The 107,911-nt window shown below is 45.0% G+C and overlaps 1 protein-coding gene across 6 annotated transcripts; it reads right to left on the bottom strand.

The window, feature by feature from the left end:
• Positions 1 to 9,476: 9,476 nt before the first annotated feature.
• ATP8B3 (ATPase phospholipid transporting 8B3) lies at positions 9,477 to 94,291 on the bottom strand. Of its 6 annotated transcripts, none has more exons than XM_072601538.1 (28): positions 93,846 to 94,291; positions 70,542 to 70,663; positions 68,997 to 69,085; positions 67,756 to 67,869; positions 64,821 to 64,919; positions 63,787 to 63,848; positions 62,383 to 62,455; positions 61,798 to 61,868; positions 58,939 to 59,021; positions 55,584 to 55,742; positions 54,961 to 55,049; positions 49,033 to 49,226; positions 45,918 to 46,126; positions 44,286 to 44,317; positions 42,453 to 42,609; positions 39,556 to 39,744; positions 37,696 to 37,808; positions 32,697 to 32,861; positions 31,791 to 31,902; positions 22,993 to 23,068; positions 21,793 to 21,910; positions 20,414 to 20,693; positions 19,329 to 19,552; positions 16,250 to 16,333; positions 15,618 to 15,857; positions 12,752 to 12,890; positions 11,902 to 12,029; positions 9,477 to 11,231 (listed from the first exon to the last, which is right to left on the bottom strand). In XM_072601538.1, exons 2-28 carry the CDS (start codon positions 70,594 to 70,596, stop codon positions 11,043 to 11,045), a joined length of 3,543 nt encoding a protein of 1,180 aa, XP_072457639.1. In that variant the 5' UTR covers positions 70,597 to 70,663; positions 93,846 to 94,291; the 3' UTR covers positions 9,477 to 11,042. The 6 variants fall into 6 exon arrangements, with proteins under 6 accessions (XP_072457639.1, XP_072457640.1, XP_072457641.1 ...); XM_072601539.1 differs by lacking the exon at positions 93,846 to 94,291 and adding an exon at positions 93,457 to 93,781; XM_072601540.1 differs by lacking the exons at positions 70,542 to 70,663; positions 93,846 to 94,291 and adding exons at positions 69,712 to 69,826; positions 70,404 to 70,431 and having other exon boundaries at positions 12,752 to 12,797.
• Between the last annotated feature and the right edge of the window lie 13,620 nt (positions 94,292 to 107,911).

Here is a 107,911-nt window from a genome sequence, read left to right as displayed (position 1 = left end):
GGTGAGCTATGGGGAGGAAGGGATGGGACTGGAATGGGCCCAGGAGGGGCAAGGGCAGCAGGGCTCAAGCAGCACGCGGCCCCGCAGACCTGGTCTGCCTCTCCAGCCTATTCCCACACTGGCTTGAGACACCCTTGGAGATCCACGTGTGGCCCACAGAGCCGGTGGAAACAAAGTGGGGATGGGGGAAAGTGCGGGATCCGAGGCCGCCTTCGGGAGGGAGGGTGAGGGGATGCACCCCAAGCCCAAGTGCACAAATGGGGGCCTTCCTTCAGGGTGCGACGCCTCCCCCACCCCCAGGACTCCTTCCAAAGAAATCTCCCTAACCAAAGGAAACACGTCCCTCCCTCACTCCGTGAAAGGATTGGGGGTCCCCGACCACCCTTTCCACCTCCAGTCAGGGTGTCCAGGGGGCACTGAGGAAAAAAAGTCTCACAGTTTCCCCATCCCCCAAAAGCGGGTCAAAAAGCACATAGTAGGAATACAAACCGGGTATTTAAAAAAAATTTTAAAAATTAATACCCCCCCTCCTTCTATAATCGCCTTCCTAAGTCAAGGAAGGTGGGAAAGCCTCCCTGGGGCAACCTCCCTCTTCCCCCCCCCTCATCCCTGGGGCCTGGGGCAGCCCTACCTTTTCTCCTGTGACTCCTAAACCCAAGGTGGTTACCAAAGACCCCAAAGTGGATTCCAGTGCACAGTCCAGGCAGGGCCAGGACAATTCCCAACTCCACCCAAGAAAATAGAAAAACAAAACTCAGATCAAATGGCAACCCCTCCCCTCACTCCAGCACCCCCAATAAGGAGAGAACTGGTCCATCGGAGCCTGCAGACACCTGCTTTCCCCTGGGGCCAGAATTCGATGTGCCAAGATCAGCTACCTGCCTTAAACCCCGGCCTGGGCAGGGACATGCCCGCCTGGGGGTCAGTGTCCCATTCCCTACTTCCTGAGTATCCTGGGGAGCAGGCCCAGCAACCCTCTCTCCTCCCCCAGGGCTCCCAGGTGCAGAGCTTTGGGCTGAGCTATCCTCCCCAGCTCTCCCCTTATCATCCTCCCCAAATCTTCCCAGCTCCTCAGAAAAGGGAGGTCTCTCTCCTTGGCTCCCAGAATTGCCTCCACCCAGGCTGGAACTTCTGCCTGGAGAGTTAGTGGAAGGTGGGATTGGGGTTGGGGGGAGGGGATGTTTATGAGCTCAAACATGAAGCGGGTATATTCCAGGGGCCCCTTTCCCCACTACCCAACACTCCCCACCTGTCAGCCCCATCCCCAGGTCCCTGTCACTTTACATCCCTATTTAGGCACCTTGATTTGGGGGGGAGGGGAGGTCAGAGGAGAGAGAGAGACATACAGAAAGTCAAATCTGCTGATGTCACAGAGGGCTCGCTATGAACCTTTGGGGCTCTTTCCCCACCCCCATCCCTGGAGGATGGGGTGAAATGGCCATGGTAGATGCAGCTAGTGTGAGGGGGCAGGGGGAAAGTAGAGGAACTTGGCTGGAGAGGGAAGCTCTCTCTCCTCTTCCCCCCCTCCCCAACAAGGCTATTTTTCTCTTCCCTTCCCTCACTCCCTCCAACAAGGAAGAAACTGACTGAAGATGGTAGAATCCACTAGGTTTGTTTTGCCAAAATTGTGAATGGGGGCTAGGGAGGGAAAGGTGGGAGAGAAGGGGTTGAGATGGAAGGAAAAGCTACCTGGCCCACCTTGAGCTATTCTCTCTCCTCCTCTACACCCCCCGATATGATCTTGTCTTGTGGTGGCAACAAGGCTGGACTCACCTCTACGGGTTCACGGGCTTTGAGGCCAGAAAGAGACTCCCCCCTAACCCTATGCCCCCCCCTGCCCCCCTTTCCAGACCCAGGGAGGGGGTGCCCCAGCCCCAAGCTCCCTGAAAATGCAAAAGACATTTCTAATGAGATCCTCCTGCCCTGTGTCCCTTCCCACTTCCCCTCATCCCCCAAGGTTAAGGCTACCTCACTGCGTTCTCACTTCTGTGATTGGAGAAATCACGTCTGATACCAAAGATTTTGTTCCCCTAGCAGAAGCTGTGCTGGACAGACCTATTTCCCTCTGCCTTTGTAACAGATGCATCTGTACCCCATTCCTGGGGCCTTGCTTTTGCCCTTAGGGTCCCTACCCCCAGAGAGATAGAGAATGAGAGAAAAGGAGAGAGAGAGAGAGAGAGAGAGAGAGAGAGAGAGAGAGAGAGAGAGAGAGAGAGAGAGAAATAGCGAGTTCGATTGAGTGCCTTCTTGTACCAAAGGTGTGTGTGGCCAATTCTTGACGTCTGTGTTTTTTTCATCCTAATCGACTCACTGTTACCTCAGCTTTTTAAGCAAGCGGATTTGAGAGATGAACCTTTGGGTGTTGGGACAGAAAACAAATCTTCCCCCTTCTCACTCCTTCCCTTGCCACCAGCTAATTAATCAACCCAAATCTCTCCCCCCTATAAATTGGATTCTGGATCTCACTCCTCCCACCCTCCATCCTCAAGGGCTGGGCACGAAAACCCAAACCATCCTTCCCATCCTAGATCCACTTTTGTCCTCTGAATTCTACCTACCTTTCCCATCCCGTTTAGCAAATGGGTATCTCTGAGGGTTAGTGACCCCTAAGATTAGTTGAGTGAGAATAGGCCCAGGATAGGTCCTTTGCTATGTGACCTGGGCAACTTACTTAACTTGTCTGAGACTCAGTGAGAATAATACCTTGTATTCTGTACAATGAGGAGATTAATATCTTCTCTAATGTGAAAATTGAATAATCAAAAAGGCAATTCAATATGGAAGTTTTAGGGGGAAATTTCTTAAAGAGTAAAGTGGTATTATGTGGATTCCTTTAAGACATATAACCTAAATTTTAATTATTCAGAGGGAAAAATTATCTCTTCCCTCCCCTCCCCCACAGCTTCTCTCTCCCCTGCCTCTTCTCCAGTTTTTTTGGCCAAGTCCTGATCCTTTCCCCAAAAAGAGTTACCAGTCTCTTTTAATTTGTTTTTCTCTCAGCCTCTAGTTTTTCAAATGGTATATTGGGCAATTCACTTCCCCTCTCTGCATCTCTCTCTTTTTTTTTACTCTGTAAAATGAGGTGATTTTGGACTAGATGGTCTCTCTCCCAGCACTAACATTCCATGTCCTAAACTTGCTATGGTACTAAACGCTCTGTGTAGATGAAAACAAATTAGCTGCTGCTAGCTAGAATACTGAGCCAGTGTGACCAGGCCCAATAATTATTTGGGGGTCCACTTCCCCCCTTGCTTTGGGCCTTTAGAGAAAGTCTCTTCTCTTGATTCAAGAGAGGCAGTGAAACTGAAGGACATCAGTCAAGTTCTGCCCAGTCTTAGTCAGTTTCACTCTTTGGTTTTTACTCTCTGGGCCAGACCCATTAGCACAAGACACAGATTTTCTCTTTCCTCTTTGTTCCTGTCTAATTCCATGGGGCTATTATTATCCCTATGGATCTAGTCATCCTATTTCTGATCCAGATTCCTTCTCCCTGACATCCCTCTCTGTATTCTTTAAAAGACCTCTTCCTTCTCCAGCCTCCCTAAATCCCACCTCCTGCTTCTTCCCAATACCCAAATGGTTTGTGAGATACCAAAGACATTCTCCACACAAGGGAAAAAGAAGTCCAGCACAGCTCCTCCAAGCCTTTGACAATTTTCTCTGAAATACCTCAAAATATTTAATGTATAGTTTATGTGATAAAAAAAAATTACTTAGCTAGTTTTTGGAATATGTGACCTGAAGCTTTATACTGTTAAATTATAATTTTGCAGATGGCATGTTCTTATTTCTTTGAAGAGTTCGGTGGGAGACATATTGAATGTTAACAGAGCGTAAGCTGGTTAGTTGAAAACCGAGAGAGAGAGAAAGTGAGCGTGAGAGAGAATGAATGAGAGAGAGAAAGAGAGAGAGCAAGAGCGAGAAAGGACGGAAGGCGTTTACAGATTTCATATTTAAACAAGTCCTTTAAAAAAAGAGAGAGAGAGAAAGCAAGAGAGAAAGAAAGTATCTTTTTGTTTTCTGATGTGTTACTTTTTTCTGAGTCATGTCTTTTGAGAGTATTTATTACTATTCTAAGTGTTCTGTGTTCAAATGTAATTTAAGAAAAAAAAGAAAAAAAGACAAAATGGAAATTTGATTTATGCATGACCAATGTACGCTTTCTTGAAACTAATGTAATAAAATTGTGGGGGTGAGGGTGGGGGGAGGGGGGTTGAGGGAACGACAATGTTCCGTCTGCAGAGGGTCTGGTTCTATGGAGGTTCCCATTCAGTGTCCCATCTTTGGAAGCTCCAAGTTCATGTTCCTTCCACGGAGGTTCCAAGCTCCAATGCCTGTTCCATCTGACAGAGGTTCCCATTCCACAGAGGTGCCGATTATGTGTTCCTTCCATGGACGTTTGAAGTCCAAGTTCATCCAACAGAGATTCCAATTCTCTTTCAGCCTGGATCCAACATGGACCATGTTTCCCAAGTTACATGATAGCAAGCAAGTTCATGTCTGGTTTTCTTCCCGTTTTCTTTTTTTTCTTTTTTCCTGTCTTTCAAATGCAGTTGTCAAAACAACCAGGGAAGTGGATGAGATGGCCAGGAAGGACAGAAGGCAAGCTGGGCAGAAGGAAGAGTCTCTGGAGGGGAGTAGGGGGTGGGGATCATCAGGTCAGGATCAAAGGTCAGCCATCTCATCCACCTCCCTCAGCTGCAGCCATGGCACTGTGCCCCCATGGAAGTCTCCACACTTTGGACTTGAGAACCAGGTCTGAGTTAGGTCATTTGTATGTATGTATTTACTACTTTACCTGTTGGATTGCGGTTGGTTTTTTCGCTTTAGTATCAATTCACAAGTGTCTTGTTCCAAGGAGAGAGACAATCAGATAATTGGAGTCCTGTCACCCAGGAATGAGAGGAAGGTAGCCACAGCTGGGGTCAATCCTAGCCCACCCAGATCTCCTCATGATTGCCCTTCATTCCTGTTGTTTGGGCGTTCTACCCTCCCCCCACCCTCCCTTCAGAGCTCTGCCCTAGGTTGGGGGTGTGGAGAGATGGACAAGGTAGGATGTGGGCTTTACTGGGGAGCAAGTGATTCCTTCTTATTCATCAAAGAGTGTTCAGGCTCAGCCTGGCTCCACTGCTCAGGGGGATGAAAGTGGCCCACTAGGGTGTGGGAAAAAACACCAGCAGACCTGGTTCTACTACTGACTTGCTGTGTGATCTTAGGCAAGTCATTTCCCCTAATCTGGGTTTCATTTTCTTCATGTATAAAATTGAGGTAAGGATTAACCAGATGGTGTCAAAAGTCTCCCTTGTCTCCTTCCTATCTACCCAGTCCCCTCAGTCTGGAAGGCACCTCCAGAGGCCACTATGTTTAACCCCCTTGGCTTCAAGTAGATGATGTCCCAAGCCCTGAGCCAGGGTCTTGAGGAATTCTAGGAGCTAAAGCTCCCTCCTCATTACCCAGTTCCCTTGATCACCCAGTTCCAGGATTTAGTTTTCCATCACCCCCTCTCTTCCCAGCTTCCAAGAGTCATGGGCTAGTCATGAGCATCACCCATCTGGGACTGAAAGAAGTGACTCCTAAGAAGCTCCCATGCCAGCGTGAGACAGCTTTGCCCAGGTCCAGGCAGCCCCTCACATCCTTTCAGCACTTTATGCCCTTCACAGCATTTTTTTTCTGTCCAAGAACTTAACCAATTTTCAGGGCAGTTGATAGAAAAAGAGATACCACCTGAAAAGGTGAGGTGACTTTCCCAACGTAATATAGTCATTGAGTAAGGGTCCTTTGCCCCCAACTTCTCTCTGAGTTGGAGAAAATGCTCACTGTGCCACCTACCCAAATTGCAGTTTCATTCCCTGTAATTCAACCAAGAAAAACAAGATTTAGCAAGTCAGTATCCAGCCCTAGCTGAGTCTGGCTTTCTTCATTGGGTTTCTTCTCTTCCTCTCATCAGTTCTTCCGGGTCTGTTCTGCTGCTCTGCACCCGGGAGGAAGCTTTGTGCAGTGCAAAGGGCTAGCCTGGGAATCAGGGCTGGGTTCTAATCCCACTTTGTGGCCTTGGCACCCCCCCCCCCAGAATTTCATTTTTCTTCCTATAAAATCCATGGTTTGAGTGCGATCCTAAAGGCAGGAGCAATGGACCAGAAGTGTGGAAGGATTTTTCCCCGAGTAGGCATTCAGTGCCTCAGTAGGAAGCATTCTCTTCATCATGGCAGATCTCTGAACAGGTTGGATGACACTTACTAAGGTGGCTGTATATGGAAGCGGGGTGGGGGCAGACTTGAGGGGGAGTCTGATAAATCAAAGGACCTCTTAGGTCTTTCCCAGCTCTGACCATGACCTGAGAGGCCTTCTATCAGTAAGAATTTCCAAGGAATTTGGACCTCCGTGAGCAAAGGGACAATCACCCCACTGGATGGGAGTGATCTACTGCCATCTCCCCCAATGCTAGGGGCCACCCAGCTCACCCTGGTCTTACTTTCTGCCCTCCTTGGAGTTTCTCAGGAGATGACCAGAGCCTCCCCTTGAGCCCCTTCCAAGGGCAACTGAAGCTGTTCCCTTCCTCCCCCTCCCCATTTCATTCCAGGCCAGAGACAAAGCAGCCCCTTTGCTAGACAACAGGACCCTCATAGCGCTCCCAGGCTTAACCTATGGGTCATAGGTACAAAGCTGGGAGCATCTCTCTAGGGTTATCTAATCTCTGGGATATTTTTAGGAAATCCTGGGACCTGAGGTATCTGGAGGCCCTCACACCAGCTCCCTGCTCCCCAGGCCTTCTGCTCTGAGGCTCTTCACTTCTCCCCACTCCCCTTAATCCAGCCCTGGAGACCAACTTCAGTCAGCCTCAGGATTTCAGGGGTGATGATGACCGAAACCAAGGAGGCCTTCTCAGCTTCAGGGACCAAGTGGGTATAAATTTAGAGCTGGAATGGAAGGGACCCTTGAGATGATCTCTTACAAATGAGGAAAGTGAGGCCCAGAATGGGGAAAGCCTTGCTTTTCTGGGTACAAACCTTGTGCTCTCTGCATAGTCTGGCAGAGGAGGTTCCCAGTCCAACACAACTCCTAGTATAAGAGTCCCCTCTCCAATAAGAAGAGAAGGAGTCGTCTGGCACCAGAGACAGGACTCCTCTCACCATCCCCTACCTCTCTGCCTTTGGGCCCCCAGCTCTCCTGTGCCTATGGTCTAACTATACCAAAGATTATTCCTATTGGTTACGACAATCTTAGTAACCTTCTCCAAGAGGGTTTTTAGTCCCCACAGCAGGCTTTAAAGATTGGAGGAAACCCTTTGAACTGTGTAATTCATTGGGGGCTGGTAGCAAAGTACTCAGTTTCTAGGTAGAGGATGCCAAGTTCCAGGAAACTTTGGGCATGTGAAGTGCCTGGTGGGCAGAGGAAAAGGAAAAACAGGCTTAGACCTTGCTGCCAACCTCCAGGCCACCATGGAGAACACCGAGGTCAGAAAGGGGCCCTAATGGGCCCCTTGGCAGGGCCAAGACACAGAAGAGGGTGGAACCTGTCCCAGGGAGGTATGAGACGAGAGTCTACGTGCTCAGGACGTTCCCATCAGAATAGGAGGTGGCTTACAGGTTCAAACCCTCACTGTCCTGGCCTGGGAGGGTGAGGGCTAATTGAAAGAGTCAAGTGTCCTGGCTAGATAGTTCCCTGGCCCAAAGATAAACTCTGCTACTTAAGAGCTGTATGACCTTTGCCAAGACTCTTCCCCTCCCTGGGCCTGTTTCCCCATCTGTAAAACAGAACAGGCAAGATGATCTTTAAGAGTCCTCTGCTAGCTCTAAATCTATGTTCCTTTGGAGTAACCCCCCTTAGCCTTGTGAGGGAGCATAGATAGGGGTCAGTTAAAAGAGACCTGCTTTATTTTATAGATGAGGAAACTCAAGTCTGGAGAGGTTGCCCTAGGCTGCACAGTCAGTGTTTAAGCCAGGATTCAAACCCAGGACATCTGATCACAAGAATCCTTGTCAGGATGTTTGCTCTGGACCTAATCAGGGATCAGGTGGTTCTATCATCTGTCCTTCCCCTGAGTCATCTTCAGCCTGGGTAGCTGGATAAAAGGCAGTCAAGATAGGCACCTGGCCAAGAATGAGGGGGAGAGGATGGAAGGCAGGTCCTGGGGTGGCCCTTCACCCTCTCCCAGGGAATCCACCACCTCTCCCACCTCCGTATATTGGTTGGTTCCCATTTCTGAGGGAAGGATTGGCATTTGGAGTTAGAGCTATCCACCCTCCCGGGGAGATGTAGTTCTCTAAGGACTCCAACACCACCAGGGGAATATGGGGAAATTTTCATCCCTGGAAACTGGAATGCCAGCTATGTCCTGAGGAGCCTGGGGGCGAGGGGCTTCTCCTTTGGAGTCAGGGGACACTGGTTTTAAATTCCTGCTCTACCACATACTACCTACGTGCCCTCAGGCAAGTCTCTTCTTCATCAGTAAAATGAGGGGCTTGGACTAGCTGGCCTCTGAGGTCCCTCCCAGCTCTGAATCCTGGCATGAGGGAGGTCCAGCAAAAGGAGCTGGGGAGAAACACGGGGCCAGCCCCATTGCAAGAGAAGAAAACTAGGTCCCTCTTTCCCCAACCCTGGGTGACAGGCTTAAATTTTTTTAAAAAGAAAAAAAACCACAAACAACCGTCCTCAGTGGGGTCATTTTTGCTGTTCACTGCTCTGTTGGGTTTTGTCATTTCTGTTTTATTCAATAAATTATTTTCTAGTCACTCACTCTGGTGTTTAGATGTTGGCTATGTTGAGGAAGAGGTACCCCACATCCCTGAATATAACCTGATTTGGAGAGGAACCCCCAAATGGAAGCAGCCTGAGAGGGAGAGGGCTCTCCCCTTCTGGGAAGGTGATTAGGATTAGAAGGACCTCAACATGAGAAGGGAGGGCCCTTCTAGAGCCAAGCATCAGACATGACTAGTTGGGAGGCTCAGAGTGAGCCGTACCTAGAATTTCCCTGGAGTGTAATTGAAAGATCTGTGGACTTCAGAGAGTCAGGGTGCAAGTCTGGCCACCAACACTTCATGGTAAGCCAGAGGAAGTCATTTCAACTGTCTAAGCCTGTTACCTCCCTGGTAAAATGGGCATAGTAATGCTCTGGCTTCATAGGGCTCTTGTAAAGAAAGGACTTGGTACACCAGCTGGCATTTCTTATCCAAAACCCTGCTGGATCACCAAGGGAGCCCAGTTTGGAAGTCTGACTCTGGGGAGTGGTATTGGGGTTAGCCCTGCCTTCAATAGGCTTCCCTCCAGTTCATCTGACTCTTCTAGTGATCTCTCTCACACCCCCAGTCCAGAGAGTCAAGAGACTCTCTTGAGTCCAGAGAGTATTTGGGCTCCTTAGTCCTAGGTCCCAGAGGTGACTTCTATAGCCCATGGCAGGAGGGATAGTGTTCTTCCTTGCTAAGTCTCCCCATCCCTTCTTGTACCTGAAGCCCAAAGAACCAGTCACTGGCTGCCTGTTTGTGGCATCTGTACTTTAATCTCCAGTTTAATGCCCCTCCATCCCTGAGTCCCTGAACTTGAGCATACCCAAGCATTGGTCAGCTAGGACTTTACAAGGTAGGTGTGTGGCACCAAAGAGGGAGGTGACGAGAAAAGGCAGTTGTCCAGTAAAGTCCTGAGGATCCCAAACATCAGCTGAACCCCATGGGGACCTGGGTTGGGGCAAAGAATAGGGCTTTAGGGAGGCTGACATAGCCAGTTTCAGTAGACTGGCCCTGAAGAGGGGCAGAGAGCATGGCTTTGGTATCTGATGACCCGAATTAAAATTCTAGCTCTGCCACTAACTAGCCGTATGGTCATGGGCAAGTCACTGCTCCTTTCTGGGTGTCAGTTTCTCCATATGAAAAATGAAGGAAGTAGACTTGAAGATAACCTCCAAGGTCCTTTCTGGCTTCAAATCCTTATGGCGTCATTGAAAGATGAGGAAGAGCCTGGTTAGAGGGCTCATCCTGGTATGATCCGATGTTAGACAGTGTTCAGCAGCAGAGACTTAGGGCAGGAAGGGGCCCCTCAGAAGCCAAGTGGTCCAGACTCCTCATCTTACAGATAAGGAAACTGAGGAAACCAAGGAAGGGAAGTGACTCACCCAAGGTCACTCAAGTCATTTGTGGCCAGGTGCAGAATATAACACAGACCCTTGGATCCCAAATCCCAGGCTCTTTGCCTATACAAGGAGAACCCCAAATTAGGTCTTAAAAGACCTGAATTCTCCATACTGCTTTACCTCCTACTCTGACTCTGAATCTGAGCAAAGCTCTTTCTCCTTCCTCAGTCTGTTTCCTCATCTGCATTGTGAGAGGGTGGGAAGCTTAAGGTCCTTTCCAACACTTGTCTCTGCCTTAAGGTTAGAGTAGCCCACCAATCTCCTAAAAAGGCAAGGTGGGCGGCATTCCTAGTTCCTTTCTGGTCCTCAGATTCTCTTCTATCTGGATTCAGGCCATGCTATTTTTAAACTGGGTGCCCTAAGGACAAAAGTAGATGGGACAAGGGGACCCATCCCACCCCTCCCAAGTAGACCACCAGGTGCAAAAGAGAGATGGGGTTTAACCCAGAGGGAAGAGGAAGAATGGAAGTAGAGGATTCCTCCCTGCTTTCAGCACTGAGGAAAGGTATGAAGCCAGTCATTTTGGCAACCAGTGAACTGATGCTGGAGTTGGGGACTAGTCTGGGGGCCTGGGTTCAGAAGGGGGCTTGTGTGGAACTGCCTCTCCTTTAAGCATCCAAGTGTTCTAGGTCTCCTTTACCCCTAAAGTTCAGACAAGACCTCCTTGCAATTTCCTATCATGCCAAGAGAGGTCACTGTTGCATTAAGAGCAATAAGGCAGTACTTTTTGTGTTGGGAACATCCCCCCCACCCACCCAATTTTTTTAAATGAGGGACTCTTAAAAGGATCCCAGAGTTGGTAGGTTGAAAGGTCTCATATAAAACAGGAGGGGAGAAGAGCTGGTGTTAGGGTGATTTTTTGACCGGTACACTTCTCTCTGGATGAGGTGGGACCTCTTCAACTGGCTGTGGATCCCCGTTAGGGTTGGTTGGGATCCTGGGTAACCTGAGAGGACTTCTTCCGAAGGCTGGCCCCCCCAGATATGAGGTCAGCATAGCCCTCTTTGTGGGAAAAGGCATAGCTGGAACGCCGTCGGGTCGAGCCCCTCTGGAAGTGGGCTTTGAGTTCCACGGTGCCGGCTTCCACTTGTGTATCTCGATAAGGTTTCTATGCCAGAGGAGAATGAGAAGCTATCAGAGGCCAGGGGAATACAAAGAGGGCAGAGGTCAAGGAACTCTTGGGAAGAGAGACAAGGCACCTGCTGTGAGTAAGATGCCAGAGCATCTATCCCTTGGCACCAGAGGCCAACACTTTCATTTCTGAGAAGACTGATGTCATTCCACATCCGAGTCCTACCAGCTTCCCAGGAATGGAGAGAAGTGAAGGTAAGCCCAGACTGAGAAAGAAGACACCCAAGTTCTGGTCTTCTCTGTAACATCATCTCTTTATATGACCAGTATATTGTTTTCTCTACCTCAATTTATCTGCCTACAAAAATAATCCCTGTCTTACTGAGCTCATGGGCCAAAGAAATTAAGTGGCTTAATTAAGAGAACCAATGCTAGTAAGTATACCAGCCAGGATTAATCGGAGTGATCTGGAAGATTCAACTAGATAATGTCTGGGAAAGTTCTTTGAAAAGTTGGAAGTCCTGAGAAAGAGGGCAGAGGGAGGGTCTCTTTACTCTTGGGGTCCTCAGTTCCCCTCCCATCCCCCAAGAAATGGAGAGAACTATCCAGGATGAGAAAGAAAATGATCTGCTTGCTTTGGAAACCAGAAAGACCTGTAGAGGCAGCAGTAGAGGCAGAGTCTATTGTGCTTGGGGTGACTGACTTACCCCAGGCTTAGGCTCAGCAGTCATGTGGTACACCAGACGGACAGCCAGTGAGGGCATGGTGTTCACAACCACAGTCAGCAGCACCACTAGCAGGATGTATGGTTCTGTCAGGGCATTACGGCTGGCGTCTAGGGGATGGGAAAGTGTGGGTCCAGGTCAGTAGCAAAGCCCCAAGTCTGAGTTCCAGGAGGAATATTCTGGCCCTTGGCACTGGGGAAGCCTCTCTTAAAGAGAGGGAGAAATCACTCTGAGGCCAAGGTAGATTTCCATCTCTTCCTCTTCCCACACACTGTACCAGGAGGAAGAGGGCACCAGGAAGAAAGGGAAGGGAGAAGATGCAAAAAAGGAGGGAGAGTGAGGGGGAAGGAGAGAAGGAAATAGAAAAGAAGGAGAGGGGGAAAATAGAGAGAAAAGGAGAAAGAGAAAGATACTGGGAGAAGAAAGAGAGGGAGAAAAGGAGGAAAAATGAAAGAGAAAGGACAAAAAGAGAGGAAGGGAGAGAAAGAAGAAAGGGAGAGAGGAGATGAAGGAGGGAGAGGTAGATGGAGAAAGGAAAAGGAGACAGACACAGAGAAGAAAGAGGAAGAAAGATGGCTAGAAAAAATGGAGGAAAGAAAGAAAGAAAAAGGGAAGAAAAGATAAAAACAAAGGAAGGGAAAGAGAGAGGGAGTGAGAGAGAGAGAGAAGGAAAGGAAGAGGGAAGAGACTCCTATCTTCTTCTTGATCCTGGTACTGGCCACCTCTGACCTCTTCTGAATTCCTTACAGCCAGGATCTAGAAAAGTCTGAGTGCCACCCCTTCCTCCCCCTAGGTCAAGATCTTAGCAAAGGGGTAGAAGAACAGCTCTTACCCGGAAATCGGAACATGGTGGGGGCCACATGGGAGATGAAGAAGTTCTGGGTGAGGAAAGACATGAGACTGTAGAGGATCACACTGGACAAGACAGCCAGGATGGACAGAATGGTCCAGAACTTAATGTCCATGGCAATCTGACCGGAGAAGGAGACATTAATCCTTTGGGGTCTTGGAATAGCCCTGGGGAGACAATCTATTATGGGATGTAGCTTATATGGCATCTGCAGAGACTGACAGGGAGTCTTTGTGAAGGATGATTTTTTTTTTTTAGCCCTCTATACCTCAGCAGGAATAGGGGCCTCTAGCCTGGAGAGGGGCTTCCATTCCAGAGAGTAACCACTGAGGGAACTGGGATTAACAACCTGCAGATGGAGCAAGGACCAGAGCCATGGGGAAAAGGAAGGAGAAGGGGGGGAAGACTCATCAATTTAATGGGAAAAATATGAGCTCTCTAACCTGGAAAAAGTTGTCTCAATAGAGAGGAAATTTTGTTATGTGAAAGTGTAGGACTTGAATGAACTTGGCTTCAAAGTAGAACTTGGTGATGCTACAGAGAAGATACTTGCTCTGGGTTGGAGGCTGGACCAGATGAACTTTAAGGTCCCTCTGACCTTAAACATTCTGTTCTAAGTTCTAAGGTTTTTCTTAGCTCTAAAATTCCAGGTTCTGAGGCCCCTCCAAGCAGTGACATTCTGTTCTAAGTTTTAACATCCTGGTTTCTAAGGTTTTTCCTAGCTCTAACATTCGAGGTTCTGAGATTCCTCCCAGCTCTGATATTAGGTTCTAGGCTCCCGGGACTTTCCCATCTCAGACATTATACATTCTAAGGTTCCCGTCCAGATCTGATTTTCTGTGTTCTAATCTCCAATCTAGTTCTGACATTTCATTTCCTATGTTCTAAGGGATAACTGCCCATGATTTCTTTCAAAACCTAAATCTTATCAGATCCCTTCAGTTGTCAAGTCATATTGCTTCTGCCTTTGTAATGTCTCATGCGCCCATTCCCCTCCCCCAACCTCCTCTGTAGCCAACCTAGTCCAGGCTCTCCACATCCCTCCTATGTTGTTGTACCAACTCCCTAAATGATCACTCTGCTTCCATTCTCTCCTTTCACCAATCCATCCTCCACAGGTTAAATGGGTCATCTCCTTAATGCATCACTGATGTTTTCCCCATCCCCATTGCCTAACAGGCAAACACACACTCCTGTTCCTGGCATTCGAGGCTCTCCATGATCAGGTTCTCTGTTACTTTTCAAGTATTATAACAGATGACTCCCCTTTCACATAATCTTGCTTCCAGCCCAACTGTCATAGTACAAACAATGAATCTTCTTAAGTGGCTGCATACATTAAAATTTCCACTATTTTAAGTTTTAATTACAAAAAATATTCGTTCCATCCCAATGGAAATATGTGGTATAAATTCAAATAATTCAACCACTTCAGGGGATTTATTGTTCACACTAATCAGGACCTAGCTCTCAATCCTCCATTTTCCTCCTGCCCTCTCTTGTTTCCCTGCCTTTGCTTTCACCTTCCCACACAACTGAAATGGACCCTCCAATTCTCTCCCCCAGTTCCTTCTGATGAACACCTTCCTTTCCTTCAAGGTCCAACTCAAACGCCACCATAAAACCTCCCCAGATGCCACCCCTGCCCCAGATGAAAATCAGAGAAATGACTAGAATGAATTTCAGAGGTCATCTAACCCAACCTATATCTCCACACTTCCACCAAAAAAAGAAACCCAAAACTCTTTCCAGCACTACAGAACCCAACTGATGGGTCTTCTTTTGCCTGAAGATCTGCAATGAAGGAGAACCCAATGCATACCAACACAGTCCATTCAAATTCTAGACAGCTCTGACAATCAGGAACTGCCTTTGTAACTTACACCTTTTACTTCTAATCCCACCATCTGGGGTCATACTAAACCAGTCTAATTGCTCTCCCACATGACCCATCTTTCAGATCCTTGAAAACAGCTCTTGTATACTCCCTCTGAGTCATCTCTTCTTCAGATGAAAATTCCCTGTCCCTAGCCTTATGGGTGAAGTTGATTCCTTAAACCTAAAACCTTTACATTCATTGCTCCAGAACTTAATCATATTAGATCTGAAAAAAATATGATAGCTTGTCTAGATCTTACTAGATCCTGACTTTATCAACCTATCACATTAGCTTCCCTTTCCTGAATTTAAGAAGGACAGACACAAATTTGGTTAAATAAAAAAGTATCATCTATATCTTTACTCAAGTCATTAATAAAAATTATCTTTTCATATATCAAATTTATCCTAGCAATTTGCCTGGATCTGTCCTCTGGAGGGATCTCCCTTTCCCTTGCATCAGAGTTATTTGTATATGTGTCTTTCCCCTCTTTTCAACTGTAAGCTACTTGAAAGCAGAATCTAAACTTATCCCTTTATCATCACTAACACTTAGCACAGTGCCTGTAAACACCATCCATGCTCAATAGGATGGATGGATGGATGGATGGATGGATGGATGGATGGATGGATGGATGGATGTGTGAGCTGGAGAGAAGAGGAAACCACAGTCTACCTTTGAGGAACAGACATGATGAGGCAGAGAAGAGCATCAACTCTGTCCTTCCTTGGCTGAAGTTTGAGTGAAGGACACTCAGAGGAAAGTTCAAGGCTAGATGACCACTTGTTAAATATGGTATAGTGGAGAGTGAGACTACATGACCATTGAAGTCCTTCCAATTCTCAAATTCTGTGGGATGAATGGGACCAGGATTGAGGGATGGAATTTAGGAAAAGTCTGAGGGAAAGAGGGAGATCTGCTGAGCTAGTCTGGGATACTACCCCAACAGAGCAAGGAGAATGGGCTTACCTCAGCTATGACTGAGAGCAGGGCAGATGTGGCCACAGTAACAGCAAAGGACTGATAATCACAGATGCTTCCAGGTCCAGCAAAGTCATTAAAGGCCCATAAAGCCACGTAGAAATTCACCAGAGATGTAGCAGTGCCATGGGCCAGGGCCACAAAGAACACCCAGTAGTTGAAGAGTTGGTTCTTCTGCCCCACACTATAAAGCTCAGGGAATTCCAAGCACTTCTTGGCATTCATATCCTTGGTTGTGAAAGGGAAAAGAGGCGCTCATTCATTCTCAGCACTGGTGGAAGGTGGAGCCCCCTCCAGTACTACCACCCATGAACTTTGGAGGGAAAGGTCAAAGGGTCTATTTAGACACAACTCATAAAGGGTTAACCCCTAGAAATCACTCCCCACCAAAGGTTAAGACAACAGCAGCAACTCGGGTGAGGAATAATTTGGTACCTTCCTCCCTATCACTTTACGTTGTTCTGGAAACGTGTTGATTTGTCTGGGACTCCTGCCCGTGACACCTTCACCTTAAGCAGAAAACCCATGTGCAATGCTCTTGCTAATACCCACCCCTTTTCCAGGGATCCCCTGAGACCTTAAAGGTAGAAAAGAGAGAATCGAGAGTGGGGAGGGTTTACCTGCTCTAGAAGACCCATGGAGAGCACAGGATAGGCTGTATAGAAGATATTGAAGAAAGCCAGGAACCAACCTTCATATAGTGACTGCAGGGGGAGAAAGGAAGTTAGGACAAGGGACAGACAGGGAAATCAAAGAGAAAAGAAGATGAAGGAGGGAAAGGAAAGGGAGGATGTCATCAAATTAGCCTTAATCTACACTCAGACATGTTCCACATGGTTCATTCCACTGGGAACTGATGTTCATGAATAGAAAGCTAGCAGCCGGTAGCTTTTATTCTTTGATGCTAAAGTTGGAAAGTCTTTTTTATGCTAAAGAATTCCAAGTGTAGACTTCAAGCAGACCTAGAATCCCAGAGCTATGCGCTTCTAAAGTTTACTTTGCCAATGGAAGAGATTAGAAAAGGAATGTTCTAACAGATGGGTATCCAAGGACAAGACTTTGGTTAGATGAAGCCAAGACTGATCACAGGTAAAAATGATCCTCACTGTACCTTACACCTTTATGACTTCAAAGGTTTGTTCTACACATGTCAGCTTGGAATACACATTTCACCAAGTAGAAGAAGATGGATAAGTTCTTGGGAAATTTCTAGAATGTATTGTTTTTCGTTTGTTTGTTTTATTAAATTATTTTATTTGTTTTCAGTGTTCTACAATCACTTCCATATATTTTGGGTTTTTCCCCTCCCTCCCCACTCCTTCCCTGAGACGACATATAGTTTTTTATAGGTTCTACACATACATTCCTATTAAATACATTTTCACCTTAGTCATGTTGCATAGAAGAATTAAAATGGATGGGAGAAACCATAAAACAAAACAAAACATAATACAAAAAAAATGGTCTGCTTCATTTCTAGAATGTATTGTTAAAGGGATAGTTTGTGGACACTTAGAAGCATTTATGAGTTAGCACAGGTTCATCAAGGGTGAATCATGGCAGGAAAAATCTCTTTTGCTTTTCTGGACAACAACAAAAATTTGTAGTTTATCCCCAAAGGGCAATATAAGTGGGCCTCCGCATAAGAGAAACACTTCCTAACAATGCAAGCTATCTCAAAGTAGCAGTGTGATGTGATGGAAAGGGACCTGAGTTCAAATCCTTACTCTGCCACTTAATTACCTGTGTGACCTTGGGTATGTTACTTTATCCCTCTGAGCATGTTTCCACTTCTGTTTAATGAAGAGATTGGACTTAATGATCTCTAAGATCACTCAGCTCTAAATCTATGATCGTATGAATCAATCTGGGCAAACTCAAAAGGGAAAGAGTCCCCATCAAGACTGTAGACGTTAGAAGGGAGATTCTTCCGCAAGTAAATATGGATTGGCTTGGATGCCCCAGGGATCTCTGCACTCCAGGGTTGTAACTGATTCCTACACTCCAATGATTTTTTGTTTGTTTCAAAGGGGAAGACAAGGCAATTGGGGTTCAGTGACTTCCTCAAGATCACATAGCTAGTATCAAGTGTCTGAGACAGGATTTGAACTCAGGTCCTCCTGACTCCAGGGCCAGTGCTCTATTCCCTGTACCACCTAGCTGCCCCACCACGCCAATGTTTTAATAAAGAATGTGGAAGTGACTAGTCCTATCTAACGGGAAAAGTTTCAAAAGTACATATCCACTATGATGATGGATTATACATCTGTTGCCAAAATCCAGCCTTCAAACAGTATACAGAAGCTCCCTACCAAGAAGACAGATCACCAGAGGATGATTAAAAAAAAAATTCCATAGCAAGGGATGGCAATCTCACCAGCGGAGAAAGTAATCACATGAATGAAATCAAAAAGGAATTGAGGGGAGGCATCATGGTGCATTGAGAATAATACTGCCTCAAATACACAGGTTCAAATCCCACCCTCCCGTGCTACTTGTAGGGTGATCTTGGGGCAGGTCACTTTTCTGGGACTCTCCATCTCCTTAACTTGGCTAAGCTGACTTGGTCACACCCCTATCAGAAGTACACTTTGAAAGTTAGAAAAGTTTATAAAAGACTCCTTGACCTAAAACCAAGAGCAATGAAAGGACTTAGTCAGAAAAGATGCCTGGAGGGCAGGGGGAGGGAGAACTGGACATCTGAAGGACTATTTAGTTCATTCACTAAAAGTAAAGGGGGTAGGAGCCGGGAATCTGTCTTGTCATTAAAAACCATAAAGAGGAACATCAGAGAGAAGGGAGAGGGAGAGACAGGATGGAAAGAGAAAAAGAAATGAAAACAATAAGAGAGGGGAGAAGAAGGGGAAGGGAGGGGCACTGTTGGTTCAAGAGACCTACAAGGTTTGGGGCTGTCCAGACTTGAGTGGTCCCACACCATTTCCCAGGACTTGGCCATAGAGTCCTAAGGAGCTAAGTCACAGGTCCAGATGTTTCCCCCAGGGAAACAGTTGTTCCCAACCTCCACCAAAGAGGTAGCCATATTGTCTGAGGAAAAGGATGTAGGGATGCAGGAGAGAGAGGAGGGGTAGAGAAAGGGACCGATTCAGAGCCAGAGGGTCCCGCTAGAATCACAGCGCTGCATTTTGTTCCCTTATGCCTGTGGGAGGGGGTAGGAGTGGGATGGGGTGGAGGGTGGACTTGCATGTCACTGAAACTCCCCATGCTTCAGTTTCCTCATCTGTGTGTGCTTGTCCTTCATTGCCAAAGAAGACCATGCCATCAGAGAAATGATGACATGACTTGCACTTGACCTTGTTTTGAGAGAGGGCTGTGTAGGTCACCAGTCTCACTTCTCCTCCAGAGCCATCTGAATCCAGTGACCAGATATTCATCAGGATGACTGGAGATGACCCAGGATGAGGTAATTGGGGTTAAGTGACTTGCCCAAGGTCAAGTGAGTGTCAAGTGTCTGAGGTGAGATTTGAACTCAGGTCTTCCTAACTCCTGCACTGGTGCTCTATCCACTGCACCACCTAGCTGCCCTTCCTCCTCCTCATTTGTAAAATGAGGGTATTGTACTGTATGTAGTCCCTTCTAAGTGGATAGCTGAAATCCTTAAGGCATGGGAAGGAGTAACTGAGGGAAAGGGTGAAGAAAGCCCATTCCATAGGGGGTCTCCCCCACCCCTCCACCATGCACCTGAGCTGTGAAGCCGCTGTAGAAAGCGAACCAGATCTGGACCATCATGCTGGCAAAAGTCTTGTAGAAAAAGTAACGAAGAAACTTGGAGATGCGGAGGTAAGACCAGCGCCCGTGCACCAGAAGCAGCCGCTGTAGATAGGCGAACTGGGCCAGGGCGTAGTCGCTGCACTGGACGGCCTGCATGCCCTCCTGCCCACTGATCCCCACCCCAATGTCGGCAGCTGTTCCGACACAGAAACAGGGTCAGGCTGGGAGATGGGGGCTTAAGTATCATCACATCCCTACCCCCCAGAACCACAGCTGGAAACCCCAATCCCCTCCCCCTCCCCCCAGTGCCTTGGCCTCAGACTCTAACCCTAAATGTTTGCCTCCAACTCTAAGTAGTGGAAAGGGGGCAGTCCTCACTCCAGCTCAACCAACGATTCACTAGCTATTTTTTGGACAAGTTATCTGGCCCCTCTTAGGCAGTAGTCCATTCACTACGAGCAATACTCAGAACTCCTACCCTATCATCAGCACCATCACCAGCAACTATATCATCCTTGAAGGTTTTATTATCTCACTTGGTTTGATCTTTACAACAACTCTAGGTGGGAGATACTATTATGATTCCCATTTCACAGATCAATCAGATGAGGAAAGTGAGACAGAGAGAGGTTAAGTGACTTTCCCAGAGTCACACACAATTAGAAAATGTCTAAGGAGGCATTTGAGCTCAGCTCATCATTCATGAGGGCATTTGGTTGCCCCTAGGCAACAGCTAGAATCCCCTCCACCATGAGCCACTGTTGAAATCCTGGACCAGTGTAGCAATGATCCCTTCCATCTCCCAATTCCATAGTAAGGAATCAAACACCAACTCCTCCCCACCACAGTCCAGTACTGACACGGGTCCCCCAGGGCCACTGCTGAAATCCCCCCCATCCAAGGCCCTACCTAGAATCTGCCCCTCAACATAGGCAGAGACAGTTGGCAGCAGTCCCCAGGTCCTAGAGTTCCATGTGTCCCAAGTGGCCCTGTGACTACTCTTGACTCCCTCCCCCACCATTCCAAAGACACCCTTGTTCCACGTGGCTGCTCACTCTTGATCATGTTGACGTCATTGGCACCATCCCCAATGGCCAGTGTGGTCACTTGCTGGTACTTCTTGACCAGCTGAACGATAAGGGCCTTCTGCTTGGGGGTCACACGGCAGCAGATGACAGCCTGGCATTTAGTGGCCAGATCCACAAAGCTGCGCTCCCTCCGGATTGCCAGGTCCTCCTGAACCTGCTGAGCTCCACAAGGCCATCCCCCACGGGTCAGCAAATTGGACTTCTTTGTCCTGGCCTGTTCCTCCCCACTCTGGAGCAGCAGCTTGTCCTAGAGGGAGCCCAGAGAAAGAGAACAGTGCTCACTCCAGCTCTGCCATCGATTCGCTAGCGAGCTTAGGTTAAGATCTGGCTTCTTTGAGGTGCAATGTCCTCTGGAAGAGGAGATGGCAATGTCTGCCTGATGGGGGAGGAGGTAGGTTCTAACAGGAGTTAGAGGCCTCAAGGACGCATGTGGTCCTCTAGGTCCTCAAGTGCAGCCCTTTGACTGAATCCAAACTTCACAGAACAAATTCCCATAATAAAAGGATTTGTTAATAAATAATATTATGCTTATTATATTTATTACAAATAATTTGTTAATAAATCTCCTTAATAAAATGATTTATTCTTAATAATAAATTCTTATTCTTATTAATTTATTCTTAATAATAAAAGGGGATTTATTTTGTGAAGTTTGGATTCAGTGAAAGGGCTGTACTTGAGGACCTAGAGGGCCACGTGTGGCCTTGAAGTCACAGGTTCCCCACCCATGTAGGACCACTGAAGCAACCCACACATGCAGACATGTACAGAGGCATGTACATGCTACTCATTCATTCAGAAACAATACTGTGTGCAAAGGGGTGTGTGCGGAGATACAGTTTGGTTGAGAGTCCCTGCCCTCAGTAAATTTACAGTCTGAACTTCTCCACACCACTCCACCCAAGGCACTCACATATGGACAATTATAAACACCTAAATTTACACATCACCATGGAAATAAACAGAGGATCATAGATGTAGAAGAATCCCAAAGGGCATCTAGATCAAGCCCCTCATTTTACAGATAAGGAAACTGAGGTAACCTTGGAAGGTAAAATGATTCATCCAAAGGTATGCAGGGTGTAAAGTATCAAAGGCAACATTTGAACCCAGGGTCCTATTCCACTGTCTCATAGTGCCATCCTGTTCACTGCTAAGTACTAACTGCTATAGCTTGAGGGATCTTCCCCAAAGAGGTGTGGGAGACAAATTCTCCATACCTGGAGATCATTAGGAATGGTCAGGCCCTGGGACAGACAATGGATAGTTCATCCTTCTTCTATATTCTATCCCACCCTCCTTCTCCCCAGAGTCTTCTACGGTAGTGAGTAGCAATTAACACTTACCAGGAAGTCTCCAGTGACCACCAGGGCCATTTTGCTGTGCGGCTGCTGAAGCTTTGGACCAGAGTTTTGGACACTCCTCAGGTTATTGTTGCTCTCCCAATATGCCTCGAGTATCCCACTGCAAGGACAGATAGCACCCCCCTCCTCACCAGTCAAATGGGACTGAATCACCCCAGACAGTACCTGCTACAGCCAGTGTCAGAGGCCCAGACACAACGACAGCCCCTCCCCACCCGAAGATATCATGGCCTCGAAGCTCTGTGGAAGCCCAGAGTCTTGGACAAATCACATTTCCTCTGCAGTAAAATGAGAGATTGGACTAAAAAATTATCTCCAAGGTAGCCTTCCCAGCTCTGACATTCTGTGTTTTAAGGGTGCTCTCAGCTTTGCCATTCCAGGTTCTAAGGGCCCTCTTAGCTCTGCCATTCTGTGTTCTAAAGGCCCTCCCAGCTCTGACACTCTGTGTTTTAAGGGCCCTCCCAGCTCTGACACTCTGTGTTCTAAGGGCTCCCCCAGCTCTGACATTCTGCCTGCTAAGGTCCCTCTTGGCTCTGCCATTCTGGATTCTAAGGGCCCTCCCAGCTCTGACACTCTGTGTTCTAAGGGCTCTCCCAGTTATGGTATTCTATGTTCTAAGCTCTACCAACTCTGACATTTCATATTCTAAGAACCCTTCCAGCTTGGACATTCTGTTCTAAGGCCCCTTCCAATTCTAACAATCTCTAGGTTCTAGGGTTCCTCTCAGCTCTGGCATTCTATGATCTCTGTTCAAAGTCCATAAATTGAGAAGTCATAGTCTACCAGAAGCAGTCTGGGATCTGGGCGTCAGAAGACATGGGTTCTAATTACTTCTCCCTGTATGACACTGGACAAATCACTTAACCTCCTCAGTCTTAAGACTCTTTAGCCTTCCTCCTCTGTAGAATCAAGATTTAAAACTGGATTAAAGGATTATAAGAACAGAGTAGAAAGGGCCCTTGAAATCTAATAGCCCTGCTCTGCCCACTCCCAGGCGTGGCATTTGGATTCAAAGTGTGAACACATTTGACAGGTGTGAGATTCCCCTACAACCAGGAGGAAGGACTTTCTCATCACTGTTGGCACCCTGGCAGTGTCCACCCTGGCAGGCGATTCGTTGTTCCCCAGGATAACTGTTCCCACCATTCTCTCCAGGATGTCCTCCCCGCCCCCACTGCTTACTAAATATCCTTCTCGTCCAAAATTTCCATATCATCAGATAACAGTCGGCAGGCAAACCCGATATTCACAGCAGTCTCTGCAAAAGAGAGGACCCCTTTGGACCAAATGGCCTCCTTCCCCACAGAAATGCCTCCTGTCTGGGGAATTCTTCCAACTTTTTGGACCATCCCTAGTAGTGGTGGCAGCCAGTGTGGGAAAGTGGGCATCATAAGAACTGGATTTGGAAACAGATGAGACACTGAGGCACACTGCATGCAGTACTGGCTCTGGAATCACCTGTGTTCACCTCTCACCTGAGACACTGACCAGCTGTGTGACTAAGCATCTGGAAAGTAGAGATAGTAATGAGCCCTACCATGGAGGGGTGTTGAGAGGTTCAAATGAGCTGGTACATGTAAACTGGAAAGTACCATAGAAATATCTGTGCTTTAATGGACGTAATAAATAACGCTTTCTCCAGGTGCTCTCCATAGATTATGACTGTCATTATTAACCGCAACCTTATTTGGCTACTAATAAGCAATTATATAACTGTTTTACAATATAATTGTATATACAACATATACACTTGCATGCACAACATATACAATTGTATATATGATCTATATTATTGTGTATATATACAATAAAGCACTCATAATCATTTTATTATTAATGTTCAGGATCATCTTTCCAATTACAAGCTGTGTGACACAGGAAAATTCACTTGGGATCAGAGATTTAGGGCAGAACCTTATAGACCATCTAGTCTAACCCTTTCAGAGGGCCCAGAGAGGGGAAGGAATTTGCCTAGGGTCACACAGGTACTACAGTACTAACTGAGTTGTTTCAAGTCCTTTGATTCCTAATCTAGCATGCTTTCCACTACACTCTGAGCCTCAGTTTCCTCATCTGTAAAATAAGGACAATAATTCTCTCTCAAAGGTTCTTCTCATTCAGAGCTGAAAGAGACCTTTGAGATATTCTAGCCTAGCCCCAAGGATATGCTCGTGAATGTTTAACAACTGGCTTGGGGGGTGGGGGTGGAGGTGTAGGACATACTTTTAAGTTTAATTAACATTATTAGCATTTTCTCTATTATTTTTAAGTATAGACAACCAACAAAACAATAAAATAACCCTGATTTTGTATATCAACTTCCAAGGTGAAAATACTCAAATTGAAAATTCAACAATCTGCCTTCCCAAAGCCAATATGCATTAGCTCTGGCAAACCCCTGCCTAGCCCTCTCATTTTATATCACAGTCATTTCTGGAAAAAAAGTGTTCCAATCCCTTCTCCCTGCAAAGTTAACAGGAGTGATCTGCTAGACTGTAGCTTTTCCTGGCACAGGTGCTAATCCTTTTTAACACAGCAAAACACAGGAGCTGCTAGTCATGCACATTCTTTATCATGGGGCCAAAGCATGGGTCACTCCCCCTGGAGCATGTAGTAATTTGCCTGATCACCAGTTAATCACAATCACTCGAGACAGTGACTTCACCTGACAATGTACACACCATTCTGCTGAAGCATTCCCCCACCTCTCTGTCAACAAGGGGATCCACTTCATTATCAGTTTTCTAAGACTGATTCAAAACTCTCATTTTACAGATAAGGAAACTGAGGCCTAAAATGGTAAGTGACTTGCCCAGGGTCACACAAGGGCTCTTGGTAGAGCAGAGCTGAGATTCTAATTCCAGATCCAGCATTTTTCTCATTGTACACCTTACAGGGTTATTGTGACAAAAAGGCTGTTTAAGCCGTAAGGCCCTCCTAGAAATCAGCAGTCCCATTATTCCCACACAAGCCTGGCATATTATCTTCTTGGGACCTGCACTGAGTCCTACCCTAGAATGGTTATATTTCCCAGGACACAGAGAAATTTTCTGTCTAAATACACACCCAGAAGCTGGGTCTCAGGCAGGAAATAAAAGTCGGATTAATATATAATTTCTTAGAAGTGACTCAGCAAACACACACACACACACACACACACACACACACACACACACACACACACACACACACCTGTTTCTATAACACTTGGCCCAGCCAAATGGGGAAGTCATCTTTCAGGTGCCTGCCTTTCAAATTCGTGGTCCTTGACCTCTCACAGGTAAAAGGGGCCTGGGCAAAAAGGCCAGGAGAGGGCCAGGACTCTGTACAAATTTCACCTTTCACCTTTCACACCTAACTTCCCTCAATCCTGCTAGAGAAGCCTACCCTGAAAAATGGGAATTGAGAAACTCTTCCACATTGAGAAGGAAATGATTAAGGGAAAGGAGTGGTGGCATTTTAACTGATTATGTGCCAGTAAAGCTAAAGAAATGAAGTTCTCATGGTGGAATTCCCACAGATAGCATGCTGGGCCTAGAGTCAAAAAGATCTGAATTAAATTCAGCTTTACACACTAGTTGTGTGACCGTGGAGCAAGTGACAGCCTCTGTCTGCCTCAGTTTCCTGAACTTTATAATGGGATAATAATAGTACCTTCCACTTAGGGTTGTTATGCGAATCAAATGAGATACTATTTGCAAAGTGCTTAGCACAATGCTGGCACACAGTAGGTGCTTAATAAGTGCTTGTTTCTTTCATTCCTTCTAGGCATCAGCCAACAAGGACTGGAGGGGGGGAAGGGGAAAGGTGCTGGCCCAGGGGGATAAAAGAGCCTTCTGGGAAGTCTTGGAATCCCACTTCTAACCCCCCAGCCCCTAAGGCAAGATTAAAGAGACCATCTTAGTATAACTTCCTCATGTTACAGAGGAAGAAACTGAGGCCCAGGAATTAAGTGACATGCTCAAGGTAGTACCTCTAGTAGAAAATCCAGATTTGAACTCAGGTCCTTTGATTACAGACCCCATCTTCTCCCACTATGTTTTTACCACACATGAGCTCCGTGTGCCTTTGAATTCTACTAAGTCATGGATTCCTCCTCTGGGCCTCAGTTCCCTCATCTATAAGACAGGGAGTCAGGGCTGTGGTGAGGATTCAGACTGGTCATGGAATCCCAGAATGTCAGAGCCAGAAGGGGTCTTAGAGATCCAACCTTCTCTCTTCACAGAGGAGGAAGGGTTAGCCAAGTCAGTGGTAGAGCTGGGATATGAAACTCAAATCTCTTGACTCCAAGTTCCAGAGACTTTCTGTGACACAAGGCTGCCTCTCTTGGAAACTAATATTTCTCAAGCTGGGAGCAAGGCAGCCACTGGAGAATGGCTTTGGAGTGGTGATGAGAAGCATCTCACTCAAACAGCTTCCGTAGCTCCCAAGGGCTGCTGGATGAAGTCCCAACTTCTTAACTCTGCCATTTGAGGTCCTCCAAGATCTTGTCCCACTCTGCCTTTCCAGCTGCCTCCCACTCCCAATAAGTCTCCTCCATTTCCCCATATCCTTGACATGGGCACAAGGTAGTACAGTAGAAAAATCAAATTTTGAGTCTGAGGTTCTGGGTTTGAATTTCAGTGATATTACTGACTACCTCTGTGGCCTTGGGCAGCCTCCCCAAGATCCCATCCTGCTCCGCTGTTCCTCAAACAAGATCCTCCAAGATCTCCCAACTGGGCATTTTTCCTGGATGTCCCTCATACCTGCAATACTTTCCCTCTTCAACACCACCTACTGACCTCCCTGGCTTCCAGCAAGTCTCAGCTAAAATCCTGTCTTCTACAGGAAGCCTTCCCCAACCTCTTTTAAGTCTGGTGCCTTCCTTCTGCTAATTATTTCCAGTTTATTGTCTAGAGCTTGTTCATACATCTTTGTTTGCTTGTATTAGATTATAAACTCCTTGAGAGCAGGGACTATCTTTTGTCTCTTTTTGTATCCTTAGCACTTAGCAGCACCATGCCTCATACATAGTAGCTGCTCATTCTTCCCTCCTTGCCAAGTCCTACCTGCCCTTTGGGGCTCACCTCCTCCTGGAAGGCTTCACTGACTATCTTGCCACTCAAGATCTTGCCCTTCTTTAACTTGGGTTCAAATTCCACCTCTGACACCATCAATCCATGTGACCCACAAACCTCAGCTTGCTCATCTGTAAAACGGGGTTAAGAACACGCAGAGTACCTGCCTCACAGGGTGGTTCTGAGAATCAAATTAGATACTTTCCTAAAATTTTTTCCAAAGTTGAAATCTGACTATCAATGTCAGTTCTGTGAGTTCCTCCAGCTCTGACTGTCCCTCCATCTTATCAGGAACTTACAAGGTTTGGCTCAAAATACCTAAACACCGTCAACCCCCCCAACACACACACACACACCCCAAATCTCCTATTGTCTCTGAGATAAGATATAAACATCATATTTCACTTTCCAAGTCCTTCACAAGTTGGCCCCAACTTGACTCCCCTCACACACCCTCCAGTCTAGCCAAACTTTCCTTTTCTCTGTTTTTCACTCACAATGATGCTCCATCTCCAGTTTCCTTGCCTTTATCCTGGCTGTCCCCCACTCCTGATATGCCTTCCCTCATTACCCTCACCTCACAGAATCTCCCCTCTTCATTCAAGACTTAGCTCAAGAATCACCTTCTGCATGAAGCCCCACCAGCTGCTAGTCCCAGATCTCCCAAACCCCCTGGCATTTATTTATGGATACATTTAGTCCATATCTACCTATGTATAACTGATCTCAGATCCCTTCAGTTTTTGCCCTTGTATTCCCAATGATGAGCAAGGGACCTGAACGTTGTTTTTGCTACTGTTGTTCAAGGCTGGGCCTGAAGTCAGGAAGACTCATCTGTGTGACCCTGAGCAAGTCACTTGGCCCTATTTGCCCCAGTTTCCTTACCTGTAAAATAGGTGGGAGAAGAAAATGGCAAACCACTCCAGCATCTCTGCCAAGAAAACTCCAAATGGGACTCAAAGAGTCAGACACGACTGAACCACAACAACTGCACACAGTAAGTGCATAATAAATGTTTGACTTGTTGACTGATGAAAAGACAATTCAATGTCTTTAACACTAAAACTCCGCTGGACATCACTGGGGTTCCAAAAGGCACTCCCAGAGTGTGTCCGGAAGAGAAGAGCAGGACGATGAAAGGACATGAAGTCAGGCTGTACAAGGATGAGTTAAAAGAACTGTGTAGTAAAAGAGTTAGGGAAGCCAGGATCACCAGATTCTCATTTGAGAACAACTGGCACACGCAAGAGAGAGCCTGTTCACTTTGCTTGGCCCCAAAGGGCGGCTGGATATCATAGAAGGAGTATTTGCACTTGGAGCAAAAAAAAAAGAAGGAAACAACTAAACAAATAAAGCTCTGCCATTTAGTCTATGTCTATGACTTCAGACAAGTCTCTCCACCTGCTTCATCAATAAAATAGAGGCACTGAATCGCTAAGATTCCTTCTGGGGACACTGAGGAGCGCAGTGGGTAGAGTACTATGCCTGGAGACAGGTCTGATTGCAAATTTGGCTGTGCGACCCTGGGCAAGTCACATCACCCTGTTTGCCTCAGTTTCCCCATCTGTAAAATGAGCTGGAGAAGGACATGGCAAACTACTCCAGAATCTTTGCCAAGAAAACCCCAAATAGGGTCACGAAGAGTCTGACGCAACTGAAAAATAACTGAACAGCAAAGTAAGTTTTGAGGTTCGTAGTTTGTATTTGGATTTCTACGCACAGAATTCTTCTGAATAGCTCCCAAATAGGCAGCAGCTGATAGAACACCAACCCTGAAGTCAGGAAGGCCTATGTTCAAATCAACTTCAGACGCCTACTAGCTGTGTGACCCTGGGTAAGTCACTTCATGCCCTTTGCCTCAGTTTCCTCATCTGTAAAATGAGCTGGAGAAGGAAATAACCAAACACTCCAATATCTTTGCCAAGAAAACCCCAAAGGGGGACAAGAAGAGGTAGATACAATGAAACAACAACAAAATATTCCTTCTAGCTCCAAACACCACAATATAATGGTTTTGACTGGGACAAGTAGAAGATTTTACTTCAGCCTAAGGAAGGACTTTCTAATGATGAGGTATTTAGTAATAGAATGAACTGTCTTGGGAAGTAATGAGCTCCTCATCATTCAGAGGTGTTCAAGAAGAGGCTGGAAGACAGATAGCTGGAGATGTAGTGAAGGCAATGGATTCAGAATTGTCCTAGAGCTCCTCTGGGGTCCTTTCTGGTGATGAGTGTATGTTTCATACCTGGAGACCCCGCAGGGTTTCTTGGATGGCTCTGTCATCATTCATTTCTCACTGTCTAAGGCTACAGGCTTGGGAATCTTTATTGGAGGACGTCAGGGACCCAGGGAAAGTCTCCACCCCCACAAATTCCTAGTCTTGCCTGCTCACTGAAGCCAGAAATGTTTTCCCAGAATTTTTCCTCTTTAGTGACACACCTTCAAATGCAAATACCATTGAGAGGGAGTCCAAGGCTTTAATTATTGTTCATTTGTTTCAGTGGCTGATTCTGGGATTTTCTTGGCAGAGATACTAGAGTGGTTTGCCATTTTCCTTCTCCAACTTATTTTGCAAATAAGGAAACTGAGGCAAACAGGTTTAGGTGACTTGTCCAGGCTCACACAGCTAGTAAGTGTCTGAGGCTGGATTTGAACTCAGGTCTTCTTGAATTTAGGCCTGGTACTCTATCCACTATGCTACCTAGCTGTCCAGAGATGCAGACTTCATATACTGAAATCTTACCAAAGAGGAGGTTTGGGGAATAAAGGAATGAGTCCAAAAACCATGAAGGCTTGGAAGATGTGGGCTGGGAACATGAAGTGGAAAGAACCTGAACCTTGGGGTCTAGGGAGGTTTCTAGATCCAGCCATACCACTGATGTCACTTCTTAGACTGGACCTACAATTTCCTCCTCTGTAAAACAATAGGGTCAGACCACTCGGCAGGACAGCCAGAGAAGTTAGGCTCCAATTCTAAGACTTTCAGGGAGGGGACTTAGAATAAAGACAATGATCATGGGCACTTGAATCATGGTCAGATCTATATTTATGGTCTTGTGTTCTCCAGGTGATACATTTTAGGAAGAACATGGTTAAGTTGGGAAGGATGGGAAGAGACGGAACAATATTCATTTATGAAGCTTCTCTTACGTGCCAGGTACTCTACTAAACTCTACAAATCTTTTCTCATTTGATCCTCACAGGGAAAGTGCTATTTTCATACCAATTTTACAGAGGCAAATAGAGAATAAGGGACTTGCCCACGGTCACACAGCTGGTTAGTAAGTTTCTGAGGCTGGATTTGAATTTAGGTCTTCCTGACTCCAGACCCACACAATCTATCCACTGCATTACCCAGCAGCCTAATGGAAACTAAGTCTTACAGAGATCAGCTGAAAGAACTGGACATGTTTAATCTAGTAAAGGGAATTGTCAGGACAATCTTGAAGGGAAAGGGAGAGACACAATAGGTGTCTTCAAATATTTGAAGGATTAGATTTCAGCTTGTCCTCAGAGACATTGCAGAGAGGCAGATATTTCAACTTGGAGTAAAAAAAAAAAAACCTTCTAACAATCTGAGCTAGCCCAAAGTGGAATGGAAACTTCCTTGGGAGGTAGTGAGTTCTCCGAAGCCAGAGCAGATGGCCAGATAAGGTTGAAGCAGATGCCTTTGGCTATCCCTTCCAAATGTGACATTCTGTGATTATGGGACGAAATGATGTCAAAGTTCCCTTTCTTCTCTAAGATTCAGAGTTCCAACTATCCTGTGGATCTAAAGTTCTGATGTTTTCTTGTAAAGTTCTAAGAGTCAACCAGGAGTGGGGAACCTGCAACCTCGAGGCCCTATGTGGCCTTCCAGATCCTCAAGTGTGGCCCCTGATTCAGTCAAAGGTCTGTGCTTGAGGAACTAGAGGGCTACACGTGGCCTTGAGGCCACAGGTTCCCCAATCTTTAGACTCTAAGAGTTTCAAGAGCCTAATGATTCCAAGGTTTTAAGGGCTTAATAGTTCTAAGGTCTAACAATTCCAAGAATGCTAAGTGTTTTCCAAAGGTCAAGTAGTTCCAAGGGTTCTAGTAGTTAAATGCTTGCAAGGGTTACTAAGGGGTTCTCCGTTCTAGGACTCAAAGGTTCTAACATTATCTGGTCATAAAGTCATGCAGTTCTATGATTTTAATAATCTATAGTGCTAAGATCCTACATTCCTAACTAAGGCTTCTAAGGATCTAAGCTTGAATCTTTGTGTGTGTGTGTGTGTTTGTCCTTCATTGCTGAAGAAGACCATGCCATCAGAGAAATAAAGACATGACTTGCACTTGACTTTGTTTTGAGTGAGGGAGGGCTGTGCAGGTCACCAGTCTCACTTCTCCTCCAGAGCCATCTGAATCCAGTGACCAGATATTCATCAGGATGACTGGAGATGACCCAGGATGAGGCAATTGGGGTTAAGTGACTTGCCCAAGGTCACAGAGCTAGTGAGTGTCAAGTGTCTGAGGTGAGATTTGAACTCAGGTCCTCCTGACTCCTGCACTGGTGCTCTATCCACTGTACCACCTAGCTGCCCCAGCTTGAACCTATCTACATTTCGAAAGGTCTATGTGGCCCTAAGTTTATCCCATCAGATGAAAAAAAAATTCTCTGCTAAACTCATTCCCAAGTCATTCTTATGGCCTCACCTCCCCAGATGGGACACCAAGCTCTTCATTCTCTTTGCCGGAAAGGACTAGGTCCAACCCAAAGAAGCAAAGCATTACTGAGGAGGGTTGGATTTAACTCCAGTTTTTCTGGACAAAAGATTTTGTAGTTGGGCAGAGGGAAGGTTTCTCCAATGCACCTCAGTCTACCCTGTGGAGTGAGCACCTTCCCCAAGCTTCCAGGTAAGACCAGCCCTGCCTTTGGACCTGACACCCATAAGGACCCACCTTGTTTGTCTCCAGTCAATACCCACACTTTTATATTCCCTTTCTTAAGGAGGTGGATGGTGTCAGGAACACCATCCTGAAGCTTGTCCTCAATGGCTGTGGCTCCCAAGAGCTAGAGGATGGAGGAAAGAAGGAACTTTGAATTCAAACCTTTCCTCTGGCAAGATGCCACCCCAATCCTATATAAAACCAGGCTGGGCAAAGAGGGAAGGAACCAGTAGGAATTAAGGGTCTCTTCTGTTCTCTGGGCCCAAGTTTCCTCATTTCTAAAATATACAGAGTAGTCAAGATGATCTTTAAGGGTCCTCCCAGCTCTGACATCCTATGTTCTATGGTCCCTCCTAGTTCTGACATTCTGTGTTTTAAGGGCCCTTCCAGTTCTGACATCCTGGGTTCTAAGAGACCTCCCAGCTCTGACATCCTCTGTTCTAAGGGCCCTCCCAGGTCTGTTACTCTGTGTTTTATGTCCTAAGGCAGAGGTATTACTCAAAGTGAACAGAAAAACTCCTGGGTTTCTTTCCCAAATTGGACTAAATGTAATTGGGAAATGCTTAACAAAATAAATAAAAATACAATACAACAAAGACAATGTTAATTTGTGGTTTTCTAAGTCACTGCACAATTAGCTCATTAGTTCTAAGATCCCTCCTAATCTTGGCATTCTGTGATCTAAGGTCCATTCAGCTCTAGTATTCTCTCTTCTAAGGGCCCTCCAGGTTCTGACATTGTGTTTTATGTTCTTGAATCACGCCTGGCTCTGAGCTTCTCTACTCTCTATTTCTCAGTTTCTTCTAGCTCTGAGCTGTTCCTCTTGTCTCTAGAACCCTATTCTTGGGGCTGAATGCCTGAAGCTAGGTCTTGATGTTGGGCCCTGTCCTTCTTGCATCTCCCCTCACCCCCACCTACCTTGAGGTCTTTCTCCATGTCCTCATACACTGCATGCAGAGCTTGGGCCCGGTTCTGCAGCAGGATATGGGCCTCATGGTACCTCTTGTTCCACTCTCGGTAGGCTTCCTCATCTACTTCTTTGCTGGCTAAGCAGAGTGTCCGAAGTGTCTCTTCTGCAAAGGTCTGCCAAGGGCAACAGGACAAGTCAGTTTGTCAGGGGTCTCATGTCCCTATCCTAGCCATGTTGCATCATGGTTCGGGGAGAGGGGAGAAATGGAGAGGTAGTTCATACAGCATGAAGGGGACTGGATTTGGCATCAGAGGACATGGGTTCAAATCCTAACTTTGCTATCTCATTCAGTCAATCATTCAACAAACATGGTAGGCTCTGTGGGAGACAGATGGTTTGGATAAGACCTTGCCCTTACCTCATGGAGCTCAAGAGAAATAAGGCACAAAGATAGATAACTGCCATACGCAATAATATATGACTTCATTAGAATGAATGACTGAATCAATGAAAAAGTATTTATTAAGCACTTACTATGTTATTGTTCAGTTGTTTTGGTCAGTGTCTGACTCCCCATGGCCCCATTTGGGCTTTTCTTGACAGAGATACTGGAGTGATTTGCCAATTCCTTTTCCAGGTCATTTTACAGAAGAGAAAACTGAGGGAAATAGGGTTAAATGCCTTGCCCAGGGTTGCACAACTACTAAGTGTCTGAGGCCAGATTGGAATTCAGGAAGATGAGTCTTCCTGACTCCAGATCCAGAGCTCGGTGCACTACGGTGCCACATAGCTGCCATGCTTACTTCAGTCAATACCAAATATCGTGTTAGAAAATTGGGGTGAAAGGAAAGAGGAGGAAATGAGATCAGAGGGAAAAGAGATCTCGATGAGTCTTCCTGGAAGTCGTGACAAATGAGCTGGGCTTTAAAGGATAAGAAGAAATTCAGCAGGTGAAAAGCAGGAGAGCCTTCCAGGCACAGGGACCAGCATGGACAAAGGAAAGGAGGTAAGAAAACAGAGGCACACATACTAGCTCTGCGAACCTGCACAAGTCGCATAACCTCTCTCTCAGCCTCACTTTCCTCATCTGTAAAATGGGGATAACAACTGCAGCTATCTCACAGGTCAAATGTGATAACATATACAGGGCATGGCAATTCTGAAAGTATTATATAACTTCTAGCTATTTTTAAGACCTAATAATGTTTCCTCCTTCAGGAGACTTCCCAGACTATACTCCAGTATAAAAACATACACATCCCTGTGCTCCACACCTCCTGCCCCCTTCCTGAGCACTCAATAGTTCCTGCTGACCCATCTATCCTGTCTGATCCACACTCCATTCCTGTGACTTCACCTCCCATCCAGGCACCTGGTGCTCCTGATGGGTGAAAGTTCAGCATGTCTTGCTTAGCCTGGACCCATATGGGAGGCCATTCTCCTGCCATGCTCTGCTTACTTTCCCCCAGCCCAGCCCAGCCCAGCCCAGCCCAGTCTTTCCACCAGGAGCTCTGAGAATTCTCATCATTCAACCCTACCTTTCCTGGAGAGAATGCATCTGTCAATCACCCTATGACTGTTCACCACTGGTTACTGGTCGGACCAATACACCTTTCCGTCTGCTGCTGTTAAGTCATTTCAGTCATGCCCAACTCTCCATGACCCCATTTGGGGTTTTCTTGGTCCGAGATACTGGAGTAGTTTGCCATTTCCTTCTCATTTTGCAGATGAGGAAACTGAGGCAAACAAGATGAAATGACTTGCCCAGGGTCACACAGCTATGAAGTGTCTGAGGCTGTATTTGAACTCAGGTCTTCCTGGTTTCAGGCCTGGCACTTTATGTACTGAGCCATCTAGCCCTCCCCTGACTACGATTCCCCTAAATGGATCATCTCTTAGAATGTAAAACTCCTTGAGAGCAAGGCTCTTACATTTTGTTTATGTCTGGCAAATAATAGGCACCTAATAAATTCGTTCATTTACTCATTCATTTGTTCTCTAATGATCCCCCATCCCCTCAACCAGACTAAGGTTTCCTCTAGGGCAGAAACTCCCCAGGATCCTTGGACCTTGCACCTATGACCACAGGACCTTCATTATTCGATCTGAAAAGTACTTAAGGAATCATGCTACTCAATTCAATTCAGTTCAACCAGCATTTGTGTGGGCTCTGCCTAAACCCCTCTTTTTACAAAGGAGGAATCTTCGCCTTTCTCAACCCCCTTCTCCCTATCAGAACCTGGCACAGATCTGGGCATGTGCTTCACTTGTCTTGGTATTTCCAGGACTGCGCTTGGGACATCTGAGTCCTTGCTATAGAAATACTCATTCAACTGAACAGTAGGGGCTCAATACTTGTTGATTTAGGATCATCACATTTAGAGCTAAAAGGGAACACAGAGGAGTCATGGGGTCCAATTCCCTCATTTTACAGAGGAAGGAACTTAGGTCAATTTGCCCAGGTTCACAAAGTGAGGCAGTTAGATGGCTCAGTGGACAGAACTCAAGACCTGAATTCAAATTTGGCCTCAGATATGCACTAGTTGTGTGACCCTGGGCAAGTCACTTCACCCTGTTTGCCTCAGTTTCCTCATCTGTAAAATGGAAAATCTGGAAAAGGAAATGACTGACCACTCTAGTATTTTTGCCAAGAAAACCCCAAATGGGGTAATGAAAACATGACAACAGCAAGCAGAGACTTAGATGTGAATTGGTCAGGAAGGTTTCCAGGACCAGCAAAGAGCCTCTGTCTACAGCCTCGACCCAGACAGTGTGAATCTGCCCCAGCCCACTGGAGTGGAGGCCAGTGTCCTCCTAGGCAGAATTGCAGCCCCTGCTCCCCTGGGCTCTTGTTTTAGGAGGAGGCAGTATGTCCTGAGCCCTGGAAGGAACTCCCAGGGACAGACAGTTGCTGGGTAACAGGAGGCCTAGAGACTTTGTGATGCTCAGTTTGGGCCTAGAAGAAGGCCAGCTGGTCTCATTAGCCATCCACCCTAAAGGCCTCTAGGGCTCCCTCCCACCCCCAAAGGCCTTCCAGCACTCCCTCCCCTCCCAGACCAATCAGCCCTATCCTCACCATGGGAGTTTGCACATACGAGGTATTTAGTATATATAGTTTTGATGATAACTGCTACTTCACCACCTATCTGACCTCAGGGAAGTCACATTATTCCTCTGAGTCTCTGGTAAAGAAAAAAAAAAAAGGCCAGCCCTGCCTCCCCACAGCAGCACATTCTAATCCTTGGTAATCACCTACTGACCCATTTCTAAGACATAAAAACTCTTCAACATGAACCCCAAATCCCAAGGAATGACTAGCATTTTTTCACCTCTACCCAGAGTGCTTGAATTCAGTCAAAGCGCTGCACTTGAGGACTCTAGGGCACAGCTTCCCCACCCCTGGGACTTTGACTCTGAGTTGAAAGAGTTAAAAGTTAAATCAGAAATTCAGCAGGCCATAAATAAGCCTTGGCATCTCTGTTCTTTCTCTTTCCAGGCAGTTCCTTATAAGCTCAGCACCTGGACAGAGAGGAATAAGCAGGTAGGTGCTGACTGGCATTGGTAATAGGTACTTCTTCATTGGGATGTCCCTGTGCCATGGAACCCACAGGTCTGCGTCCAAAAAATAAAATGGTCTACAAATGTGAATCAGTGTTACTTAAAAGCAAGCCTCTCTTAATTCTAGGGCCTTCCCTCTCAGAAGAGTTTCCCATCCATTCTGCATATAGCTTGTTTGGACATATTGTCTTCCCCATTGTAAGCTCCTTGAGGATATGGACATCTGTCTCTTTGTAACCCTGGTGCTTAGCACGGTTCCTGGCGCATGGAGGTACTTAATAAATGTTTAATGATCTGACTGATTAACGTCCAGTTCAAGGCCCACTGGCCCTACTCCATTCCATACTAGAAGCTCCCCATTCTCTGAACCAGCCCACATGGTACTAACTCCCTAACTACGTCACTCAGAACTTAACAAGAGGCATGTCACACTATTCACATCGGTTCATTTTGTTTGTCCAATGAGACTATCAGGTTACTGAAAGCAGGATTGGGTGTTATGCTTTCCCAACTCCTCCAGAGAAGTTTCCTTTAATAATATTACATATTTTAATGCATTCAAGTACATATTTAATTTAACATATGTATTTAAATAATTAATGTGTTTCTAAATTCATTTATTTTGAGAAGGGGTACCTAGGCTTCACCAGACTTCCAAAGTGATCCAGGGCACAAAAAAAGGTGACGGACCTCTTACGTAGAGGGAAAAGGGCCCAGAGAGAGCCTTGGGGGGGAGGTGGAGAGAACACCTAAAGTTAGTGGGAGTGACCTGGATAAAGATCCAGCAAAGGAGACTAAGAAGGAGCCATCAGAAGGTAGAAGGAGCAGGGAGGGACCTTAGAATACAGGATGTCAAAGCTCAGAGAGACCCAGGGGTGGGGAACCTGCAGCCTTGAGGCCACATGTGGTCCTCTAGATCCTTGGGTTCAGCCCTTTGACTGAGTCCAAGTTTTAAAGAATAAATTCTTTTATTAAAGGGATTTGTTCTGCAAAATTTGGATTCAATCAAAGGGCCACACTTGAGGACCTAGAGGACTACATGTGGTCTCAAGGATGCAGGCTCCCCACCCCTGGACTAGAATATCAAATTCGAGAGAGAACATAGAATATGAAATGTCAGAGCTCAGTCCTTAGAATATAGAACATAAAACATAACAGTTAAAAGAGATCTTAAAATACAGTATGTGAAAATTAAAATGGACTTTAGGGATCATCTGATCCAGTCTCTTAACTTATGGGTGAGGAAACTGAGCCACGGAGAAAGTCTTTTCTAAGACTGCATAGCAATTCAATGGAAAAGTCAGGACTAGAACCCAGGTCTCCTGACTCTCAGCTCAGGGCTCTTTGCATTTCACGGTTGAGTAATGGATTAGCCACCCAAGGAAGACTGTGGACAGAACAATATGAGAAATTCTTTCCTCCTCCCCATCACAGGCCCCAGGGACTCACATCCAGGGCCTTCTCAGTAGCAAGCTCATTAGGACATCCAGGCCGAAGTCGCTCAAAGATCACGGTGTCTGCTCCCTTGGTATACAACCGGATTGTGCCGTCAGGGTCTCTCACTTTGGGAGAAAAGAGCCCATGTGTCTCCAATGGGTCCCCGGGCAATAATGTAAAGAACGTTCGGAACTTCAGGCTTAGAAGGGTTTCCTGACTTTTGCCCAGGGCTATTAGCATCTCTCAGAGCTGCAGCCAGCTAGGCAGACCTCTCCTCCCTGCCCTCTCCATATCTTCCATGATTGTTCCCAACCTGAGACCCTGGGCGTGGGGAGTGACATGTATCAGCAGCTACAGCTGAGGAAGAAGTACACACTGGGTGCCCAAGCATTTCTTGAGAAGAGAACCCCAGAATCTCAGCATGGGAAAAGACCTCCCAGGACAGGTGGTCCAATCTTTACCATATTCAACCTCCACAACAAACCTATGCTTGGATATCTCCAGTGACCGGCAACTTATTACATCCCAAGCAGTCCATTCTACATAGGGACAGTTTTAACTATCAGGACATTTTTCCTAACAAGGAATCTCTCTGCATTTCTATCTGTAACCATCCTCACTGCTCCACCCACCCAAGGCCAAGCAGAACAAGTCTAATTATTTTTTCCACAGACCTGAGGACAGTGGAAGAGAAATGATCTTTCAACATATACTGAACTAGATTTTAATACCCTTCCCCACCCTCCAACATCTTGCTAGATGACCTAGGACAAGTCATTTACCATGTCTGGGTATCAGGATTCCCAATCTATCCAACCCTTGTTTGGTTCATTCCCAGAAGAACCCTTCTGACACCTCCTCATTGAATGGAGAAGATCCTAAGCTTCTGAAGGCCATGTTAGCCAAAGAAACGCTAATGGGTCCCAAATTGTGAACAGACCCAGCCATGAACTAGTACAGTGGAGAGATTCGGTTCAAGTCCTACAAATGCCCCCTGATCCTTACTTCCTATATGACCAAGGGCAAGTCCCTTAACCTCTCTAGGCCTCAGTTTCTTCATCTGCAAAATGGAACTAGATAGGCTCTGAGGTGCTTCCAATCAGTGAGCATCCAAGGAACTCCCCAGCTACACGTAAGGCATCTCATCACCAGAGGCCTGATATCAACAAGGGATAATTTTTTTCTAAGCCACTCATGCAAGAAAGAGACATGCTAATGAAATCACAGATAATACTGATACTAATTTGGGGGGAGGGAATTAAAATAAATAAAATAAAATGCTTTTGTGAGAAGCAGCACAATCTTTGTCGTGATTACAAAGATTTTTAGATAGTTATTTTTTACACAACTGGTTGGTTGTTGTCCTTCATTCATGAGAAGGCCCCAAATGACATGACAACGTTGGAGTCATTACAGTACATCTGGCTGCAGCTGATCAGACCAATACAAAATCAGGAGGCTCTATTTTTGACTTAGCAACTTGGGAAGAGGAATAGGACTTTCAAAATGGTGTAACACTGAGAAAAACACTAGCTTTGCTTTTATTATGGAGCTGACTTAATAGATCAACCTGGTGGAGCAATAGGCAGAAAGCAGGTAAGTGGGAGATGGGGTCCCTCACCTATGACAAAATGGCCCTGGGACCCTGGACAAGACAGTCGCATACCCCCACAACTCTCCGAGATTCTAAATTACAAATGACCTTTCAATCTGGGTCAGTGAGGGGGTTTCCATTCCCTCCACTAAAGGGAAATACCATTCTCCATATGTGAAAACACTTAAAACAGAGGTGGAATGTAAAGATAAACCCAGGAATCCCCGCTCTGAGCTCTCTTCAGCCTGTTGGGGATGAGAGGGAACTCCCATGCTTACAGAGCACAGACATCCTCTTTCGGACACTGTTGAAGTCCATCATGGCCAGCACCTGGTAGGTCTTCTCCACACCAAGCTCACTGGTGGTGATGGTGTCCTGAGTCCGGGACAGAAAAACATAGCCAAAATTCCGAGCAGCTGTCACCAGAGCCTCTTCATCAGGAGAAGCTGCCTGGTAGACCAGCTGGCCTAAAGAGAGGAGACATAGACAAGGAGGGAGGAGAGTTAGAATGCTGGGGTTGGAGTCAGAAAGATTCATCTTTTTGAGTTCAAATCCAGCTTCAGACAATTCCTAGCTGTGTGACCCTGGGCAAATCACTTAACCCTCTTTGCCTCAGTTCCTCATCTACAAAATCAGTTGGAGGAGGAAATGGCAAGCCATGCCAGTATCTCTGCCAAAAAAATCCAAATGGAGTCCCCCCCAAAAATGGGGTCCAAACTGAAAAGACAAAACAAGTGTGCCAGGCATTATGCTAAACACAGGGATAAAAGGCAGCCTTTGCCCTCAGGAGCTTGTTAGGAGGAGTTCCCCAAATGGGGGGTATGACAGATTCTGGCAGCCTGCATGGGATAGGACAGACAGAAATAAGTATGCATTGAGTGCCTATTACGGACCAACCACCTGCCCTCAAGGAGCTTACTGTCTGATGGTGAAGATGACATATAAAAAAAAACCTGGAACACAGAGCAGGAAGGAGTACCCCAAGTGAGGGTATGATGAATCCCTGTAGCCTGGGTGGGACAGAAAAGAAGGAAACAAATGTTTATCACACACTTACTGTGCTCCAGATAATGTGCAAAGCGCTTTACATATCATCTCTCATTTGAGCCTTACACATCAACCCCAGGAGGTAAGGGCTCTTATTATCCCTATTTTATAGTTGAGAAAACTGAGGCACACAGAGCTCAAATGACTTGCCCAGGGGTGCATTTCTAGTAAGAGTCTGAAATTGGATTTGAATTCAGTCCTCCTGACTCCGGCCCAGCGCATTCGCTGCATCACCAGCTGTTGGCAATCAGAACTTGAACTCAGTCCCTTGCTCTTTCCACAACGCTGGACTCCTTTTCCTGAGCTATCTGTAAAGTAAAGGTAGCGGACCTACAGACCCTGGACCCTTGGGGAACAAGGATCTTGGCTGCCCAGCAGCCGTAGAGGCTCCAGAACTTTTCCAGTACAGTAGAAACTCAAGTGCTGGTGAGTGTTGACTCAGAGAGGCCACTTCAGACTCAGGCACGTACCCCCAGGGAGGCTTTGAAACACCTCAGAAGGAAGAACAGTATGTCCTGGGAGGTTCTGTGCCAACCTCGAGGGCTCAGGTAACAGCTTCCCACGTGGGAGGGTGCATAGCAGCTCTACCCTGGGCAGGCCATAGGCCCATCTGGGTCCTGGTGTGATGCCCATAGTACCCAGAGCCTGGATCATGGTAGCTCCCTCATTCAGGCAGCCTGGTGAAACAGCAGCTGACATCATGGGATTTAGAGTAAGGAAGTCCAAGGCTCAATCCTGCCTCCAACTCTCTCTAGCTTTGTGACCATAACCAAGTCATTTTATCTCTGTGTGTCTCTTTCTTTATCTGTAAAATGGGGATAATAATATCCCTATACTGCCTATCTCACCAGTTTCTTGTGAGGCACAGATGAGTGTCTCTGCAAACCTGGAGGTGCTGCATTAATGTTGGTTATTATAATGCAATTTGTGATTCACTGTACTCCTCTGGTTGACAAACATAACTAGATATGCCAGGCACTGTGCCAGGGGCTGGGACAACAAAGACAGAAATCCAACAGTGCCAGGTCTCAGGGTGCTTACATTCTGATCTGGCTTTTAAACAAATCAATAAATACAAAGTTATTTCAGGAAACTGAGAGAGAGCACAGGAAAGATTTTCTAATAAAAAATTACGTATGCTAAGGGCCCTCCTTGTTCGGGGTTCTACTCTCTAAGAGTCCTTCTAGGTCTCATACTTTATGTTCTAAGGGCCTCCCAGCTCTGACATCCTGGGTTCTAAGGGTCCTCCCAGTGCTGATATTCTGGGTTCTAAGTCTTCTTCTTACATTGAGGTTCTGTACTTCAATGACCCTCTCAGTGCTACTGAAAGTCACTATATGTCCTTGCTCCTAATTATCTGTGTGCCTTTGGGCAAGTGACTTGACTTCTCTGGGTCTTAGTTTCTTCATGCTTAAGAAGTAGTGCTTAGACTCGATGGCTTATCAGTCTTTCCAGTTCCAGGTTCTAAGGCACTCACTCGCTTCCTTTCCCTGCAAATGAGTTCACTGCCTTTTCAAATGACATAATATTGGTAAACCACTTATTCCCTGCCCCTTTTATCATTCCTGCCTCAATAGTGGCTGGTCCTGGGGAGGGTGTCCTACTCCCTTGACCTTTTCAGTGACCCCATGAATATCTAACTAATGTCCATCTCTGAGCCTGTCTCAATGTAATGGATCACTGAATTCATGACTACTTTGAGGTAATAAATGCATAAAGCATTAATTATGCATTTACTGTATGCAAGTCACTGGGGATGCAAAAACAAGTGTTTTCTTCATTTGGGTCATAGAAACATGAACCTAGAGCTGTCAACAAGGCCATCATCTGACAGACATGGAAACTGAGGTTGAGAGAGGACGTGGTTTGTCCAGGATCACACGAGCAAGTATCTTAGAATTCAAACCCGGGTCTCCCCGACTACAAGCATTTCAAACAAGATATGCTAAGTTTTGCAAAGTGTTTAAAAGCGTGCCTTCCCACATCTTTTCAAGTGTCTTCAATGAAATAAAATAGAAACAAAGCCATGTCCCCGTGGCTCCCAGTGTCCCCCATTTCTTCACAGGGCTTGCTAATAGTGGCTGCCCTTCCCCTATGCTGGTCAGTCCCTGGCCTGGGCACCTCTCACCATCCTTCTCTTCCACCATGACAGTATGACAAAGGGCCAGCAGCTGCCAGAACTCTCGGACCGTCTTATCCTCATCCGCCTTGATGGCTATTAGGAGTGTGGGGTCATAGAACACCAACTTCCCATCTGCGTACTTGTTCCAGCTCAAAGAGACAGCCTGCGGGTGAAACAGGGATGGGGAATGAGGGAGCAGGGAGAGAGACAGATAGAGACAAAGAGAGAGGGAAGGAAGGAGGGAGGGAGAGTAGAGAAAAAGAGGGAGAGGAGGGATGGGGAGAGAGAAGGAGAGAGGGAGAGATGAAAGAGAGAGGAAGGGAGAGAGAGAAAGACAGGGAGAGGAGAGGAGAAACAGAGAGAGAGGGAAAGGAGAAAGGGAGAGAGAGAAGGAGGTGGAGGGGGGAGAGGAGAGACAGGGGTGGAGAGAGACATGGAAAAAGAAGGAGTGAAAGGAGACAGGGAGGGAGACCCCAACAGACTTTTCTGGGAGACCCAAGAGTCAATGTGGTAAAATGGAAAATACCTTAAGCTCTAAGAGCCCTCCAGCTCTGACATCCTGGGTTCTAAGGCCCTTCCCAGCTCTGACATTCTCTGTTCTGAGGTCTCTCCCAGCCCTGGCATTCTATGTTCTAAAGGCCCTCCTCAGTCTAAAGTTCTTCCTTGATTTTCATTCAAGATCTGCTCCTGAATTACCAAGACAAGTTGCTTAATGTTCACCCATCTATAAAATGATGGGGTTGCACTGGTTTAGAGGATCATCAAACCAGGTTTGGGAAGAACCTGAGGTCATTTTAATGCCAAGGTGGGATTTAAGCCCAGGTCTCCTCCAAGCTGGCTCTCTTTCCTCTGCACCTTGCTGAGTGCCCAGGATGTTTTTCTGCTCACAGAGTGTCCAGGTGTCTAATAACCACCTACTGAACAGAGCAGGCTGGGTTGGCAAGTTCAAGATGGTAAGACATCACATTCCTTTTTATTTATTTTTGAACTCCTCTAGCCAACAGTAAGTTTGATAAGCCAAAGAGCCCAGAGAAGGAGAGAAGATACACAAGAAAACTTCACTCCAAAGGACCAACAGAGGCAGATTAACCTAAATGAGGGAATCATTTTTAAAGGAAGGTGTTTTTTGGTCTCAGCACAAGACTCATTTGCCATTAATGGCAGCCAGCTGCAAACGACAATGGATGCCATCTCCCTGTTGTTGACCAAAGGATGGCGAAGATGAAGGAAGTGAGCACTGGTTTCTGTTGGAACAAAGACTCTCTAGCCCCACATTGGTGCTCATCCATCTCCATGCCCTCTCCTTTCATTCATGCCATTCCCCAGGATTCTTAAGGGGCCCTTTCAGTTCTGAAACTTGGTGTTCTATGTTCTAAAACAGGCCTGCACAACAGGCCACTTTGGCAGACAGCAAGTAGCCCATGGGCCATCTATTGTGCAAGCCTATACTCTTCTAGGTCTGACATCCTACGTTTTAAGTTCTAAGGTCTTTCCTGCATCCATCTGCCATCCTGTTCTAAGGTCACTTCCAGCTCTGACGTCCACTTTTCTAAAGGTCCATTCATATGACATTTTGTGTTCTGAGGGCCCTCAGACAGTCTATATTCCAAGAGCCACCTCCAACTCTGAAGTTCAATTGTGTTCTAAGCTCCCTCCCAGCTCTGACATTCTATTGTCTAAGACTGCTTCCAGTTCTGACATCCTCTGTTCTAAGGGCCCTCCCAGTTCTGCCATTCTAGGATGCTATGACTAGGTGAAAATTCCTCCACCCTGGGAATCCCACCTCCTACTCAAGATCAAGGTGCACTGGTTCTGGGCCCAGGACAAGATCAAACTCACCTCCAGGCTTTCCCCGCTATTTTCATCTGTACCTAGACAAGAAATACAGCTTCAGTGTTTACTTTCAAGGATAGGTCTTGGCTCCCTGCGGTTGGGAGTCCCACCCCTTCATTCCCTTTCTTAAAGGAGCTAAGCAGGTGATGAAGGGAAAACCAAACTTTTGCCAGACAGGAGGAGCTCTGAAGTCCCTTCCAAAGGAAGAGTCTATCCCAGAACTGATCAGGATTAGATGCTGGGATCTACCACTAATTCAATATGTGACCTTGGGCAAGTTCTCTCTGGGTCTCCATTTCCTTCTCTGTGAAATTAGGGTTTGGCCTTAGTCAAAGGCCCTTTACTGATTTGGTGTCATAGGAGACGCCATAGTGCATAGGGTACTGGGTCTGGAGTTAGGAAGACCTGAGTTCAATGTGGCCTCAGACACTTAATAGCTCTGTGACCTTGGACAAGTCATTCAACCATCATCAGCCTCAGTTTCCCCAACTGTGAAATGAGGATCATAAGAGCACCTACCTCCCAGGGTTATCGTCAGTACAAATGAGATATTTGTAAGGTGCTTAGCACAGTACCTGACACATAGGAGGTCCTTAATAAACCCTTCTTCCCTTCTGGGACCACTTTGGCAGACTTGTTGAAGCCTATGGACCCCTTCTCAGAATAATAGTTTTAAATGCATAAGATGAAATCCATGAATTACAAAGAAAACCAATTACATTGAAATAAAGATGTCATTTTTCCTCCATTCAAGTTCATTGATATTTTGAAATCTATACACTGACCCCCAGTTAAGAACCCCTGGCCTGGATGATCTTAACTTCCCTTCTGGCTCTAAGATGTTGATTTCCTAAGTCCAAGTGGCAGAGTAAGGGGTATGGTTCAGTACAACAGACTTGAGGAGTCATGGGGTGGCCCAGATGCAGGGAGTTGATAGGCCTTGTGTGTGTGCAGGTTAAGGTAAGACATCTGGGAGGGACTGGTGGGGTGGTCTGAGATCCAGTGATCCCTGTAAGACAGAGCTAGGATAGCTTGAAGGTTTGCAATTCTATTGCAGATACCATCTCATTGAAGTATATTATGATCCCCATTTGACAGATGAGGACATTGAGGCTCAGGGAGGTCCTCTGACTTGCCTGTGGTCACACAGTGGAGGTGGGATTTGATCCCAGGCCTCTCCTGTCTCCACTTCCCCAGGCCTCCTCTCTAATATTGCTGATAGCTAGCATTTATATAGGACTTACAGGTTTGCAAAGCCCTTTACATAGAGTACTTCATCTGCTCCTTCCCGACAAACCTGAGAGGCCACTGCTATTATTATCTTCATTTTACAGATGAGGAAACTGAGGCAGGAGGAAGTGGAGGGATTTGCCCAGGGTCACACGTTTAGCCAAAGATTGAGACAGGATTGGAACACAAGTCTTCCTCAGTTCAGGTTCTATAAGAGTGCCCGCCTAGGTTATCTGACTGTCTCTATAAGGATCTGGGGGCCTGGGCCACGGAGTTCATCCTGGAGGGTCTGGGCAGGACAGGCAATAGAGTCTGGGATGCAAGGTTAGAATGGAAGGCAGGTCAAGCTCAGGCTGGGAGGAGGGAAAGGGGAAGTGGTGTCCTATAGGGGCAGAAGTCACCAGTCACCATAAGTCAGCCCACTGATGCAGCATTTCTTGAAGGTCATGATGTTCTGGGTCAGGGTCCCTGTCTTGTCAGAGAAGATGTACTCTATCTGTCCCAGCTGGTCATTGAGGCTGGTACTCCGGGCCTTGGCTGGCATGTCCAGGGGAGAGTAGTACATCTCCAGGTCCCAGTTGATGAAGCAGCTATTTGCCAGATAGATGAACTCAAAACTGCAAGAGAGTGAGACAAAGTACAGCTACTTAAAGCCTGGGAAGGGACTGATATCTGATGGCCCAGCCCTGAGCCATGCCTGGGGAAGGGAAAATGGGAGACATTCCCCCAAGCCACGTCTGAGTAATAATGATAATCTGGATTGTTACAAATAATTAGTCTTTTTCATTGCTACAGCATTTCAAGGTTTACAAAGGACTTTTCTCACAACAAACCTGTGAGGCGGATAATAACAATTATTAGCCACAATAACACCACTTATATAGTACTATGAAGTTTGCAAACTACTTCAGCTCCACACTGCTGTTCTCAAAGATATCAGTACGAAAAAAAGAATTCAAGTTCTCTGCTTCTCAACTCAGTGTTCTCACTCCTCCACCACTCTGCTCTGTGCCCTGATGGAACAGCGAAGGACCGTAGAAGCATCCAATGGGGGAGAAGGAGGAAGGCACTCTCAGAACTGGAGGCCACATGAGCAAGGGTGGGGAAACTGCGGCTTTCTAGGTCCTCTGGTGCAGTCTTTTGACTGAGTTCAAGTTTTACAGAACAAATTCTTTTATTAATGGGATTTGTTCTATAAAGTTTGGATTCAGTCAAAGGGCTGCACTTGAGGACCTAGAAAGCCACAGGTTCCCCATCCCTGGTATACAGGATAGGTAGGGCCTTCCTGTGATGCATCTGCCCAGGGCCACTTGAGGCCACTCAGACTCCATAGTAGAAGCCTCCATGCCCAGAGTTCCCTACATGGATGAAACCTTAGGCCTTAACATCCTCTCCACAAAAATTGTTCAAAATTAGTTAATTTTAAAAATTTATTTGAAAAAGCAAGTAATATGATGCCCATTATATCCTACCAACAATTATTAGAACATTTAACAAGCTTGTTCAGATAATTATTTTAGGTCTGGAGTCAAGGACACCTGAGTTTAAATCAGGCCTCAGATACTTATTAGCTGCGAGACCCTGAGCAAGTCATTTAATCGCTGTTTACTTCAGTTTCCTCAACTGTAAAATGGGAATAATTCTAGCACCGACCTCCCAGGTTGCTGTGAGGACCAAATGAAATTATAATTCCAAATGCTTAGCACAGGGCCTGGCGCAGAGTACGCCTATACAAATGTTATTATTATTATTATATATAATATAATCTTATTATAATACACATATAATATATTATATAAATGTTAATAATAAATCTATAATAAACAATATATTATACAAATGTATGATATGTAAACATAACATAAAGTATTTTATTAATATAATAACATACATTAGGATATATAATATACTAATGGATAATATTATAATAATGCCATTATTGTTATTTTAAAACCTTATAGATGAATAGGGCACTGGGCCTGGAGTCAGAAAGCCCTGGGTTCAAATTTGGTCTCAGCCTTGCTATGTGATCCTGAGTAAGTCACTTAACCTCAGTCAACCTCAGTTTCCTGAACTATACAACGGCAGCAATACAAGTTATACCTCCTCCCAGGGTGCTGTGAGTATATAATAATGAGGAGGAGGATGACAATGGCTATTATTATCATTTTATCACTGTATAAATGCAGTGGCTACTATGTCCCAGGCAATGGGCTAAGATTTCCTGTTGCATTGTAGAGGCCTGAGAATCAGGAGACCTGGAGACTAATCCTGGTCCAGTTCATTTCAACTCAAAAACATTCCTTCATGATTGATCTAGAGGCCAAGTGGAGGAGGGAGAGCATTCCAGACAACCTGTACAAAGGTGTGGCAGTGGGAAATGGAATGTTGAGGTCAAGGGCGGTTTGGGTGGAATATAGAATAAATGAAAAGGAGTAATAAGTTTGGAAAAATAAGTGGGAGCCAGATGATGGAGGGTTTTAAATGTTGGGTTAAACAGACTATATTTTATTCTGTTGTGTTTGTCCTTCATTTTCAAAGAGGACCATGACATCAGAGAAATGATGACATGACTTGCACTTGACTTTGTTTTGAGTGAGGGAGGGCTGTGCAGGTCAGCAGCCTCACTTTTCTCCTCCTGAGCCATCTTGGTCCAGTGACCATATATTCATCAGGATGACTGGGGAAGGCCCAGGATGCAAGGGGAGATGTTGGTCTTTTAGGCTAAGGCCTTTTCAGGTACTCACTTAAAGTGAGGTAATGCCCATTTAGTAAATAGACCTCTTTAAAAAGTGGTCAGGGGGATATTTTATTCTAGTAGCAGAAGGGATACACTGAAGATTTTTGAGCAAGGAAGTGATGTATTTTAACCTGCTAACTTGCTGTGTCACTTTGGGTAAATCATTATCCCACTCTGGACCTTGAATTAAGAGAGTAGACTACGTGACTTGTAAGGCCATCTATATCTAAAGTCATTCTACGTCTAATGACTCTCTCAGGTCTGACATTGTAATTCTATCTTTGATATTCCATGTTCTAAGATCCCTTTCAGCCCAGAAAGGCCATGTTCTAAGGCCCTCCCAGAGCTGATATTCTTGTTGTATACTAAAATTCCTTTAAGATGTAATATTCTCTGTTCCAAGGGCTATCCCAACTCCAACTCTGTTTTCATAATTCCCTCCCAGCCCTGACATCCTGTGTTCTAAGGGCCCTCCCAGCTCTGCCACTCTTATGTTCTAAGAGCCCTCCCAGCTGACATTTCCAGTTGTAAAGGCCCTCCCAAGTTCTAACATCCTCTGACCTTCAAGTCAGGACTGGACAGCCAGTCCAGTCTGCTGAGCTATTGTACAGGGAAGTCCTACACAGACACAGGTGGGACTGACTTCTGAAGACCTCTCCCAAGCTGAGATTCTATGATCTCGATAGTCTCATCTTGCAGCTGCTTCCCCTCCCTGGGCCTCAGCTTTCTTACCTGCCCACATCCCACCCTCCCAGGCCTCCACCACCTCTTTCATCGGCTTACGTGATGTAGAGGGACATTGGCACAATGACGCTGAGCAGGATCATGAAGCTCCAGAAGGAAAGGAAGGCTTCCTTAGCTAGAGATGAATTTCTGTAGAAGGCAGGCAGGTAGCTGTGCCTGGTCTTCAAATCCATCACCAGGAAGCCATAGGCCACTGCCAGGCAGAAGGAGACTGCCACCAACATCAGGAATATCTGTGGATGGAGGAAGTAGGGGTCAGGATAGCCAGAGAAAGTGTTCTAGAAGGGGAGGAGAGTAGAGGTGCCCTAGAAGGGGAGGAGGAACCACAGGCATTCTGGATAATCTGGAGCAACCTACAAGATGTTCTAGATGGTATAGGGGTCTAGAGGTGTTCTGAAAGTCCCCAGTGTTCTAGATAGCTTGGCAGAGTGAATTGGGAAATGTCCATGGGTCTGTCCTAGGACCCCAGGAATAGCCATCATCACAGCTGGCATGTCCATAGCATGTCAGGATCAACAAAGGGTCTTAAGTTCAAGTAACTGAGGTCTCCCCCAGTGCACCTTGACTAAGCCCCCTCATTCCTTGGTTAGCTCTTTCTTCCTGCCTGGCTCAAGCCCCAGACTGACATAGTTATATAGTCAGACATAGGACTTGAGGTCTTGATCCCTGGTATCAGACCTCCCCAACAATGACAAGCTGTCTGAAAACCCCCAGGATTCCAGAATATCAGAAAAGAAGAAAGAAGGAGGAGAAGAAGAATACATTTATAGAGTCCTTTAAGGTTTTCAAAACAACAGCTATATGTACATTATCTCATTTGATCCTCACAATTTGACAGATGAAAAAACCAAGGCTGAGAGCAGTTCCACTACCTGCCCTGCAAGTGACTGGGGCTGGATCTGAGCTCCAGTCTTCCTGACTCCAAGCCCAACACTCTATCCATGTTCATCTAGCTGCCTATATCATTAGTTGGATGAGTTTATTTGGAGCCATTCTTTGACAAAGGAGGAAACTAAGCCCAAGGGAGATGAAGAAGTAACTGTAGCTGAAGAGGGATTTGAACTCACATCCTCTGTTTCCAGAACCAGGGTCTTTCCCTCTATACTGGAATTCCCTCTACCACACCCCACCTTCCCACCTCTATAAACCTTGGATGAAATCATTTCTACCTCTCTGGGTCTCAGTTTCCTCATTTGTGAAATGTAAAATGAGGGAGTTGGACTAGATGAGCCCTGAACTCTCTTTCAACCCTAGATCTCAGAACCTCACCAGAACCTCCAGCCTCTGCTTGGCACACTGTCTAATGAGGGGAGAGCACTATTACCTAGATCTAAGTATTTCCTTTCTTCCCCCACCCCATCCAGACCTGTTTATTGATTCAGGGAATGCCCAGTAAAGAAAGTCCCTCTACCAATACACAGCACCTTGGAGAGCTGCCAGAGACACTAGTTGCTGAGCTGAGCCCAGCATTCCGCAGTCAGGATGTATGATACATGAGATGTGAGCCTGGGTCTTCCAGAATCTGAGGATGCCTCTCAAATCTTTCCTTCCTTAGAGCTTAAAATCCCACAACTTCCACCCAATGCTCCTGGTTCTACTTCAGCAAAGAAGATCCCTTTTCTACACGATGATGTCTACCCTCAATTTTCCCTTCTTCAAACTAACTAATTCAAACTCTTTTGGACTGGTCTCCAGTCCCCTCCCTGGTAGATACCACATGGTAATCACTCTTCTCCGCATACTCTAGCTTCTCAAAGTCTTTCCTAAAATGTGTCACCCAAAATGGAACACAATAAGACAATAAGACCAACATTTCCCTCAATCTGGCCACTATACTTCCTTTCTACAGCGCAAGGCAACATTTTTAGCAAGTAGGTTTTTGGAGCCAGAGCAAGCTTGCAGTCCACTGAAACCCCCAGATCTTTTTCACAAAAACTGTTGTCCCATGACACTTCCTCCCTGTGAAGTTGATTTTTCTGAACCCCAATACAAGGATTTACCTTTGTCTTGATTTGATCAGATTTAGCCTGTTGTTCAAGCCTTTGGGGAGCCAGACTGTCATCTAATATTGCCAGCTGGCCTTCTTACCTTCCCACCAGTTACAAATTTGAGAAGTATGCCATCCAAGTCTTTATCCAAGTCATGGATATTGGACAGTCCACAGATCCTTGGGGCATTCCCCAAAAGTAATTTCCTCCAGAATTGATATTTTGTCTACCTTTGGGTCTTGTCATTTGAACAATTCCAAATTCATTTAACTGTACTGTTACCTTTAGTAAACTGTTAAATAAATAATTAACTTAGCTAGTTTTACATTATTATCTTTACTTAACTCTGCTATTATCTAGACCACATTCCTACAACTTTAATTCAACAAATACCTTCAAGCACCGAGTAATTACAAAGTACTGTGTTTGGCTGGGGGGGAGGCGGGGACAGACAAGAAATGGTGCTTTCCCTGAGAGAGCTAGAAAATGGGATCTTCTTTCACCCACAAAGTAGCATGAGATTCTAGACCAAATGTTTTACTAAAGTTATAGTACAGCATTTCCCTAATCCATATCCCCAAACTGTGAGATCAAATGTTACCTATTACATCTTATTTGAATCATAAGGCCCCTCTGAACCCCCATCAAAGTTTGGTAAGAAAGTACCTGGAACAAATTCTAGAGCAGCAGAAGCCATAAAATGATAGAGTGTAAGAGATTTCCAGCCCAAGGCAGCCTGGAAGGCCAACAAGAAAGGCCTATCACACCAGGCACAGAGTGGAGTGCAGCACAGAGTGGGCCACACCACAGCAAGGACAGGACTGGACCAGGCTTCAAGGGGCCACCAGCAGCAGCTGTGGGTCCCAGACTCCTCAACTCACAAACGCCAAAAAAAACTTCAAAGGACAGTGAGAAAGCTCTTTCACTTGGGTGAGAAGGGAATGCAGCAGTCTAGCCCCAACCCCAGGCAGCAGCAGTTTCCATTGTTGGAGCCCTGGCCTAAAGCCCCTGGGGTAATTGAGCAGCTGATCTGGATCTCAGCCCTGGGTGGCTGCCCTGGGGTGAGGAGGAGTACTGGCTGGTGGAGCTGGTGGAGGCTTTGTAGAGGGAATCCTGCTCATAGACCAGAGCACAGCCAGGAGAGGAATAAACTCCTCTCCCTTAATTGCGCCACCTTGGAGGAACTGAGAATTTATAGGTCCCCAGAGTATACCCTCCCCTTGACAAAGAACTCAAAAGTCAAGTAACTGGCTGGGAAAATGCTCAAAAGGGGAAAAGGTTCTTTTATAAAGAACCTTCTTCTAAAAATAGGTTACTTTCTTGGTGAGCAGGTATTTTCTTTCATCCTTTTGAATGAGGAGAAACAAATTAGGTCTCCAGAGGGAGACCTAAAAGTCAAGACTTCTGCATCCAAAACCTCCAAAATAAATATGCAATGGTCTCAGGCCATGGAACAGCTCAAAAAGAATTTTGAAAATCAAGTAAGACAGCTAGAAGAACAATTGGGAACAGAAATGAGAGCGATGTAAGAAAATCATGAAAAGCAAGTCAACAGCTTGCTAAAGGAAAACCCCCAAAAATGTTGAAGAAATTAACACTTTTAAAAATAGACTAACCCAAATGGCAAAAGCCAATGAGGAGAAGAAAGCTTTAAAGAGCAGAATTAGCCAAATAGAAAAGGAGATTCAAAAGTTCACTGAAGAAAATAGTTCTTTAAAAATTAGAATGGAACAGATGGAGGCTAATGACTTTATGAGAAACCAAGAAATTACAAAACAAAACCAAAAGAATGAAAAAATTGAAGACAATGTGAAATATCTCATTGGAAAAAACAACTGACCTGGAAAACAGATCCAGGAAAGACAATTTAAAAATTATGGGACTACCTGAAAGCCATGATCAAAAAAAGAGCCTACACATCATCTTTCATGAAATTATCATGGAAAACTGCCCTGATATTCTGGAACCAGAAGGTAAAATAAATATTGAAAGAATTCACCAATCACTTCCTGAAAGAGATCCAAAAAGAAAAACTCATAAGAATATTATAGTCAAATTCCAGAGTTCTCAGATCAAGGAGAAAATATTACAAGCAATCAGAAAGAAGCAATTCGAGTATTGTGGAAATACAATCAGGATAACACAGGATCTGGCAGCTTCTACATTAAGGGATCGAAGAGTTTGGCATATGATATTCCAGAAGTCAAAGGAACTAGAATTAAAACCAAGAATCACCTATCCAGCAAAACTGAGTATACTTCAAGGGAAAAAATGGTCATTCAATGAAATAGAGGACTTTCAAGCATTCTTGATGAAAAGACCAGAGCTAAATAGAAAATTGGACTTTCAAACATAAGAATCAAGGGAAGCATGAAAAGGTAAACAGGAAAGAGAAGTCATAAGGGACTTACTAAAGTTGAACTGTTTACATTCCTACATGGAAAGATAATATATGTAACTCTTGAAACTTTTCTCCGTATTTGGGTAGTTGGAGGGATTATACACATATCTGTATATAGACAAAGGGCACAAAGTGAGTTGAATAGGAAGGGATGATATCTAAATAAATAAAATTAAGGGGTGAGAGAGGAATATATTGGGAGGAGAAAGGGAGAAATGGAATGGGGCAAATTATCTCTCATAAAAAAGGCAAGAAGAAGCTTTTTCAATGGAGGGGAAAAAAGGGAGGTAAAGGGAAAAGTGAAGCTTACTTTCATCACATTTGGCTTAAGAAGGGGTAACACACACACTCAATTTGGTATGAAAAATCTATCTTACACTACAGGAAAGTAGGAGAGAAGGGGATAAGTGGGGTGTGGGGGGGATGATAGAAGGGAGGGAAAATGAGAGGAGGGGGGTAATTAGAAGTAAACACTTTTGGGAAGGGACAAGGTCAAAAGAGAATATAGAATAAATGGAGAGCAGGATAGGATGGAGGGAAATATAGTTAGTCTTACACCACATGACTATTATGGAAGTGTTTTGCAAAGCTGCACATATATAGCCTATATTGAATTGCTTGCCTTCTCAGTGGGGATGGGTGAGGGAGGGAGGAGGGGAGAGAAGTTAGAACTCACAGTTTTAGGAACAAATGTTGAGAATTGTTTTTGCATGTAACTGGGAAATAAGAAATACAAGTAAAGGGGTATAGAAATCTATCTTTCCCTACAAGCAAAGAGAGAAAATGGGGATAAGGGAATGGAGGGGTGTGATAGAAGGGCGGGTAGATTCGGGAAAGGGGTAATCAGAATGCATGATGTTTTGGGGTGGGGGAGGGGAGAGATGGGGAGAAAATTTGAAACTTAAAATCTTGTGGAAATGAATGTTGAAAACTAAAAATAAATAAATAAATTTTTAAAAAAAGTACCTGGGTAGGAAAGCTCTGGGTGACTTCTCAGCCCTGTTCCTAAACACATGCCACCTTCCTGCCCCAAAGTCAAGCTCTGCCTGCCTATCAAGACACACTGCACTGAGCCTGCCTAATTACAAATCTCTGCTTGTTTGGATGCCCACCTGCTTCCTATTTTCAGATGGCCCAATACTTCACTCATCTGCCTACATTTCCTTCTACTATCCAAGGCTAAGACCACATCCCCAGATGGTCTGTGTGGTCTCTAAGCCCAGTCACCTCTAATGCCAAAGCCAGCAGGGTAGGGATCACCAAGCCAAGTCGCCAGGAAACATGAGGTCCACCCTGGGAGGATGGGGGAGGGATGGACTTTGGAGGAGACAAAGGAACCAGAATCATGGTTCACAATCATACTAGAAGGGGCCTTAGAAATCATTCTGTCCAACCTCCTCATTTTGGAGATGTGGAAATTCAAGATGGGAAATTACTTGCTCAAGGTCACATGGAATCAGTAGCAGAACCAGAACCCAGCTTTGCAGGGGCTCTTCCCTCCCTCTGACGCTCTTCAAATGCCCAGGGATGGGGTGGGGGGTAAGGAAAGAGGTCAGGCTGACAGCTAATGCCACTCACAATAATGACAAGCTTGTTCATCAGCTTGTCCAGCTTTGTCCTCTTCAGCTTGATTTTCCCACAGTTCTTCATGATCTTGGAATCAAAACCTGGTGGGAGGGCATGAGAAAGAGGCGCTCACCAGGAAATGGCCAGTTTCTAACCATGGTTAGGTGGCCACTGGGTTAATGTCATAGAATTATGGAAAGTCACAACTGGAAGGGCCCTTAGAACCCAGGATGTCTGAGCTGGGAGGACCCTTAGAACAGGGAATATCAGAGCTGGGAGGGCCCTTAAAACCCAGAATGTCAGAGTTTGAAGAGCCCTTAGAACCCAAGATGTCAGAGCTGGGAGGATCCTTAGAATACAGAATGTTAGAGCTGGGAGGGCCCTTACAATATAGCACAGAGAATATCACAGCCAGGAGCACTCTTCGGTATCATCTAGTCTGACCCCTTTATTTTATAGATGAGGAAGCCCATACTAGAGAAGAGGAAAGATCACAAGCAGTTCCTGGCTAAGGCAGGACTAGAGCTTCCAAGACTTCCAGGGCTCTTTCCTCACTGCCTCACCCTGGCTCCACGTCTCCTCTGGCAGGATCAAAACCCATGGCAAAGACCCTGGGCAGGGCAGTATGGGCTCACCTGCATAAATGACCAGGCCATAGCAGGTGTCTGTATTGCGGATCCTGCAGCCTCGCAGAAGGATCTTCTCGCTGTCCAGGGCATATTTCTCTCCCTTCCACTCCAAGTTCCCCACAAACGTGTGCATCCGGCTGTTGGGTTCCTCACACACCACCAACCCTGTCACATCAACAAGCATGAGGCTGGTGGCCTGGGCTAAAAGCTGAGAACTAGGCTCTGAGCCCAGGCCTGTGTGCTCTAAGGGGTAAGATACAGTCCTTGGCTCCTAACTCCCCGGCTGGCCTTGGGGAATCCCTTAACCTCTCTGTTCCTAATCTATACTAACAACAATTACATTAGTAGGATAGGGCCTAGACCTGCAATTTCACTGCTATATATATGGGACTCCCAGAGGAGGAAATTGCCTCTACTAATGCTGGCTATACCACTTTCTCTGCAATTTAAGCATCTGAATGAGAGGTAAAGCCCCTTGCCCAAAATCACACAGTCTGTCTGTGTCAAAGGTGAGACTTAAAGCTATGACTCCCAAGATGCCAAAGCCAGCTCCCTGCCCACCATCTCACACTCTCAGAAATAATAACAATTACAGTTACAAATTCTATAGCCCTTTGAAAGTTGACGTTCAGTCCTTACAATGACCACATGAGGTAGGGAGTATAAGAAGCACCTTCCCCATTTTTGAGATTTATAGCGTTCAGGGAGATGAAATATCTGAGCGGCCCAAGGTCTCTTGGCAAAGTGTCATAGCTGGGATTTGAGTCCAAGAGAGCTAAAGATAAGGGAGGAGCTGAAGAAGGATCGCTGGTTTGGAAGTACGGAAAGTTGGTAAGAGTTCTGGGCCTGGAGTCAGGGAGACCTGGGTTCAAATTTGGCCTCAGACACTCAAAATGAGGAAGGCAGTTATGACAGAATATAAAACCAACTGAAACAAAGCCCCTGCAGAATGCCAGGGCCCTTCGAGCACACAATATCAGTGCTGAGAGGACTGTTAGAACAGAAAAAGTCAATTAATGGCAATAATAGTAGCTAACAGCTATATAGCACCAAGTATGAACTGAGCACCATGCTAAACACTTTACAATTCATTTTAATTAATTAATCTTAATAAATTAATTAATCTCATTTGATCCGTGCAAGAACCCTGGGAGGTAGGTATTATCTCCATTTTACAAAGAAACTGAGGCAAACAGAGCTGAAATTGTACAGGGTCTTGCACACGGTTACATAGCTGGTATCTTAGGCTAGGTTGGAACCACCACTGGTTGAACCATTCAACTGGCATTTGTTAACTATCTCCTCCATGAAAGGTACTATGTTAGGCTCTGAGGATGAAGATAAAAATTAAAAAGTCCTAGCTAAGCCTCAAGAAGCTTATATCCTACCAGGGTAAACAAAACATTGACCAACCCAATATAAGGTATTTTGGGATGGGAGGGAAACATTAGCAGCTTGGGGGATCAGAAAAGGTTTTGTGTAAAAGGTGATACTTCAACAGAGTAATTCCAGGAGGTTAGAAAGGAGGTCATTTCAGGCATGGGACCCAGCCTGTACAAAGACACAGAGGTGAGAAAGAACATGTCACATGTGGGGAAGCAAATAAATCAATCTAGGCTGTAGATGCAAAAAAGGAGGGTAAGGAGTATTAAGATTAGAAAAGTGACCAGGGGCAGCTAAATGGCACAATGGACACCTAGAGTCAGGTAGACCTGAGTTCAAATTTGAACTGAGATACTTACTAGATGTCTGACCCTGGGCAAGTCACTTAAACCAGATTGCCTGTTAAAAAAAAAAATTGGATGGAACCAAGTGATAAAGGGATTTAAATGCCAAACAAGAGAGCTTGATTTTGATCCTAGGGACAAGACGTTTACTGAGTAGAGGAGGAGCATGGTCAGACCTCAGCATTAGGAATATTAACTTGGCTACTGTGTGAAAGGAGAGAAAGGAAAGACTGGAGGCAGGGAGCCCAGTGAGGAGGCTACTGTAAGAGGCTAGATGAAAGGTGATATGAGAGCCTGACAGTGGAGTGCAGAGGGAGACCAATGAGAGAAGAAGGAGCAGACTTGGGACTGATTGGACGTGCAAGGTGAGGGAGAGGCAGTTGCTGAAGAAGGATGGTTTGTTTAGAAATAGGGAAAGCTGGATGAGGGATAGGGTTAGGGGAAAAATGTTAAGTTCTTGAGTTTGAGTTTGAGATCCTCGGTTACAAATGTTCAGTAGGCTTCCAGTGACTCAGGAATAGAACTCAGGAGAAAGACTAAGGCTGAATAAAGAGATTTGAGAGGCATCAGCATGGAGAGAACTGAACCCAGGTGAGCTGATGAGGTCACCAAGCTAGAGATTATAAGAAAAAAAAGACTGAGGGCTGAGTCTTAGTGTATGGTGAAGGGGTGTGAGCTGAGTACTACAGGTGTAAAGGCAGCAGCTGGTGGTACAGTGGATAGACCGTTGGATAGGATGTTGGGCCAGGAGTTTGGGAAGACATGGGTTCCAATCCAACCTCAGGCACTTACTAGTTGTGTGACTCTGGGGAATTCACTTAATCTGTTTGTTGTAATGTCCTCAACTGTAAAATTGGGATAATAATAGCATCTTATTTCCCAGGGTTGCTGTGAATCAAATCAGACAATATTTGTAAAGAATAATTATTTAACAAGGTACCTGACACACAGTAGGTGCTTTATAAATGTTTATTCCTTTCCTCTTTCCCTTTCCGAAGGCATTTGAGAAGGAGCTGTCAAATTAGTAGCAGTTTTCCCCATTCCCTCTCAAAATTTTTTTAATTAAAAAAAAAAACAGAGAAAGAGAGAGGCTAACAGTTGCTAAATAATACGAAAAGGTCAAGAAGGGTGACAAGTGATAAAAGGCCAGAAGATCTGACAATTAATAAATCCCTCATGCCTTTGAAGAGAATAAGGTTTGCAGAAGATCAAGTTTAAAGCCAGAGTTCGAGGGATCAAGAAGTGAATGAGGAGAGGGCTTGGCAGTCAATGAAAGGAGAGAGACAGGATCAGCTGGAAGGGTCCTGAGGGAAGATACAGAAGGCAGGACAGCAGAGAATAAAGAACATGAAAACTGGAAGATATTTGGGGGATCAGCTGGTATAACTCCCCCATTTTACAGAAGAGTAACCTGAAGTCCAGAGAAGTTAGGAGATTTGAAAATCATAGTAGAATTTGGTAGGTGGACAGGAGAGAGAATGCCAGGGAACAAGAGGGGAACTGAGTTTAGTAGATGGGTAGATCAGCCAGTCTCTTCTCCTTTGTTAACTTGTCTTCGAAGGCCACACCTGCTAGGGACAAGAAGCACACACAGCTCTTCCATTGATGCCTATGGTTCCTTAGCAACTGCTCACCATCAAAGGCTGCCATCTTGTCTGTGTTGACTAGCTCTTTATGAGTGATGATCAGGGCCTGGCGGAACTTCAGGTTGGTTTCTCTGGCAACAAGACAGGGATAGGGCAACCATGAGGCAGGTTTCCCAGGACTGAGAAAGTACTAAACCTCATAGAACATCACACACACACACACACACACACACACACACACACACACGCATCTTCTACAGGAAGATGGCCTTCGCCAGCCACTTCTTTAGAAAACTACCAGAAGTGAAAGTAGCTCCTAGATCCTCTGACTCTCAAACCTACCACAGAGCACTGGATTTAGAGCTAAACTGGGCTCAGATTCTGACTCTGCCACTTACTAACTTACTACCAAGTGATACTGGACTACTCATTTTAACCCTCTGATCCAATCTGTAAAATGGGGCAGAGGGCTAGGGGCTGAACTAGATGACCTCTCCCAACTCTAAGTCTAGGATTCCTTACCTTGTTACTTGTTCAGGAGTCCTATGAGTCAGAGAAACTACTCAAAATCTTTTCCCTCACCAAGTCACTACTCAGAGAAAGCACCTGCTCTGAACCACAGTGATGGTGATGAGCATGTTCACCCCACCTACTTCAGCGGACTTTGTAAAACCACTCAGGGCTATCACATGGGAGCCAGGCAGTGAGAAGAGGCAGAAAATCTGTGTTAGCTTCTGGACTCCGACTCTTAGCAGTCACATGACCCCTGGCCAGCCACTCACCTCTCGGAATCATGGTTTCCTCCTGTGTTAAAGGAGGATAACTTCAGTTACACTAGACCTCCCTCACAAGTCTTTTGAAAGGAAAATGCTTTGTCAAGTTAAAAAATATTGTATAAATAATAAAATGATTGTAATAATATTGTATAATATTATATTGCAAAATTGTAATAAAATAATTGTAAAATTGTATAAAAATTGTATAAATGTATAAATATTAGTTAGTTAATTAACTCTTTATGTGTCTCCAGGTCAAACCCCCAAACTAGGCTATGAGCCCGATGAGGGCAAAGGCCAGGTTTTATTTTCTGTGACAACCTCCCCATCCCTCCCAGCGAAAATTTAGAAGTAGGGTATGTTGTTCAGAAAGTTAAAGTAGAAAGTAAAGTTAAAGTCAGAGTAGTTGGGCTTACAGTCAAGAGACCTGAATTTGAATTCTGGCTCAGATACTTACTAGCTGTGTGACCTTGCGCAAATCACTTCCTCTTTCTCTCTTATCTATAAAAATGAGGATCATCATTCAAGCATGACCTTCCTTACAGAGTTCATTCAATCATTCATTCAGCAAGCAAGTATCAGGCATCAACTAGGTGCCAGGCAGTGAGAAGCCAAAAACAAAAAATAGAACTATCCCTGGTTTCAGGAAGCTTACTCTTTTTTTGACTGTATAAATCATAAACCATAAAAGAGGCAGAAAGATGGGAGATATTCATTGACAGGGAGGAGGGTGGTAAACAAGTTGTAGAACATGGTGGCTATAGAAAACAATGAAAACGATGACTCTAGAGAAGCACAGTATGACTTACATGAACTGATGCAAAGTGAAGTGAGCAGAGCCAGGAAAATGATACACAAATGATACAACAAGATTGATGGAAAAAATAACAAAACAACTGAAACTGAATGCTGAGAAGTTACAATGTCCAAGTTTGGCCCCAAAGAAGAGATATAAGAAGGCACCTCTCCACACATCTACGTAGAGGTGAGGGTCTACGGGTCTGGTACACTGTATATTTTGAATATCAGATTTTTCTGATACATTGGTTAGTTTTGTCAAACTGGTTTCTTTTCCTCTTTTCATTCTTTGTTATAGGAAGTGACTTTCTGGAAAAGAGACAAGTATACTGGGAAAGGAGCTGAGATAAAAAGCAAAAGATATAAAATACACTTTAAAAAAGGAATAAGCAATATTATTAAGGATTAATAGATTTGGATCCTGTCTCTGCCAATTTGTGCCATCTTTGTGATCTTAAGTAGGTCACGTAAACCTCAGAGAATCAGAGAATCTGAGCTGAAAGCAGTTTCCAAGGACATTTAGTCCATCTCCTACCTGACCAAGAATGTTTGCAGTTCAACTGATGAAGAGTTATTCAGTCTGTGCTTCAAGAACTACAGTCATGGGGAGCTCACTACCTCCCAAGGAAGTAGCCCATTGCACTTTCTGGACAGTTCTAACCGCTAGGAAGATTGGTTTGCATTTTCCCCCTGACCTCACACCTAAAGCTGCCGCTTTATATCTACCATTCATGGCCCCTGATTCTGTCCTCTGAAGTCAAACAAAATCAATCTAATTCCTCTTCCATAAGCACTTTTCAAGTATTTGAAGATGGTTATCACATATCATATGTATCATCCCCCACTCCCTTCTTGACCAAGCTAAATATCCCTCCCTGGGCCTCAGTTTCTACAACTGTAAAATGAGAGGCTTAAATTAGGAGAACTCAAATGTCCATTCCAGCTCTACTAAGTTTTACCCAAGCATACTCTTGTAAGTAAAGATCTTTCTCATTTGATTGAAGGCTGGGTCCTCTTGGTAAAGAGGTGGGGACTATATATGGACAAATGGTTGCATCCACTATCAGTCATAACTGCTTTTTCACTCAGTACTGTTTATCTGTTTTTCTCTCTTATAAAAGAGGGTTGAAAAGAGGTGGGGAAATACAGCAGGAAATCAGAATGACAGCAAAAAAGACATCCATGTAAAGAGGGGAAAGGAAATTGAAGACTGGGGGCGAGAGGAATCAGTCATGTCACCAGATCTCCCGAGGGCCCTGGATTTCTAGCCCTGCTCCTACTGATGCTGGCCCTCCACCCTCCCACTGCTTCCTAGACACCTTGACATCCTCACCCGTCAATGTCCGCAGTTTCCACGTAGCACAGGCTGCTAGGTTCCGAACTGGCCAAGAGGAGCAGGTCAGCCTTTGAATGCCCCACCAAGAATGAATGTGGGGCATTACAGCAAGAGAAAATGAGGTTAGATCTGAGGAAGGATGGTGATGAAAACTAAGTTGGGGTGGGGGAGGGAAGTGGAAAGGTGGGATGTGGATTTCAGAACAGTGATTCCTATTTTCTATTTCTCCAAGCAATTCAGGCTTTCTTCACATCAATCAGAAGAGGGAGGGAAAGCAATTATAACCCTCCCTTCACAAATGAGACTACTGAGGCTCAGAAAGGGAAAGGGACCTTGTGTCTGCGGTGGGGTCTGAACCTTGGGGCTGTGAGTGAAAATCCAAGACCCTTTCTACTGTACTACACCAAGCAATCTCCTTCCTTGCAGACTATGACCTTCGACTAAAGAAGCCTGGATGGATTCTGAGGTGGGGGATGGCTAAGATGGCCTTTGGCAATCTTTTCCGGGCAAAAGACTCTGGTTTTTAAGATTGGTCAACTAGGGCCTCACTATTAAGCCTACAGTGGTTGAAGGCTGACTTACCGGGACAAAATCATCTTTCTGCAAGCAGACAATGTCACCTACTTGGATATCCCTCCATCTCTTCTTACAGAAGCTACAAAGAGAAATTCCTCAGTGGAATGAGTAGAGTTAGGCAATGGTCCACGGTGGGTGTCCTTCCCCTGGTTCTTGCCACAAGCCTGCATTTGCCTTGGTTCCATTTCAAGTGGATGGCCAGAGTGAAAAGTAACCTTTCTGTGTCTAGAGGTTGGAAAGTGGCTTTACCCCCTATCCCCAGCAGATTTTATTACCCCCAAATGCGGCCCCCACTGTTCTGTCCCCCAACTGTAAGTCAAATGAGGGAAGAAAGGAGGGCCTGGTCTCTGAATTCTTAGGAAGTGAAAGAGTCCAGGATTGGGAGTTAGGAGAATATTGTCACCAATTCATCAACTGTAAAGTGAGGGAGCTGTGTGTTAGATAATCTCCAGGGTCCCTTTCAACTCTTTAAAAATATATTTATTAGTCTGCCCTTCCCACTAGGTCTTCCCCACTGAGCAAATTTTTAAAAATCTTAAGGCCCTTGTCATAGCTGCATAGTCCCCAACAGAAACTCCCTCAGCAGTGACACCCAAAATGTATCCTGCACCCTAAGTTCACCATGTCTCTGGCAGGAGGTGAGTGGCAGGCTTCACCTTCATTCGCTTGGGCTTGGACTGCTCTGATCAGAATTCCAAAGGCTTTCAAATCTGGTTTTCTCTATTCTGTCGTCATTGTATTAAGTGTTCTCCAAACCCTGCTCAATTTACTATTCTGCATCAGTTCATAGAGGTTTTCATCTCTTCCAACTCTTAAAATCCATGTTCTATCATTGAAGAGCCCTCCCAGCTCTGACAGCCTGTGTTCTAAGGGCCCTCCCAGCTCTGACAGCCTGTGTTCTAAGGACCCTCCCAGCTCTGACATTCAGTGTTCTAAGGCCCTCCCAGCTTTGACATCCTATGTTCTAAGGGCCCTCCCAGTTCTGATATTCTGTATTCTAAGGACTCTCCCAGTTCTGACATGGGGGGTTCTAAGAGCCTTTCCAGGTCTGACATTCTGTCTTCTTAAGGGTCCTCCTAGCTCTGACATTCCATAGTTATCTGCTTTTAATAGCTTAAAATTTCCCTGAGACTTTTGGGACACTGGGTGTACAACCCCTACTTCAGCTGGATCTTCTAAAATTGCAGGAACTCCCCTGATGCTAAATATCGACCATTCATTCTGCTAAGAATTAAGGACTCCATGGCACTGACCTACTTAGGCCACTAATGGTGAGCAAATAGGAGTCAGGAAGGAAAATCACCAGAGCAAAATGCTTCCTCCCTCTCTTCATAAGTGGAAACACTTCTCATGTGAGAGAAAGGTTCTCCAGAGCTGCAGGGCTCAGGCTAGCCTGACATGGTGACTCACCTTTTCCCCAGCAAAATTTCACAGGGTCTACCATTGATCATCCGGTCACTCCGGTGTCGGGCCTGGGGCAGAGAGAAGAAAAACGAATGAAACGTCCACTGTGTGACCCTTGTAGAACCTTGGATTTAGGGGTACCAGGGACCCTAAAGGTCATCAAATCCAACCTCCTCATTTTTCATATGAGGAAACTGAAGCCCAGAGGGGTTGGTAACTTATCCAAGGTCACACAGGATTCAAACTCACATCCCTCTTCCTTCTTTCCTTTCTTCCCTCAACCCTGTCCATCCTCTCCTCCTGGGTAAGGCTCAGCCTTGCCTGGGGACCATCACATTGGCTGAAACTGCCAACTCTGGCTACACTTAAGGTAGGGGTGAGTATGTATATCAGATGATAACATTCCCCAATTTTTGCCTCATCGTCTTGTAGTGTATAAAACCACAAATTAATCAATAATTATTGATATCATTGTATAATATTAATTTCTCTTGATCCCAAGGGGTCATATTGAGATGGGAACTGACAGTCTGGACCAGGAAGAAGGGAAATAGCCATGAGTAGGATGGAAAAAATCAACAGATCCAATATGGTGACCCATCCATCAAGACTGCTCTATACAACCAAAACAAGGCAGCCAGAGCCTTGCTCCTGGGTGCTGATATCTGAAGGGGCACTCTTGTTCTACCTCTCAGGTCAAATATCTCCATCTTCTCTTTGCATCTCACTTCCAAAATCTTTTCTACTCTACTCTCATCACAGTCCACCCTCACCCTCCACCACCAATATTCCTCCACAGAGTAGTTTTTCTCCACACTGTGTGGTCTTCTCTTTAACCTGGCTCTGGACCACCACTTTCTGAGTCTCCTTGTCATAGTGCACCTGGTCCCAGGGTCTACCTTCCCCCTCCTCCCTCTTCTGGGGGTTAGATCAGTGTCTGTCAGTCAAGCTGCAAGATCAGAGGCCAGTTTCTCTAGGGGTCAGGCCAGCCCCTCTCCCCTAGTCACCACCAGTATTCCCATTCATCTTCAAGGACTCACTATGTCATCCACCAGGTCTCGGGTCCCTCGGATGGTGAGGAGACAGGCCAGTGGCAGCAGAAGAGCAAACCAGGGCAGTGTAGCAATCTCTGGGATGGTCTGAGACAAAGATAATCCAAGTCACTGACCTGATGTACACAGGACTCACTCTCCCCATCTTGGATCCAGCCAAAATTTGGCCTGGCCCAACACACCTTTTGCTGTCTCCCGGGCCTCTGGGTAATTTTAGCATAAGGGAAATCATCTCAAGAGTGGGGAAGCAACCTCCAAAGGGACTCAGGCTTGGATCAAGAATAGATACCAAAGAAATCCCTAGATGGCAGGTCCCGAGTGGATCACTCAGGAGAACTCAGATTTGGTCAAACCCTTGCCCTGCTAGAATATGTTCCATGACTCCCCAGTGCTCACAACAAAAAGTTCAGTCTCCTCAGCCTGGCATTCAAGTCCCTCTACAGTCTGAGCCTGATCTAACAGAATCCAGTAGAATACAAGGGCCTGGAAGGCACAGATTATCATGGTTTTGTTCCATCTCCCAAGCACACAGCATAGTACTCGGTACACAGGGTGTTTCATTAATGCTTGAACTGACCCCACTAGAGAGGGGAAGATAAAAAGACACAGAGAGAGACAGAGAGAGAAAGAGAGAGAGAGACAGATAGACAGACAGACAGACAGACAAAGAGGAAGAGAGAAAGGGAAGCAGAGAGAAATGGGGAAAGAGACAGAGAGAGAGGCAGAGAGAGAGAGAAGAAAGAGATGAGTGAAGAGAGGAGAAAAGGGGTGGGAAGAGAAGGGGAAGAGAGGAGGAAAAGGAGAAAAGAGAAGGAAGAAGGGAAGGGGGAAAGAAGACAGGAGATGACAAGAGAGAGGGAAAGGAGAAAAGAGGAGGGATATAGAGAAGGAGGCAGAACAGGAAGGAAGATGCGGAAGGGAAAGAAGAAAAGAGAAGAAAATAGAAGTAAAGAGGCAAAGTAGAAGGTGGGACCACAAGTAATGAAAGATACCAGGGGGATCGCTTTGGGTGGGAGATCAATGTGATGAAGAGGCGTAGCTGCCGTTTCTATAGCTCCTTCAGGTTTATAAATTATGTTTTCTTCATAGTAACCCCAGGAGTGTCTACACAGATCTTTTTATTTCTGTTTTACAGCTGTGGAAACTGAGGCTCAGGAAATTAAAGGGAGTTGTCCAAAATCACCTAGCTAGTTTAATGTCTAAGCTAAGAGTTGAAGCAAAGTCTTTAGGTGGAGCAGTGGATAGAGTTCTGGGTCTGGAGTCAGGACAACCTGAGTTCAAATCCGACCTCAGAAACTAGCTGGGTGACCCTGGGCAAGTCACTTCACCCTGTTTGCCTCAGTTACCTCATCTATAAAATGAACTGGAGAAGAAAATGGCAAACCACTGCAGGATCTTTGCCACCAAAACCCCAAATGGGGTCACAGAGGGTCAGACACAACTGAAAAAATAACTTAACAAAAACTTTTCCTTAAGTCCCCAGATCTTTTCCCTGTAGTATAGGGGAATATAATCCAAACTTCATAGAACAAATCCTTTTATCAAGGGGATTTGTTCTGTGAAGTTTAGATTCAGTCAAAGGGCCACTCTTGAGGACCTAGAGGGCCACATGTGGCCTCGAGGCCATAGGTTGCCCATCTCTGCCCTATACCATACCGTCTCTTATCCAAATGCAAGACATTGACCCAGTCACCTCCATCATCACAGATGAAATGGTTGGTCCTCCATGCCCTTACCAGTGACCTTTAAACTCAAATCTTGAAGAAGGCTAACTCTATGCCAACCTGGCTTCCATCCCTGCCGCACCCTGGCATGGCTGCCCTCCCACAGTCTTCTTTGCTTCTGCATTCCTGCCAAGCTCAGCAGTCATTCCCTTCCATGGCTCACCCAACCAACCCAAATATTTCCTTTATACCAGAGATTGTGATCAGTAAGCCAAAACAAACTCTCTCCGGGGTCATCTAAAGTGCCCATGTGTTCAATCATACCAAGAACATGCCCACAATGGGTAGGCCTCCCAAGGGGGTCACCAAGAGGGCTAATCAAGCCTAGTGGTTGCTCCTTCCTCAAACCACACACGAAATCCTCACCAGGCATATTTAGCAACTGTGCTCACTAATCCCAGACCCATGCACTAGCTACTTTATTCCTCCCTCCCTTGCCCAAATACCTGCCTAGTCACCACCACTAGCACCACTAGAAGGTGCTACCCACCTTTTTCATATACTCTCCATCCCATTCTCAGGGATTCTAGGCCATCTGCATCAACCCTGTAATATCTCTAGCACAGAGAGGCAACATGGTGTCACAGATATGGAGTCAGGCCAATCACTCGACCTTAATGACCAAATGGAAATATAAGCTCCCTGAGGGCAGACATGGTTCCAGTTTTGTCTTTGTATCCCTAATGCCTAGTACAGAGTCAGGTAGTCAGTCAGTCAGCCAGTAAGCATCTATTAAGTGTTTACTGTATCCCAAGCTCTATGCTAAGGGCTGAGATAAGAAAGGCAAATACACAGTCTCTGTCCTCAAGGAGCTCATATTCTAGAAGAGAAGACAATATGTAAACAATTACGTATCTATATGAACTATACAGATGAAACTTAGTAAGTTTAATTACTTAATTGAATTGCATTAAAGCCCTTTGCAAACCTGAAGATACTATAGAAATGTCAGGAGTTGGTAGGATTTGTACTACAAATGGAAGAGAACTTAGAGACCATCTAGTTCAACTCTCTTCATTTTACAGATGGAGAAACTGAGGCCCACAGGCACAAAGTGAGCAGCAGGGCCAGACATTTGGGCCAGTGCTCTCCTTCCCCTGCCCCACACTTTCTGGAAGGGCAGTATCCATATCCATGCTCTGTCCCAGTCAGAGCAGATGCTGACTCCCCCTCCTTCCAGCACCCAAGGGGTAACTCACCTGCAGGAGAATAACAAAGAGGAAGTAGAGATTGGCTATTCGATGAAACTGTTCATAGAGATTCAGGGGCAGGAAGGTCAGAATGTTGTACTTGGCCGTGTTGATGGCATTACCCTAAAATAACAACAGCCCCTACTGTGGTGAGAGTGCCTGAGGACAGCTGGGTCCTCCTGCCTGCCCTAGGAGCACTGGGGTCTCAAAGCTCCAGCCCAGATCAAAGAACTTCCAGGATCCTGCTCAAAGTCATCATCATCATCATTTATAGAGCATTTTTACAAGCAACAACCCCATTAGGTAAGTACTCTTATTATCCCCATCTTATAGATGAAGAAACTGAAGCTGAGAGGCTATGTGATTCACCTGGGGTCATATAACTAGAAAGTATCCAAGACAGGATTTGAACTCAGGTCTTCCCAAGTATAAGAATATCACATAGCAGGCTTCTGTTGGAGGCCTTTCTCAGTCTCTGACTCTCTCTCTATTGCTTATTCCTAATTATTTGCGTCATTTTCCCTATTTGAATATGTGTTCCTTAAGGGCAGGGTGCTTGGCCTGCTTAGTAACCCCTTAATAAATGTTTGTAGACCCAGTTCTCAAGACTTAAGACTCTGACTAGATGTGGAGGTTGAGGGAAGGTAAAGGCCTGGGTCCTTGTAACCCTGTGACCTTTACCTCCCATCTGCCAAGTTACCAGAACTCCTCTTGCAGAATAAAGCACTTGGAAGAGACTTTTAGGATCATTTTCTCCACCCTACCCCCTTTTCATTTTACAGAGAGGGAAACTGAGACCCAGAGAAAGGAAAATTACTTGCTCAAGGTCATAATGCAAGTTTAGACAAAGTTGCTGCCTTAAGCCCAGACCTTCAGACTCTCAGTGTTGACATAGAGTTTAGAGCCTGAACCTGGAGTCAGTAGACTTCTGTTCTCATCCCACTGCAGACAGTGACTAGCTGTGTGACCTTGGGCAAGTCATTAAACTTTCTTAACCCTAATCAGTGAAATGGAGACATAGGACCTCCCTCAAATGAAGATCAAAGGAAAGAACCTATATGTCCAAATATATCAACATTCACTCTTATTATTAGTTCAGGATTCTTTCCAATCATAGGGGCCCTTCTGCCCCACAAGCCTTTCCCCAGGTACAGACGCACTCCAGCTCATCAGTTAAACCAAGGCTTCCCAGACCCCCAGACCCCACAGGTCTGGAGCTGGGGGCTAGGGCTGATGGGTCCAAGGCTCACCGAATACTTTGTCCTCTTCCAACACAGAAATGACTTCTTGAATTGCTTGTGGTAATCACTGTCGTTGGCTTTCACCTCCCAAGTGAAATCTGAAACGAGAGCCAAGCACCCACTCACCGACTCTCACTAATGAGAAAACAGGGCCTAACTATACCTCAGGAGGGAAGCCAGCATCTCCTCTGAGAAGGGAGGATGCTTTGGCTGTCTGCCCTGATTGAGGTTCACTGGTGATGATAAACAAAGTGGAATCAAGGAATCGCCATGGGCTCTGACAAGGCTGCTGCTCCTTTGAAATGTTCTCCTCTCATCGGGCCAGCTTCTAGCCACAAGGCCCCTCCTAGGAGGCATTCCCCCCTCCCCAGCTGCTAGGACTCCCTACCCTCTAGCTATCAGGCATGTAGCAATTTATTTACATATCTCCTCCAATAAAATGTAAACTCCCTCAGGCTAGGAGCTATCCCCAGAACCTGGCACATAGTAAACACTTAAATGCTTACTAGATCAAACCCATCTCCTTCCCACAATATCCCCCAACACCTTCTGCTTGAGTGATTTTTTCTAAAACAAAAATAAGACCATACTTTTATTCACTAAACTCCAGTGGCTTCTTACTACCTCCAGGATCATACAGAAAATCTTATTCGGCTTTTAAAGCGCTTCACAACCTGTCCCCTTTCTACCTTTTTCCCTAGACTTTAGACTAGACTCTGCACACCTTGTCCAAAGATGCTGGCCTTCCTTTTGTTACTGAAATGTGCCGGGGAACTCCATCTTCTAACTCTTTTTTTCTTTAGCTGTCCTTCATGCTCCATTTAAATCTCTTTCATCTTCTGCAGAAGAGGTTTTTCTCAATCTCTCCCCACCCTCCCACAATTGCTCAGGCCTTCCCTCTGAGATTACCTTCCATTGACCCTTTTAATCGGTAATTACAAAAGTCAACGCAATCAGAAGCTTTAAGAGTGCCATGCTTTGTACTTAGTACGGATAGGGGTAGGACCCGTGATTTCACTGGTCTAGGGAATTCCTGGAGTCCAATATAGGTTAGCACCTTCTTTGCAACCTATAGTCTAACCTATGACTAGAAACTGAATCACATAGATAAAAGCAAGAGCTATTCCCCAATAGATAAATGGTCAGAGCATGTGAATGGTAAGTTCTCAAAAGAAGAAAGGTAATCACCAATCATATAAAAATGCTCCAAATTAGGGGAAAGGGGATTATTAGCTTCTAAGTGACCTTGTTCCCTGCTTCCAGTTTACCTCTACCTCCAAATAATCAACCCCATTCCCCTAAAAAGCTTCATTGGTTCTCTACTGCCTGGAAGACAGAGTATAAACTCCTTAGCTTGGCATTTAGGGCTCTACAATCTGATTCCAGCCTCCCAGTACATCCTAGACACCATAGTACCTCTCTGAGAGCTCCCATTTTTTTGATCTACTGGGTCATTTTTGTTGACTCCCTGAGCTTACAGGTTACTATGACCTATTCCTTTCCTCAGAGCCCCACCCACCTCCCTGTTGACCCCAAGCCCCAAGCTGTACCCACCTGGCTGCTCCTCATTTTCATCTCCAATATTGCCCAGGGAGTTCTGGGCACTCATCTTGGTGGGGCCACAAGAATCCAGTCAATCAATGAGCAATTATTAAGTGCCTACTATGTGCCAGGCCCTGGAGAGACAAAATAAAAAAGAACAAAATAGTAACATTAATAGGTAGCACTGATATAGAGCTTTAAGATTTACAAAGCTTTTTTTAGGTGTTACCTCATTTGATCCTTACAACAATCCAGTTAAGTGGGTGCTATTATTATCCCCATTTTACAGGTAAGGAAACAGAGGCTGGAAGTGGAAAGAGGCACTAGGGGCTGAGGGGATGATCAGGCAAGGCATCTTGACCTCTGAAGGCAACTTGGGATTCTCAGAGGTGACTGGGAGGTAAGAATGTATGACTGGCATGGGGGCCAGTCAGTGTAAAAGTCAATATATGGAAGACACCAAGAAGGCCAGACTGATTTGAGTGAAGAGAAAGAATATATAATATACAATAACATACAACTGTGAAGGGGAATAATATATAATAAGGTTGGAAACGTAAGATGGAGCCAAGTTGTAAAGGGCTTTGAATTTGTGTTTGATCTGAGAGGTATTGAAATTTATTGAGTACAGGAGTGGTATGGGAAGATCCATGCATTAGGAAAATCACTAGAGCAGCAGTCAATCAATAAACATTAATTGGCTACAATGCGCCAAGCACTGTGCTAAATGCTGGTAATATAAAGAGAGGTGAAAGACAAGGCCTGCCCTTGAAGACTAATTGGAGACTAATGGCGGAGTCTAATAGTAGCAGGGTTGGGGAATCTGCAGTCTCGAGGCCAACCTGCGGTGTCCTCGGGTGCAGCCTTCTGAATGAGTCCTAGTTTTACAGAACAAATCCTTTGTTCAAGGGGATTTGTTCTGCAAAGTTTGGATTCAATCAAAGGGCCACACTTGAGGACCTTAAGGGCCACATGTGGCCTCAAGGCCACAGGCTCCCCACCCCTGGAAGTGTAATGGGGGAAACAACATGGAAACAGCTATGAATAACAAGATATCTACAGGATAATGAACAGAGGGAAAGCACTAATGCCATTGTATCTCTTCCTTAAGGAATCTGGGAGGGCTGGGGCAGGGGTTGTTCTGAGATTTACCTTGCACACCTTTTTCTCATAAATTATACAAACTTAACACAGCATGTGGGCAGCTAGATGGCTCAGTGGAGAGAGCACTAAGCCTGTAGTCAGGAAGACTCCTCTTGGTGAATTCAAATTCAGCCTCAGATGATTGCTGTATGGCTTTGGCAAGTCACTTAACCCTGTTTGCCTCAGTTTCCTCATCTGTAAAACGAGCTGGAGAAGAAAATGGCAAGCCACTCCAGTATCTTTGCCAAGAAAACCCCAAACAAGTTCATAGGGAATTAGCCATGACTGAAAAAGGATTGAACAGCAACACAGCATGTAGGAGGAGAGAAGCTTCCTTAAGAGGACAGCTTGATTTCAACCACTTTGAGAGCACTCATTTACAATTAGAAAATGGCTGAGCAAGTTGTGGTATATGAGTGTAATGGAACACTATTGTTACATAAGAAATGGAAAAACTTGTATGAACTGATGCTGAATGAAGTGAGCAGAACCAGGAGAACACTGTACATAGTAACAGCCACATGGTGAGATGACCAGCTTTGATAGACTTAGCTCTTCTCAGCAGTGCAAGGATCTAAGACAACTCCAAAAGACTCATGATGGAAAATGCCATCCACATCCACAGAAAGAACGATGGAGTATGGATGCACATTGAAGCACACTATTTTTGCTTTTGTATTTTCTTATGGTTTTTTCCTTTGGTTCTGAATCTTCTTTACAACATGACTAATGTGGAAATAGGTTTAATATGATCACAATGTATAATAGCCTCCATCAGATTCCATGCTGTCTTGGGGAGGAGGGAGTGGAGAGAGGGAGAAAAATTTAGAACTCAAAATCTTATAAAAGTGAATGTTAAAAACTAAAAATAAACAGATTTTAAAAATAAAAAGCACTCATTTACAAAGTCAGGATGCAAAATTACAAACTGTGCTCTCACTTTGGCAAGTCCCTGAAAGATTCCTTCTTATAATATTTATAAGTGAGGTCAGGTGAAGGAAGTCTTGTGACTTTTCTGAATCTTATTTTTCTTATCTTTAAAATGGGGATAACAGCACCTCCCTCAGAGGGCTGTTCCAAGGAGTAAACAAAATCCTGTTTGTAAGGAGCTCACCAAACCTCAGGGACTATACACCCGACTTCACTCCACAGGGCCCTTAGATGAAGCCACTTTGAAGACCTGAAAGTCCTAGACACAATGGGAATTGTGAAGCGGATTACAACACAGTTATTGACAAAATTCAGGCATTTGTCATATCCAAAGTAAGACAAGAAACAGAAAGAGGAGGAGGAAGAGAAAGAAGAAAAGGAGGAAGAGAAGAAATAGAAGGAGAAGAAGGAGGAGGAGAAGAAAGAGAAAGAGAAGAAGTAGAAGGAAAAGGAGGAGGAGGAGAAAGAGAAAAAGAAAGAGAAGAAGAAGGAAGAGAAGAAGAAAGAGGAAGAGGAGGAAGAGAAGAAGAAGGAGAAGAAGGAGGAGGAGAGGAGAGGGGACAAGAGGAGAGGGAGATAGATTAGAGAGAGGTAGGTAAGTAGGTAGATAGATAGACAGACAGACAGACAGACAGACAGACAGACAGACAGACAGACAGATAGACAGATAGACAGATAGATAGATAGATAGATAGATAGATAGATAGATAGATAGATAGATAGATAGATAGATAGATAGATAGATAGATAGATAGAAAGTTCATACAGAGATATGGGCAATGTGCTAGTGCGCTAAGTGCTGAGAATACCAGCATAACCCAAAAGAGATATAAGGGCAAAAGAAGGCTGCCCAAGGAGCTAACATTCTACTGGGGGTGACAACACTGAACAGGACTTAAAAAGCTGTGCTGGGGTGGGGGTGGGGGCAGCAGTCTGGGGACATGGTGAAGAAGCAGTCCTGGGATGGTCCAGGCTTGAAGAGAGTGCGGCTGGTATGGATGCTTCCCCCAGTGGAGATTCAGACACTCATCAGTCAGAGGCCTTATAAATAGTGGTGTTAACAGAGCAAGAATAACTGCTGGGGTGGAAGTAGAGAGCTGGTTAAGAGCCATGCTCTGGTCTGGTTTTGAGGAAAGCATGGCTGTCATGGGTACCTTGAAATGTGTTGTCTTCTTTATAAGACTGTAAGCTCATAAGACCAGGGGCTAAGTTTTATCTAAACCCAAGTCTCCCCCAGCATCTGAAACATCTCTCTGTACACAGCAGGAGTATAATCCATGTTTGTTGAAGGAATGAATAAATAAACGGGTTCCTACACTAAGACCTCTCACTGATGGTTCACTGAATTGTGGGCAACAAGGCAGCCTTATTGTAAGTTGAGCCAGTAATGGACTGGGTCTGTTCTCTAAAGTGGAGAGGTTGGTTCAAACCTCAAGTGTTCTGATGGCACCTTGGAAGCAATGCCAGGACCCAAGAAGGCAGCCCTGCACTTACCCATCCAGACATCAGGGTCTTCCCAACCTGGAAGCTGGCAAAGGCAGCAATCTTTGAAGCAGGTACACCCAGAGGGAAATAGGATTGACCTCCGAATGATGTATCAGACAGGTGGCTACCCACTACAACTCAGGGCACGTGGGCTCATCACTCAGGAAACCACAGAATCTTACAGTTGGAAGGGCAAATAGGGAATATCTAGTTTAACCTGCACTTGAACAAGAATGCCCTCAATTATATCAGCCCAAAGTGGGGTTTCCAGCCTCAGCTTGAAGACCTTCAGCAAGAGGGAAGGAGGGGAACAGAACATACATATATGAAGTGTGACACAGTGGATACAGTGCTGGGCTTGGAGTCAGGAAGACTTATCTTGCTGAGTTCAAATCTGACCTCAGATACTTACTAGCTGTGTGACTCTGGGAAAGTCACTTCACCCTATTTGCCTTAGTTTCCTCATCTATAAAACGAGCTGGAGATGGAAATGGCAAACCACTCTGGCATCGTTGCCAAGAAAACCCCAAATGGGGTCATGAAGAGTCAGACACAACTGAAAAAGACTTAGCAACACAAAAATATGCCAAGCACTGTGCTAAGGGCTTTTTACAAACATTTTCTCATTTGATCCTTATTCACCACAACCCTGTGAAGCAGGTGCTATTACAATCCTCATTTTATAGATGAGGAAACTGAGGCAGACCCACCCAGAGTTCCATTAGCCAGTAAATGTTGGAGGCTGGATTTGAAGTCAGGTCTTCCTGATTCCAGGCCTGGTGCTATCTCTTCAACGCACTATGTAACTGCTTCCTGAACTAGCAAGACAAGGAACATTGGCTGCCCTCCTGAAGCAACTCTTTTAACTCTTGGACAAGTGATCATTAGGAAGCTTTCTCTTCTAGCAATGGAAATCTGCCCCCTCTGTAGTTCTTGTTTGTGTTCTCTGGAGCGAAGCAGAACATAGCAAGATCTTGGGTAAGTCACCTAACTTCTATGGGCTTCAATTTCTCTAACTGTAAAATTAACATGGTGAAGAGATATTATGGCATAATAGAGAATGCTGGACTTGGAATCAGGAAAGTCCAGAGTTTGAATCCTCCTTCCAATAGTTATGTGGTTCTGAACAGGTCATTTACCTTTTTTGAGCCTCAGTTTCCTCAACTATAAAGTCAAGATAATAAATAGGATTGTTGTGAAGATCAAATTACCATAAGATTCCAGATTTAGAGACTTTAGATCCCATCAAGTCCAATTCCTTCATTCTAAAGATGAGGAACCTCAACCCAGGGTCCTGAAGTAACCTCCCCAGCTGGTAAGTAGCTGAGGTGGGATTTGAACTCATGTGTTTGTGACTAAAGGTCCAATGCCCTATCTACTCCAGCATACTGCCTCTCCATGAGATCATGTGTTTACAGTACTTTGAAAACTTTTAAAGCACACAAATGTTAATAAGTCTTTTCCAACAACTCACTAACTCTTTGTAGCATCAAGAGCTCCCTTCTCTTTCCCTTCTTGAGTCCTAGCCCAGTGCTTCCCCTAGTAACCTGAAAGGGGCTAGCCTAGAACCCTAGCACCTCAGAACAAACAAGACTGACCTTGGAAGGACCTTCCTGACTTTAAAAAAAAAAAAGCATAGGCTATTGGTCGACTAAGGAAAAGCATGAGGGTGTCTCACATTTCAGAGTGATCACCTCTCCCAAGTCCCTGGACTTCCTTACCACAATTGAAGAAAGTCACCAAAGATTCCTCCAAGAATCTGTAGCCACAAAATGCCCTGGCAGGTTCAGGTGTTTTTTAGTTGGGGTTTGAGGTTGGAGTTCCTAGATTTGGGTGGGGTTTTGTGTGATGCCTTTTCATTAAAACTCTTTTGGAAATCAAAGACATGATTTTTATTTCCTATTGCCTTTATGTAATCAAAGGCACAAGGTAGAATCAAAGACTTCCCTGTTGGGATTTACAAAATACAAAAGGTGAACAAGGTTGGAAAGTGATATGGGTGAATATGCCAACAGGAAATAGGATGGTATAAGGAGAAAACAACCAAGAATTCAGAATGAGGAAGACTGAGTTGGAATCTCCCACCCTGTCAATCTCTTAGTAAATTGGTGTAGCCTTAGGCAAGTTCCTAGTGCTCTCTGGGTCAAAATTTCCTCTTTAAAAAGGTGGTAAATTCTATTATTTCTCTTAGTTTCTCAGTTTTATTAGCATATAATTGTACATAATATGCTCTGATTTTTTTTTTAATTTCCTACGTTTTTGTTGTGGTTTCACCTTGTACATATGCTATTTTATTGATCTGATTTTCTGCTTTCTTCTTTTTAATCAGGTTAGCTAAGGGTTTATCAATTTTATTAGCCTTTTTTAAACAATAGCTTTTAGTTAACCATTTCTATGGGGTGTTGGTTTCCAATTTATCTATTTTCCCTCTAATTTGAATATCTTCTCTTTATGCTTATTTTAAGTTTATTCATTGGCTTTCTAAGTTTTCAAACTACATAATCAGTTCCCTAATCTTTTTTTTCTATTTTGTTAATGTAAGGAAAGGATTTTCCCCTGAGGACTGTGTTGGATGCTTTCTAGAGATTTTGGTATGTTCGTTTCATCATTACCATTTTCTTTTACACGGTTATTAATTACTTTCATGATTTGTTCTCCTTCCTACTCATTATTTAGGATTTCATTATTAAGTCTCTATTTGAGTCTGTATCTTTTGTTTGTAATCCCTGAGCTAATGAATATTTTTATCGTGTTATGGCCTATAAAGAGTATTAACTATTTCTGCTTTTTTATATTTGTTTGCAATATCTCTATGCCCTAGTACGTTGTACTCAGAAATTGTGCTGAAAAATATTATATTCTTTTGCTCTTTCATTTTGAAGATGTCATAAGTCTTTTAACTTTAGTTTCTCCAGCAATTTGTTCAGTTCCATATTTTCCCTTTTGTTTATCCTTCTGTTAGACTTCTCCAAAACTGAGAAAGGGGTATTGAAGTCTCCGTTCTTGTGTTACTATTTGTGTCTTCTATGGGCAGATAATGTTTTCTTTAGCAATTTGGATGCTAAGGAATAAGTTTATTACTGATGTTGATTTATTATCTATGGTTCCTTTCAGTATAATGTACTTTCCACATTTATTCCTTTCTATTTTTAAATGTTTATTTTTGCTTTGTCAGATAACATGATTGCAACACCTGCTTTTCTGGATTTACTTCATACATAATAAATTTTTCTACTTCCTCAGCTTTATTTTGTGCATGACTTTTTTTAAAAATGTGTTTCTTGTAAGTAGAGCTTTGTTTTCTTAGCCAGCCTGTCACTCTTTTTCATTTTATTGGATTGTTTAATCCATTTGTATTGAAAGTTATGAGAGTTAAGTTTCTATTTCCTCCATCTGTTTCTAATATTGGAACTTTTTTTTTTCAAGATTTTTTTCCCCTTCTTTTGTTATAACCACAGTACTCTCTTACCTTAATCTTTTTTTTTAAGGCATTACTGTACTCTCTGGCCCTCTTCCCCTCACCGAAGTCCTCTCCTTTAGTTTATTACCCCTTTTTCTTTGGGGTTTTACTTCTTGATTCCTTTTTCTCTCCTGCTTTTATTGAAATGTAAAAATTTTTCCACCCCTTTTTTTCCTATCAGTCAAGTAGATTTCCCTCTTCAACTAGTCCTGTTCATTGATTTAATTTTTCTTTTTTGTGTTTTTTCTCCTCTTTCCAAAAGCGATTTGTCTTCCTTTCTTCGTTATTCATCATCTCTGCCCAGTCAAGACCCTCATTCTCTTATTCTTGCCCCTATAATTATCTGGTTTCTCTCTCTTTATTCTCATACCTTTTAGGAAGTTTCTGCCACTGCCTAATAGAGCTTGCCTGTCTTATTCCCAGAACAATATCAATTGTGGTAGGTGTCAGACAGGGCATGCTCCATGATAGGGCCCCTCCTCCACTATGCCCCTGATTATGTAGCCACTGATCTAGACCCTCCCTGGGTCCATATTCTTCTACTTCCCCAACTGCTGGTTGCCCCTAGGAGTTCCAACTCCCCTCTCTCCAGGCAGAATAAGTAGACTTTTCCAAGCACCAAATCTCTCTGGCCACAGTCAGCATCTTCCTTCACAGACCATCTCTCCTCCTCCATGGGAGCATTCATCAGTGGAACCTCCTCCCACAACTAAAGCAAGACCTCCTTCCTTTCTCTGTCTTTTCAATTCTCACCCCTCTCCAACTCACTCACTCCCCTACGGGTTCTTCAATTTCTTAAACCACAGAGGTCACCTTCCTCTCATTGCTAGTCCTTAATTTTACCCTGACATATCACACATTCCTCTCTTTTCTCCCTGTTAGCCTCTCCCCTTTCATATACCCTCCCCATGCTGTAATGTAATCCTGGAAAATATTTTTGATTCACTTGTAGTCAGGGTGTCTCCATAATGCTCCATGACCATCTTTTCACTGTTCCCTCCACCAGATGTTTGCCTTTACCCCTGTCTCCTTGTGTACGTTTAGAAAGATCTCTCTGCTGTTACTCCACTGCTGTTGCTGTCCTTTGCTCCTGCTCACTCCTCCTGCATTTCTATTATTTCAAATATTCAAGAAGCAAATAATTTCTTGGGTTTTCTTTCTACAAATGTTTTAAATGCCTCTATTTTTGAACATTCATCTTCTTTCATTTATCATTAAGCTCAGATTTGCAGTGTAGATCATCCTGGATTACTTCTTGAGATTTATTGCTCTTTAGAAGACATCACTCCACCCCAGCTTCTGGGATAAGAACTTATTGTTTGACAAAAACTGCTGGGAAAACTGGATAATAGGGAGGTGGAAACTGGGCATAGACCAATGCCTGGCACTGTACACAAGAATAAAGTCCAAATGGATACATACATGATCTAGGTATAAAGACCGATACTATAAACAAATTAGGGGAGCAAGGAATAGTGTATTGGTCAGATTTATGGAGAATGGAGAAATTTTTGACCAAATAAAAGATAGAGAACATTATGAAGTGCAAAATGGATAATTTTGATTACATTAAATTGAAAAGTTTTTGCACAAACAAAGCCACAAACGCAACCAAGATTAGGAGGGAAGCAGAAAACTGGGAAAGAATTTTTGCAAATAGTGTCTGTGATAAAGGCCTCATTTCTAAAATATATAGAGAACTGAGTCAAATGTACAAGAATACAAGTCATTCCCCAATTGATAAAAGGTCAAAGGATGTGAACAGGCAATTTTCAGAGGAAGAAATTAAAGCTATCTATGGTCATGTGAAAAAATGCTCTAAATCACTATTGATTAGAGAGATGCAAATCAAAACAATTCTGAGGTACCACACCTATTAGATTGGCTAACATGATAAAACAGAAAAATGATAAATGTTGAAGAAGATGTGGGAGAGTTGGAACACTAATGCATTTTTGGTGGAGCTGTGAGCTGATCCAACCATTCTGGAGAACAATTTGGAACTATGCCCAAAGGGCTACAAAAATGTGCACACCCTTTGACCCAGCTTCTAGGACTGTATCCCAAAGAGATCATAAAAATGGGAAAAGATCCTACATGTACAAAAATATTTATAGCAGCTCTCTTTGTGGTGGCAAAGAACTGGAAATTGAGGGGATACCCATCAATTGGGAAATGGCTACACAAGTTGTGGTATATGAATGTAATGGAACACTATTATAAGAAATGATTAACAGGAGAACTTCAGAGGGCCTGGAAGGACTTACATGAAGTGATGCTGAGTGAAATTAGTAGAACCAGGAGAACATTGTACACAGTATCAGTCACAGTGTGCGAGGATTATTTCTGGTAAAACTAGCACTTCCCAGCAATGCAGAGCTTGAGGACATAAAACATTCCCAAAGGACTCTTGAAGCAAAATACCATCCACATCCAGAGAAAGAACTATAGGATCAGAATGCAGAATATTTTCTCTTGTATCATGTTTTGTTTTGTTCTGGTTTTTCTCATGGTTTCTCTCATTTGTTTTGATTATTCTATGCAACATGACTAATGTGAAAATATGGCTAATAAGAATGCATGTGTAGAACTCATATAAGATTGCATGCCATCTCGGGGAGGAAGGGGGAAAGGAGGGGGAGAAAATCTAAAACTTATGGAAGTAATTGTAAAAAACTAAAAACAAATAAATTAATATTCAAAACAGGAGACATCATTCCATTACCTCTTACATGTTCTGTTGATTGCAGAATAGTCTTGTATTATTCAAAATTTCTTTCCTTTGTATTTGGAATTCTTTTAACTGATCAAATGCAGAACTTAGTGTTTCTGAATTGAATTGTTCAATTTAATCACTAAATGCAGGAATTTGCAGCTTTGGGTATTTTGTGATTTATCAATTCTTTCAACTGTATCTCATTTTCTATTTTCAGAAGTTCTGGGAAGTTCTCTTCTACTATTCTCTGCATTATGGTGTTTAAGATTTTTGGTTCTGTTAGATGAACTCTATGCATCTCTGTCTTCAAGATCAGTTTTTTTCTTGCATAGTAAGCAAGAAAAAAACAGTTATTGACTTTTCTTTTTGGTCTGCTTTGCTTCTTCTAGACTGTCCTTCACTTCTGTGCATCTGCATTCCCAATTATCTTGCTTTCATTTCATAAGTGAAATTGTAGACTCCATTTTTTCTATTCAGGCCATTATTTTTGCTGTGAAGTTTATAAATTCTTCTCTCATCACTCTCATTTCTCTTTTGAATCACTCAGGGACAGTATGTTGTGGTATGTTCTCCTCACATTCCACAGGATTCTGCCTTATCAAGCATTGGATCATATTCTTTTGTTTTGCAGTATTTATTCTTAGATGCCTAAACTAAGCCATTAGATTTGGTGGTTATATTCCCTTCTGTTGTTAATGTTTTCCCTATTGATTTATCTGCCTTATATTCAAGGTCTTTAAGTTTTCTTCTTCCTGAGATCTTTGATAATTTCGATCTTCATTTTCCTCCTGATTTTCCCCAATTTACGGGCTCACTCTATATAACCTTTCTGATGGTAGTTTCCTCAGGGGCTAAATCTCAAAGTGTACTTGCCTTCTCCCATGCCAGATTCACAGTTCACCAACCTAGGTCTCTGCTTCATGATAAGAACTGCCCCCAACTGGATGCTGTACTCTTTCCCTCAGCTTTAGTGGAGTGCTGCACAGCCTCCCACATACATGTTATTTTTTCCAGCTCCCTCTGTTCCTTAGTTCCCAGACTTGACCCCAGAAGTTCAGAGGGCTGCCCTGTTCAGGTAGCCTGTTGTGCATCTGAGCTGGTTCAGAGAGCTACTACCCTTATGCTGGCACTCACACTGGCAGTATAGAACTTTACAGCACTAGAGCTACAGGGTTGTGGCCTCTATCACCCTTTTGCTTCTTAAAGGCTACAACTTTGCTGACTGGCTGTTGCAACATAGGCAAATTTAAGCAGCCTGGATCTGGAGTTTCCACAGCACTGGAAAGAAGGAGGAAAGGGACCAGGATGGGTTTATAAGTCTGTATAGGGTCCTTGGGTCTGCTCATGGAGCTTTGCTGCCAATAGCATGAGAGGTGAGTGAGCTCAGAATCACTGAGCATCACTTCATAGTTAATTCTGTGTGTCTCTAAACCATGAAGACTGTTGAAGTTTTTTTTTATCTTTGGTACAAAGTTTCTGTTTTGGAGAGGTCTGAGAGATCATGGGAATCAGAGAAACTGTCTAGTGCTCCATCTTGTTACTCACATGATCTAGAAACTGAGCAGCGCAATGCAATTCAACAAGAATTTACAGAGCGCTTACTATGTGCCAGGCTTTTAGGGATAGAAAGAGAAAAAGGAAATAGATTCTGCCTTTTAGTAGCTTACACTACACTGAAGGTGCTCCTCATATTTTTTGATGTGTTGTGAAGCTTATGGACCTCTTCTTAGAATCATGTTGGCTTGTTTTTAAATGCAAAGGATTATAAAGAAAACTAATTGCATTGAACTGCAGCTATCAAAAAAAATTTTTTTTAATTACTCACGAGCTCATAGACCCTAGGTTCAGAAACCTTCTTCTACTACAGGGTTGTGACCTCCAGCAGCCTTTTGCTCCTGAGAGGCTCCAGACACTCTGGCTGGCTGTTGCAACCCAGGCAAACAGTCATGTTCTGTTTTCTGATCATATATTGCTTAGCTGTGCCTCTAAGATTTAAATTACATTCAATAATATATCCATTTTGTCTCTGTTTTCAAATTCTGTGAGGGCTTTCGTTGTGGAAGCTTCAAAGTGAAGGGCAAGCAATGTTATTATGATTTTCCTGGAGACTTTCCCACCAACAGCCTGTAGGAGTATTTTTCCATCCATGTCTCCTCTGGAGCTTTCCAGGCTTCCATTGAGACAAAGAGGCTATTCAGGAAGTGGAGAAAGGCATGGGGGATGGGATCAGTGAATGACATGTAAATTACTGACCCCAATACCAGGCATCCAAGGAGCTCAGATTCTGGGATCAATAATCTTGCGTGAATTTGGACAAAGCCCTTCCCTTCTTTAAGACTTATTCCTCCCCATCTGAATAATAGTCTCCAAGGGATCTCCCAGTTCTGACATTCTATGTTCTTAGGATCCTCTCAGCTCTAACATTTCATATTTTAAAGACCCTCCCAGCTCTGACATTCTGTATTCTAAGGGCCCTTTCAGCTGCCTCTTCATACAAACAAAGTCATAAGACTCAGAACCAGAAGGAGCTAGAAGGACCTTAGATAGGAATTTTCCTCCACTTTTGCCTCTTGGGTTCCTTGGGTCTAAGACTCCTTTCACAGAATAACATTTTAGACGCATAAAATAAAATGTAGAGGATTACCAAAAAATAGCAATTCTACAGAAATACAGTTACCAAAATATTTTTTAAAAACAAGTGTATGGACCCTAGGCTGGTCTAACCTCCTTATTTTACAGATCTAGAAAATGGATCTCAGAGGGGGGCGGGACATGCCCAAGGGAAAAAAGACAGTAGATGGGAGAACTGGAATCTGAATCCAGGCCCTGGAGCTAACTCCAAATCAACTCCCCAAAGGTTTATTATTACCTACTAAGCCTACAGGCCTACAGGAAGCCAAGCATGGGAACAGGGGGCCAATGTTCTGGAGGGAAACACAGGGCTAGATTTGAAGGCAGAGGACTTGGATTCCAATCTCAACTCAGTCGTTTACAACCTGCATCATCTCAGGCAAGTCACTTGCCTTTTCTGGGACTTAGTTTCTTCCCCTATAAAATGAGGAAGCAAAACTAGATGTTTCCTGAAGTTCCTTCCAGCGCTAAATCTGTGATCCTATGAGCCCAAGCTCTTGTCTGAACCTTAACCCAGAAGACCACAGGGCAGAATCACCTGGAGGCTAATCGGCTTGTAATTATCCTCAGCCCACATCTGAGAGGTAGTCTGAGTTAGTAAAAAGAGTGCTTGACTTGGAGTCAGAAAACCTGGGTTGGAAACCTGATTTACTAGCTGTGTGGCCATAGACAAGCCATTTTAACCCCTGTGAGCTCCCATTTGCTGAGCTTTAAAATGTGGATAAGTGTACTGGGATTTAACTTTCCAGGACTGTTTCAAATTCAAAAAGCTCTAAGAAAAGTGAGTCGTTTAATAAACTAAAAAACAAATAATGATCTTATAGAACACATGATAAAAAACATGCCGCCTTCCTTTCAGCAGAAAGGTAGGGGCACAATACTAGGGCAGAATGTCGTATACAGATGAAGTCATTGAAATTGGGTGTTTTGTCTTAACTGTTTCTCTTTGTTAGAGAGGTTCGGTTTGGGTGGGGTAGGAAAGAGGGTGGCATTTCCAGAAATGACTTTGATATTAAATAAAAAAAGAGAAGACATCAATGAAACTTTCTTTTAAGACAGACAAAAGCAAATTATTGTTATCTGGAGATTAGGAATTACTACAGAAGAAGAAACCTGGGACAAGGTGGGTTGGAGTTAGCTGCTGGTGAGACAGTGGCTTTTCAGCACGGATAATCCCACAGAACCTCTGACTGTGGTTAGGACCTGAGACAATAGAGGGCAGGGAGAACATCCCCCTGGGATCAAAGGGGAGTCTAACTAAGAAGCAGGAGCAAGGAGAGACAAAGGACCAGGGAGCAAGGGGAGGCAGAGTTCCATCCACAGGCTACGCTGTCTTCACTCATCACGAAGGTAATGAAGAAACATAAACCAAGTTGCAAGGACTCCTGCGAAGGCCAGAGAAAAGGCTAAGGCCAGAAAGAAGGTAAGGTTGCAGGGCCTAAACTGAGGCTAGGTACCCTGGATCACTAGGAACCAAAGTAACTGGTCTATTTCCTACACCTGCACCTGCACACACTGCAAAATCTATCATCTTAAAACTTAGCTCTGATTGCCCTTTCAGCAACCAAGGACCACCAAGAGCTCCCAATGTGCTTTGCCTGTGAGGTCCTTCTCTACCTGATTTCTTCCACCTTATCCCCTACCATGGGACACCATGGGGTCTGGACAAAAAGGTCTCACCGTCCCTTACATGACATTCCCTTTTCTCTACCTCAGTTCCCCACCTAAAGGTCTCTCCTCCCTTCTTATCCACATGGCTGAATCCTCTCCATCTTTCCAGGACCAGGCCAAGTCTCAGCATCCTGTGAAGATCTGTCTCCTTTCACTGAGCTTCCTCAACCCTGTCCGTTCTACTTACATGGCACTGACCATATACACTGACTGGTGGTATTGATTACCTATTGGCTTGATCATTTACACCCTATGTGACCTTGGGCAAATGACCTCCCTTTGCTAGGCTACAGTTACCTTACCCTTAAAATGACTGGATCTCATTTCAGTTAAGGGCCCTCCCAGCTTTGACATCTTGTGTTCTAAGGGTCTTCCCAGTTCTCACATTCTGGGTTCTAAGGGCCCTCTCAGCTCTGACACCCTGTATTCAAAGGGCCCTCACAGCTCTGATGTCTTGTATTCTAAGGGCCCTCCCAGCTCTGATGGTTTCTTTGGACCCTCCAAGTTCTGACATCCTCTGTTCTAAAGTCCTTCTCAGCTCTGATATTTTAAGTTCGAATGGTTCTTAAGAACAGATCTGTGGGGCCACCAGCCTACGTGCTTGGCAGTTAACTCTATTTTTGCTCAGGTGACACCTGAATGACATCCATGACATTGATGTGTGTGTTTCTTAAAGTGATGGCCCGCATACACAGATATTGGGCAACCCCACAGAGGCCAGTATCATAGATCTAGAGCTGAAAGAGATCTCAGAGACTAGCCCTCACTTGACCAATGAGGAAGCTGTGGCCAAAGGAGATTAAATGACCTGTCCAAGCTGAGGCTTTGCTCATCTTGTGTATCTTTTGGAATATGTTGGCAATGGTGGCTCTAGCCAGGAATAGGTGGGGAAGATTCAGAAAGAAACTCTTTATGGTACCAGAGAATGTAGGGCCAGAAGACATATCTGTGATTATCAAGCCCAATACTTTCATTTTACAGATGAAGAAATTGAGGTACAGAGATGGAAAGCCAACTGCCCAATCTCCTACAGACAGAAAGCAGCAGAGGCAACATCTTCTAACCTGGGTCTTCTAACTCCAAATCCAGCGTCTCTTTGACTCTCTGCCATGATGCCTTGTCTAGGCTGAATTACCCCTAAAAATCTACTAAAAACTCAGCACTTAAAGCTTGGTGGAAGAAGAAAGACAGAGCTATGTAGAGTGGGGTGATGGGGGAGTCTCTCCCAGGAGCTAACATTGAGAAGGACATGTTTCTTCCCCTATTGGTTCTCCATTGGCTCTAAGACTCAAAGACACCTGAATTCACTGGAAGTGCCTTAGGTCACATGTGTAACCGTATTACAGCCCATTCTAGGGAACTAATGACCCACCAGCACACCTGCCACTTGTCCCACACAAAGGTTGATTGTTCCTTCCCACCTTGATCCAACTTCTCCACACTTTAAGTTCAGAGATCTGCTACCCTTGGGAGGGGGTGGAGATTAGACTCTAAGGGATGGGTTACACAGCCCCTCTCAACTCTGACCCCAACATCATAGATCACACCTTTGCTTATACATCACTTGTGTGGAAGACCCTTTGGTCTCCCACCAGCTCCTCCAAACCTTGCCCAGTGTCAGGGAACCTGCAGCCTCGAAATCTCATGTGGCCTTCTAGGTCCTTGAGTGTGGCCTTTTGACTGAGTCCCAGCCCCTTAATAAAAGGATTTGTTCTGTAAAACTCGGACTCAGTCAAAAGGCCACACTCAAGGACCTAGAGTGGTCTCGAGGCTGCAGGATCCTCACCCCTGCCTATCCCTGCCTTGCCCATGAAACACTCCCTTACCACTTACCTCCAGTGATCTCTCCTCTCCTCCACCAAGCTCCTAGTGCACTCACTTGTGGTCCCACTTGTAATCTGTCAGCTCTCATTCTTTATTCTCTTGTCAGGTTCTCATATTTGAACATAATTGAACGTAAACACCTTAAAAACAGGAAATAGGAAATAGGAATCCCACTTCCTTTTGATCCAAGAAGGGCACCTGGTTGGGTACGTAGTAAACACATGCTGGCTGGATTCCATGGGGCCTTTCAGCCCTCAGTTTCTACCTGAAGCCATCCTTCCAACATCAGGAAAGGAGTATCCCAAACCACCATCTGTGTACGCTGGGCAAGCAGCCACAAAGAGAGAGCTTCAATTCAGTAAGCATTTATTATGTCTCTAAGATTATAAGTTACATAGACAGTGCCTATCTGAACTGATAGAGGTAATTTCTCCATCAAAGAGTTCTCTATATCAGTGAAATCATAGTTCCAGTCTCTCTCCCTAGCCTACCCTGTACTAAGCATTAGGGACACAAAAATAAACATGCAACAGTTCCTGCCCTCAAGGATCTTATATTCTACTGGCAGAAACAACGTGAACATAAGTAAACAAACCCAAAAATATAGGGTGTCCCAAAAGTCTTAGTACAGCTTTAGCTCCAAGAAGCAGAGGTGAGGAGAGATAATATTTCAAGCATAGGAAACGGGCTAGCCAAAGGCACAAAAGGTGGAAAATGAATATCACCTAAGGAAAAGCACATAAGTCAGTTTCACCAGAATAGAAAGAGCTTAAACCTGATTCTGTACATCACACATGTATACACTCAGGCACATTTACATCCATATTTTCTTAGTTTAAAAGGACCTCAACAGTTCAACCCATACCTGAACAAGAAATCTCCCTAACAATATACCCTACAAATAATTATCCAGTCTCCTCTGGAAGACTTTGAATGAGGAGGATTCCACTGCTCTTGAAAAACGTTGGCAGATCCAAAGCCATAAGGACTACAGAAGTAATCTAAAATTCATCTCCTCCTTCCCTCTACCACTTAGACTCCTTGCCTCCTTCGAGCACAATTCAAGAGCCACCTCCTACAAGATACCTTTTCTCATTCTCCGCCCCACCCCCCACCCAGTTACTAGCCCTCTATTCCTCTTGATTGAACTTTGTATCCACTTGTAAATAATTGTACTTACTTACTTCTCCCTTGCTCTGTTCCCACAAAAGATTATAAGCTCCTTGAGGGTAGGGACCATTTTGTTTCTTTGTATCCCTGGCGTCTAACCATTGCCTTGTACCCAACAAGCCCATAATAGACATATCTTGAATCCTTTGCAGAATATGCTTAAAAACTCCTCTCCCATGATAGAAGCATGAAAGCAAGAGTTTTTACAGGGAAGTGTGCTTGACTCTCACTCTCATTGGAATTAGCTGAAAGAAGGAAGACTATGTATACACATTCAGTTGTGTACAGAAATCTAACTTACCCAACAGGGAAACAAGAAGGGAAAGGGATAATAGAAAGGTACAAGGGATGATAAAAGGGAGGGTGGATAAAAAGGAGTAGTGGTTAGAGGCAAAATAGACTTCTGAGGAGAGACAGGATAAAAAGAGAGAAGGAACAGCAGAAAATGGGATAAAAGGAAAAACAGTACTTTGTAATCATAACTGTGAATGTGAATGGAATAAGCTCACCAATAAAAAGAAAGAGGATAGCAGAATGCAGAATCCCACAATCTGTTATTTACAAGAGACACACCTGAAACAGAGAGACAAGCACAGAGCTGAACAAAGGGCTGGAGCAGAATCTCACATGCTTCAACTGAAATTTTTAAAAAAGGCAGAGGTAGCAATTATTATCTCAGACAAAGCAAAAGCAAAAATAAAGCTAATTAAGAGATAATCAGGGAAACTACATTTTGCTAAAAGGTACCATAGACAATGCAGTAATATCGAAAATTTTTACAGTTTCTCTGATAAAGGTTTCATTTCTCAAATATATTCTGAGTATAGAACTGAGTCAAATTTGTAAAAATAAGAACCATTCTCCATTTAATAAATGGTCAAAGATATGAACAGGCAGTTTTCAGAAGAAGAAATCAAAGCTATCTATTGTAATATGAAAAAAATGCTCTAAATCACTATTGACTAGAGAAATGCAAAAAAAAATAATTCTGAGGTATGACCCCATACCTATCAGAAAAGGCAACTGGAAGAGATGAAGGGAAAATAGATACATTAATGAAGTATTGGTGTGGTGAACTAGTCCAACCATTCTAGAGAACAATTTGAAAAATGGCCCCACGGGCTATAAAATGCTGCATATCCTTTGACTCAGCAACACCATGCGTAGGTCTACATCCCAAAGAGATCAAACAGAAAAGAAAAGGACCTATATGTACAAAAATATTTATAGCAGCTCTTTGAGTAGTGACTAAGAATTGGAAATCGGAGAAATGCTCATTAATTGGAGGAAAGGCTGAACAAGTTGTAGCATGACTGTGATGGAATACTCTTGTGCTACAGCAAATGACAAAGGCAGTAGTTTCAGAAAAACACGGCAATAGCTATATGAACTTATATACAAAGTAAAATAAGAAGAACCAGGTGACCATTGTGCACAGTAACAGTAATGTTGGAATGATGATCCACTGTGAAAGACCTGGCTATTCTGACCAATATAATACAAGACAATTTCAAAGCACTCATGATGAAAAAATACTATCCACTTCCTGAGAGAGAACTGGAGAACTCTGAGGGCAAACTGAAGTGTAATTTCCTCACTTACTTTACTTTTCTTGTTTTTTTTTAATGTGGATAATATGAAAATATGTTTTGTCTGATTTCACATGTATAATTGATATGGTGTTTGCCTTCTCAGTGGATGGGGGAGAGGTAAGGAAGGAGAGAATTTGGAAGTCAAAATTTAAAAAGAAAAGAAGGCTAAAAAAAATAAAGAAATAATTTAAATATATGCATATGGTAATGTACATATATGTATGTGTATATATACATGTGTATACATATATACACACATGTGTATATACATATACATAGATACATATCATACATACCCATATACATATATATATGCATATATAAAAACTCTTCCACCCCCCTTCCCAGATATTGTGTAAGCACCTTGAAGGTAGGGACTCAGTGCCTAACATAGTATCTGGTACAAAATAAATACGTAATAAATGCTTGCTGACTGAGTGATCCAAACAATTCACCCCCCCACCTCCTCACCCCCAGTTTAGCACACTCAGAGCCAAGTTTTCCATGCCGCTGAACAAGCACAGACTAATGGGGGGAAGAAAGAAGAAGGATGATAGGTGAACAAGGTGGTATGCAGACAAGGTTGGTACCCTGGCAAAATCAGGAAGTCAGAATTAATTCCCTTTCTGCTCTCCCCAAACAACTCCTCCCCACCCATGACCACACATACACACACACACACACACACACACACACAGATATCAAAAAGTGTCTTTCCTATGCCTAACAAAAGCAACCTCTCATTTGGCTGCTATATTTTCCAAAATTCCAAAGGTTCCCAGTCCTTCCACCCCAAACTTATCAAGTTGATCAGGGAATTCCTTGGACCAATACTGTCTCTATCGACCATAGCCCTGCAAGATAAACAGGGCAGGTATTCTTTTAAAATAAAATTTTATTTCTATCTTTTGTGTTTATGTCACCTATATTTCCCAGTCTATCCCTGTCTCCCCCTTTCACTAGAGAGCCATCCCTTTAGAAATCAGTCCAACAAAATCAAGATATTGAAAAATCTGACATTATCTGCCATATTCCCCCCCTGGGACCCAGCCCCAGAAAAGAGATATGAGAAAGCACTACACTCATCTGTAAAATGGGAGTGATCATTGCATCTGCTTCCCAGGGTTGCTATGAAGATCCAATGAGATAATAATGGTTAACATTTATGGCCCCTACAATGTGCTAAGCGCTTTGCAAGTATGATCTCATTGGAACTTCAAAACAATCCTGGGAAACAGGCACTACTGCAATCATCTCCATTTTACAGGTAAGGACACTGAAGCAAACAGAGTGTAGGTGACTTGACCAGAGTCACACAGGTAGGGAGGGTTGGAAGCCTTCCTGACTCCTCTATGTACGGCCCCTGACAAGCTTTAAAGTGCTTTGGAAATCTGAGGTATAGTTTGTCGCTGTCGTTATCATAATTGTTCTTTTTTGCGGAGGTGATGGATGGGAAGCGTATGATAAGCCATTTTTATCACAAGTTTACAAATGAGCAAACTTCTGTCCAAAGAGTGAAAGCTGATGGGAATTTCAGTTAAAGAAATCACTAAGTGCCTCTTCTGCGTGAGGCCTGGTGCTAGAATTCCCTGCAAAAAGCAGAAATAAAATGCTGAAGATGTATCCTAATGGAGAGCAAAAAAATACACTCCCACAGGTCATTTCTTTCCACAGGGTAGGCCGATGGAGAGAATGTCCCCTGCATTGTTTTAATGGCTGACAGTTACATAACGCAGTAAGGCTGACAATGCATTTTACATAAAAATATCATATTAATATAGTACTTTTTGAGGGTTGCAAAAAGGAGTTTTCCCTCCAACAGTCATGGGAGCTAAACAATACAAATTATTATGCCTATTTTATAGATGAGGAAGCGGAGGCCCACAGGGTAAAAGGACGTCCCCATGGTCCCACAAAAAAATGTCATAGGAAGTGACCTGAAACAAAAGGAACGGTCCCTCCTAAGATGCAGAGTGACCCTCTCTCCAAGGCAATAAATATTTATGAAGTCCTGTCTGGATACCTGCCCCTAAAAAAGAAGTTCTGGGATTCCACTGTGTTCAAGTGAGCCCAGCCAGGAACGGTAGTATTCTAGAAGGAGCCCTGGACTGGAAACAGAGGACTTGGTTTCTCATGCCGGCTCAGCCATTAACTTTCTACATGATCTTCAGCAAGTCACTTCTCCCATCCCCCACCCTGGGCCTCAGTTTCCTCACCTGGAAACTGGAGGGTTTGGATTTATTGGAACTCTTCGGTCCTTTTTATTTTTCATAATCCGTGCTATATACCAGTTCTGACATTCCATTCTCTTGTATTCTAAGGCCTCTTGCCCCACCCCTAGATCTGCCATCCTGTGTTCTAAGCACCCTTCCAGCTCTGACCTCCTGTATTCTGAAGTTCCTGCCAAAAGGACCTTCTTCTAGTCCTCGAGGAAAGTTTCCTTTCCTCCTCCCTAACCCTCTTTCTAGTTCAAGTGGTAGATCAGTTTGTCAGCTTGTCTCAACTTGAGCAGCAAACTGAGGATGGGACCCCAGGAGCAGCCTTTGTTTTACCCTTCGAATTTTAAAGAGAAGGAAATGCAGACTTAGAAAAAGGAAGACCCAGACTCAGGGAGCAAAAGATGTTTTCTAAAAATGCGGATGTGAGGGGCCCTAGAAAGCCTCTAGTCCAGCCCCTTTATTTTACAGATGAGAAGTCTGAGACAGAGAAGGGAAGGGGCATCCCAAAGTGAGTTGGTGCCAGAAGCACTGATGCCCAGCTTGTAACCCTGGGTCAGCACTGCAATCCCCTCAAAAACCATCCCATTTAGGCTCCCTGTCCAAAAGCTGCCCCTGCCTGAGTCCCCTTCATCAGAGGGCTAGCTCCTTTCTTGTGGGAAAAGCAAAGGGTTCTCCAGATAATCTTACCCCCTGCCCCACTTCCTGGGGTCCATTTTGTCCGTGGGGAAGGGCAGGCCAAAGTAGGATTCCCGAGTACTCTGTGAGAGTGGGGCCCTGGGACTGGATGAGAAGAGGGGAGGTTGGGAGAGGCAGCAGGTAACATTGAAAAGTAGAGGCAGACTCAGAAAATAGCCTAGAAGTGTAAGTATAAACCAGGCTCTTAGACAACAATCTGAACCGAAGCCATACAGACACAGACAGACAGACAGACAGACAGACACAGACACAGACACACAGACACACAGATACAGACACAGACACAGACACAGACACAGACACACACACACACACACACACACACACACACCCCTCTCATCAGAAATCAGGAATGGAGATGAGGATCCCCTGTCATCTTCACATCTTCACTTCCTATGGTGATCCCTCAGGGGCAGAAGAGCGACAAAGAGACAGCCAGAGGACATAGGAGAAGGGATTCAGTGCCAACAGACTTCAAAATACTCAGATCCTAATAGAACCCGAGAGCAGGGGATGCCCTTAGATATAAGATGTGAGAGCTAGGAAGGCTCTTAGTGCATGGGAGGTCAGGGCTGGGGGAAATCTAAGAACATGGGAAGTCAGAGCTGAGAGGGGGCTCTTAGAACATGGGAGGTCAGGGCTGGGGGTGGGGGGGCTCGAAGAATATGGGAGGTGAGAGCTGAGAGGGGGCTCTCAGAACGGGGGGGGTCAAAGCTGAGAGGGCCCTTGGAACATAGGGGTAGGAATTATCCTTAAAACCTAAGACCTCAGACTTAGGGGGCCCTTAGAGGATCAGCATGGTACAATGGAAAGAACCCTGAATCTAGAAGTCCAAACAGTGGAATACAGTCACCCCCCATTCCCCTGGCTCTGCCACGTGCCACTCAAAGACTCTGGACAACTTTTTTAACCTCCCTGGTCTTGTTTCTCATCTGTCAAATGAGGGAATTGGATAACATCAGTGTGACGATCCCTCCCAGCTTCAAAATCTTGTTGATTCTAAATTTCTTGACTTCTGTGCGCACCATTTTCCTCAGAGTTCACACTATGTGCACTGGTAGGGCTGTTTGGCATGAAGCCTGGGTCACTGAGCAGGAGGCAGATTTACAGAGATCAGCCTGGCAACCCAAATACACACTGGGGGGCCTCTTTAAGCTTGAAGGGGAACATACTGCAGAGAGGGCACACACTATCCTCTGGCATCTTAAAGCCCAAGAGAGATAACTAAAAACATGAGAATATTTTTAAAAACTTGTTTTAAAAAAACAAGTAGTTTAAAAACTACCTCCTTAGGGAGGTAGAGCAAGAACCTCAGACCTTCTTATCCCTTCATGTGAGCCACAGGCTTTACAGATAAGGAAACTGAGGGCCGGATCACGGAAGGACTTACCTGGGGTCACTTACTGAATTATACTGCCAGCCCAGGACCCATCCCCCTGCATCCCGCTGGGCACCCCTTCTAAGCCAAGTTGAGCAGAAGCAAAGGCCAAGCAGAAAGGCAGTCCTCTTTCCCATCATAGTGTTTCTCAGCATCTCCAGCTTAGGAGACAGAACCTTAGTGTTCCCATCTGAAAAGTGGAAAGAAGTCCCTCTTCCCTCCAGCCCAATCCATCCGCTCTTGGAGAATGAAGGCAGTGCTTGGGACTGAAGTCGGTAGAGGAGACACCTGCTGACAGGTGGGGACACGGCCAAGTCTGGGAAGAGGGCCAAGGGAGTTCCTCCCTTCCCCATTCCCTGCCCTGCTGCTTTTCACCCCAATCCGTTCTAATTTTGACCCACCTGTTGGGACTGGGAGGAGGCAGGGTAGACCTTCCTTCCCTCACTCGGTCCGTCTCCCAGAACCACCTGGGGAGGAGGCCCAGGAGTTCAGCCTGCTTGCGGCGGCACTGGGCGGGCGCTCACCTGCTCCCCTGGGCCAGGAGGCGCCGCACCGGGGGTTTGGAGCCGGGAAGCGGACGGGCTGGGGAGCATCTGGAGGGGCCGAAGCGGCATCTGGACTTTTAAGCAGGATGGGGAGGGGTTAGGAGAAGGAAAAAGAGGAGGAGGAGGGGCTGGCTCGGCTCAGCTGTGGCTGAGCTCCAGCTCCGCCCCCAGCGCCCCGGGGCCCTAGGAGCGGAGTCGCCCCAAGGAACGGAGAGAAAGAGAAAGAGAGACAGAAAGACAGACAGAGACAAAGAGAGACAGAGAGAGAGGAGAGACGGGAGAGAGAGAATGAGAGAGAGGAGAGAGAGGGAGAGAGGAGAGAAAGGAGAGAGACAAAGGGAGAGAGAGAGAGAGAGAGAGAGAGAGAGAGGAGAATGTAGAGGTAGGAGAGAAAGGAGAGACAGAGACAGAAAGAGAGAGAGACAGACAGAGACAGAGGCAAACAGAGAGACACACAGAGAGAGGAGAGATGAGAGAGAGAGAATGAGAAAGAGGAGAGAGAGAGAGGAGAGAAAGGAGACAGAGACAGAGAGAAGAAGGTAGAAACAGAAGACAGAGGGAGATGTGAGGGAGGAGAGAAAAGAGAGAGAGAGAAGGGGAAGATGGAAGAGAGGACAGAGAGGTGGGAAGAGGGAGAAAGAGAGAGAAGAAGGGGGAAAGAGAAGAGAGGGAGAGAGGGGAGAGAAAAGATAAGGAGAGGGGACAGAAGAAGAGAGAGAGAAAGGAGAGAAGAGAGAACAGAGGGAAAGAGGATAAAGGAAGAAAGAATAGGGGAGGAATGAGAGGAGAGAGGGAGACAGGAGAGAGCAAGAGAAGAGAAAGGGGAGGGGAAAAAAAGGCAGGGGAACGCAAGAAGAGAGGGAGAAAAGGCAAGAAGAGAGAGGAGAGGTGAGAGAGGAGAGAGACTAGCAACAGCAGCAGTCATGGACACACAAACGCCAGATATCCAGCAGACACACAAACATACCAGATGTGCTGAGACACACACACACACACAGAAACACACACCAGACATGCGCACAACTCATACACTGGACACAGAGACACAAACACGGAATCACACACAAAGACATATGGAGATACACTTACTAACAGAGAGACAGAAGCACACAGCCAAATGTTCCCTACACACATTTCCTTGAGGTGAGCTATCCCACTGAAGAGCGATCCCACTAGTGCCCCCCACTGGGGGAGAAAGGATAAGGAACTAAGAAGTCCCAGGTGCACGGAATGTATGAACTGCCTGAGGGACGAGGGGGCTTAAGGCTCATGCCTGGACCTTCTGCTCAGGTTGTGGAGATGCCTGTTTGTGGATTCACAAACAGAACAATTGAAGAATAAGGCAACACTGGATAGCGTCAAAGGATGTAGATAAGGCCACTCATACTGAGGGCCTTGGTTTTTCCTTTTGTCATATAAAGAGATTCCTCCCAGCTCGGGCATCCTGGGTTCTCAGGGCCCTCTCAGTTCTGATATTCTGTGTTCTAGGGGCCCTCCCATCTCTGACATTGTGTCCTGAGGGCCCTTCCAGCCTTGACATTCTTTGAGCCCCTGTGCAGCTCAGAAGGTAGGATTCTGGTCAGTCTAAGCTGAGGCATCCTGAACATCCAGGCTTCCTGGAGGAGATAACCCAGGAGCCACAAGGGTGTCATCTCTCAGCTTCCTAGTTATCCTTACCCACCCTCTCCCCCTCCCCAGCCTTCACATCCCCCTGATGCAGGCCCTGGCTCCTCAAATAGAGGAAAACACCTATAATTCTACCTGCCTAGTAACACATCTTTATGCTTCTGCTCTCTTGGGCAGGCATTTGTGACTGAGTTCAGGGTCACCTGGGGGGTAGGCAGAACCCAGGAGTAGGGCAATGCTCTGGCCTCCAGGCACAAGGTGACCCCACCTTCTTCTTTGCCAGGCCCTCATCTTCCCCAGCCAGGTAGACATGAAGGGCTCAAGTTACATGCTGATGCCGTGAAGCTTAGGCTGGGCTGAGTTCCAGGCCAAGCCTCCTGGTTCTCAAGTGTTTAAGAAGAAGGAAGAAGACTACAAGGTAGACTCTGATCACCAAATGGTCCTAGGGACCCTGCAACCTACTCCTTCCTCTCCAAATCAGCTGAGATGACTCCTAGGCTCCTTCTGGGCCAGACTGGGCAAACAGTGCCCTCTATAGTCCAGTGAAAGTACTCATCCCCCATATCTGCGATGCTTGGATGACCAGAGCTGGACAGGACCTTAGAAATTAGCAAGCCAAACCCCATCATTATAGGGGGACAGAAAATGGAATATGGAATGAAAGAAGTGTGCTGGTCCAAGACAGGGCAAACTCCTCTTCCTTAAAGGACTGTAGGCTGGATAGCCATTTGTAGGGTATGTTATAGGAAGAATTCCCTTCACGTAAAGACCAGACTAGATGACCCCTGAGGTCCCTTCCAAATCTCAGGTTCTGTGATTCTGCTCCCCAGCAGGCCTTTTCCCTCTTCCGTGGGGACTCCAGGTTAATTCAGAGTGAATACAACTTTGCCTCCCCTCTCAGCCTTGTATTATGCTGATTTATGATCAGACTAGAAGCTCCCTGAGGTTAAGAAAGTATCCTCAGAACCTGACACAATGCCCTACACTCTACAAAGTCTTGTGGTGGCTCTTGGATGGAATCTGGGACTAAAAGTAGGGAGACTGTCTTTTTTAACATTTATTTTATTTTTAATTAATGGAATAAAACAAGAATTTCCCTAGCCTAATATTATAAAAAAAGATGGTTGTACATGAAACTGCAAATCTGCTATGTACAATTTGCTGTTCCTTTTAAAATATGCAACAAAGTTATCATGTAAATTTCTTTTTTCTTCCTTCCCCACCCCCACCTTGTTTTACTATTATTATTTTAAGAACTGTATTTCAGTATAATTGGTTTCCTTTGTAACCCTATGTATCTGATAATGTTTAATATAAAATTTTGGAATAATCTCTTTGTTCTCTCTGAAGTAAACTCGGAGAGTGCCTCTTCCTATGTCAGCAAAAGCCAGCCAAGGCCGACTCTGCATTCCTTGGGAGACCTTTAACCTAAGACACTATCTTGAATAATGGGACTTTCCTTTGTATCTTATTATCTATAGACATATACTATGTTATGGCATATTAATGGTAAGGAAAAAATAGGCATCCTGGGTTTCTATTGAACATTGTTTGCCCTTTCCTGTGTCACTTGTCTGTTTGGGGTAGGAAGCCTGCCACTTACTAGTGGTGGGATTTCCTTACCACCTGAGACATATGTTTACCCAGCTTGGAATCTCAAGACTTGACTGGCATTGCTTTGTTAATTGTCCTGTCTTGCTGAATTTATGATTTGTTCAACTAGGAGAGTTCCTTTCTCACGGCGAAATGTATATAAGCCAGAAGATTTCTGCACTGGGCAGCCACAACATTTCTGGCTCCATAATGCATTATGTTACCATTGTCTTTAATAGGGAATTGATCAATTAATTAATTAAATCATAAAATGTATGCATTTAGCCTGTTGCCTTTTTTTAACCAAGTTTTCAGGTCAACATATCCGACTTTATGCATTTAAAAACATGATTCCAAGATGGGGTTGACAGGCTTCACCAGACTGCTTGCTAAAAGTCTCTAGGACCCTACAAAGGTGAAGGAGCCCTACTCGAGTCTGACTGGATGTATAGCCTCAGAGGCACAGGACCTAAGTTTGAATCTCAGCTTGGCCCCTCTTCTGACCTCAGTTTCCTCACCTATAAAATGGGGGGGGGGGTGTGGAAGAGGTTGAACTCCATGGTCCCTGCTAGCTCCATAAGTCTATGAGCCTAGAAAGCATTTTCATTCTCACTGTTTTACTATTTGTACAACAAAGGATCACAAGATGCTAGATCTGGATTAGGGAGAGACCACTGGAGATCATCTATTCATTTTAGAGAATTGAGAGCCTGTGATTTGCTTAAGAGAGTGACCTTCCCAGCCCCCACACATATGCTCTCAGCACAATTTTATATGATATTTTTAGGTCCTTTTCAACACCCACAGTTTCAGCTTCTACAGGGTCAGCCTCAGGCCCAGTGGAGGTGGGCACCAGAACAACATGGTCCAGAGACTTGGGAATAAGTTAGGAGCCTTTATCCTGTGATCTCCACCCCCTCCACCTCCAGTCCCCCTAGGCTTCCAGCCTGGGGCTCACCCACCTATTGACTCCTTCTGCCAAGACTGTGGACCCTGGCCAGCAAGGCTGAAGATGGGGGCTAGGGTTGGAGGGGGCAGAGGGAGAGGTGTGTTCATGTAGAATTAGGGGTCCAGGGAGGCTAGAATTAGGCTTAAAATTAACTTATCTCCAACCCCACGGACCTTCCCAGATCAGTGGCTAGACTTCCCAGTCTGGGACCTTGAATAGACTCCCAAGTCCAGTTTCCAATTTCTCAGTCATTGGCCCTTGGGCCTACTTTTTCCTGACCCCTGATCTCCCCACCCCAGGCCAAACTTGGACTGGTGGAGTAAAATAGAATGGGCCTGCACAGAAATCTCTCTCCTGTAGGAACAGAGTCCCAAGGCCTCCAGCAGTAGATCCATCAAAGAAATCCTGGTTAAGCAGAAACTGGCCTTCTTGCTTGGTTAGGACACAGCTAGGGAGAGTGGGTCCCTCCATCAGTCTGAATGTGACCACTGGCACCCTTTCCTGACGGCAGACCCAACAAGAACAAGATTCTACATGAGTGAGCATCTATTAAACAACTGTTATTTGCCAGCACAAAGGGGAAAACACCTATGGTTTTAGAGCTCAAAGAAAGTTTAGAGCTGTGTAACAGCAAAGACCTCAGGAAAACACAGGAAGGCGTATTGTACAGGTTCTTGGATCTGTTTTTCTAAAAGGAAAGCAACTTTTGAGGGATCAACAATCTACTTTAATTAAGCACATATATCATTCATTTAGTTCAGAGGGGAAAGTTAGCACACTGAACTTCAGGGAAAATACAAATAGAAATTACAAGCAGAAATTACAGACAGAAAGACCAACAGACAGGGCTTCCACCTGCCTGACCATAAGCAATACATACATCACAGATCAACAGACAGAGCCAACTATCTGACCATACATACATAGTTACCAGAGAGAAGCAAAATATCTGGGTTTTCAAAGTGGGAGGAGGCCTCCTTAGTGGCTACCCAGAGTCTCCTCTGACCAAAGAAACACTTCCAATGAGTAAGCCCCAAAACAAAACCTCGCCTCAGAGTATTTATACACTTTTCAGAGTCAGAGGGCATCACAACCGTTGAGTAACAGTGCATTAGAAATTAACAAAAGGTTTGGGCCTTCCTACAAAACAAATCTCCCTAATCAAGCAGATTTAAGACAATTAAATTAAATTAAATTAAGATTTAATCAAGACCCTAATGGGCAGGCCCATTAATGGGTGAGGAAAATCTGTAACTGTCATTAACATAATTAATGTTACAAGATACTGAACAGTCACAAAGGAGAAGGTATGGATAATAAAAATAATAACAGCAACAATTTTTATATAGTGGTTTAGAGTTTACAAAGCGTAACATCTGTTATGTCATTTGATCCTCACAAGATCTCTTTGATGTAATTATTATTTCCATTTTACAGTTGAGGAAACTGAGGCAGACCAAGGTTAAGGGCAGCCACCTGTCCATGTCTGAGGCAGGACTCAAATTGAGGTCTTCCTGACCCCCAAGTCAGCATCTTTGTAGCACCTAAATGCCTGTAGGTTACGCGAATGTCTTAGCATGGTCTGTCCCTTTTCAGGGAACCACAGTTCAGCCATTTCATCTTGCTACCTTGGGAGTCTGGGGTGGGGTGGGGGGTTGCAGGAAGAGTGAGGGGAGAAGGGAACAGTGGAAGGAAGGTCCTTGATTTCCAGAGCCCCTGGCAGATTGCCTCCCCCCTCCATTTCCAGGATTCCGCTCTTGTCGGCTCCTTCCCTCCCCTTAACTCCCAAATATGTCATTTTAAAACATTGCAGTGAACCATGAAAACTGCAGCACATGAAGGTTTTGGTTGTTCCCACGGTAATTACCCTGTGGGGGTTGGACAGGTGGCCTGGAAGGCCCAGGATAGCTCACACTGTAAATGGCTGCCTTCTCCAACACCTGGCCTCCAGCTCAAACATTAATGAAGTGCCTACCCAGAGCCACTCAAGGTGCTCTACAAAAGCACAAAAACAAAACAAAGCAAAGCAAAAAATAGTCTTTGCCCTTAATCTACAGGAGGAGATATTCTTGTATATGAGTCTTAACTCCCCAACCACTGGGAAATCTCTTGGGGCAGGCCACTGGCTTCCTCTGTCTCTTATTTAGCCCACTATGCGACTGAGCACAGACCTAGGCATGAAGGGGGGATATAGTAGATACCTATTGATTGGATGGTTAGTCAAGTCAGTGGTTCTCAGACCTGTGGCTAGCCTATAGAGTGGGGGATAGGAAGCAAGAGGGCCAGGCCAATACTGGGCAGGGGGTGGGCAGACCCAGAAGGAAGGAATGGCCCCCCATCTGGGAGTTACTGTCCATACCAGAGTCTGGCATGCCCAGGGTACACCCCAGCCCAGGCCTGGGTCTACATTCCATGGAGAGCCTAGAAGTCCCTGCCAGCCCTGGACCTGGCTTTCAGGTCTCTGGCAGAGCTGGTATGCCTCTAGGACAGGAGTTTGGGGGCTCATCCTAGAAGTAGTGGGCAGAAATTCTGGACCTGGGCATGTTGCCATCTTGGCCCCATCTAGAGTCATTGATCTTTGTTCCTCAGGCTTCTGAAACCTCCGCCCCCAGCGGAGCTTAGCTCTCTGATTCTTGAACCACACCTGGGAGAGAAAGGGAGATTGGGGGAAGAAAGTTTGTATCAGGGGAGAAAAGATGCTCATATCATCCCCTCCCCCGAAAGGAACATTGATTGACTCCTGACATAACCTGACCTGGAACAAGAACTCTGGGAGGTCAGCTCTCCCCTGAAGAGAGAAGCAGCCAAGACCTGAATGGTGAACCCAATCTGGGGAGAGACATTCTAGATGGAGCACTAGATTTAGTGGCAGCCAAGACCCAGAGGGAGGGTCACAGAGGCCTACTCCTGCCACTTACTGTCCACAAGGCCACTAGCAAGCTGCCTGCCCCCCGTACCCATTCTCTAATTCCCCACTGGAAAATGAGAGAAACATCTTAGGTTTTTTTTCACTTCTGATATTACTAGTATTCTACTTTAAAATCTCATAGATATCTAGCATTTTGTATTCTAAAGTTCCTCCCAGCTCTGACATTCTATACACTATGAGTCTCCCTATACTCTATATAGGGAGTATACTGACCTTCTATACTCTAAGGGCCCTCCAAACTCTGACATCCTGTGTTCTAAGGACCCTCCCAGATCTGACATCCTGTGTTCTAAGGGCCTTCCCAGCTCTGATGTTCTATAGGATCACAGCACCCTAGGTTAAAAGCTGGAAGGAACTTTGATGGCTATTAAGTACAACTCCTTCATTTTATAGATGAAGCCAAGGCACAGAGGTTAGACAAATTACCCAGAGTGACACAGCTAGTAAGTACCTGAGGCAGATTCAAACTTGGGTCTTTGTGCCTCTGACTCTGAGGCTCCATCTAGAAGGTCTCTCCCTAGATAGGACAGTCCACGTTCTCTGACCCCTTGCTGCTCCAGTATTCTATCCGTTGAGTCCACCTTTGATTTCAGCAGTACCAATAAAGTTCTTCTAACAAGAATCTCCTCCCCATCTGGGTGTAACAGGGTCTCAGAAAAACCACAAAGGATCCTCCTCCCCGCTCTCAGAAGGGGCAGCAAACACTGCCCTGCATTAGGAGCCAGTGTTTCAAGCAGAAGGGGCCACTCGAAGATGCACTCAGGGGGAACATGCTGGGGTGGGGGCAGGAGATGCTCACCTGGACTCGGGCCTCGGGCAGGAGGAGCAGGCAAGCCAGGTGTTGCCAGGTGCCCTGGTCTGGGTAGGGGGACTGCTCAAAGGCCCACTCTAAGGCTTTCAGCTGAGGCTTCATGAAGACAACTTGATTCTTTAGGGGTAGGTCTGCTGAAAGAGGCCAAACAGAGACTGGGTCTTGGGTGGCTGTGTGGGAAAGACTAAAGAACTAGTTGAGGGTCTTAAGACATCTAGAATCAGAGTCCCTGAGAGATGAAGGTGGGGGAGAGAACATGGTTGGGAATTGGGGGAAAGCTAGGGATCCATCAGCTGGATGGCCCAATAAAAAGGAGGGTTGAATGGGGGTTGACTTGGGGAAAGGAAGTCTGGGGGAAGCATTTTCTTCTCTTTTCCCTCCCTGACTTGCTGAGTGAAGGCTGGTCTGCAACCTGCTCCTCCCCTTCCCTTCCTCCTCAGAAGTGTCCTCACCCAAGTTTCTCACCTCCCAGATGGTCCACCCCTGGTTCAGGCAGCAGTGGAGGACAAGCACAAAGCAGGGTCAGAGGTCCCCCTGAGCCTAGCAGCCACAGGCCAGCAGGAGTCTGGTCCATGTCCACAGAACAGATGTGAAGGCTCCTTTTAGTAAGACTGGAGAGACTACTGGTGGTTTTGCATCTGTCTTCCAAGAAGCTTGGTACTTAACCTCTGGGCCTTACTTTTTTCATCTGCAGTATGAGCCACCACAAAATAAGAAAGCCAGGGCCGATACCTAATGGGAAAAGCTGCCCTTCCAGCCCAGCCACAGTATGAAATGCCCCATGGGGGTTGGGTTGCTTCCCAGGCACTAGGGAGATGCCAGGTCCACTCTCTTGACTTTGATTTAAACCATTCCCCAAAGAATCCAAAAGATATCCTCTCTCCACAGTAAAGCCAAGCACAAGACTTGCAGGCTCTGTTGCTGATTCTCTGCATGACCTTAGACAAGTCCTCTCTTCTCACCTTCCCCCTTAGCTTCAGTTTCCTCATCTGTAAAATGAGGGGGTTGGATTGGGTGTCCATTCTAAATCTTTTGATCCCCTGACTACATTAAGTGACTTGCCCACAGTCCCCAACAAAGTTAATGTCAGAGCTTAGACTAGAATCTACTGCTTTGGGCTCCTGGTCCAGAGGAGGAAGTCAGAGGCAGGGTTGCCTGACTTGTTGGCTATCCTCTTGGCCTCCAACGCACTCTCCTACACTCCAAAGCACTCCTACACTCTCCCAATCCTTGGCTGGGTTGGGGATCTATACTCCTGTTCCTTCCTACACAGCCCAGGCCCAGAGCTACTCACCTTCTCTCTGCTCCTCTTCCTGGGTAGTCTTGGCCAAGATGAGCCCCCAGCGACCTTCTTCCCTTTGGCTATTTAAGCTCTTGTGACGGGGCCCCACCTGTCCCTTTGAGCCACTGGCCAATGGAGAGTATCCTGGCTCCAAACCCTCTGGGACTTGGAACTTGGTGTGTGTGAGAGGGGGTGGGGGGTGGGATGCAATCAGAGACCGGGTCAGCCCCACATCAGAGGGTGGAAAGGGGGGCCATTCTTTCCTTGTCAGTCCTGGATTAGCTTTTCTAGCTTATGTCACCAAAGCAACTCCCTCCCTGCCTTCTGCTCCCCCTCCATCAGGGATCATGCCAGGAAACAGATGCAGAACCCAGGGAAAGAGGAAGTGTCCCCGACCTACCTTCTATGTCCATTCACCAGACCTTATCACTAGAAGTTAGGACACCTGGGTTCTTAGCCCCACTCCCGCCCTGGCCTGTGGTGTGATCTTGGCTAAGTTATTCTCTATGTGCCTCATTTTCATCATCTGTAAAAAGAGCTTAGGAGAGATGATCTCTAAAGTCCCTCCCGGCTCTAACGTTCTCTGCTCTCAGCTCTCTGACTGGGGGCAGGACAGGGCCAGGCTGCAAATGCCTGGACAGTGAGGCCTTCTGGATTCCCCCTCCTCCCCTTTGGCTAGCTGGCCCCTGGCCCTGCACGGCTGTCATAGGCTATCAGCCTCCAGCCAAAACAAGTCCGTTTGGGGCAGGTCCTGGAGGGGATTAGAAGGCCTGGGGGCTCAGGCCCCAAGCCTCAAGCCTCAGGCTTGGCTGGGGGTGGATTAGCAAAGGGGAAATTTGGTTCCAGGAAATAGTGCTAAATGGAATATAGCTGGATCTGTCCTTTTGAAGAAGAGGAAACCAAGTTAGGTCAGAGTATTCAATTCAGTCACATAAACAAGAAATTATTTAACACCTACTGTGTGCCAGGCACTATCCTAGACAAAGGAAATACAAAGAGAAAATTGAAAAAAAAATTTAAAAGATGGAGAAGGGAGGATTAATGGGAGAGATCACAGGCTTCCCTGGGGAGACAGAGAAGGGTCTGTGAGATTGGAAGACAGGAGTATGAATGGGAGAGGCCAGAGGATTCCCCGCAAGGCAGTGTCGCATCTCTCCTCTCCTCCATCCCCAAATCCTAGACCTGGTCCCTCTTATCAGAGGCTGTTTTTTCAGATTGTTTCATTTCCTGCCCATAACAACGAGGGAGGTCACATGGACCCTTGCTTTTGTTTTATTTTGGGTTTTTTTAAAGAACAAAGTTCACATTTACAAATATAGGTCTTAAAGGTTTGCAAAAACACTTTACTTACACTATTTCATTTGTTCCTCCCAACCTCCCTGTGAAATAGATGCTGCTATTTTCTCAGTTTTACAGATGAGGTAATAGACTCAGAAAAAGTTAAGTGACTTGTCCAGGGTCACACTGCTAGTAAATACCTGAGACAGGTTTCAAACCCAGATCTTCCTGATGTTCACGACTCCACTATACCGCAGTCCCTTTCTCAGGAAATGATGCCTAACCTCTGTTTTCCCCAACCCAGTTAGCCTTCCTTGGCTCATAGATCTAGTGGGGGAAGGACCTCAGAGACCAACTCCCTCTTTTTACAGTGGAAGATACTTGATCAAAATGATCAAAATTCAAGCCTGAATCTCTGATTCCAAATCCAGGACTATTTTTTGTATCCCAGGGATAGTCTGGGGACCCTAGGGATCCCTGAGTCAGCCTTGCCAGAGGAGGGAGGCAGAATGCTCGAGTTCCCGGCTCAGAGAGCCTTTCTCGGTAGAACATCCCCTTAAAGGGTGGGGACAGGGAGAGGGAACGGGAGGACTTAGTGGACAGATGGGCAGGGGCCATGATCGAAGGAGCTTAAGGCTGCCTCCTCCAAGGGGTCCAATCGATAGGGAATGTTGAGGTCATGCTGTGGGTCCCAGCCTGCCATCCTCCCTGCCTGAGGCAAGCCCCAGAGAAAGGAGCTTCAGGGGCTTTGCAAGGCATGCTTTGGAAAAGCAGAAAACCTGTTAAAGGCTCTTTAGAAGCTGGAATCGATCGCCCCCACTGACCTCTGACCCGTCCTGCCTCTTGGTTCAGCCAAACAGGGTCAGCAGCACCAGACGCCCTATGAAAGATAGCCAGCGGGGGTTGGGCAAGCAGCCACCCTTCCCCCAACAAGCTTGTTCTTTCCAACGCACCAGGGCCACCTCTGCTCACTTGCCTCTTTGATTGCCCCCACAAGAGCGACAGAACAAGAATCTGCTTGGGCTCACGCACCAGAGGCAGGTAGCTGTGTTTCCCCTCAGTTTCCCCATCTGTAAAAAACAGGGTGGATGATCTGTAAGGACCCTCCTGCTCTGACTTGAGGAAAGCCGGACTTGGAAGCAGGAGACCTTGGTCCTTATCCCAGCTGGGTCACAGGCTGACCAAGGGCAGGGACTCTTCGGCCTCTCTTTAGATTCCCTAGAACTTGGCTCACTACCTGGCACAGAGAAAGGGACAGGTGCCAGACCTCGGATTTCATTAATACAGGGAACTCCCAGGTGAGAACAATCCTCTATGAATGAAGGTCTGCACCCCATCTGTTTAAGCGGGGAATGATGGGGAGCTTGGGTGCCTGTGCTTGGGCCCCAATTCTAAAATCACATTTCTCTAAAAAAATCACATTTCTCCCTAGCCTCAAAACACTATCTCAGGCAGTTTCTCCCCAGTCCAAGGACACAGCCTGCCCTAGCAACAACCATTATCTCCCTTCCTGCTACAGTAGCCAGCTATGCCTATAGAACTCAATAGACTTAATCAGCTGCATACTGACTGAACTGGCTGTGCACTGGGTCATAAGGACATTTACTACTCACTGACCGATCACATGCATCTTAGGCTTAGACTTACCTATCCTCCCTTACATTTATGTTGTCTAAGGAGAGATTGATGAGAGAAGCCTGATTTTTCCTGGTCAGCCCTGACTGTTGATTGACTTATTGATGTTTCAGGCCTAAAAATCACACCTCCAGGTAGCCCCACCTTGGGCTATTTCCCGATGAATTTTGGGTAAAATACCTGCACAGTAGATACCAAAAGTGCTTGTTTCTTTAAGAACTGACCACTCCCCACATGTACAAAAATATTTATAGCAGCACTCTTTGTAGTGGCCAAAAACTGGAAATCAAGGGGATGCCCATCAAGTGGGGAATGGCTGAATAAATTATGGTATATGAATGTAATGGAGTACTATTGCGCCATAAGAAATGATGAACAAGAAGACTTCAGAGAGGCCTGGAAGGACTTGTATGATCTGATGCTGAGGGAAAGGAGCAGAACCAGGAGAACTTTGTGCACAGCAACGACCACAGTGTGCGAGAGTTTTTTCTGGCAGACTTAGAACTTCATAACAACACAAGAACTTAAAAAAATAATAATAATTCCCAATGGTTTTCTAAGGCAAAATGCCTTCCACACTTAGAGAAAGAACTATGGAATTCATTTGCAGAATGTAGCAGATCTTGTTTGTATATGCGTGTGTGTGTATTATGTTCTGATTTGTTATATGATTTTTTCCATTTATTTTAGTTCATTTACACAGCATGACTATAGTGAAAACGTATTTAATAAGAAAGTATATGTAGATATTATATGGAATTGTATGGTGTCTTGGGGAAGGAGGGGAGGGGTGGGGGATAGGTGGGGGTGGTAAAATCTAAGTTTTTTGTTAGTGATTGAAGAACATTAAAAAAATCAATCAATTAACTAATTAATTTTTTAAAAAGTAATAACAGACAGTTATATAGTAAAAAAAAAAACCCAAAATTGGCCACTCCATAACCACTCCCTAATCCCACCCCAAAACACCTAGTTAGCGTATTTAGCACATGTTTTACTGTGGAATATCCTATATAAACTTTCCCTGTACCCCTTTAAGGTTACAGGTTCCCTAAGAACTCTTGCCTGCTGAAGAGCATAATAAATCTTTTTTTTTGTATTTAAATTTATTTATTTAAGTTTTCAACATTCATTTCCACAATATTTTGGGTTCCAAATTTTCTCCCCATTTGTCCCCTCCCCCCACCCCAAAACACTTAGCATTCTGATTGCCCTATCACCTATCTGCCCTCTCTTCTATCATCCCTCCCTTCCCTTGTCCCCATCTTCTCTTTTGTCCTGTAGGGCCAAATAACTTTCTATACCCCTTTACCTGTATTTCTTATTTCCTAGTGGCAAGAACAGTACTTGACAGTTGTTCCTAAAACTTTGAGTTCCAACTTCTCTTCATCCCTCCCTCCCCACCCATTCCCTTTGGGAAGGCAAGCAATTCAATATAGGCCATATCTGTGTAGTTTTGCAAATGACTTCCATATTAGTCATGTTGTGTAAGACTAACTATATTTCCCTCCATCCTATCCTGCCCCCCATTGCTTCTGTTCTCTCTTTTGATCCTGTCCCTCCCCATGAATGTTGACCTCAAATTGCTCCCTCCTCCCCATGCCCTCCCTTCCATCCTCCCCCCCACCCTGCTTATCCCCTTCTCCCCCACTTTCCTGTATTGTAAGATAGGTTTTCATACCAAAATGAGTGTGCATTTTATTCCTTCCTTTAGTCAATTGTGATGAGAGTAAGCTTCATGTTTTTTCTCTCACCTCCCCTCTTTTTCCCTCCATTGAAAAGTCTTTTATTTGCCTCTTTTATGAGAGATAACCTGCCC

Source organism: Notamacropus eugenii, chromosome 4 (assembly GCF_028372415.1).
Source record: "Notamacropus eugenii isolate mMacEug1 chromosome 4, mMacEug1.pri_v2, whole genome shotgun sequence".
NCBI lineage: Eukaryota > Metazoa > Chordata > Mammalia > Diprotodontia > Macropodidae > Notamacropus > Notamacropus eugenii.
This window is presented reverse-complemented; position numbering and strand designations above follow the sequence as displayed.

Excerpts from the sequence above, each read along its gene's own strand:
- ATP8B3 (XM_072601536.1), bottom strand. The coding sequence starts at position 69,808 with ATGGAGCATGAAGGACAGCTAAAGAAAAAAAGAGTTAGAAGATGGAGT. Across the intron at positions 69,086-69,711 it reads GGCCAGCATCTTTGGACAAG|ATTTCACTTGGGAGGTGAAA; the intron begins GTGTGCAGAGTC and ends CTCTCGTTTCAG. Across the intron at positions 44,318-45,917 it reads CATCAGTGGGCTGACTTATG|GTACAGATGAAAATAGCGGG; the intron begins GTGACTGGTGAC and ends TTTCTTGTCTAG.